The sequence below is a fragment of the Oncorhynchus keta genome, chromosome 18 (assembly GCF_023373465.1).
Source record: "Oncorhynchus keta strain PuntledgeMale-10-30-2019 chromosome 18, Oket_V2, whole genome shotgun sequence".
Classification (NCBI taxonomy): Eukaryota; Metazoa; Chordata; class Actinopteri; order Salmoniformes; family Salmonidae; genus Oncorhynchus; species Oncorhynchus keta.
The window spans coordinates 4,234,848-4,349,677 of NC_068438.1; the positions used below are offsets into that span (position 1 = coordinate 4,234,848).

Below are 114,830 nucleotides of genomic sequence, written 5' to 3' on the forward strand. Positions count from 1 at the left end.
GGGAGGCCAATAGAGAGTCAGAGTCCCGAGTGTGGGAACAAACATAGTCTGTCCAGCGGTTGGGTAAAGTAAGTTTGTAGTCAACAAAGTATGCAGGAGTCATGAGGCAAATAGCAAAATAGCAAAATGCACAGTAATTAAAAAATATATATAACAACTTGGGGCTAGCCATTGTAAGTTCAGAGTCACTCACCCCAACAGTGCCTGTGTGCTGGAGGCGAGCGAAAGCTCAGGAGAGAGGGGTGGGTGTGGTGGAGGTACCTGTAGCAGACAGGGGGAGACAGACCAGGGCAGACGGTGAACAGATCGGCAGGTGGAATCCAAGCAGCAGTGCAGTAGTCAACAGTAGGTTGTCACACCCACTTGGGAGAAGCTCTTATTTCTGGAGGCAGATTTCTTGTAGAAAATGCCAGTGAAGAAGACTCCTGCCACTTGTTGGGCCCAAATGTACTGTAGTTTTCTTTTTTATTTATAGTAAAACAAGCTTACATTTTTGAGATTTACAACAGTAAAATGTTTTATTATTCTTTCTCCTCACTGTTTGCTAGTAAACGTAGCAGGCTAGTTTGCTAGATATGTAATACTTATTATTTACATCTATCTTGTGTCTTGCCTATAATTTTGTGAGATTGAAATGAATCCAAGGTCATAATCATAACCAATGTCAACGCTTGTCAATTATGTTACATAGCTAGTTCATAAAATGATTTACAGTTGCTGATGTTACACACCATTGCTTCCAAGTTACAAATGCGAGGCATAGATGTGTTTACCGGTAGTTTTTAGCTAGCTATCTTGTTAGCTAGCTACCTAGGTAGCTAAGTTAGCAAACAGGAAATGCATATGATTTTCCCCCACTGTAACACAGTAGTATGTTCGCCATACACAATATGGGTTTCAGTAGATAAACTAAAGTTAGCTAACTACTTGTTTAGCTAGGCACCGTATTTTGTCATCTGCCCTCTTGGTGCTGGCATCAGCTGTAGCTGAGCTTCTAACTTTAGCTAAATCCAACTCTTTGCTTTGAATCCTGTTCGCTATATTCCCGGTTTAAACATGTATGGTTGAATGTCATCATGTAGCTAATAGATGCTCCATTGTCGAATTCTTGTTGATGAGACGAATCAGTCGAATCAGTCGAATCGGTCAGTTCTTCAGGTTTTGCCCACAGGATTGTTGTGTCCGCATCCTTTAATAAAAAGCGGGGGTCCAGAGCACGACGCACCGCCCAACACAAGTTGTATTCTTTCAGAGACTGGAAAGAATGTGCCAGCTTGTATATTTAGCAATGAATCCGCCGATAGGAACACCACTAAAAGACGTCCATGGCTCTATCGAACAAGGACAACCATATCTTCACCCACAGAAACATATGGTACGGTCAGTATAACATAGAGCCTTCACGAAAGGCCTCAAAGCAAGACCACATGTATTTTTAGCCCCCCCATCAATACACCGGAAGCCATCATAGAGTGTATCATTCGGACTGCAACAGAAGGCTTAAGGCCACCTGCTCTTTCCATGACATAGACTGACCAGGTGAATCCAGGTGAAAGCTATGATCCTTTCGCTTGTTAAATTCACCTTCAGTCAGCATATGAAGGGGAGGAGACAGGTTAAAGAAGGATTTTTTAAAAGTCTTTAGACAGTTGAGACATGGGTTGTGTAAGTGTGCCATTCAGAGTGTGAATGGACAAGACAAATATTTAAGTGCCTTTGCATGGGCTACCGTAGTAGGTGCCAGGCACACCAGTTTGAGTGTGTCAAGATCTGCAATGCTGATGGATTTTTTCTCACGTCGCGTGTATCAAGAATGGTCCACCATCCAAAGGACATCCAACTAGACACAACCGTGGGAAGCATTGTAGTCGACATGGGCCAGCACGTTTTCGACACCTTGTGGAGTCCATGCCCTGATGAGGCTGTTCTGAGGGTAAAATGGGTGGGGGGTGCAACTCAATATTGTGAAGGTGTCCTTAAAGTTTTGTACTCTCGGTATGTGTTCCCCCTGTCATATATAATTTCTTGACAGGTGTGTATTATACTGTAATCCTACTTTATTTAAAGGTGCTGAGGGACAGAGCTGACAGAAGTCATTATTACTTAGCTAATATGATGGACTGTCACTTAGCTGATTCCTCACAGTCATCACAATTCATTACTGTCTCTTTCAACACGCTGCTACTACAGGACAGTTTGTTTCAAGGACAGAGTCTCTGATATAGGGTTTTGCAGATTGACCGACCAACATACACACTGAGATGTAGGCAGGATAGATGTCAAGAATGTGGCGTGTAGAGAAAAATGAAATCACGTTATATTCCAATCTAATTTTATTGGTTGCATACACATTTTTAGCAGATGTTATTGTGGGTGTAGCGAAATGCTTGTGCTTGGTAAAGTCTCTGGGATAAGTGGAATTGCCTTGGGGGGTACGAACAAAGGGGCAGATCCATGAAGGTCGTATTTCTGGTCGAAATGCTGCTGAGTTAGTGTTGCTCTAATATCCCAAAGTTATTTCCAGCTGTATATAATAGGCAAAGGAGCTAATAATGTGAAAAATAACACAACAATAAAAAACAAAAACACTGCAAAGTTGCTTAAGAGCCATGAACAGGGTGACCATAAACAGGGTTTCTACCCTCTATTCTAAGAATCAGCCTGGATTCAAAATAACAAAAAGAACAACAGCTCTCGAAGAGATTCTTTTAAAGGGTATTGGATCAGAGTAGCCTGGCTCTCAGATTCACGTAACAACTATCCTATCCCATCTATTTTTCCCTTTTTCCCCCACAAACATTTGTATAGACTCTGAGAGGCAGGCAAATGGTGCATCTACAAGGTGCTACCTTCAACTTGAATCTTTTTTTGTTCTGGTTCATAAGGCTACAACTCAGACCGCATGGAATATGCTATCAGAGACAAACCGACCATGCCACACAGGGTAAAGAAATCAACACCTTGTTGTTGCACCACACTGCACTCACTGCACTAACGTCCTGTCCAGAGAGTGTACTTGTACATCAAGATTCCTCACGCTACAGAAACAAGAGATAGGCTGCTGGCCTATGGGCCTTTTTAGCATTGGCAAGGCTATTTCCTTACTATACTGCACTTGCCACTTGCTCTCCATCTCTTCAGCGTCAGTCTTAGGACGACCATCCCACAAACACCTGAAAACAAAGGGTGCATTTGTTTTACCTCATCTGGTGCACCACAGTTTGCACTTTAGGACGATGAAATAGGATTGAGGGTTAAGTGGGGCTCATTTATAATACGTTGAGGTGAGGGAAGGTGATTCAGGAAGTTACACGCAGGTGAAATATGATGAACTGTACGCATACCTCACATATTCAAACCATATGGCCATATGCATTCAAGTCAGAACAGGCTTTTGCACAGCATGGATATCAACCCAAAGCAGAATGTAAAGAAGAGCTCTCTGTTGTGAAAGTATTTATGCTGTATGAATACAAAGCAGACAAACGCTAAGAGACTCTTGAGTAATTTACACCCAAGGCAGGACCTTTGATATCCATGTGAGAAAAAGATAAGCAGCATTCTCTACGACACAACTTCAATTCATGGTTAACCCCAAATGATTCTCTACTACACAATTGCTATCACGGGCATTTGGGAATATTGAATGAAAAACCGGCTCCCATGTATTTACATATTCCATTATGTTGATTTTGCCGAAATTTGTGCTTAATTCTTATCCTTATTTGAGTTTGGTTGTGTACCTTTGAGTCATAACAAGATGGCGTTGAGAAGTATCCATTCGGTATTCAGCTCAAATGAGACATGTCCTTCTGGTGCTTCATTATAGCTTTGAACATGTTAGTTTATCCTTGGGCTTTCTGTGCAGAAGCAAAAGGACACAGTATAATTTGTATTTGTATTTGCATTCATGTGACTGGAAAGAGTAATGGGTTTAGTGCCTGCCAAGCGGAGATAAAAAAAACAAAACAAATGCTCTATGACTCCTACACTCAATACGAAATTAATTCCGAACAAGAAAACACTTTGTCTTTCATCAAGCCAGTATTCAGGAACAATTTGTAAGGAAATGTGTTTTTTCCTCCAATCATTTCAGAATGGAAAAGGTCTATAGAATCACATGATCCCTCTCCATGGACTGGACACACACACACACATAGGCATGCATGCACAGACAGACAGAGACACACACACACACACACACACACACACACACACACACACACACACACACACACACACACACACACACACACACACACACACACACACACACACACACACACACACACACACACACACACACACACACAAAGAGATAGACATAATCAGCTGGGTTCTGATAAGCTTTCATTTGTTTGGGGGAATAAAACGCTTTGACTATTTAATTCAATGATCAAATAACAGACATTTGGGTGTTTGCATCCAAAGCCAAGATATTTTAAGATGAATTGGATTATGGCCTCTGTTGAAGTGCAATAATTTGAGTTTAGTCTATCCCATCTATCATTTAGGCAGGCTATCGAAATACACAATATCAAACCAAGAAGAATCTCCAACAAAAAAACTACTGCACTGTTGGGTTGGCTGCTTTGCTCCATAGTGGACTTTGAAGTAATCTTCGAATTCAAGGGCATAGGCAGGTTGTGTTGATAGTGGTGGATGCAACTTCCATGCACCAAAATGTTATCTTAGCTTGTCCTGTATCTTGCCCTAAGCCAAGGCATATAAGGTCAGCTTTTGCCACTGGTATTGCTTCTGCATTCTGAAAGCAATAGTGGCCAGTAGTTCAATGTGTTCATTAGCAGGCTTTCTATATGATCACTTAAAACTAAGGAAAATGGTCTTATATGTCTTTGCCAGATAAGCTTGAGGTGAAGAACAAATCTGAGATACAGTGGCTTGCAAAAGTATTCACCCCCCTTGGCATTGTTGCCTTACAACCTGTAATTAAAATAGATTTTTGGGAGGTTTGTGTCATTTTATTTACACAACATGCCTGCACTTTGAAGATGCAAAATATTTTTTATTTTGTGAAACAAACAAGAAATAAGACAAAAAAAAACAGAACTTGAGCGTGCAGAACTATTCACCCCACCAAAAGTCAATACTTTGTAGAGCCACCTTTTGCAGCAATTACAGCTGCAAGTCTCTTGGGGTATGTCTCTATAAGCTTGGCACATCTAGCCACTGGGAGTTTTGCCATTTCTTCAGGGAAAACTGCTCCAGCACCTTCAAGATGGATGGTTTCCGCTGGTGTACAGCAATCTTTAAGTCATACCACAGATTCTCATTCAATTTAGGTCTGGGCTAGGCCATTCCAAGACATTTAAATGTTTCCCCTTAACCCCTTAAACCACTCGAGTGTTGCTTTAGCAGCATGCTTAGTATCATTGTCCAGCTGGAAGGTGAACCTCTGTCCCAGTCTCATATCTCTGGAAGACTGAAACAGGTTTCCTTCAAGAATTTCCCTGTATTTAGCGCCATCCATTCCTTCAATTCTGACCAGTTTCCCAGTCCCTGCCGATGAAAAACGTTCACACAGCATGATTCTGCCACCACCATGCTTCACTGTGGGGATGGGGTTCTCGGAGTGATGAGAGGTGTTGGGTTTGTGCCAGACATCGCATTTTCCTTGATGGGATGTTTAAAATTTCTGATATATTTTACTTCTCCACAACTTTGTCCCTGACCTGTTTTTTTCAACATGATGAGAATAATGTTAATAATAATTACATTAAGATAATGACCACAATTTTAGTCTTCCACTTTACCTCAAGCAGGTCCTTGTATATGTTAAGTACATTGTTAAGTGATTGCTTAAACAGTGTTAAAACAAAATTGTTCAAACCTTAAGGGACTAATTAGTTTGGGAAATACATAAAGCTAAACTACAGCCTCTACTAGTCTAGCGCTGCACGGCCAGTCCTTCCACATGTTTGCATTATTCAAATCTTTTCACAGCTGTACAGTACCTTGCAAAAGTATTCATCCCCCTTAACGTGTTTCCTATTTTGTTGCATTTCAACCTGTAATTTTAATGACATAAATTGTACACAAAATAGTCCAAATGAAGTGAAATAATAAAAAATACAAAAAATTCAAAAAGATTGAAAACGAGAAAGTGGTGATTGCATATGTATTCACCCCCTTTGCTATGAAGCCCCTAAATAAGATCTGGTGCAACCAATTACCTTCAGAAGACACATAATTAGTTAAATAAAGTCCACCTGTGTGCAATCTAAGTGTCACATGATCTGTCATATGATCTCAGTATATACACCTGTTCTGAAAGGCCCCAGAGTCTGCAACACCACTAAGCAAGTGGCACCATGAAGACCAAGTGGCACCATGAAGACCAAGGAACTCTCCAAACAGGAAAAGACAGATGATCCTTGGGTTTAGATGAATAGAATGTTGATATTCAGTGGTGTGAACTGGGGATAGGCCTACGGTCAGTGTGTCTTTAATGTTGAAGCATTACTTGTTATTTATCGTCATGGGCCCTAAGTCAATTCTGGATTTATGATTTTTTTTAAAGTTATATTCAAGAGGAAACAGTTAAGCAACTTTTTGAAATGTGGTTACCTGAAGGTAAAATCACATCATTGATTGTGTCTGATAGCGTCGAGCCTCATTTTGGGCAACTGTCCCCACGACTGCTTTATGTAAAAGTGTAAGAGTGAATGAATGAAAGCCTCTAAACTTTGTATTAGGTCTCATAGCCTATACATTAATGCATGTATCATTAATACTTAATGTATATGCACAACATTATGTATCTTACTATTATTGAATTACTTTATATGTCTGGAAAGAATGATTTGAGCAATTTCATTCATTGCATATTTTAAGTCATTGGTTCATGACAAATTAACATTTTATCTATATACATTCTCTCAAAAACAAATAGTCAGAAGGCCTAGAGGAAGCACCAGCAGATTGAGCACAGTTACAGTTAGTGTAATTCAAGAATGTGGTATCCAGGTGGGGCTAAACATATCCCAGTGATTTAGCAAGTCGCTAACAGCCAGGTGTTCATTTCACTAACAATGGAGCTACGACGTCACTCAGAGCCGACGCCAGCTCGGTTCTCTAATCACGCATGATAAAGCAGCCCCAGCCATTGATTCACGGTGGATTCTGACTTGTTAATGCTCTTTTTATTTAAGGCATCCCTTTGTGCGCATAATCAAAGATGTCTTGTGTTTGAAGTGCAGGTGAATCAAATGGTGGAGAGGGAGAGGGAGAGGGGGCTAGTGGAAAGTAAATATGGGTGGACAGCCTTTTGGTTAATTCATATCTCCAAATTGATTGAGATGATTGAACGTCGGCATAGTACGGTGGCCCTAAGAGGCAAAGCAGATTTTTAAACGACAGGAAGATATCCATCCCTCTTTTGATTATATCTTGTTGGAATGAATCAGTCAACATATCAGAATGGAGTAAATGTTTAAACTTTCAACTTTCATTTCATGCTCAATCTTGTTCTTTGAAAGAGTAATCGTTTTATCTCCTGTCTTCGCTAAAACTGCTTCATTATTTTTCAATGCAGCCGTTTTTATCTCAATATCAATTCATTTCTGGGTAACAATTAAGTACCTTACTATAAAAAAAAGCTTCTTAGCAAATAGCAATTCTCAAGCAATTATTTTGCGAGGACTTAGTGGTCTGAGAGGGGAGGGAAACCTGAAAACTAGCTGTTATCGGGGAAAGGGGAAAGGGGGGTACAACTGAATGCCTTCAACTGAAATGTGTCTCCCGAATTTAACCCAACCCCTCTGAATCAGAGAGGTGCGGGGGGCTGCCTTAATCGACATCCACATCTTCGGCACCCGGGGAACTGTGGGTTAATATTGGTCTATTAAATAACTGGTGATGTCACAAGACAGGCCAATACTCCGTCAAACCAAATCAGTATTTTCAAACAGCTCTTACACTAAAAGGATATTATCATAATTTTCATAATTTCACAGTATTTTTCCAATCTCAGTGTGGAAATATATACAAAACACCTTTTTGACTGCACTGGTCCTTTACACTTAGTCTTCATTTGGGTTTTTGCTCATTTTTACGAATTGTCCCTCACGTTTGATATACAGGTCTTGTAGAGTATATTACATTGTGGCTTTGACTCATAATAAATTCATAATGAATCCTGGATATTCAAAAGGTGTCCCAGACCTAATTTATATACTTCATACCTGTCATAACCATGGACACCCTCACACTCAGAACTGCTTAAGACGCCCTTGTGACTTATTAGTCAGTCCGTGGCAATGACAAGTTTGATCAAATTACGGCAATGTCAAGTTTGATCAAATTAACTTAAGACCTCACATGACTCACCTCTGAAAATGCAATCATTTGCATTCTTTCAAATCAGATTAAGTTTGTGTGGATTTGAGAAGAGCTTCTGCGGGTGCTCTGTTGACTACTTAGGCATAATTTAGTGTTGCGCTGCAGACAGTACTTACTTGAACATGCTGCCATTTTGCCTGTGGGTTTCATTTCTCACGCTGACATTATGAAGATGTCCAGGTCAGGGGAGATGTGACGAGGAAGAACATCAACATGTCTGTTGTTTATTTTATGGAGTACTGGCAGTCTGGGAGAGTCTAGGAGATTCATGAAAACATTTTCAATTTGAAAGCATTCCTAGTTGAAAGCCCACATGATTTCTTACTTACTGAAGCAAGATGTAAAAGAGAGACTTAAAACCTAATGTCACCATGACATGACAGGCTGCAAATTCTCAAAAGGCTAAAATGTCCATTTGCTTTCATATTTTACAAAAGTTTCCTCCAGACATCATTCTGCTGCGCAATGGGTAAAATGTGAATCAATTACTGCTGATCTCTTGCACTCTTGCACTAATTCTAGTTCTCACTAGGCTTGACATTCCCTTCACATACAGTACCAGTGAAAGGTTTGGACACGCCCACTCATTCAAGGTTTTTCTTAATTGTTGTACTATTTTCTACATTGTAGAATAATGGTGAAGACATTAAACTATGAAATAACACATGAAATGATGTAGTAACCAAAAATATCTTAAACAAATCAACACATATTTTATATTTGAGATTGTTCAAATTAGCCACCCTTTGCTTGATGACAGCTTTGCACACTCTGGGCATTCTCTCAACCAGCTTCATTAGGTAGTCACCCTGGAATGCATTTAAATTAAAAGGTGTGCCTTGTTAAAAGTTCATTTGTGGAATTTATTTCCTTCTTAATGCGTTTGAGCCAATCAGTCAATCCAGAAAATTTCAAGAACTTTGAACGTTTCTTCAAGTACAGTCGCAAAAACCATCAAGCGCTATGATGAAACTGGTTCTCATGAGGACTGGTGGAAATCTGTCCGATGAGACCAAATTTTTTATTTATGGTTCCAACCACCATGTCTCTGTGAGTTGCAGAGTAGTTGAATGGATGATCTCTGCATGTGTGGTTCCCACTGTGAAGCATGGAGGAGGAGGTGTGATGGTGTGGGGTAGAGGTCGACCGATTATGATTTTTCATCTCCGATACCGACACCGATTATTGGAGGACCAAAAAAAGGCCGATACCGATTAATCGGCCATTTTTTTTGTTTGTAATAATGACAATTACAACAATACTGAATGAACACTTATTTTAACTTGATATAATACATCAATAAAATCAATTTAGCCTCAAATAAATAATGAAACATGTTCAATTTGGTTTAGATAATGCAAAAACAAAGTGTTGGAGAAGAAAGTAAAAGTGCAATATGTGCCATGTAAGAAAGCTAATGTTTCAGTTCCTTGCTCAGAACATGAGAACATACAAAAGCTGGTGGTTCCTTTTAAAATGAGTCTTCAATATTCCCAGGTAAGAAGTTTTAGGTTGTAATTATTATAGGAATTATAGGACTATTTCTCTCTATACCATTTGTATTTCATTAACCTTTGACTATTGGATGTTCTTATAGGCACTTTAGTATTGACAGTGTAACAGTATAGCTTCCGTCCCTCTCCTTGATCCTCCCTGGGCTCGAACCAGGAACACAACAACAACAGCCACCCTCGAAGCAGCTTTACCGATGCAGAGCAAGGGAAACAACTACTCCAAGTCCCAGAGCGAGTGACGTTTGAAACGCTATTAGCGCGCACCCCGCTAACTAGCTAGCCATTTCACATGGTTACACAAGCCTAATCTCGGGAGTTGATAGTCTTGAAGTCATAAACAGCTGCTGTCAAACGCACGAAAGTGCTGTTTGAATGAATGCTTACGAGCCTGTTGCTGCCTACCACCACTCAGTCAGACTGCTCTATCAAATCATAGACTTAGTTATAACATGATAACACACAGAAATGCGAGCCGTAGGTCATTAATATGGTAGAATCTGGAAACTATAATCTCGAAAACAAGACGTTTATTCTTTCAGTGAAATACGGAACCGTTCCGTATTTCATCTAATGGGTGGCATCCATAAATCTAAATATTCCTGTTACATTGCACAACCTTCAATGTTATGTCATAATTACGTAAAATTTGGGCAAATTAGGCGGCTTTGTTGCATATACACTGACTCTGCGTGCAATGAACGCAAGAGAAGTGACACAATTTCACCTGGTTAATATTGCCTGCTAACCTGGATTTATTTTAGCTAAATATGCAGGTTTAAAAATATATACTTCTGTGTATTGATTTTAAGAAAGGCATTGATGTTTATGGTTAGGTACACTTTGGAGCAACGATACGCACCGCATTGATTATACGCAACGCAGGACATGCTAGATAAACTAGTAATATCAACCATGTGTAGTTAACTAGTGATTATGATTGATTGATTGTTTTTTATAAGATAAGGTTAATGCAAGCTAGCAACTTACCTTGGCTTACTGCATTCACTTAACAGTCAGTCTCCTCGTGGAGTCGTGGAGTGCAATGTAATCAGGTGGTTAGAGCTTTGGACTAGTTAATAACTGTAAAGTTGCAAGATTGAATCCCCCGAGCTGACAAGGTAAAAATCTGTCGTTCTGCCCCTGAATGAGGCAGTTAACCCACCGTTCCTAGGCTGTCATTGAAAATAAGAATGTGTTCTTAACTGACTTATCTAGGTAAATAAAGATTAAATAAAGGAGTAAAAAAATAAAATACAAATAAATCATCCAAATCCGTGTCCAAAAATACCGATTTCCGATTGTTATGAAAACTTGAAACCGGAACTAATTAATCGGCCATTCCGATTAATCGGTCGACCTCTAGTGTGGAGGTGCTTTGCTAATGACCCTGTCAGTGATTTATTTAGAATTCAAAGCACACTTAACCATCTGGTCTGCACTTAGTGGGCCTATCATTTGTTTTTCAAGAGGACAATGACCTAAACACATCTCCAGGCTGTGTAAGGGCTATTTGACCAAGAAAGAGAGTGATGGAGTGCTGCATCAGATGACCTGGCGTCGACAATCACCCGACCTCAAAACTGAGATGGTTTGGGATGAGTTGGACCGCAGGGTGAAGGAAAAGCAGCCAACAAGTGCTCAGCATATGTGGAAACTCCTTCGAGACTGTTGGAAAAGTGTTCCTCATGCAGCTGGTTGAGAGTGCAAAGCTGTCATCATGGCAAAGGGTGGCTACTTTGAAGAATCTCAACTCTCAAATCTATTTTGATTTGTTTAACACTTTTTTTTGGTTACTACATGATTCCATGTGTGTTATTTCATAGTTTTGATGTCTTCACTATTATTCTACAATGTAGAAAATAGTCAAAATAAAGAAAAACCCTTAGAGTCCAGGCTCTGTCGCAGCCGGCCGCGACCGGAAGACCCATTGTAAGGCGCACAATTGGCCCAGCGTCATCCGGGTTAGGGAAGGGTTTGGCCAGCAGGGATGTCCTTGTCCCATCGCGCACTAGCGACTCCTGTGGCGGGCCAGGCGCGGTGTACGCTGACACGGTGGCCAGGTGCATGGTGTTTCCTTTGACACATTGGTGGGGCTGGCTTCTGGGTTAAGTGGCCATTGTGTCAAGGAAGCAGTGCGGCTTGGTTTGGTTGTGTTTTGGAAGACGCACGGCTCTCGACCTTTGCCTCTCCCGAGTCCAATTGGGGTGAAAACGGGGTAACATTTTTTATATATATAATGAAAATAAAGAAAAACCCTTCAATGAGTTGGTGTGGACACCAAACTTTTGACCGGTACTGTATATTTCCAAAAGGTAGATTTTTATCAAACCTTTAAGCAGAGTATCATTGTTTAGCCATTATCACACTTTGGCTTAGATAGAGGTACAGTGTGTGGGTTGTATATGGACACACACACACACACGCACACACACACACACACACTGGGTGGGGTGTGTACTCCAATCAATAACATCAAATGAGCAAACACGATAAAGAGATAACTCGTTTAAACCTTACTCGACCGTATTATCTTCTCTCACCCTGCCACCCATACAAATTCACAGCTCCTGCATTAAACAGGTACACTGCCCTCTTATGGCCCTAGAACCATATTGCACTGTCGCATCCAATAACTAACATCAACTCAGACAGAACTAATGCACTCAAATATTAGACACCTGAATGGAGGGACAAAACATATGATTCTGTCTTCCGGGTTTTGGTCGATGATCCATCAATACTTTTTTTCTCCAAAAGGGGTCTTTCAGAGCCATGGAGGTGCTTTTGAATATAGATCAATAATTGCATTTTGGGGGAGAGGGAAAGAGCGATTGTCCCTACAGTCTCTGATCTGGGTCAGATGTTAGCAGTTGTGTGAAGTTTGGCTCATTTTAAGGGACTTAATTAACAACTAAATAAATAAATAGTTGTATTCAAGTAGGCCACTACAACAGTGATAAGACGAGCTACAACAACAGCTCTACTTACCCTGTTTGATTGTCCATTAATTGTATTTTATAAGGCCCCCCCAACTACATATCAGGTTGAATAACTTGGTGTTTTATTACATATATATTTGTATTACACTAGAGGGAGACAAAGAGCCTTTGCAGATGTTATAATTGACATGACCTCATCTTGTTTTCTTAAATGTTGTCATGTCCCATTCTGTAACAAAATTCAGAGTAAAGTGATAGTAAATTGAGAGTAAAAGTGATAGGAAGTATGATTGGCAGAGCACATGATGACGTATTTGTTAAGTTCTTTTGTTGTTGTTACCAAATAAAATGTGGTATTTTGTATCTATTAGGATCCCCATACGCTGCTGCAAAAACATCAGCTACTCTTCCTGGGGTCCACATGAAACATGACATAATAATAATGGTTTTGGTCACTTACACATATTTGGCTAACATTATTGTGGTTGTAGCGGAATGCTTATGATTCTAGCTCCAACAGTATGGTAATACCTAACAATATAAAACAATACACGCAAATCCCAAAACATTCAAATAAAGGAATTAAGAAATGTAAAAATATTAGAACGAGCAATGTCAGAGGCCGGAATATAAATATATATATATATGTGTATGATGGTGTGTATAGACATTATGGACAGTATATGAATAGAAAATGTGTGTACACCAGTACTTACATAGGATGAGCCTTGGAATACAGTATATACATATAAAGTGGGTAAAACAGTATGAAACATTATTAAAGTGACCAGTGTTCAATGACTATGTACAGTACATAGGGCAGCGGTCTCTAAAGTTCAGGGCAGGGTATTAGGCCGATTAGTGGTGACTATTTGACAATCTGATGGCCTGGAGATAGAAGCTGTTCAGTGTCTCTGTCCCTTTGATATACCTGTACTTTCTCCACCTTCAAACCCCCCCCAAAAATTTTTTTGGGGGGGCAGGCGCAGTGGTCTAAGGCACTGCATCGCAGTGCTAGCTGTGCCACTAGAGATTCTGGTTTGAGTCCAGGCTCTGTCGCCGTGCGCTAGCAGAGAGAACAGTCTATGCCTAGGGTGGCTGGAGTCTTTGACAATTTTTAGGGCCTTCCTCTGACACCGCCTGGTATAGAGAACTTTTTGAGGATCTAACAGCCCATGACAAACCTTTTCCGCCTCAAAAAAAGGCTTTGTCGTGCCCCCTTCACGACTCTGTTGGTGTGTTTGGACCATGATAGGTCCTTAGTGATGTGGACCCCGAGGAACTTGAAGCTCTCGATCCGCTCGACTACAGGCCCGTCGATGTGAATGGGGCATGCTCGGCCATCCGTTTCCTGTAGTTCACACAATCAGCTCTTTTTTTCACCTTTATTTAACCAGGTAGGCCAGTTGAGAACAAGTTCTCATTTACAACTGCGACCTGGCCAAGATAAAGCAAAGCAGTGCGACAAAAAAAAACAACAGAGTTACACATGGGATAAACAAACGCACAGTCAATAACACAATAGAAACATCTGTATACAGTGTGTGCAAATTAAGTAAGGAGGTAAGGCAATAAATAGGCCAATAGTGGGGAAGTAATTACAATTGAGTAATTAACACTGGAGTGATAGATGTGCAGATGAGGATGTGCCAGTTGAAATACTGGTGTGCAAAAGAGCAGAAAAACAAGCAAATATGGGGATGAGGCAGGTAGTTATTTGGATGGGCAATTTACAGTTGGGCTGTGTACAGCTGCAGCGATCGGTAAGCTGCTCTGACAGCTGATGTCTTAATCACACTGAGGGAGAGGTTGTTGTCCTGGCACCACACTTCCAGGTCTCTCATCTCCTTCCTATAGGCTGTCTCATCATTGTCGGTAATCAGGCCTACCACCGTCATGTTGTCAGCAAACTTAATAAAGGTGTTGGAGTTGTGCGAGATAGTGGGTAAACAGGAAGCACAGGAGGGAACTAAGCATGCACCCCTGGCACTGTGGTGTTGAACACTGAGCTGTAGTCATTAAACAGCATTCTCACGTAAGTGTTCCTTTTGTCCAGGTGGGAAAGAGCGGTATGCAAATTATAGTGGGTCTTGGGTGCCGGGTAATGTGGAGACATTATGATCCTTTAACTAGCCTCTCAAAACACTTTATGATGACAGAAGTGAGTGCCACGGGGCAATAGTCATTTTGTTCAGATATCTTCACTTTCTTGGGCAATAGGAACAATGGCGGACATCTTGAAGCAAGTGGGGACAACATACTGGGAGAGGGAGAGATCGAATATGTTGTTGTTGTGTAAAATGTTAATGAATTGCTGTGAGGGATTGGCGATATTCCGGCTCCAATAGAACATCAAGCATTGTTGAATTAATTTCTGTGATAAATGAACTTATTTCAGAGCAGTAACAGCCTGGTTTAATTATAAAGTACTGAATGTGGGTCACAATAGTGGGTTGTACCCTTTGGGAGATAGGACAATGTACCGCACTCCGTAGATACGCTGGTAATACAGAAGAGCAGGAAAATGCATTACTGACTGAATCAGTAGCAGCACACAGATAATGAAATGTTTAACTTTCATGTCAATGTTGTAGGCCTATGCTTTAGGGTGCATTACTAGCTAGGGTTGTGGTAACCCTTATGCCCTGTACTGTGTAGTCATTATCTTCACATCTCGCTAGTGCATGACCCGCACAAATGTTGCATCATGGCATGGTTACGTCGAAGCCAACCAATCTGCTCCCTGCTCGGGGCTTGCATGGGTTGCTATAACGACAGATGCTATATCTGTCACCCGGCAGCCACAGAACAAGAACATGGAGGCGGTGAGATTGCTCTCCGAGGACAGCCCCCCATCCGAAGGTGATTTACACCAGCTGTGCACTGTGGAGGTGGATGGATGGATGGTACAGATGGATGGATGGATGGATGGTACAGATGGATGGATGGTACAGATGGATGGCTAAACCTACCTAGTCTTGGCCTAATTCATTCACACTCTACCTCCTCAGTCTCAATCAGCTTGGTGCAACCACCCCCAGACTGCCACCACCCCCAGGCCCCAGTCGAGACATGTCATCAAAACCTTGTGGGTGGACTAGTCACAATGCATTTATTGCAAATGGGGTGATGCTCAATTTCCCTGTGGTATTCACTATTCAGGCAATAACAAAATAGTTATCTGTTATCTTTTTTTTTTAGATATTTAAAAAACGCTGCAAATGCCTTCCTCTGTTATTTGTCAGACAATCAGTGAGGAGGCTGACAAACAGCTTTGCACAAATCTTATCGAGTGTTGATTTCTTTTGAGCATTTCAATGAAACGCGATCTGCTTGTCTCGTCCCTGCGTTAACTGTGTAATTATATTGATTTTCAAGATCAATGTAGAGAGACTTTACAAATGAGATAAGTATAGAGAAGGCGTTAGGGTACATTTGGAATGCAATTGTCCTTTAATAGCTCAAAACAGAGATACAGTGTATAAGATATACAGCGACATATATAGTACGATAGTACACAATACAGTGTATACACTAATAGTAACTATAGAAGTAGGCACACATTTGAGTCTCAACAGCAGTGCTACTGTAGATGAAAAAAACAACCTCAACAACCAGCGTATGGTTTAGCGTGATCAAGTGTTTGGCTATTGGGGGCAGTACAGTAGTTGCATTCTGCAGCATCATTGTTTTCAACGTCTTAAGATGCCATTGAGTAAACTTTATACCTTACAAAAAACGGAGTAAATAAAATGCCATATTGATGGTGTGAGTAAAAGATGGAGGGCAACTCTGGGACCAAAGTCATACTGTGCATTAAATATTTTCTTTCACCAAACAACTTAGGTGAAGTAAACTTGAAAAGCTGTGCACTCCAATTTCTGTAAAAAGATAACAACGAGACACCGGTCGTATAAGAGAAAAAACCTTGACCCATAATCTCGTCATATTCTATCAGTAGAGTAAAAATGATGTGAAAAGAATGTACCAGAAGTTTTTATGGGCTCCCAATTATGTGCAGTGCAGCATAATTATTAGCAATTGAACAGCATTTTGCGCATTTAAAAGTGTGAGTAATTTACTTTGAAGTAATTCCTTGGTCCTCCGTAACAGTAGGTTCTGTTTTCTTTCTGTGGGTGACATTCAAATAGCATAAACAACGTATTACTCATCAAATCACTGCTGTCTGGCACAGAGTGGTACAGAGTGAAATAAGAAAGGAGAGTGTACTTGAGCATTTGAGCTAGCTCACACCGCAAGACCAAGACAAAGTTGCTGAGAGGTGTTGTGACATCTTCACTGAATGTTCCCTTCGGGGACGTCAGTCTGTATCGTCAGGTGACCATGAACTGCTTGGTGCACGGTTGGTCAGTACCTGAAACAGAGGACAGACCAAGTTGCTTGATTGTGTTGGGAAAAAAATGCACACATTTCCAACTATACCGATTAGGTGCAACAACAAAACCTATTCTAGAACTCAAATTCAGAAATGTAAAACAATGACTTGCGACAAACATTCTTCCATTTAAAAAACAGAGTAGCACTCTAAAGACACGTACTGAGCCTCACACAGCTCCATAGCAATACTAAGAAAAAGTGTATTTGTCCACTTTTCTGAGAACTCAGCAGGCGGTGTGTGTTCCTCAAGGCCTCATTTCTTTCGCTGTTGCGATCGGGCCACTCTCCCTTTGAAAACGACACTCAAATCAAGTGCCACAGAATCCCATGCGGCGTGTAGATTTCGTATATAAAACTATTGCTTTCACCTCGTTCATTTCACTAATATATTCACATGTTTAATATTAGTACTAGTGCTATGAGTGAGAAAGCGCTGATGGCAAATTAAGACAAAGCAGAGAGAGATGAGTGGTTGATTGAAGGGAACGTTATTACTATGAGGTGAGTGAGTCATGTCTTGCGGAAGAAAATGGCCGACGCAGGTGCGGCAGCAAGAGACTCGGGTTAGTTACATACAACGAGTTGAAGGGGAGAGTGATTTTCTGATCCGAGGTCAGATTGAGAGGCACATTCAAAATACCGTACTGGTGTTGAGACAATCACTTTTATTCTGTAACTGGAACACCCAGGTTGTCTTTATTTTCGGAGGGAATGGCTAGGTAGTTTGTCCTGGAGATGGGTGGAAAGAGAGGCAAATCTGAGACCCTGTGGTGCATCCATGGAGCACCATACTGTGTACATTTCATTGGGCCTTTCTTATTGAACTCTGTCAACGCATGACAATTGAGACAATCGGGATACATTATAGCGTAGGGAATGTTCCACTTTATTCATGACAATGTGCCAACAGCAATATCGAACGTAAGCCTGGATACTGACTTAGAAACTATGACGGCGATTTCCTTCAACTTCAACTTTATTCTATATGAAAAATGTATCCAAGTAAGAGGACCATGTCAAATGAAAGTGGGAAAACAGTAGGAAATCCTGTCTCCATGCCAACAGTCCATGATTGATGTGATTTAGGTTCACTAATGTATACTACAGATCCTTTTAAAATGGCTGCATTATCCTGTACTGGTGAACAGCCAGTCACATATTATGGCCGGCTGCCATCAGCGTGCCTCTAATGTAGTTTAGCTGCTCAAACAGCTCAATACCAATGTCTGCGTCCCAAATGGCACCCTATCCCCTTCCCTATAATATAGTGCACTATTTCTTTGGACCAGAGCCCTATCAGCCCTAAGTCCTGTTGGCACTAGAACGGATGGAGGTCACACCTCGCAACACACCACTGGTGGTTAAACTTAATGTGATATTCCTGGGCATTGGGGTCATTAGGCGTTGCCTCTAGACTGAGTGCAAAGTGCAGAGTGTTGTCTATTTGTGAAACAACTGTCACGACCCATGTAATATAGCAGCGTACAGTATACTCTTCATCTGTTCAGAAGTACATTATTTTAACCCATTTCTCAATCGATTCCTTCGGGCATTCTCTCAATTTCCCAAGTTCTGTGTACATCTATCTTGCACTATTGGTACTTTTAGTGTAAGGTACAGGAGATAGTGTAATTGGATTCAAACATGCCCTGTATATTACCCAATATCGTATTGTAAGGTCGAAATGTGATGGCCACAATCCACTGTATCGACTTCCATCTACCGCCCAGCACCGTCACCAATCATTGGGAGCTGACACCACAGGAATATATTTAAGCCTTGGCCACAGAACAAGTCAATTTCAGATCCGGCTGCAAATCCTCAGAGCACTAAATTGTCTGTTTGAAAAGGGCAGAACAGGAGTCAGCAGAGCGCTCCAAACTATCCAGGGACCTCAGCAGAAAGACGACTTAACAGTATTGAAACAGCTGACCGACTACTATTGACCGACTACTGACCGCAGGAGCCCTCAGACCGTTACACCTCCTCCATTACACTGTTTCACAGACCGCACAACCTATACATTGGATACTGCATGGCCTTAAGAGTAAATGTAAACTATTCACTAACCCCAATTTATTCAAGGGCTCATGAAATCAGCGGGGGTAATGTTACGCCACATTGTCAGTAATGCTTACAGTGGGTAAGGCCCAAACTCCACATATAGTACTTAGCATCGTATCCAAACTGTATGTGCTGATGCCAACTCTAGTCGTCTATCATTGCCCTGCACCAAACATCTAGATACATGGTTCAAAGCAACGATAGAAGACTAGAGTTGGACTTAGTACATACAGTATGGACACGAGGCGACAATATACGAGGCTACGAGACACAAGGCTACAAGATACGAGGCTACGAGTTACAACGCTACGAGTTACAAGACCCGATTATAAGATACGAGGCTATGAGATCTAATGCTAAGAGATACAACGCTACAAGGTACAAGACAAGCCTATGCGATAAAAAGCTAGAAAGACGCATAGCTAAGAGCTACTCACGCGGTGTCCTGGGCCTGCTCGTCTGACTTGGAGATCTTCCTGTAGCAGTAAACCATCTCCACCAGGAGCCAGCAGGTGAGGAAGACCAGCAGGACGTACATCATGATCTCTGAGTACAGGGCAGTGGTGTCGTCACTGGCTGCCAGACAGACACACACAACCCATAGAGATGGATATAGGGCACACCTGCTACAAAGTCCGTATTAGCATTGGCAGCGCCATCAAAGGCTTTCACCATTTTAAAGTGGTCAGCTGGGTGGGACTAACTATGGGTTAAGGAAGGATAACAATATTCCATCCAAGTCAGTAGAAGGGATCAGCCAAATACTCCTGAGCAAAGATTCAAGCACCACAGGTGGCAGTTAAATCATCAACTTTAGCTTTATTCCCATTGAGACTATACACACTCTAACACAGTAGGTGGAAGTATACACCTTTTAATTTTGATTACAAACCACCAATAAACTCATAGAAGTAGAAGAAGGAGACACTGACTACTTTGAAATTGATATAGCCCTCAATGGTTCTGCCCATGCTGTCACAGAAATGATGATTCGCAAAGATAGATAGGTATGCTCTCTTTCCATCTCTATGACACAACCCAGACCGCATCTGATTGGATAGAACACTGCAAGACAACAAAAATAGACTATGTATTTCAACTGCATTGGTTTGATAGGGACCTACTGTCAATCTTGCACAGACTGTTCTACAAGTATGTAATTTGTGAGTTAAGGCGTAGAGTAGTAAAGATAACTATTTGTTCATAATATAACTTCGTAGGCCAATTTGTTTGAAAGGACCAGTGAACAGACCCAGCATATCAGCCATAATAAATAACTGCCTTGTCGCCACTAGCAATGAAATGACAATTCTAATTGAAATGACTCCAGTATGTAGCAATCTATTTCTGATTCATCCATTCACTCATAATCAAAACGACAAAACAGTCCTATATGTGGGCATTACAGCTTGCTCTGTTAGCCAGGTGAAGTCAATCTCATCCCGTATAGGAGGCAGTTAAGCTTTGACTGTACATGTGAGAGTTTATTTGGTGCATATTGAGAATTCAAATTTCATTAGATAATGGTCCAATGATTAAAAAGGATACGATCCAATTATTGCAAGTATAATCAAATGTGTAAAGTATACAGTATAGTGTTTCACGTAACTTTATTGGGAATAACCAACACGTCCTCTCATGATGCTTTAGTGTTTTCCTGCACGCATAGTACATTCTCTACCACTCTTGTCAGCTGACGAGATAGTTAGTGTAGCTCTATGCAAAACCTACATACATACATTGTATGTAGCACATATTGATTGGTCAAGTTCCCCCACAGTTAATAACACTGTCTTGCAACACTGCCAACCCACTACAAACCCAACGATCATGCTATCTCTTCCCCTTGTTGTCTTACATACACACGGTCTTGAATTAACTATGCATGCAATTGGCCCGTTGTCATCCCAGTACTACCACCAGCATTAAACTGGAGCGTTTAGGCTTCACATTTGTAACATCAAAGTGTAAACCATCAAACCTTCTTGCTACAATACATAGAGGAATAAATCATCCAAAACATGAATGATAATCGCAGTTCTCAATGTTCTTTTTGTGTCTTTGTCAGTGTTAGATGTTGTTGCCGAAGAAAAAAAAAATGACTGTGCCAACAAGGAAGTCCACTATACTACAAGATATTATTTCAATATTATCAAATTAATAGAGCAGATTAGATTTATACGTTTTTAAAAAAAACAAACAGTTTATAAGCAGAGAGATGTTCCTTATATTTAAATAAGTCATTCTTCCTCTCTACATGTGAGAGTTGGATCTGTTGAGAGACCACTGTGTCAATGAATTGGTGCCAAACTCCAAGAAGCTTGAGGCACAGCACTTCCTGTGTGAAACTTCCAAATCACTGCAGAAAGATCTAATGATCTTAATCCCTTCTTGTATTGGAATGAAAAATTGCTCGCTGATCCACAGCTTTTTTTTCAAACGGACACCACTATGGTATGAGATGCAAAAGAAAAGTTGTATGTTTGATGTAATGTACACAAGGGCAAACTAAAATAATAGTTGGTAATGACTATTACCAAATGTAGATGTATGCAGATATGAACCAGCCACTTAAGACGCAACTAAGTCAGTCTGTATGAACCCCAGCAGTTCACAATAAGTAGGCAGAGAGAGGTATTGTAAAGTGAATGTAGGAATAATTATATTCAACTATATCTATTAAATAGTATATTCATCTGGTAAATAGAAACCAAATGATGTACACTACCCCTTATAATAGATAGTAAAGTAGTTGGTTAGAAACAAATCTCGCTTACTATAAGAGGGCGTCAATTGAGCTTTGATAATAATAAAAACAGAACAAAAACACACAATTCCTCAATACAATAAAATGATGAATGTTGTTTTATGCAAATTGCAAATACAATTAACATACCTAATAGCGCCGAAGAAAAATAATACATTTTACTTTTAAGTTTTGTCAAAACACATGGCAACAACCAAGGAGAAGCACATGTAAATACGCAAAGCACACATCGCCAACCACAGATAGTTAAGCCTCCAGCAAGGAGCTTGAAAGTACAGGAAGTACAATTACAAAATAGGAAGAAACAGGAAGCACTCTTACCTTCCTCTCGGACCACCAGGTTGATTACCAGGGTTTTGGTAACCGAGTGCGAGTAGGAGTCAAACTCAAACTGTCGGAACACCACACAATTATAGGTGCCTGTGTCGTTCATTGTGACGTTGAGGATACTGATGGAAAGTTCCTGCAGGTCTTTACTTCCATTCCACACCAGGCGACCCCGCCAAGGTCCCTCCAGCTCCCTGGGGTGCCCATCAAACAGGTAGATCTGAGGGCAACATAGCAGGCATGCAGGCACACACACACACACACAGTAATCGTTGATAGCTAACTTTGCCTCATAGTTCAAAGTACTTGTAGACCATACAGCCTGACCAGGAAAAACCTCCATGCCCTAGTTATGTGCAATCATTCCCGGTCAGGTCACATGGTCAGGAAAAATGGCTGGTCCTATCATCAGGTGAAATAATTGTAATGAAATTGAAGAAGTTGGTGTTTGTGCGAATGGATGTTAGATGGAGGAGACCTACAGGGATGGGTTCGTCGTCAGGTGAGATGTAGTACCAGTCAACGCGTGTCTCTGCACTGACCTCCTCTCTCTTCATACAGGAGATGCAGGTCAGTTTCATTGGGTTCCCAACGACTGCCTCTGTTTCCGAGGGCACATCCACACATACTGGCCTGCTCACCTGCACTGGAGATCGTAACACACAGAGCGGCATCACACGAGCACCACACGGTAGCATGTACAGTACACATCACCCAGAGATACATAATCGTGTGTGTGTGTGTGCTTTTGTGTGAGAGAGGCAGGTTAGTGTTTTGTGTCATGAATATTGTTCTGGGGGCATCTCTGCAGAGTGGTCACTAGTTGGCACAGCCACAAAGTCATACAATCCGATTTTTAAACCCAACCCTAACCTTGGATGAGCTCCCTGTAGTGCCAGTCAGACTGGCATAATGTAGTACCATAAATACCGCTGTTCTCAAATCTCAACTCACTCACCACATAATACACCCTCACACCCTGGACCAAAATAAATGTCACACTAGACTGACAACTGTGGACACGTGCAGTGAGCGTAACATCATCCACCCCACTACACAAGGGCTGAATCCCAAACAGCACCATATTTCATATATAGTGCACTACTTTTGACCAGGGCCCAGGTCAAAAGTAGTGCACTATATAGGGAATAGGGTGCCATTTGGAACACATACAAACCCAGTCAAACCCAGCCAGGCTGCTATATTGATTGAGGGATGAAAATATGTGGTTTTCTGCATGGAGTCTTTGTGTGACTGACTGATGAAACATAGGGTTAGTATTATGTAACCCAGAGCCCCAGGCTTTCTGTCAACATTGATCACATCTCCAGCTCATTTTGAAGGGTCATACATGCAGGCACATGGAAACCGGGACAGTCACAGGAGTGAAAGTGACACAGAAACGTACTGGGAAAGAGGTCCAAGTAGAAACCTACTCTAAATGATACAAAATGTGTCTGTAGACTAATGTTATGTATGAATTCATTTATTTCTTATTTCTGAAGGGCAGCACAGACAGACCTCATCTGAGGCTTTAACTCACTGAGAAGTGAGAAGAGGATCTACTGTATGATCTCTATTTATGTCCCTCTATTAGTTTGTTCATGTTTTTAAATGTTGGAATAATACATTACTGTATATATACAAAAGTGGAACCCTTAGTGGATTTGGCTATTCAGCCATACTCGTTGCTGACAGGTGTATAAAATCGAGCACACCGCCATGCAATCTCCATAGACAAACATTGGCACTAGAATGGCCTTATTTACATAGAATGCTACCTTTCCAACAAGTCAGTTCGTCAAATTTCTGCCCTGCTAGAGTTGCCCCGGTCAACTGTAAGTGCCGTTAATGTGAAATGGAAACATCTAGGAGCAACAACGGCTCAGCCGCAAAGTGGTAGACAACACAAGCTCACAGAACGGGACCGTAGAGTGCTGAAGCACATAAAACTTGTCTTTCCTCGGTTGCAACACTCATTACCGAGTTTCAAACTGCCTCTGAAAGCAACGTCAGCACACAAACGGCTCAAGCTTTTCTGGGTTTAGCAGATGCCAGGAGAACGCTACCTGCCCCAATGTAAAGTTTGGTGGAGGAGGAATAATGGTCTGGGGCTGTTTTTCATGGTTTGGCATCTTAGTTCCACTGAAGGAAAATCTTAAACCTACAGCATACATTGACATTCTAGACGATTCTGTGATTCCAACTTTGTGGTAACAGTTTGGGGATGGCACTTTCCTGTTTTAGCATGACAATGCTCCCATCCACAAAGAGAAGTCCATACATAAATGTTTTGTTGAGATCAGTGTGGAAAAACTTGACTGGCCTACACAGAGCCTTGACCTCAACCTCCTCAAACACCTATGGAATGAATTGGAACGCCGACTGCGAGCCAGGCCTAATCGCCCAACATCAGTGCCCAACCTCACTAATGCTCTTGTGGCTGAATGGAAGCAAGTCCCCGCAGAAATGTTCCCACGTAGTGGAAAGTCTTCCCAGAAGAGTGGAGGCTGTTATTGCAGAAAAAGGGGGACCAACTCCATATTAATGCCCATAATTGTGGAATGAGATGTTCGACAAGCAGGTGTCCACATACTTTGGTCATGTAATGTATTTAGAATATTTTATATAAAAATGGTGCTAAATTGTATTTTATTCGACTTCAGAGAGTGATTACCAAAATCATGTCCTGTCTGTAGGCTTCTACATGTGACGATAATATGTTTATTAATTTTACTATAGGCTTCGTATGTCACTTGACCCGGTCAAATCATGTCACACTAAAGTCACGTAAATTATGACAGAACATAAATGCTTAGCTAAGTGTTTGGTCGTGATGTGCCAATTTATGTTAATAACCGTCGCATCGCAAGTATAAGATAAGTGTGATTTTCAACCATTAGAAACAAATATATAATGTAAGTGCAAACACTTACCTACTAAAACCAAAAGTAATAGAGAATACATTATAACCCTGATTCGAGTTCTCATATTCGGTGTTCTCTGGGATAGCTGTCTTGGGCACTCTCTCCCTGTTCACATTCAAAGAAAGAAAACACACTTTAAACTTCGAATAATCTCATATTTCATCTACAGTATTTCTATGGCGTGGTGGCAGATTGCCCTAGTTTGATTAGTCTATTTGAGGAGCGTAATTTCAGGACAATGGACAGCGCACTGCTACCCAGGAGATCAGTCGTCGATAATTATAACATATTCTTTGTAGAGACTTCACAAAGTGTGAGAAAAATATCGCTTTATATGCCGGTCTATCAATTATACGTAAAGTTGTAATGTCGAACAGTTACACAAAAGGCAACGGTTGGTTATTTGCCAGTGTCTGAAGACAACATTAATTAAATAGTATAATTGACTGGCATGTTGCCTAAGATTCATGATGTATCTTTTTGTAAACTACTCCCACATTATTCCAGTAGTAGTAACTTTGTGGTGAGAAAATAAAATAACTCACACACTCAGTCATTCACTCGATATTCCTCGCAGTTCCGGCATGAATAATACCTCAGAAGAGACCTGTAGATTCCACACTCCGGTTAGGCCACTTTCTATTGTGGGATCTGGGTGAGCGTCTAGAAATCCTCAATCATACAATGACAATGGATTGTAAAAAGTTTAATATGAAAAGCGAATAATAAATTGGTTTGATGAAAAAAAAAAGCCTACTCCTTTGTCAGAATCTTCATAAAAGGAGGAGCAATCCGAAAATGACGTTTCTTCTTCCGCTGCCCACTGCCTTTGTTTTTCACAATAAGCGACCACTTAGCGCTCCGATAATATTGTCCTTGATGCGCATGCGTAAAAGTCACTCCCCATTTACAGTAGGCTCTTCTTGTTCACAAGCACATAGACAACAACAAGTAGAAACGGAAAAAAATACAAAAGGACTAGTGCTCCAATTCCTTTTTTTTTTTTTTTTTTTTTTACCGCAAATTAGTCCTTATGGAAGTTTTTCATGGTAAGACAGTCTCGTGATTTTATTTCATGGTTGTTGAGCACCCCTCCGTTCCTTTGCTTGCTGAAGTGCAAAGGCCTGCCTGAACTCCTACCATCCTGCCATGCTTTCCTATTTTTAACCATTTGACCTTTCACTCTAAATAAATAACACATTTCAAAATGGCTATTTACGTGAAACATTAGTACCCTTAAACTGTGCACTCCAATCAATTATACTTGCGGGTTATTACAATTATATTCAAATGTATATACAGTAACAGTCAAAAGTGTGGACACCTACTTATTGAAGGTTTATTTTTTATTTTTAGTATGTTCTACATTGTAGAATAAAACTATGAAATAACACATATGAAATCATTTAGTAACCAAAAACGTGTTAAACAAAAAAATATATATATTCTTCAAAGTAGCCACCCTTTGCCTTCATGACAGCTTTGCACATTCTTGGCATTCTCTCAACCAGCTTCCAAAATTCTTGAAGGAGTTTCCACATATGCTGAGCACTTGTTGGCTGCTTTTCCTTCACTATGTGGTTAAACTCATCCCAAACCATCTCAATTGGGTTGAGGTCGGGTGATTGTGGAGGCCAAGTCATCTGATGCAGCACTCCATCATTCTCCTTGGTCAAATACCCCTGACACAGCCTGGATGTATGTTTTGGGTGATTGTCCTGCTGATTAACAGATGATAGTCCCACTATGCACAAACCAGATGGGATGGTGTATATCTGCAGAATGCTGTGGTAGCCATGATGGTTAAGTATGCATTCAATTCTAAATAAATCACTGACAGTGTCACCAGCAAAGCACCCCCACACCATCACACCTCCTCCTCCATGCTTTATGGTGGGAACCACACATGCGGAGATCAACCATTCATTCACCTACTCTGTGTCTCACAAAGACACGGCAGTTGAAACCAAACATCTCAAATTTTAAGACAAAAGGACAGATTTCCCCCATTCTAATGTGTTTCTTGGCCCAAGCAAGTCTCTTCTTTTTATTTTTATTAGTGTCGTTTAGTAGTGGTTCCTTTGCAGCAATTCGACCATGAAGGCCTGATTCACACAGTCTCTTCTGAACAGTTCATGTGGAAATGTGTCTGTTACTTGAACTCTATGAAGCATGTATTTGGGCTGCAATCTGAGGCTGGTAACTCTAATGAACCTATCCTCTGCAGCAGAGGTAACTCCTTTCCTGTGGTGGTCCTCATGAGAGCCAGTTTCATCATAGCGCTTGATGATATTTTGTGACTGCACGTTAAGAAACTTTCAAAGTTCTTTCCGCATTGACTGAACTTAATGTCTTAAAGTAATGATGGACTTTCGTTTCTCTTTGCTTATTTGAGCTGTTCTTGCCATAATATGGACTTGGTCTTTTACCAAATAGGGCTATCTTCTGCACAACCCCTACCTTGTCACACCACAATTGATTGGCTCAAACATATTAAGAAGGAAAGAAATTCCACAAATTCACTTTTAACAAAGCACACCTGTTAATTGAAATGCATTCCAGGTGACTACCTCATGAGACTGGTTGAGAGAATACCACGAGTACGCAAAGCTGTCATCAAGGCAAAGGGTGGCTACTTTGAAAAATCTCAAAGCTAAAATATATTTTGATTTCTTTAACACTTTTTTTGGTTACTACATGATTCCATATGTGTTATTTCTACAATGTTGTAAATAGTAAAAACAAAGAAAAACTCTGGAATGAGTAGCTGTGTCCAAACTTTTGACTGGTACTGTAATGTTTTTATATTTTAAAGTATTCCAACAAGTAATCCAATACCTTGTTAGCCTAAGTAATGGAATTTGAATGAATACAATGCTAATATCACTGCTCTTTAGTTCACACAGAACTGGGCTACAAAAAAGACAAGCCATCTAACAAAGACGGAGGACTGTTTTTCATGTAATACAAAGACATTTTCAGTGCAGATTGTTCCTCAATCTTCTTACATTTCTTTAAAGTTTGTTTTAGTTATATTTATTGGCACAAATGAAGACAAGTGAAAAGCAAAACAGTGCAGATAAAAACAAGGTAAAAAAAGTGTGCAGATTAGTTTTTAAACCCAAGAGGGTTTATATGAAAACTACATTAAAAGAAACATGATATACAGTATGTGTGTGTGTGTGTGTATGTATGTATGTACGTGTGTGTGTGTGTACAATACAGTTTGTTCAATCAATTATACAAAGTATACTAATAACAATTGAACATGATAGATTCAGTGTGCAAAAAAACGTGTTTGTGTGTGTGTGTGTGTGTGTGTGTGTGTGTGTGTGTGTGTGTGTGTGCATGAAATTGTGAGAGTTAGGCTACATGGAGGAGACACTGTGCATCTCACAAAAAAGTGATTAATTTCCCATGAAAAAAAAGGTTCACTATAGGTCTTACTTCCAACACTGATTTGAGATGGGAGAGCTGTAGAAGTCTTTTTCTTGCTCAACAGATGATTGATGATTGTTGACTTTATATTGTTTGAAGATTCCTGTAATGCTAGTAAAGTATTTTTGGGGGGATATCCGAAGTAGATGGGTAAATGTGTTTTTATATTATACTGAACAAAAATAAAAAGTGGCTGGTCTTAGACAATCCTGCAGGTGAAGAAGCCAGATGTGGAGGCCCTGGGCTTGCATGGTTACACCTGGTCTGCGGTTGTGAGACCGGTTGGACGTACTGCCAAATTATCTAAAAAAGCTTTGGAGGCGGCTTATGGTAGAAACATTTACATTCAATTATCTGGCAACAGCTCTGGTGGACATTCCTGCAGACAGCATGCCAATTGCACGCTCCCTCAAAACTTGAGACATCTGTGGCATTGTGTTGTGTATCAAAACTGCACATTTTAGAGTGGCCTTTTATTGTCCCCAGGACAAGGTGTACCTGTGTAATGATCATCCTGTTTAATAAGCTTCTTGACATGCCACACCTGTCAGATGTATGGATTATCTTAGCAATGGAGATATGCTCACTAACAGGGATGTTTTGCTTTTTGTGCATACGAACATTCCTGTGAGGTTTTCTTTCAGCTCATTAAACATGGGGCCAACACTTTACATGTGGCTTTTATATTTTTGTTCAGTATATTGGTAATTGTCAGAATTCAAGGGGGGAGTGATTTTTGAGAGAAAAAATGTACTGAGGATTTCTAGAGACCAGCTGTTAACCATGGTTTCCGTAGCCATTTTCCGCTCTCTTTAAGAGGTCTTAACAAGAGAAAGCAGTGGTGAAATACAGAATTGAAAGATGTGAGAAAAGTCTGGTAAGCAGACTTCACGTCGGCATGGTTATAAATATTTGTGCTCGGTATTACTGTTGTTAAATGTTCTACATTTATTGCTACTTTCAATTCCCACCTGTTCTTTTCCAGCTGACAAAGAAAAGTGTAATATGTTCATAAATGCCAGTATAAAGTGTACCTGTTTTTGACCCATTATTCAATGATTCAGTAAAAAATATGATCAATAAGGATGATTGATGAACTGGTCACTTTTGTGGGCTCGTCGATGTGGGGATATACAGTAGATAGCTCGAGTATGAAGTATTCAAAAAGTCAGATGTCAGTAAGTGGTTCTTACTTTTAAATAAATTCATGTTGTAATCACCCAATAGAAAATACATTTTAGCTGAATTATTCATCAAATCTACGGTTGATGCAATGACATCATCAAAACTACCAAATGTCAGTATCGTGTGGCTTATAAACACATCCAATTCTAACTTTTTTTTACCACCAGAAAAAACGTACATGATGGGAATTTCTATAAAGAGCGATTCAATGTCAATGATATGAGATGCAAGTCAAGTGCATTACAAAGAATGTAAGACATTTGTGAACAAAAATGGACAGGGTCATTGACAACAGACACACAATGTACCACCACAACCACACACATGTTATATAAGGCTGTTTAGCATCTGCAAGGAGAGCGCTTACTCATAGCCACTCATTTAATACAGATCAGTGAAGCCCATATTTGTTTCTTCAACCCCTCAGGGTTGGGTATTGTGTGTAGATTGATGAGTATTCATTTTAGAGGAAGGCTGTCATGTAGCAAAATGTGGAAAAAGTAACGGAGTCTGAATACTTTCCAAATGCACTGCATACTCTGACCTCGTTGTGTACAGTATGTGTTGAGGGTACTGTGTGGGGCATTAAACTAGGGCATGTGCGGGGCATTGAAAAACACTTCATTCTGAGCACAACAAGAAAAGCCATAAGCCCACAGAGCTTCTAATGCAACCTTCAAATCCCCACGACTCTCTCTAATATTTGGTGCTTATAGCAGTTTGACGCAAATGATCTTTCATCTACATAACACATCATCTGCATCTGACACAAAGCCATAATGTGTTCCGATGCCATTTGATTCCATTGTGTTTCACGGCTTTCTCTCTGATATTACCTCTGAGAGCAGTCATTATCCACCCCATCAACCACTCACCAGTGTGAAAGAAGCCCTGGCTGCGTCACAAATGTCACCCTATAGAGACACCTTTTCTGACGCAGACCTAAAGTACTGATCAAGGATTGGCGCGATATCAAACATGCCCATTATGAGTCACATTGAGTATGAATTATGTGAGCTTTCCAAGTACATGTATTCAGGAAAGACCAAGCTGTTTAATGAATTGTGAGGCATTGCCATATGGAATATGATCAGATTTCTATAATGATGACTGATGCATGGTACGGTGTGTGTTCCATACATTGCCAGAAATACAGTACATTCTAAACCAGCATCTAAAGTAAAAGATATTGTGACATTGATACGCATTCCAAAATACTCTTACTTGTATTTCTCCCTGGTACTTCAACCTCAAACTCTCGAGAATGTTCTTCAATGTTCCTAATCTGGAAATAATCCAACGTTTTATCCAGTGAAGGCGTCGTAAAGCTCCATTCAGCTTCATAAAGCAGATACAGTGTACATGTAATATAATATAATAATAATATATGCCATTTAGCTGACGCTTTTATCCAAAGCGACTTACAGTCATGTGTGCATACATTCTACGTATGGGTGGTCCCGGGAATCGAACCGACTACCCTGGCGTTACAAGCGCCATGCTCTACCAACTGAGCCACAGAAGCACATGTAGTGCTCCGATTTGGAGATTCAGTGTAAATCTAACAAGGGAGATCACTGTGTTTAGTCTAGTGGCCAATGTACAGTATCTGAATGGAGGAATAAGAAAGGCTTACCTCAAAGTATACTGTAGGTTGAAGGATTTAGGCTTCCTACCATGGATTGCAAATTTACATTTGGAGTATGTTGTCATTTCATACATATGGATGTTGTATGTGACACATTTGTCAATGTTTATGTATCGGAGCACATGGCGGATTAACCCAAATCATTATATCCATGCCATCAAGCAAGTAGTCAGCAATCATAATTTGAGTGACTAATTCCACGGCATATTATTTCTAATGAAAACACATGAAATAACAATGAAAATGGCAGTGGAACAGAAGCAGTGTGATGTTGCCAGCAAGCTGGGTGAGTCTCAGACAGACTGAATATGGCAGGCCTGGTGGCTGCTGCCGCCGCCACATCCCACAGATAAGGGAACCATGGTAACAGTGATGCAGAAGTACCGGATGATGGGAACAACACAGGAGGATCTCAGCTCCGAGAAAGAGAAACCAAACGGGTTTGTTTATCATGCTCATCTCCAAGAACAAAATAAATAGATGTGTTCCTACCCACTGCGCACAAAACTGGTTGAATCAATGTTGAGTCCACGTCATTTCAATGAAATGACATTAAACTAACGTGGAATAGACAGTGAACTGACGCCTGTGCCCAGTGAGTACTGTGTAGGGTGAAAGTCAAGTAATCCAGTTCCTAATAAAGGTACACACAGCGCTAATCTTTGAGGGTGGTGGTAATGCACTCCAAGCTTATCACTGGTGGCCTATTTACAGTAAAGTAGACTGATTAGATATAGACACCCAACCGGTAAATGGATGCACCGGTAAACTGACACTTAGGCTCAGCAGAAAGATGAGATTGTGAACCTGAATTGGGATGACGGAAAATGGAAAACTAGCGAGTGGTGTTCGGTAAGGAGAAAATGTTTTTTGAAACAGAGTGAGACGGGAACAGTACTGTACTGTAGGAAATTGTCCAATAAGAAACACTGTCAAAAAAAAAATCTGTTACAAATGTATAAAAATACAAATGTTTTGCCTCAAATGTTAAATTAACAACAACAAAAAAGATTTAGTCAAACATTTTAAAAAAAACTTTCAAACGCTTTGTTCAAACGTTTAAAAAAATGTAACTATTGGCCTGTGTTTACTACTGCATGGCGTCCGGGACAACAGATTCCCAGGGATTTGGAGGGATTTCAAGATTACAACATGATTACAGCATGTGGACACTGATGGGGAAATGTGAAATCTGTCCAGAAACGATAGAAACGTTTTAATGAATGAAACTCAGTGCTGAATTAATGAAACGTAGACAATATATTTATCCCCAGTAGTGTAGTGCAGATGTTCAATACAAACATGCGTATGGCGGTTACACAATCCTATTTGAGGCTAGATTTTGAGGGGTCGGATCTATGTTGTGGAGCATTTCTTTTTGGTGGCATTACTCATATACACTCATCAATTTCAATATTGATGTACCACAATTAGAACGGCAACAAATCTAACCTTTTTAATTGTATGTGACACAGCATCATCTCCCGCCCCCCAAATAAATCAAATAGCAACACTCACATTGAGTCTGTATCCATGGGATCCTGAAAACAATCTTCCATATCAAACGCGTTTCCTCCAAAAATGTGTGCTGACCCAAACAAAACACTACTTGGTAACAAGCACTATGTATTGCAGCTATCCATTTGTTACCGACAGACAGTGATGGGACAGGAACAGTTGTGGGCTCCACTAGCAGCTGGCAAAAGGTGACATTATGTCAACCTGAGGACAAAAACATACACGGGGCTTTCCTTTCTATAAATAACAGTGTAGTCGTTGTTTATTAAGCAACTGGAGCAGAAATACTATTGAAACATTGCAAGTCCTTACACGAGAAAGACGTATGCTGGTTTACACGATTAGAGGACAAGGTGCTACCTACAACCATAAAGGCTACTTCAGGTTTACCCCTCCACATAGAACCCTTTGTCAACCCTTCTTCTAAGAGCACAGTGCCATTGCCAGCTGAGAGAGGTATGACAAGTAGTCAGATAGCGGGTGGTGTGAGATGTGATATTCAGTGAGACATTGTTTCTAATCTCTGCGATAGGGGCTGTCAGGCAATGGAACTTTCTATGGGGAATCACCACACTTTAAACCCGGGACTTGGCACCAAGTCGTGGGAACTGATACTGACAGCCTTTGACGATTGGTCCAGCTGACCTCCTCAGTCTGCTCACAGTCTAAATCCAACCCCCTGTAGGAATACTCCCTTTCTATTAGCAGAGTGCCCTGTGGATGAACTATCATGCAGCACTTATATTGTCTAGATTACTCAGCTCGGAACGGGTCCAGGGGTTGGAGAGATGATGATACATTTACCGCTGCTTGGAGAGAGAGGGAAACGAGCACAAATGGAAGAAAGAATATTGTGTCATAAAATATTCATAAATACTCCCGAAAGGTTCTGGGTCACTTCGTACAAAGATGTTGGGTTGAAACAAAGAGAGGCAGGCACCAGAGCCGACTGGTCATCCAATGAAACGGCGATGTTTTGATTTGACAATGGTGGCTGAAGCCTGAAAGACATGGAGCGTGATGACCTGGAAAGTGTTTCTACCTGGTGACATTGTGATAAAAGCGATGCACAAGCATAATTCATATCTTTAATAAATATCACTCCAAGGAAAATGATCCGTTTGATTAAATCACATGTGATGAACCTATTATACGTCTGTTATTCACACTATACACTAAACTGTACACGTAATCTACAAAATCATGAGACAGATCACACCAAAACCACACACTTCAGTAGTATCCCATTTTCACATGCTTCTAACTGGCTTATTCCCATACATCTAGTTCTCCGAAGCCTGTTTTACCCATGCTTGTCATCTGACTGCTTGGTCCCTGGCTTTCTACTTCCTGATTGTTATTTTCTAGTTTATGGTTCTTTGGTACCCTGCTGTCTAGGTCCTGCTGGTCTGGAGAATGATCGTGTTCCTCCTGACCGTCTGATCTATAGTTGTCTGGCTCTGGGTGTGGGTGATCTCGGGTCTGCTCCTCTTCCTCTGGACTGTGGCCGTCTAGCTGGCGCCGGCTCATCCCATTTAATATGATTTGCAGCTCGTCGAGCCTCTGGGATACATACCGTCTCTTCAGCTCTAACATCATTGTTCCATTACGACTCAGGGCCTTCTCGGTTGTTGCGCCCTGGAAGGGACGGAGAGAGAGAGAGAGAGAGAGATAGAGAGAGAGATAGAGAGAGAGATAGAGAGATAGAGAGAGAGATAGAGATAGAGAGAGATAGAGATAGAGATAGAGATAGAGATAGAGATAGAGATAGAGAGAGAGATAGAGAGATAGAGAGAGAGATAGAGAGAGAGATAGAGAGAGAGATAGAGAGAGATAGAGAGAGAGATAGAGAGAGAGATAGAGAGAGAGAGAGATAGAGATAGAGATAGAGATAGAGAGAGAGAGAGAGATAGAGAGAGAGATAGAGAGTCACCACAGCATTAGAATTTCAAATGTTCAATTAAATAAAGGCCTATGATGCAAAAACCAGAAACATTTGAAGGTTTGGTCAAAGCTCTGCCGTCTCTGCTTCAGCCACGTCTTCACCTGGGTTCTCTTCTGGAGTTGAACGCTGAGCTGCAGGAAAACCTCATTCAGATGGTCCATCTCCTTCTCCAAACAGTGAGCCTTCAACAGAGAGAAGGGTCAAACAACCATCAACTCAGTAATCCTCCTGCGGGGATTGTGAAGTAAGTTAAGCAATATGTACAGCACAATGGCTCAATGTGGAAATCCACTGCAGGAAAAGATGGTGGAGCGGTCAGCAAAACTTACTTGGACGGGTGTTCTTAAACATTGTTGTGGAGGTCCTGAAAAATAGACCGAGGACAATATACAATACGTGCCTGAATATATTTCTATATAGTTCAATACAGAACAACACGATCATACCGTTTTCATAGCACATGCGTATGATATAGACCAAATATGATCGAAACAGGTTACCCTTTTCAGTGTCCTCTGCTGGAAACTGTTTAAGATCCCGTATGATTTTCTCCACATTGAAATACTTATATCGTTGGAGTCTAAAATAAAAATTGTAAAGGATTGTAAACATTTTGTCAATGTTTTCATGAAAGTCATTGTCAAAAGTGCAACTACAAACCTGTCTGACAAGAGGTGCTCTGTGAACTGGCTATCAGTGGGGACACGGACATTGAGAAAGTCCTCTACTAACTTCCCAGGAGACTGGCCTGAGGTCAGTGAGGTGTCCCTCTTTGCCTGTAAAAGTAAGGCACAAGTCTGCTTGCTGCACTCAACAGTGCAGTGTATTTACCTGTGAATCAATGGGTTCCAGAAACTTCCATGGCTTCTTACCTTGTTTGCATCATATCTGAAAGAGGCGTTGAACAACTGAATGCTCAAAGCAGAGATGGCGTGATGGAGGACTTGCATGAAGCTTTCAGGCTTGGAACCTAATACAGGACATTAAACGGGCATGATAAACCTACTGTGGGAGAACATCAACAACAAAATAGTACAACAAAAATCCACAAGTACAAGTAAAAATTCATACCGCTTAAAATGTGACCATACTTCACAACATTATTATCTATTTACCTGAAGCAATATAGGCCATCGACTGTAGGAGAGTGGCAATAAACTGTCCCACACTCTCAAGCTTTGCCTCACGGAGATACAGAATCTGGTTGGTTGTGTCAAAATAAAAGTCCCCACTGCAGTGTGACACCAGGCCCTCGTAAGCTGAGACAGGAACCGTTTTGGACAGAAGCAGCAAGACAGGGGGGAAGATTTGGGTGTTGCAAAGCAGTTTCACAACATGACAGCCGAACAGGAAGATGGCAAAGTGCTGTGGGGAGAGGTTGTCCAGGGCAACGGGAATCAGGTGCACTGCTGGGTCCTCTGTGGTTTTGTCAGTCCTGGCTGGAATACAAACTGTAACGTCAGAGGACATGATTAGTGTACTGTACTAGTCAGCTAAGCAGATATACAGTACCAGTTGACACTGCGGTTGAAACCATAAATCACAATTTTGACAATTTTTACTCATCAGACCAAAGGAAAGATTTCCACCTCTCTAATAACAATTGCTCGTGTTTTTTTGGCCCAAGCAAGTCTCTTCTTATTATTGTTGTCCTTTAGTAGTGGCTTCTTTGTAGCAATTCAACGACGAAAGCATGATTCACACAGTCTCTTCTGAACAGTTCATGTTGAGATGTGTCTGTTACTTGTACTCTGTGAAGCATTTATTTGGGCTGCAATTTCCGATGCTGGTAACTCTAATGAACTTATCCTCTGCAGCAGAGGTAACTCTGGGTCTTCCTTTCCTGTGGCGGACCTCATGAGAGTCACTTTCATCATAGCGCTTGATGGCTTTTGCAACTGCACTCGAAGAAACTTTCAAAGTTCTTTAAGTTTTCCAGATTGACTGACCTTCATGTCTTAAAGTGATGGACGGTCGTTTCTCTTTGCTTATTTGAGCTGTTCATGCCATAATATGGACTTGGTCTTTTACCAAATATACCAACCCTACCTTGTCACAACACAACTGATTGGACCAAATTGGACCAAAGACATTCACAAATGAACTTTTAACAAGGCATACCTGTTAATTGAAATGCATTCCAGGTGACTACCTCATGAAGCTGGTTGAGAGAGTGTGCAAAGCTGTCATCAAGGCAAAAGGTGGCTACTATGAAGAATCTTACTACATGATTCCATAGATGTTACTTCATTGTTTTGATGTTTTCACTGATATTCTACAATATATAAAATAGAAAAAAATAAAGAAAAACTCTTGAATGAGTAGGTGTGTCCAAACCTTTGACTTGTACTGTATACTGTGAATAACAGCAACATGCAGCATTTATTGATCTACAGTACAATTGACCATAGCCCATGATGGGCACTCTAGTCAATATTGCCTTGGACTCTAATCCGTCTCGAGTCCCAGTTGTTATCTCCAACATTTCAATCAACAGTTACAGAGGATTATCTCTTCTCTCTGGAGAAGAGGAACATGGAGCATTAGAGAGGTTCAAGCTGTCCCTAACCTCTGTCTACACCAGATAGGTTCTGGAGGGACTCCTGTATCTCCTGCAGGGTCCTGGACAGAGGAGTCATGGCCACTAGTTTGGACAGGTCCTGCTCACTCAGACAGGGGGCTGTGCTCTGTAGGTGTACTAGTACAGAAGAGCAGAAGATAAGTTGGAAGTTAATACACAACACTGCAAAGTCCTGTATGTGTGGGAGTAGTCGCACGTCCCACTTCATCACTGCAAGTTGACCGAGTTTTAAAAAATACTGTGTTGAAAAGCATTAAAGTCATTCAGGTTGAATAAACAAAAACACTGTTCCTAGATGTGACCCGACTACGGTGCCCGTGTCTCCTCACTTCATAACCTAACACTATGTACTGAATTTACAGTGGACTGAGGTAACATATTCTCGCAATATGCCTGGCTCTTCTAATCATTCATGTAAGAAGTTGCGTGGAAATATACTCACAGCTGGTGAATAAGACGACAGGTGTACATGAGGGGAACGATTTGAACCGTGTCTATATCCTACCTAGATCATGAGGTGGTGGTCCTGTCTCATGGCCTGATGCAGGTTTGGTCATGTTGGCTGAGGAAAACTAAAAACCGAAATAATATGATGAGTTATTAGTCGAAGCGTTAGAAATAATCTAGGTCTAGTATTCACAATATCCATATCCCATATTCCTTTAGATTGTCAAAGACAAAGCTACAGAGGACCACCACCATTCACCAGCATACCCGTATTTACATCCACAGGTATGCTGGTGAATGGTGGTGGTCCTCTGTAGCTCAGTTGGTAAAGCATGGCGCCTGCATTGACAGGATACGTGGTTCGATTCCCCGAACCACCCATACGCTAAAAATGCATCCACGCTTTGGATAAAAGTGTCTGCTAAATGGCATTTATCATTATTACATTACAATGGGGTGCTTGTCTGATACTAAGCCTTAGAAGCTACACTCAGTGGCCAGTTTATTAGGTACCCCCAATTAGTACTGGGTCGGACCCCCTTTACTTCAGAACACCCTGAATTCTTTGGGCATGTAAACATTGCTCAACTGGTGTCAAGGGACCTTACGTGTGCCAGGAAAACATTCCCCGCAACATTACACCACCGCCGTTGATACCAGGCAGGATGGGGCCATGGACTCATGCTACTTACGCCAAATCCTGACTCCGCCGTCAGCATGATGCAACAGGAACCGGGATTTGTCAGACCAGGCAATGTTTTTCCACTCCTCAATTGTCCAGTGTTGGTGATCGTGTGCCCACTGGAGACGCTTCAACTTCTTTTTAGCTGATAGGAGTGGAACCCGGTGTGGTCTTCTGCTGCAATAACCCATCCTTGACAAGGACCCACGAGTTATGCGTTCCGAAATGCCGTTCTTCACACCATTGTTGTACCGTTATTTGCCTGTTTGTTGCCCGCCTAATAGCTTGCACGATTCCTGCCATTCTCCTTCGACCTCTCATCAACAAACTGTTTTAGCCCACAGGACTGACGCTGACTGAATGTTTTTTGTTTGTCGCACCATTCTCTGTAAACCCTAGAAACTCATGGCTGAAAAACCCAGGAGGCCGGCCGTTTCTGAGATACTGGGACCGGCGCACCTGGCACCGACGATCATACCACACTCAAAGTTGCTTAGGTCACTCGTTTTGACCATTCTAACGTTCAATCGAACAGTAACTGAATGTCTGAATGCCTGCCTACCTACCTACTTTATATAGGAAGCCATGGCCACATGAACTGGGTGGTGTACCTAATAAACTGGCGACCAAGTGTATATATATATATATAATCTTTGGATGTGATAGCCATTTACCTGTGTGTAGCCTGTGTGCAGTTCACACTCCCTGGTGTCTGTGTGGCAGTGTGCTGCGGTCATGTCATGCTGCTGCCAGCTCTCTCCACTAAGTCTGTACAGGACTGCCTCCAAAGCTCTGACTACAGCTCCCATCAGCACCACTGACGGATCTGATGACAGGTCAAAGGTTGGGATTCAGATAAAAACGCAGAAAAAAGACCTGTGCACTGCAGTTGCCTTGAGCCGACATCCACAAAGTTTACAGTAGAAAGTGATTTCTGCAAACGTCAAGGGAAATTTTGCCTTTAAAGGCCTATCGCTGTGAGCTGGTCTCAAATCTGTGTTGGATCAAATGCTGGTCATAGTGTAGCAAAGCAATACGTTCCATTATCTCTGAGACGTTATCTCTGTAGGCAGATGATTTTACAGTAGAGCAGTTACTAAATGTGTTATTGGCCACTGATTGACACCATTAAGCCTTACCTTTTGTCGATTGGATATGTCCATCCCCGTCTGCATCCGTGTTGGTGTATGATTCATTCTGCAAGGCATCGCGTTCCAATAGCTCTTTCAACAGACTCAACTTTTTGGGTTCCATGTTCTCCAGAACATCCTAGTACAACATAAAACCACGAGTCACGCCGTTCAAAGGACCGATAGGTCTAATGTATGTTTATGTTCCGTCACTTCACAGATTCTCGGGGGACCTGGGTTGAAATACTACTTGAAATGATTTCAAACACTTCATCTGTGTTTAATTGACCATGGCTGTTGCAATGGAACCAATAGAGAAGTCCCAAAAGTGCTAACCTTGCCCAACCTGGCCCTTCAGGCAGGCTAGAGTATTTGAAAGATTTCAAATAGTGGTTGAACGCAGGTCTGCTACGTTCCCCTGTCCTATTTTGCCATATTTTTCCTACCCTCAGGGCATCTGTTTGTTGACAGATATTCCGGTAGAACTCCTGGGTGTCCTTGCGGTGCCTGGCCAGCTGGGACGCCAAATGCAGGTTCTGATCCTCCAGCTTGTCGTAGAGAGTTTTCACGTTGAATTGCTCCAGATCAAACTTCCCAGTCATGTATCCTTGGGTAGCATTTGTGGAGAATCATAGTAACTTGAAATTCCAACGCGAGACTACTGAACATTTCATTGATCTAGAGGGAAATAGCCTCGCTAGTACATTATCGTGGTTTAGCACTGTTGTCATCCTTGAGTTGGATTTTTGGGTATAAAATGGATAATCGATCCAAAATGGAAATGGCAGAGCAAAATACTCCTGAAACCATTAGGAAAAGGGGGTTACCTAGTCAGTTGTACAACTCAAAAGTGTCTTCCGCATTTAACCCATCACCTCTGAATCAGAGAGGTGCGGGGGGGCTGCCTTAATCGACATCCACGCCTTTGGCACCCGGGGAACAGCGGGTTAATTGCCTTGCTCATGGGCAGAACGACAGATTTCTACCTTGTCAGCTCAGGGATTTGATCCAGCAACCCAATGCTCTAACCACTAGGTTCTCTCCCACTCCTTTACCCATGGTATTTCAGTGACTATGAGTACAATCAAAACCTTGTACGTGACCGTATATGTACCATGGGTGGTTTTGAAATTGCGGTGCAGATGGGCATTAACCCATCATGACTATGAACCTATCATCATCAATGCAGTGAGTAATCTGAGTTTAGTCACCTCCTCCTCCACGGCAGACTGCAGGCTCCTCAGCCTCAGCCTCAGCCCCCTCTCCGACTCCCCTGCAGCCCAGCACCCCCTGGCCATTCAGGCTGAGACACAAACAAAAGAGAGAAGTCAATCATTGTAGATGTTTTTTCGGAAAGAGGTTTTCAGAGCAGAGTTTCAGTTGCACAGCAAGGTGTCCCCGGTCAGATGGATGGAGTTGACCCGATTTGTAAAAACAACAGTCCTGTTGCATGACGCACCCAAAGACTTCTCAGCCATGCTCACCATCAGAATTGAATGGGTCATGCCACAGGACTGCTGATTTGTAAGGGACATGCTGCAGTGCAAATCAAATACACCTCTGAAAATACAATTCAGAGAACCTATTATCTGCCATGATTGAATTCTGACCAGAGAGCTGTTAGTAGAGCCATTCCCTGCTATCTACCAACTCTCAATCATAACTGTGGTAAGATCAGATGTCAGATAAATGGCTGGCCCACTCCCTGAAAGCTATTAGCCAAGCTAATAAAAGCTAATAGAATAAACTGGTATTGATCGTTTGGTTGCGTCTGGCTGACCTTTCTCCACTGTAGACGTATTCCACTGGAGGGATGGGCTCTCCCAGGCTCCGCCACTTAGGCCTCAGTTTGCCCTGGCACACCAGCTTGGCCCGACTGGACTTTAGAACCAGAGCTGTGGTGGTGAGCACCAGGATCAGCGCAAGCAGGAGACTCAGGACACCTACAGTGAGGAGATTAATGAGTCATTCAGTCCACGTCAATTCAGCAAGCCATGACACCCACTATATCAGGTTGTTTTAAAGGTTTCTGTAGTTTAAAAAAAAGACAATATAAACATTCCTGCAACACTTTTTTGTTGAAATATAATTTGATCTCTGAGAAATTAAGCTACTTGATTGCACCCAAATTGGAACAATCTGAGATGGTCGGCAACTAAATTCTCTTTCTTGTGCATGTTTGAGGTAAAAAGATCCTAAATTCAAAATCAATTCAATTAACTGTATTTTCCTGTGGGGGAACTGACATACACATGGCTACAATATGTAGTGTAAAGTGTGTCATGCCATATGACAGAGAATGGCAACCAGTTGTGCTCTATAGCAGTGTTTCCCAAACTTGGTCCACGTTTTGTTTTGACCCACCACTACACAGCTGATTCAAATAATGAACAATTGCTGATGAGTTGGATATTTTAATCAGCTGTGTAGTTCTGGGGGGCAAAAACCAAAACGTGCACCCAAGAGGGTCCCCCGGGACCGAAATTGGGAAACCCTGCTCTATAGTACTTTTTTTGTTACTGTCGTTCAGGTTTACTGGTTTGAAGAGACAAGGCTCCAATTAACTTGTTCTTAAGTCTATTCAGACCCTTTCAACCATTGACCATCTATTTGATACCGTTGGTATTTTTCCACAGAATCAAAGCAGCCTGTACTCCCTCTCTTTTTTTCTGCTCAGCAGTACCTACACTAGCTCTCTCTTGCTGCATGACAAACTGCGTATGAACTGGTTATCAATGGCATGGAGAAGCGGAACACAGAATTGAAACACAGTGGGGAAAATAAATAGTTAACCAATCAATTCAAAGAAAAACAGGAGGGTGATAATGCACGTTAAAAATCGATTCCCACCAAGGAATCAGTCTATGATTCTCTACTATGGGGCTGTGCCTTGATTTCTCTTCTCTCTTTATGTGTTGCTATTGATTACATATCACTTCAGATGTGAACGGTCAGTGCCTGGATCCCAAATGGCACCCTATACCCTATTGAGCGCACTACTTTTGACCAGAGCCCCGTGGGCCCTGGTCAAAAGCAGTGCACTAACAGTGTTTTTCCATAGATGTCACTCCAGCCTTTTGGGTTTTAAGTACTAGTGATATTTTGAGAATTGTGTTTTCATCAAGCAGGGTGATTAAAAGAGATGTGAAAAGAGACGTGTCTACAACCTCTGAATAATCAAAACAGTTGCTTTGTGAGAAGATGTTTAACATGTAGGAAATGCACCATAAATAGGGAAAAGAGTGCCATTTGAAATGCACACAGAGTGTACCTCACCTACGATGGCGCCCCAGTCAGGCAGCAGGTTGAGCCGGTGTTGTTTGATGACCCCGTGCTTGACCAGTTGGGCGGGGGTCATGGGCTGGAAAACGGCTGCAGTGGGGTCACACTCTGTCCCTCTCTCACTGACCACCACCACTAGACTCCACTCTGGAATGGCGTTGTCCAGGAACACATACTTCCCCGTCTCCGAGAACACGTGTGCAAATCTAATGGGAAAAGAGGAGACGAATCTGAAAAGCACGCCATTGAAGAAACCATTTTGGTTCCAGGTAGAACCCTCTGTGGAAAGGGTTCTACATTGAACCCAAAATTGTTCTACATGGAACCAAAGTGGTTCTACCTGGAACCAAAATGGGTTCTTCAAATGGCTCTCCTATGAGGACAGCCGAAGAACATTTCAAGGTTCTAGATAGCACTTTTTTCCCTAAGATTGTATATAAGTGCACTACTTTTGCCCAGAGCCCATTCACATACTTCCCTGTCTCAGAGAACATGTGGGCATACATATGGTAAAAGAAGAGTCATTAAGAAAATCTGATTCCCTATGTCTTCCCTATACAGTGCACTACTTTGGGCTATATAGGGAATAGGGTGCCATTTCGGGCACAGCCACAATCAGAGAACAAATGCTTTACATTGCTAATGTGAATCTAATATGACCTAACTGAAGACTAAAGGCCATAAGGTACCTTCATACCTGGTAGAGTTGAACTGAGTCTGCTTCATGAGTCGCTCTAGCCGCCGGAAGGCCCCAAAGTCCCAGCTAGGGTTGCTATTGAAGAGATGGTCTTTCTGATACACTGGGAAGTGGCTGAGGTGACGGTCTGGTTTGAAAATGAATTGTAATAAAATAGGAATGTCGCAAAACAGAATAGTTAAAGGGATAGTTAATTTTATGAAGTTTACCTCAAGATGATACAATCCGTTTCCACTAGCATTCTTACATGCTACAAAAATGCTAGCCAGGACTTCGCTAAACACCCAGCAAACAAACTCAAAAACAGATTAGACTACTAACTACTAAAAAAATAAGCAAGAACTTCAAACAAGTGAACTACCCCTTTAAGTTAGAGCCCAAGGGAATGTTTGAAATGCAGGTTGAAAGAATGACATACCATTGTAGTTGATGGTGAGCTGGAAGATGAGCATGTCATTGGAGGAGAGGCATGCTATGGGGTTGGGGATACGAGGGAGGACATCGGAGTGTAGAAGTTCTGCCTTGGATTCTAGATCCCTCCTCTTCCTTGATCGCATGTCAATAAATTCGATTGGCTCTGCTGCAGGCAAATAATGAACTATTGAAAATATACAGCTTTCCTTTAAGAAATGGCTTAGAGTACATTTTAACCGTAATTGGTAGCTGTATTACCAATAGATAAGGGTACTTTGCGCCGATTTTCTTTCTAGATATAACAGAAACAGACTTTATTCAATCAAACCCAATTACCTGTCAGGGTCATTTCAATAACATTTCGGTCCATCAGAATCCAACCAAATACACCTTCAGAATCAAATTGAACAAAGTGGATGTTTCCAATGTTCTTCACGTGGACATCTGGTCCCAAAACATCCATCATTTTCTACAGGAAAGAAAGGATACATGTCATTAAGGATCTAATGATAATTGGAGTAAATGGATAATAATGAATGATTGTATTTGTCTGCTATATTACCGTGTAAATAATACATATAAATCCATACCAGCATTGTGGTCAATTCCATGTCAATGTAGTACTTAAACTGAAATTCAATTTCCCATTCCAATTTTCCCCAAATGCTCTCCTATGAGGAAACATTAGAAATTGGAATTTCAGTCTACTTCCTGAAGTGACTGAATTGAAAAGGAATTGACCCCAACTCTGATCCATACCATGTTTCTTCACCACAAGGCTATCCCATGGATACAACAGCTTTAAGAGTCAAGTCGTCAAACACAGGGTTGGGTAGGTTACTTTCTAATGTAATCCGTTACTAGTTACCTGTTCAAAATTGTAATCAGTAATGTAACTTTTTGGGATTACCCAAACTCAGTAACGTAATCTGATTACATTCAGTTACTTTAAGATTTACCCCTTAAGAGGATTACAAAAATGTATGTTACCAATTGAACAACATCTATTGCAGGATAAATCAATGTTAAAGTTTAGATTGCTGGCCATGTACAGTGGGGAAAAAAAGTATTTAGTCAGCCACCAATTGTGCAAGTTCTCCCACCTAAAAAGATGAGAGAGGCCTGTAATATTCATCATAGGTACACTTCAACTATGACAGACAGAATTAGGAAAACAAATCCAGAAAAATCACATTGTAGGATTTTTTATGAATTTATTTGTAAATGTTGGTGGAAATTAGAGGATAAGTCTATTAGAGTTACCAGCTTCAGAAATTGCTGCCCAAATAAATGCTTCACAAAGTTAAAGTAACAGACACATCTCAACATTAACTGTTCAGAGGACACTGTGTGAATCAGGTCTTCATGGTTGAATTGCTGCAAAGAAACCACTACTAAAGGACAACAATAAGAAGAAGAGACTTCCTTGGGCCAAGAAACACGAGCAATGGACATCAGACCGGTGGAATCTGTCCTTTGGTCTGATGAGTACAAATTTGAGATTATTGGTTCTAACCGCCGTGTCTTTGTGAGACGCAGAGTAGGTGAAGGGATGATCTCTGCATTTGTGGTTCCCAACAAGAAGCATGGAGGAGGTGTGATGGTGTGGGGGTGCTTTGCTGGTGACACTGTCGTGGATTTTTTTTTAAATTCAAGGCACACCAGCATGGCTACAACAGCATTCTGCAGCGATACACCATCCCATATGATTTGCACTTAGTGGGACTATCATTTGTTTTTCACCAGGAAAATGACCCAACACACCTTCAGGCTGTGTAAGGGCTATTTGACCAAGAAAGAGAGTGATGGAGTGCTGCATCAGATGACCTGGCCTCCACAATCACCCGACCTCAACCCAATTGAGATGGTTTGGGATGAATTGGACCACAGAGTGAAGGAAAGCAGCCAACAAGTGCTTGGCATAGACTGTTGGAAAAGACTGTTGGAAAGACTGCTGGAAAAGCATTCCTCATTAAGCTGGTTGAGAGAATGTCAAGAGTATGCAAAGCTGTCTTCAAGGCAAAGGGTGGCTCCTTTGAAAAATTTGTATAACCCTTTTTTGGTTACTACATGATTCCATATGTGTTATTTCATAGTTTTGTTTCTACAATGTAGAAAATAGTAAAAATCAAGAAAAACCCTTGAATGAGTAGGTGTGTCCAAACGTTTGATGGCAGGATAGCCTAGTGGTTAGAGCGTTGGACTATTAACCGGAAGGTTGCAAGTTCAAATCCCCGAGCTGACAAGATACAAATCTGTTGTTCTGCCCCTGAACAGGCAGTTAAAACCCACTGTTCCTAGGCTGTCATTGAAAATAAGAATTTGTTCTTAGCTGACTTGCCTAGTTAAATAAAGGTAAAAAAATATATATATTTACACGTGTGTATATACACTGCTCAAAAAATAAAGGGAACACTTAAACAACACAATGTAACTCCAAGTCAATCCCACTTCTGTGAAATCAAACTGTCCACTTAGGATGCAACACTAATTGACAATACATTTCATATGCTGTTGTGCAAATGGAATAGACAACAGGTGGAAATTATAGGCAATTAGCAAGACACCCCCAATAAAGGAGTGGTTCTGCAGGTGGGCACATCAGACCACTTCTCAGTTCCTATGCTGATGTTTTGGTCACTTTTGAATGCTGGCGGTGCTTTCACTCTAGTGCTAGTATGAGACGGAGTCTACAACCCACACAAGTGGCTCAGGTAGTGCAGCTCATCCAGGATGGCACATCAATGCGAGATGTGGCAAGAAGGTTTGCTGTGTCTGTCAGCGTAGTGTCCAGAGCATGGAGGCGCTACCAGGAGACAGGCCAGTACATCAGGAAACGTGGAGGAGGCCGTAGGAGGGCAACAACCCAGCAGCAGGACCGCTACCTCCGCCTTTGTGCAAGGAGGAGCACTGCCAGAGCCCTGCAAAATGACCTCCAGCAGGTCACAAATGTGCATGTGTCTGCTCAAACGGTCAAAAACAGACTCCATGAGGGTGGTATGAGGGTCCGACGTCCACAGGTGGGGGTTGTGCTTACAGCCCAACACCGTGCAGGACGTTTGACATTTGCCAGAGAACAAGGCAAATTCGCCACTGGCGCCCTGTGCTCTTCACAGATGAAAGCAGGTTCACACTGAGCACATGTGAGAGACGTGACAGTCTGGAGACGCCATGGAGAACGTTCTGCTACCTGCAACATCCTCCAGTATGACCGGTTTGGCGGTGGGTCAGTCATGGTGTGGGGTGGCATTTCTTTGGGGGGCCGCACAGCCCTCCATGTGCTCGCCAGAGGTAGCCTGACTGCCATTAGGTACCGAGATGAGATCCTCAGACCCCTTGTGAGACCATATGCTGGTGTGGTTGGCCCTGGGGTCCTCCTACTGCAAGACAATGCTCGACCTCATGTGGCTGGAGTGTGTCAGCAGTTCCTGCAAGAGGAAGGCATTGATGCTATGGACTGGCCCACCTGTTCCCCAGACCTGAATCCAATTGAGCACATCTGGGACATCATGTCTCACTCCATCAACCACAGACTGTCCAGGAGTTGGCGGATGCTTTAATCCAGGTCTGGGAGGAGATCCCTCAGGAGACCATCCGCCACCTCATCAGGAGCATGCCCAGGCGTTGTAGGGAGGTCATACAGGCACGTGGAGGCCACACACACTACTGAGCCTCATTTTGACTTGTTTTAAGGACATTACATCAAAGTTGGATCAGCCTGTAGTGTGGTTTTCCACTTTGATTTTGAGTGTGACTCCAAATCCAGACCTCCATGGGTTGATAAATTTGATTTCCATTGATAATTTTTGTGTGATTATGTTGTCAGCACATTCAACTATGTAAAGAAAAAAGTATGTAATAAGAATATTTCATTCATTCAGATCTAGGATGTGTTATTTTAGTGTTCATTTTATTTTTTTGAGCAGTGTATATATAATTCAGTCCAACAATGGATGTAACTACAGATTGCCCCTTTAAGTCTATCAAAAGCGTGCGAGTTTGAGCATGTATCCATTAGGCCTATGGATTTATATTTGTATCGGCATGAATTAGATTGAGCAATTAAAGCCCCACTTTTATTCCATAGGCCGGGATCCGCACTACACAGCTACTGTGAGAGCCCATTTTTCAGTGGCTGTCGATTGGTTTCAAAAACAACGATTGATAGGCAGCTTAAACTTCTTGAAATCAACCAATATTGGGTACAAATACACATTTAGATTTGTGAACAGCCATCCACAACAACCACAGTCCGTAAGGAGCAAACAGCTAATTGAGAGAGCAGCAGTGTGATTCGCATCAATGCGCTATGTAGCTATCAATAGTAAGTGATATCCGTATCGCCGTAGACTACATCACTGCTGTCATCCTTACCCCCAAGCGTTTATTCAAGTTGGATAATCTTTGGATGCTGACAGCAGTCGCACCATTGGAAGACATAGCTTGGACTGTAGCCTACAAAAGCCTATTCCTGCTCCTTTCCTGTGATCCATCAAGCACATTTGGTGTGTCATCATTGTGGTCTCTGACAAACTTAAACTCGCGCCTTTTTTCAGTGCTGATTTGAATATCATTGAGAAAACAGAGAAGTGTCAAAAGGAATCCTCAAAGTAATCATGTCGTTTTTCTAAAGTATCTGTAATCTGATTACAATATGTTTGTTGATGTAAAGGATTACAGTTACTGTTTTTTTGTCATCCCTTACATGTAACAGATTACATGTAATCCGTTACTCCCCAACCCTGATCACACGGCAGCTATCTCTGTGTCCATACTGTATGTGCTGAAGCTAACTCTAGTTTTCAAACATTGCCATGTGTCATACATGTCATGCCATCACAACGACAACAGAGTTGGCTATAGCACATACAATATGGTTTTGAGGCTACTGAAGCAATCTTGGGCACAGTCATGTGATGGAGGTCAGGTCCCCAGAGTGTGTGACCTCTCAGAAAGATCCAAATGGATAGGGCCATAAGGCTGTACAGTAAGCATGCGGTGGTGGCGGTGCTCACTCTGCTCCACACTCGGCTTTCATCTGGCTCTTTGATCCCCAGCAGCAGCTGTCCATCTGGGGAGAGCCTGGCAGAGATGTGGGGCAGTCTGGACAGACACGAGGTGTTGCACAGCTCCTCTGCTGACACGTAGCGCTCACAGTGGCAGCTGATGAGGAGAGAGAGACTTTAAGCTGATGAGTTGGAAGTAGGAGGGATTTACAGTATATGGGCTACGATACATAATGAAATAGATTAATATAAAATAGATCTGCTTATAAAAAAATATGACTGAACAGACACTTTTGTCTAAAACGACTTACAGTAAGTACCATTCTAAAGTTTGGGGTCACTTAGTAATGTCCTAGTTTTTGAAAGAAAAACACATTTTTGGTCCATTAAAATAACATCAAATTGATCAGAAATACAGTGTAGACATTGCTAATGATGTAAATTACTATTGTAGCTGGCAACGGCTGATTTTTAATGGAATATCTACATAGGCGTACAGAGGCCCATTACCAGCAACCATCACTCCTGTGTTCCAATGGCACGTTGTGTTAGCTAATCCAAGTTAATAATTTTAAAAGGCTAATTAGTCATTAGAAAACCCTTTTGCAATTATGTTAGCATAGCCGAAAACTGTTGTCCTGATTAAAGAAGCAATAAAACTGGTCTTCTTTAGACTAGTTGAGTATCTGGAGCATCAGCATTTGTGGGTTTGATTACAGGCTCAAAATGGCCAGAAACAAAGAACTTTCTTCTGAAACTCGTCAGTCTATTCTTGTTCTGGGAATTGAAGGCTATTCCATGTGAGAAATTGCCAAGAAACAGAAGATCTCGTACAACGCTGTGTACTACTACCGTCACAGAACAGCGCAAGCTGGCTCTAACCAGAATAGAAAGGGGAGAAGGAGGCCCCGGTGCACAACTGAGCAACTGAGCAAGAGAACAAGTACATTAGAATGTCTAGTTTGAGAAACAGATGCCTCACAAGTCCTCAACTGGCAGCTTCATTAAATAGTACCTGCAAAACACACGTCTCAACGTCAACAGTGAAGAGGCGACTCCGGGAGTTCCTCTGTCCAGTGTCTGTGTTATTTTGCCCATCTTAATCTTGCATTTTTATTGGCCAGTCTGGGATATAGCTTTTTCTTTGCAACTCTGCCTAGAAGGCCAGCATCCCAGAAGTCGCCTCTTCACTGTTGACGTTGAGACTGGTGTTTTGCAGTTGCCTCTGTATGCCTATGTACAGTTGTGGCCAAAAGTTTTAAGAATGACACAGTTATTGAGTCTGGTGCCTCAGTTTGTATGATGGCAATTTCCAGAATGTTATGAGGAGTGATCAGATGAATTTCAATTAATTGCAAAGTCCCTCTTTGCCATGCAAATTAACTGAATCCCCAAAAAAACATTTCCACTGCATTTCAGCCCTGCCACAAAAAGACCAGCTGACATCATGTCTGTGATTCTCTCGTTAACACGAGTGTGAGTGTTGACGAGGACAAGGCTGGAGATCACTCTGTCATGCTGATTGAGTTCGAATAACAGACTGGAAGCTTCAAAAGGAGGGTGGTGCTAGGAATCATTGTTCTTCCTCTGTCAACCATGGTTACCTTCTTCGCGCAAAAATGTCTTCACAGGCAAGGATATTGCTACCAGTAAGATTGCACCTAAATCAACCATTTATCGGATCATCAAGAAATTCAAGGAGAGTGGTTCAATTGTTGTGAAGAAGGCTTCAGGGCGCCCAAGAAAGTCCAGCAAGCGCCAGGACCGTCTCCTAAAGTTGATTCAGCTGTGGGATCGGGGCACCACCAGTACAGAGCTTGCTTAGGAATGGCAGCAAGCAGGTGTGAGTGCATCTGCACACACAGTGAGGCGAAGACTTTTGGAGGATGACCTGGTGTCAAGAAGGGCAGCAAAGAAGCCACTTCTCTTATCTGTAAAAAAAAGCTTGTCCGGAGCAGACAAGGTGGGCGCTACCATGAGTCGTGTGTCATGCCAACAGTAAAGCATCCTGAGACCATTTATGTGTGGGGTTGCTTCTCAGTTAAGGGAGTGGGATCACTCACAATTTTGCCTAAGAACACAGCCATGAATAAAGAATGTTACCAACACATCCTTTGAGAGCAACTTCTCCCAACCATCCAGGAACAGTTTGGTGACGAACAATGCCTTTTCCAGCATGATGGAGCACCTTGCCATAAGGCAAAACTGCTAACTAAGTGGCTCGGGGAACAAAACATTGATATTTTGGGTCCATGGCCAGGAAACTCCCCAGACCTTAATCCCTTTGGGAACTTGTGGTCAATTCCAACTATTGATTATGCAAGAATGGGCTGCCATCAGCCAGGATGTGGCCCAGAAGTTAATTGACAGCATGCCAGGGCGGATTGCAGAGGTCTTGAAAAAGAAGGGTCAACACTGCAAATATTGATACTTTGCATCAACTTCATGTAATTGTCAATAAAAGCCTTTGACACTTATGAAATGCTAGTAATTATACTTCAGTTTTCAAGTATCTAAAGACACTGAAGCAGCAAATTTTGTGGAAATTAATATTTGTGTCATTCTCAAAACTTTTGGCCACGACTGTCGATATTCAATTAAAATATCAGCCGTTACAAATATTTGACATGGTACAAATTGGACATGTGGTCTTCTGCAGCTCAGTTGGTAGAGCTTGGTGCTTGCAATGCCAGAATGGTGGGTTCAATTCCCAGGACCACCCATGTATGCCTGCATGACTGTAAGTTACTTTGGATAAATGTGTCTACTCAACGGCACATAATACATTGACTGTTGTGTTGACAGAGTACTCACATGCCCATCTCCACATCCAGACTCCCTCCCTGAGGTCCACAGGTGACGTTACAGGAGTGGTGAGAGGGTGAGACACACTCTCTGGATGCAGCCAGGCGCACCTGTCCTGCACTGCAGCGCTTGTTCACCTACAGCACAGAGAGGGTTCCTACTCTTATTGCCTCCATTAGTGCAGCAGGATAAAAACATGGACTCATATGGAACAGTTTTAAAACATGACAAGTGTCATGTGTGGTTACATCTGTATCCGAGCAGCCAAACAGAGATGCATCTGACTACGCTGATTGCTGAATCTAACCTCAGGCTGGCAGTCCAGTTCACTGTCAGAGCTGGAGATCTTGAAATCCAGATTGTTGTAGAAAATAAAGCCGGTTCGACACAGACAGGAGCCGTCTGAGTGCTGGAAAGCACGGTTCTTCCCAAGGCAGGTGCAGGAAGAGGCCCCTGTGGTATATTTAAGTCAAGATGTGATACTTAGGCTGCATTTATACAGGCAGCCAAAGTCTGACACAATGCAGATAGCCCGGTTAGCCAATATGCGGGAGCACTGGTTGGTCGGCCCAATTGAGGTAGTATGTACATGAATGTATAGTAAAGTGACTATGCATATATGATAAACAGAGAGCAGCAGCAGCGTAAAAAGAGGGGTTGGGGAGGAGGGTTGGGAGGGGCACACAATGCAAATAGTCCGGGTAGCCATTTGTCTACCTGTTCAGGAGTCTTATGGCTTGGGGGTAAAAACTGTTGAGAAGCCTTTTTGTCCTAGACTTGGCACTCCTGTACCGCTTGCCATGCGGCAGTAGAGAGAACAGTCTATGACTGGGGTGGCTGGGGTCTTTGACAATTTTTAGGGCCTTCCTCTGACACCGCCTGATGTAGAGGTCCTGGATGGCAGGCAGCTTAGCCCCAGTGATGTACTGGGCCGTACGCACTACCCTCTGTAGTGCCTTGCGGTCAGAGGCTGAGCAATTGCCATACCAGGCAGTGATGCAACCAGGCATGCTCTCGATGTTGCAGCTGTAGAATCTTTTGAGGATCTCAGGACCCATGCCAAATCTTTTTCGTTTCCTGAGGGGGAATAGGCTTTGTCGTGCCCTCTTCACGACTGGAACCACCAAGACTCTTCTTAGAGCTGGCTACCTGGTCAAACTGAGCAATTGGGGTAGAAGGGCCTGAGTCAGGGGAGGTGACCAAGAACCCGATGGTCACTCTGACAGACCTCCAGAGTTCCTCTGTGGAGATGAGAGAACCATCCAAAAGGTCAACCATCTATGCAGCACTCCACCAATCAGGCCTTTGTGATAGAGTGGTGAGACAGAAGCTACTCCTCAGTAAAGGACACATGACAGCCCACTTGGAGTTTGCCAAAAGGCACCTAAAGGACTCTCAGACCATGAGAAACAAGATTCTCTGATCTGATGATACTGAGATTGAACTCTTTGGCCTGAATGCCAAGCGCCAAGTCTGGAGGAAACCTGGCACCATCCCTACGGTGAAGTACGGTGGTGGCAGCATCATGTTGTGGGGATGTTTTTCAGCGGAAGGGACTGAAAGACTAGTCAGGACCGAGGGAAAGGTGAACAGAGCAAAGATCATTGATGAAAACCTGCTCCAGAGCACTCAGGACCTCAGACTGGGGCGAAGGTTCACCTTCCAACAGGACAACGACCCTAAGCAAACGTCCAAGCCAATGCAGGAGTGGCTTCGGGACAAGTCTCTGAATGTCCTTTAGTGGCCCAGCTAGAACCCGGACTAGAACCCAATCAAACATCTCTGGAGAGAACCTGAAAATAGCTGTGCGGCGACATTCCCCATCCAACCTGACAGAGCTTGAGAGGATCTGCAGAGAAGAATGGGAGGAAGTCCGTAAATACAGGTGGGCCAAGCTTGTAGTGTCATACCCAAGAAAATGTAATGCTGTAATCGCTGCCAAAGGTGCTTCACCAAAGTACTGAGTAAAGGGTCTGAATACTTATGTAAATGTGATATTTCCAATTTCTTTTTTTTTTTTAATATAAATTTGAAAAACATTTTTTTGGTTACTACATGATTCAAGATGTGTTATTTAATATTATTCTACATTGTAGAAAATAGTACAAATAAAAATAAAAACTTGAATGAGTAGGTGTGTCCAAACTTTTGACTGGCACTGTATATACAGTAAGAAACCATTTATTATGTATTCAAACTACACAAATCCTCAGTTTCAGGCAAACGTTATATGCTTTTGCCCAAGGGTATGGGGAGGCGTGTCCCTTTGCGATTCACAATATAATATTTTATAGCCCACATTCATATATATGGAAGTACATATATATATATATATATATATATATATATATATATATATATATATATATATATATGGAAATTTAGTTGTTTGCCCTTATTAGTCCCACATTGAGACAGCTTACTAAGAATCGGTTTCCTGTTTAACTCGCTCTTTATTAAGTATAAATATACCTTTATTACAGCTAAAAATTAGGTTATTACGGTTTGGCCAGTATTACATGACTTGTAATGTTTGAGTAACAAATCACTTAATTAAGGCATAATATATTGCTAATAAGACCTAATAAGGCCTTATAAGCTACTTATATACATACCTATAAACTACAAATTAGTGGTTCACATGCGTACCTTAAAATAAAGTGCTACCATTATTATTATTATTATTATTATTATTATAATAATGAGAACCTGTTCTCAACTAGCTTACCCGGTTAAATAATAAAGGTTAAACACAAAAATGATTATTATAAAACATCAAGGTAATGTGACACGATAGTCCAAAACACATGGCCCTCATTATGTTACCTGAAAATGCGCTCGTACACACAAACACAAACACACAAAGGGTCCGGAGTTGTTCCTGGTCGAGTCATGTGATCAGGAAAAACACCCGGGCCTTATGGTGTAGTACACCTGTTTGATCGGACCTTGGGGTGCAGTAGAGGAACTTCCGCAGGGGAAACAGGCTCTCTGGGCAGCCAGATGGTTGAAGGTATCAGTTGGACATGGGTAGCAGTCCTCCACATGTTCAGCTTTGGAGAGATTACCAAAAGAACCAGTGGGGCAAGGGACAGGACTGGATGAGCCCAGCGGACACACGTAGCCCAGGGGACAGGGGTTGCTGTGGTAGTGCTCTGTCCCTGATGGACAGAAAATAAATCAGCTTTACGGTTAAGGAAACATTTGAAATCAAGAAAGATGAAAAGTGTGTTGGATGGAATGATGGATAAATGGATGAAGAAAGAAGAATAGATAGATGACTAAATGTTGGAAAAAGGAAGGCTTAAAGAATGGATGGGTGTGTGGATGGGAAGGAAGACTACGGTATGATGGATGGAGGATGGGTCGTTGGATTCATTTAATTAGGCAAGAAGGTATTAGTCTCGTACGAACCACCCTCTTCTCACAAGCAAGCCTCCCTACATGGTAGCTGGGGATGGTTCGTACGAGGCTAAGAAGGTATAGGTAGATAGATAAAACTTTGAAAGATGTGTGGATCAGTGGAAACTGGAAGGATGAACGAATGAAGGTTGGAAGAATGAACAAATGGATAAAAGACGGTTGGAAAGACGGATAGATTGTGGAAAGGATAGCTAAATCTTGCTGAAGCAATCACACCAAACCAAAAGTAGCACAAACAGGTCACCTGGAGGGCAGTGGTACCCGGGTGGGCAGGTGAGGCACTGAGGTTGGGGGGACAGCCGAGGTCGGTAGGTCCCTGCCTCACACAGCCCACAGCTGCTGTCCTGGGAGGCTCTGGGGCCACTGGTGTTGAGGGGCACGGAGCCCCCCTCACAGGACAGCATGGCAGAGCTGTTGGCAGGACAGTAGTAGGGAAACGCGCAACTGTGGAAGGACCAATGATCAGATTTTCAATGTTATCTTCAAAGTAAATCATGGCATAAATGTTAAGGACCATAATGAATGTGCCTAGGAACTGGAGTAAGCATTACATCAGGTTTTGAGTTAGGCCTACTCACACTTGGTTTGGTGTGTTGTAGGTGTGAGATCCCTCTGGACAGAGGTAGCCTTCAGGACAGATATCAGGCTCTGCAGTCTGGGGCCCACAGTAAGAGCCAGCCTTGCACAGCCTCTCTGAGACCGCACCTAACCAACATACATGCATGCACACACACGCGCACACACACACACAACTACTAAAAACTCTGAGCCCTCATACTTACTAGGGCCTGGGGTTTCCCTTTGTACGGTTGTTTGGTCAGCAAAAAAAAATACTTAACTGGGGCCTGGAGTTTTCCCAAGTCAAGTCGCACATGGTCAGGAAAAACTCCTGGCCCTAAGACATAAATCATCACCTACCAGGGGGACACTGGAACGAGGCTCTACAGGAGATTCCAGCAATGTTGGGCTGCCCTGTGGACATGGGGTCTGGGCAGTAGGTGCCCCCCGCACACGGCTCACACTGACTGGCAGCTGCCGCCCCTGGAAGGGGCCTCATGGTACCCGCAGGGCATAGTATAGGTAGACCAGTGCCACTGCACCAGTAGCCCGGGGGACAGGGGTAGCCAGAGTAATCTGTAAAACCTGAAAAAAATAACCCAGGGAGAGCAAACACTGTAAAAGTCCGCTGGTGATTTGAGCCTAATGATTACACTACAGCTTTATTCAAATGTAAATCAATGGGGTTGGAAGATAATTGTAGTTCTAATGGTATGCGGTTTGTCAAGGAAAGTAAATTAACTTTAGTTATCTGTAAATCCACAGGGTACTCATTTGTGTCGCCCCAGGAAAATGTGTTTTAAATTCCCCTTATTATGGCTCATTAACCACCACTGCTCTCCTATTTCAAGACTTAAAGGAATGTTGTCTTTCCCGGGGGAACTTTAGAATCAATGAAAGAAAGAGTGTATTATTGTGTCTAACAGAAACTTGCCTTCTGCTTTACTCCAACCCCTCCAAAAGACACATACACATGCAGAAGTCGGAGAGGTTGGAGCAGGGCAGACACGCTATGGAGCCCGTTGAGCAGTTTAGGGTTTCAGTGGCTTGCTCAAGGGCAAAACGGTAGGAGATGGCATGTAGGACCAGATTTTATCACCTGTCAGACATTTTTTCCCCTGACCGAAATGTTTTCCTTGTCAGACATTGTTTCCCTGTCCAACCGGCAACCCTCGGTTGCTAGCCGCTTTTCTAACCTCTAGGCTTCCTGTCGCCCCAATGGCTACAGTAATGGTATTGTAAGATATTGCAGTCTAAGGTGTTTCAGTCTGACCTGTAGAGTTACAGTAGAATCCAGGGGGACAGGGGTGGCAGTCCCCCTTGCTGGCTGCCCCGGGTGTGGATCTGTAGGTAAATAACGGACATTCCCTGGGTTCAGTCCCTCCCTCGTAGTCACTACCAACCACCCCATCACAGTAGTGACCAGCAGGACACAGGTGCAGGACAGGGTCACCTGTAGAAGAGTTCAACGGAATTCTAAAAATGTCTGGTTCGTGGATAAAACACTAAGGGTGCCTCGCAGACATGGCTTCAAATGCTATTTGAAATCATTTTAAATTATTTAACCGTGCTAGATTGAGCTGCCTGTTGCAATGGAACCAATATAAATGTCCCAAAAGTAGTTGAAAGATCTCAAATATTATTTTAACCTAGGTCTGGTGTCTCATAGTACAACATGTCTTTGAACTCCAATGTTTTGATTAAAATGGGAAGAAAGAATAAGCATTATAAGGCATCGTTATTATTAGGCGTTATAATGACCTTTTTTGCACCAGTGCTGTGGTGGACAAGACAGACAATCATGGATATTGGCTGCTCCAGGTAAAACTCTGATAGTGTTATCAGGGCAGACTTCAGGCTTCTCTGAACCTTCTGGGCAGTAGAATCCTGAGACAACAAAGACTCCCAATCATTACTCAGACCTGTATGACCAAGTACTGTAACAACAAAACATCAAACACAGGAACTCCAAAATCGTAAGCCAAAATCTCTCATATCCAATAAGACGGCCAATAAATGACCCCATTGTAATCTTGGACTTTGAAATAAAACATTGTATGTTGTCCTGTTTTTGAACAACTCATAAGTGACCCACCTGCTGGACAGGGGCCGGCACACTGCATCCCCCATTCACACTGGCTCCAGTTGGAGTGAGGCCCCTGTGGCGTGAACTCAGAGCTGCCAGACATACACAGATACCCTGCTGCACAATGGCCCTTGATCTTACCAGCCCTACAGTTAGAATAGTTACAGTACATTATTAATGACCAGGGCCCGTATCCACAAAACATCTCAGAGTAGGAATTCTGATCTAGGATCTGTCCATATAATCATATTAATTTTGATCTAAAATGCAAAACTGATCCTAGATCAGCACTCCTACTCTGAGACGCTTTGTAGATACAGGCACAGAGGATCTTACCACAACCTTACCTATGACTTTAAAAGAAGTGCATTTAAAAAAAAAGTTTTAACTAGGCAGTCAGTGAAGAACCAATTCTTATTTACAAAATGTGCTTTGCGTCTGTCGTCAAACATGCAGTTCATTACTTGTACATGAAGGTCCCCTTTCCCAGACACAGTCAAATAACTTAAAATTCATCTCTATGTGAAAATATACATATTTCCAAGAGCAACCGCGCTGTCCATGCGTTCAGCACATAAGCATTCATGGCAACATTGCTCAGGCTACTAAGCAAAGACTAGTAACATAATACAACTTAAAATATGCTATTCAGTTCTTTTTAAATACATTTTCTTATTTCCATAATGTTTCTTGAGACCTTCCAAAACAAAATGATAATGGATTTCTTTGTGATTGATTTAACTCTTGAACTGTGGTGTGTTTTTGTTTTGGTGTTTTTTTTTTACATATAGCCTACATAACCTAGTGAAAATTCTATGTTTTTTTTTACATATAGCCTACATAACCTAGTGAAAATGCTATGTTTTTTTTTACATATAGCCTACATAACCTAGTGAAAATGCTATGTTTTTTTTTACATATAGCCTACATAACCTAGTGAAAATGCTATGTTTTTTTTTACATATAGCCTACATAACCTAGTGAAAATGCTATGTTTTTTTTTACATATAGCCTACATAACCTAGTGAAAATGCTATGTTTTTTTTTTTTACATATAGCCTACATAACCTAGTGAAAAAAATAGCTATGAAAATGCTATTTTTTTTACATATAGCCTACATAACCTAGTGAAAATGCTATGTTTTTTTTTACATATAGCCTACATAACCTAGTGAAAATGCTATGTTTTTTTTTACATATAGCCTACATAACCTAGTGAAAATGCTATATTTTTTTTTTTACATATAGCCTACATAACCTAGTGAAAATGCTATGTTTTTTTACATATAGCCTACATAACCTAGTGAAAATGCTATGTTTTTTTTACATATAGCCTACATAACCTAGTGAAAATGCTATGTTTTTTTTACATATAGCCTACATAACCTAGTGAAAATGCTATGTTTTTTTACATATAGCCTACATAACCTAGTGAAAATGCTATGTTTTTTTTTACATATAGCCTACATAACCTAGTGAAAATGCTATGTTTTTTTTTACATATAGCCTACATAACCTAGTGAAAATGCTATGTTTTTTTTATAATAGTAAAAGACCTTTATAAACACCACAAAATGAGTATTCTACTGATAGCCAGTGGGGCAGAAGTGCAATATAACGGCATTGCAATGGACACATTCACACAGTACACAAAATAAGCCATTTCAAAGATGTTAATAATTGGCCCGCTGTTAGAATTATTATGAATAAATAAATAAACAATATCCCCATTTCAAATAGAACTGTAACTAAGTGAACTTATACTCTGTTTTATTATATCTGATTAACAATATGAGTTCATAAAATGTGATTGTGTGACACAGACAAGGAGTAATTAAAGTTCATGAACACCATTCCAACTAGGAAGAAAGAAGTGGACTGTGTAAACAGATACGGTCGTTAACCTATGGTTGAACCGACGAAACTGAGCTCTGGGGTTTTTAGATAAGACAGTGGGTGCATTCCTAGGTTTTCTGTTAATTAGAACTGTCAGCTAAGTGGTGATCGATAATGTTGAGGGGTCAAAAGTTACCTGGGAGTGTGTTAGTAAGTTAGAATTAACTTTTCACCTCACTTTGTCCCTGTCGAGAGGAGGGGTTTCTGTTTAGCAATGAAATGACGTCGTGTTTTGTATATAAACTGTTGCTCGTGGTGAAGTGGCAGCGCACTCCGAGAATATATTCTGTTACCTATTATTGAAAAGACTGGTCTCCGTCTATTTTATGCAAACAAGAATCTTACAAATTCTCATAAAATAGTTTAAGGGTTTTCAATTAATGAAAACACATTGGCATAATTAAATTACAGTAAAACCCTCTCTTGAACCCAGTGGTGGGCCGTCAGGGCAGGCAAGGCCTTCTCTGCTGGCCTAAACATCATCAGAATATTTTTTTTTTTTATAAATATATTTTCCCACAAATATGTATTAAATTATTCCCCAGAGTAAGAGTTATACTCTTCATTTCATAGCTTTCCTCTTGGTTGCCAGGGGTCTAAAATCTGCCCTCAGGCCTTCAGAATCAACAGTGCGGGCGCTTGTAGCTTAAAGGGAATGGAAATGAAAATGTAGTGTCAACCAATCAGCTTTAGAGTTGGCTATTGTACCCCTGTTGGCTGGCTCCAGTGTTACACAGGAGCCAGCTAGCAGGCGTAGTGCGTGCACATCTTTTGATTGGATTACCAATATTGAGAGGAAGGTCCTATATGGGCAGGTATATGCATACCTCAGAACTAGGAAACTGAATTTGATAAACTAATTAATTTGCGTACTACTAAGCTGTTTTGTAACCCACAATGGCGGAAGGAGGAGAAGATATCGATTTGGTCGAGAGGATATAATTATAACGCCATTCTCAAGACAAACTTTTCAACTACGAGCGCTATCAATGGCTCACAGGCTCTGAGAGAAGCACTGCAAACTGTACTGCTGGGAATGCCTATTATTTGCAAGTGATAGATTTGGTGTTTGGAAACACACTGGCTTTGCAAACTTGAGTTGTCTAACCAAGGCAGCAATGAGACACGGCTGGGCACTTACAAGCAATGGTGCTTTTGAAAACTTTTGGGGAAACCTGAGTGGATCTACAGCTCAACGAACAAGCGCGCAGGGCAACGGGAGCTGCACAATGAAAAGGTGTTGTACTCTTCCCCTGCAATTCTATGAATAAAAATGTCAATTTCGAGGTGACGCAACGCCTGGTTTTATACTGCGTTTCTTTCTAAATGTATAGTGTCTAGAGCCATGGCATCATAATGATGGTAATAAGAGGTGGATTAATTCGGGTGGGACTGTGTAGGACCTCACTGAAGGCCCAGCCCCCAGGCCCACGGCACGCCACTGCTTGAACCATAATCACCGAACTGCACATGCTTGAGGTCCTTTCTTATTTGGTACGTAAGCTGAGAGTTTAGTGAGTAACTGTAGAGTGTTAATGAGAAGAAAGTGTTCTGTTATCGTACCTGCAGAACCTCCCTGGGAGGCAGGGCAGACACTCCCGCTCTTCCTGTAACCCCCCCTGGTCAGAAGGGGTGAACGTACCGTTGGGGCACGGCTGGGGAACCATGGTGGCTGGTAAAGACAAAAGGTCAAAACAGTATGATGAGGTTGCATTTTTTGCAGTTGATGTTGAGGTTCTGTGTAGGCCTACACACCTAGATCAATTCCTAGTAACGCTTGTTGCATGGTAATCACGTTTTCGTATTAGGATTCTCGTAGATATGGGCCGGGTGAGTCTATATTAACTTAATATTGGTGTGTATAACTAATGCTTCGAGTCTCTCCTGATCCTGTGACCTGACCAGGAAAAACTGAACCATTGTAATAATGAACCCTTGACAAAGTCAATTAAGAGTCATTGGGTTCATATCTAGGTCCCAGAGTGTTTCCTGGTACGGTCATATAGTCAGGAAAAACATTTAACCAATGTATGTGTACCTGCAGGGCAGAAGGAGTGAGGGGGGCAAGGCCAGGGCTCTCCAACAATGGCCTCCTCACAGTAGAAGCCTGGGCGGCATGGGATGCAGGAGTCAGAGCCTGGGTTGGGCTGGTACTCTCCTGTAGGACAGGGCAGGGCCAGGGGAGAGCCCTCTGGACAGTAGTGACCCTGGGTAGGGAGACATTTCAGTAGTCTCAGAGCTAGTCTCTTGGCCCTAACCCTTTAGTGTTTGCAGATCTGAAGTGTCTGGAAAGGTATGGTCTCACGTAGTCATACCTTCAAATCACGTTGTTGTCATGCTGCTCCTCTTGCGAATTATTGAAATTGAAAGTCACCACAAAGAACGGCATACATCAACATATACTGAGTGTATAAAACATTAGGGACACCGGCTCTTTCCATGACATAGACTGACCAGGTGAATCCAGGTGAAAGCTATGCTTCCTTATTGATGTCACTTGTTAAATCCAGTGAAATTAGCATAGATGAAGGGGAGGAGACAGGTTAAAGAAGGATTTTTAAGCCTTGTGATAATTGAGACATTAATTGTGGATGTGTGCCATTCAGAGGGTGAATGGGCAAGACGCAAGATTTAAGTTCCTTTGAATGGGGTATGGTTGTAGGTGCCAGGCACACCGGTATGAGTGTGTCAAGAACGGCAATGCTGCTGGGTTTTTCGCGCTCATCGGTGTCTTGGGTGTGTCAAGAATGGTCCACCACCCAAAGGACATCCAGCCAACTTGACACAACTGTGGGAAGCATTGGAGTCAACATTGGCCAGCATCCCTGTGCAGTGCTTTCGAAAAACTTGTAGAGTCCATGCGCTGACGAATTGAGGCTGTTCTAAGGGGCAAAAGGGGGAAGTTCCCAATGTTTTGCACACTCGGTTTATTTTCATTGGGTTTTAATCAGCGAATCATCATATTGTTCCTTACAGATTCATAAACATTGAACGGTTAGGCCAAATGGAGAATTAGGGAGCAATTTGGGACTCTCTCTGCTGGGTGTTGTACATGGATGAGCTGAGTTTGTCGAAGTCATGTGGTGCAGAGGATGTGGTTGAGTGGTAGCACAATCGACCCCAGAGACTGGGGTTTGATCCCTGCATACATCACTCTTACTGTCTCCTCCTCATCCATCTACCCCTGTTTCTAGAACTGTCAAAAGAAGTTTAAAATTATAATAATAATAATAGTGATTTGATCCCTTTGAAAAGTAATAAATAAGTACTCAATTACCATTATTATTCATTACTACAGGACCTCAGAGATACGAACACGTCGGGAATGGTGGTCATTCAGAACACTGCAATGTCAAAAATCACATCAAACCACAATAGAAAACATTTAATACATGTCCTGGGTTTGATATTGACCATTCCTTTGACCAGTTAGTCCGCACATTGTGAGGTTCAAGTCTTTGAGGTTCTACTGTAGTCCAGATGGACAGGAGTGAGGCAAGCAGGACAAGGCTCACCTTAGGGCAGAGGAAAGCATAGGGCGTGGTGGAGGAGAAGTCAAACGGGCAGTAGAAGCCAGCAGCACACAGGCCACTGGGGGAGGCCAGGCCCTCAACGGAACAGTAGTGTCCATGGGGACAAGGGGAGCAGCTGTCTAAGGATAACCCACCTGTTGGATAACAGTAACAAATTACATTCAGACTCTTACATTCGTTTAGCATTATTCAGATCACATCTTTGAATCAAGGCAATGTGCCGCCATGAGCCAGTAAGTATTCAGATCACTGTTGACTCCTGATAAATGGATGCCATTTAGCAGTAAAGCGCAACATGCCGATATCAGCAACAACAAAAAAGGTGTATCTGGTTTTAAAGGGCACTTTGTAGTTTACACTGAACCAATATGCAGTTATCAGGAGTCGACTGTACAAAATACACAAAAAAAACAGCACTAAGTAAGGCCAGGGTTCAAATCAACCCAAATGAACAACCTGCTCACTGTGATAGACCTTTAAAGGCAATTCCCAGATGGTCTCTGAGATTGGGTCACCGTGGATGTCAGCTCAAGCATGTATCACCTTTAAAAGTCCATCGCAGTAGACAGGTCGTTAATCTGTGTTGGCTTGAATCCCAGCAAGAATCCTTATCACGCTGATGTATCTCTAAGTACCGGTGTGGTTTCGGATGCTGCCTGCAGGACACGGCAGTGGGGAGAGGGTCCCAGAAAGGCAATAGTGGCCCACAGGACAGGGCCCGTTCCTGGGAAAGATGGCTGAGCTCTGGGGAGCTGGACTATGTGCTCCACGCTGGCAGAAGTAGCCCTGCTGGCACTGGCCTGGTAACAACAACCAAACACAGAATCACACCAGCCTGTTTGCTTCTATACTCTAGCCAGTCTGCTTGTCCTGCTTGGTTCCTTGCATAACATCTAGTCAATGGTCATCAGTGCAAGAAATTCATATTTAATATAAAACAAGCAACAGTAAACATGTTCGGGGTAGGCACCTTCGTTCCAGGGAAATCTTAACGCTACAGCATACATTGCCATTCTAGATGATTCTGAGCTTTCAACTTTGTGGCAAAAGTTTGGGGAAGGCCCTTTCCTGTTTCAGCATGACAATGCCCCCTTGCACAAAGTGAGGTCCATACAGAAATGGTTTGTCGAGATCGGTGTGGAAGAACTTGACTGGCCTGCACAGAGCTCTAACCTCAACTCCATCGAACACCTTTGGGATGAATTGGAATGCAGACTGCGAGTCAGACCTAATCACCCAACATCAGTGCCTGAATTCACTAATGCTCTTGTTGCTGAATGGAAGCAAGTCCCCGAAGCAATGTCACAACATCTAGTGGAAAACCTTCCCAGAAGAGTGGAGGCTGTTATAGCGGCAAAGGGGGACCAACTCCATATTAAAGCTTGTGATATTGGATGTTCGACGAGCAGGTGTCCATTAATTGTCAACTGTATCTGTATGGAATTACAGTGCCAAAAGGTTCACCAACTCTGCGCGGTATATATACGCCTACAAAAAAGGGTTCCAAAACGGTTCTTCAGCTGTCCCCATAGAGAACCCTTTTTGGTTCCATGTAGAACACTATGTGGAAAGGGTTCTACCTGGAACCAAAAATAGTTATTCAAAGGGTTCTCCTATGGAGAAAGCCGAAGAACCCTTTTAGGTTCTAGATAGCATATTTTTTTTCTAAGAGTATAGTACTGTTACTACAGATCTATTCTTTGCTTTTCTATTCTCTGACTAGACCTTGTGGTAGTGAGGAGCCGGGCAAGCTGCAGTAGAGCCCAGAGGGGCAGGGCCTGCATGCAGAGGGCGAGGGGGCTCCTGTCTGTTCACTGAGGGTCCCAACAGGACAGGGCAGGGGTAACACACACCGGGCAGGACAGAAGTGACCTGGGTGGGAAAAGGAGAGAAGCGGAAAACGGCTGCTGTGAATAAGTGCATTCACTTACAGCATACTAGTGAATCACTGGCAATGAAGCGTGTTGTATATGATGTGAATTCTATTCAAATGTATTGAAATGCATTACTTCACATTAAGATGCAATTTCTACATTTAATTTGAGAAGTAATAGTGATATTACATTCTATAACATTATGATTGTATTTGTTATAATCACCAGCAGGGCAGAGAGAGGGCTCTTGGGTGGCAGAGGAGGGACACATGGTGCCATTAGGGCAGGTGAGGCAGTGGGCGGCACCAGGGGCAGGACTGTAGGTGCCAGGCTCACAGGGTACCGCTGAAGCTGTGCCAACAGGACAGCGATGCCCTGTGGGGCACAGGTAACCATGGAGACCATCAGAGGGGTGGGCACTGGAGCTACCCCCTAGACACACATACCTAGATAAGGAGAGAAAGAGTCAACCACAAACTGTAGAGTGTAGATATATAAAATAGATGGCCAAGAAATGCTTATCTCAATCTGTATCTCATGATTGGCTGATTTGAGTCTGTTTTGTTCCTTTCTCTAACAGCAATGAGCACAAGAGGAACATAAATTCAGTGAGCATAACAACTGCATTTTCTGAGTCATTTCCTTTCCTCTGTTTCCAGGTCAGTTGAGATAGAGAGATAAACTGCCAGATGAACTACATAAATTGTATCAGTTTTCGTTGCATTATGCTCAGGCATTAGCTGAGGGTTCCTCATTAGGAGACGAGCAGCATGTTTTTCTGTTACCCAGCGCTACACGGGGCGGCATCCGCGGTCAGCGCAGGCCTGTCACAGAAGTGCCCAGGGGGGCAAGGCTGGCACTCCTCTAAGCCCCTCAGTCCCAGGGAGCTGGAGAGAGAGCCCGGTGGGCACGGAAGAGGGTAGCCAGTGCCAGCTGGACAGTAGTGGCCACGGGGGCACAGATTATTACTGGTAGAATTCTGCTGGAAAACAACACAACGAAGAAACATGAATTCCTTGTATACCGTTTGATTTTGATCAACTCCCCATCACAGTGTGGTAAAATGTCCCTTGTAGGGTACTTGGGTATGACACGCACAGAAAGAGTCAACATATCAAAACGTGACCACTGTTGTTTGTGCTCATTCAATATTACTACAAGGGTACCTCATATTCAGTAGCATTGGGTGTGATGGCACCTGGGGGACAGTGGTATCCTGCCTGGCAAGGCCCCGTTGTCTGGGAGAGCCCAGGGAGGGCACAGAACATCCCTGTGGACATACAAGAGTACGTCTCAAATGACACCCTATTCCCCCATACAGCGCACTACTTTGGCTCTAGTCAAAAAGGAGTGGGAAAAGGAAGATGTCATTTGAAACGCGAAAGATATGTTTTACCCGGAATGTTGAAACCCTAGTCGGTGGTAATGTGTAAGGTTCACCTGCAGGGCATGGTAGACAGTGGTCCAGGCTGGAGGCTCCAGGCTTGCTCTGCACTGTGCCAGGGGGACAGGGGAACTTCACACCCACGGCCATCCCAGGAGGGCAGTAGTGACCAAGAGGACAGGCCACTGGATAGACCACCCCTTCTCCTGCTCCACACATGACATGAGAAACATTACACAGAATCCTGCTAAGGTATGAAGTGGAAAGGGTTGGTGAATTCTACCACAGAGTTGGCGTCAATTTGAACCAAAATTCTATGTCCAACGCAAGATATAGGAATTCAACTGGAATAACATGACCTCAAACCTGGTGGAAATACCACAATTGATAGGAATTAGGGAATATATTTATTGTCAAAATAATTTCACTAACATGAAATATATCATCAGATATAATTAAATGTTAAACCAATGGCTGATCTTAAGGTTTTAAAATGACACTGATAATCCTGTTTGAAGTTGAAACCCAACCATCTCACCCACCCGGACAGTAGTAGCCATCAGGACATGTTGTACAGTTGTTCTGGTGGCTGTTGCCTGTCACTGAGCTGTGTGTCCCTGCAGGACAGGCCAGGGGGGTCCTAGTTCCTCCTGGACAGAAGTAGCCTGCTGGACAGAGGGCCTCCTCAGTACTACTGGAGCCCCAGTCACAGAAGAACCCAGGGGCACAAGCACCTACAAGGGTTTCCCACCATTAACACGAGGTCGAACATTGTTTAAGCAATACAGACATGCCTCGTTTTTTATTTGGTAAAATGATAATTGCGCAATGATAACCTATGAGTTACTAGTTTGATTCATTGGTATTCATTCAAACAAGCAGACTTCATTTTAAATCGTAGAAAAATTAGAACCTCTGCTCGCCAACTAACACTACCGTTCAAAAGTTTGGGGTCGCATTTTCTGTCCATTAAAATAACATAAAATTGATCAGAAATACAGCGTAGACGTTGTTTTTTAAATTTAAATTTGATTTTTTTACCCCTATTTCATGGTATCCAATTGTTTTTAGTAGCTACTATCTTGTCTCATCGCTACAACTCCCGTACGGGCTCGGGAGAGACGAAGGTTGAAAGTCATGCGTCCTCCGATACACAACCCAACCGCACTGCTTCTTAACACAGCGCACATCCAACCTGGAAGCCAGCTGCACCAATGTGTCGGAGGAAACACCGTGCACCTGGCAACCTTGGTTAGAGTCGCTGGTGCGTGATGAGACGAGACATCCCTACCGGCCAAGCCCTCCCTAACCCGGACGCCACAAGGCCAATTCTGCATCGCCCCACGGACCTCCCGGTCGCGGCCGGTTACGACAGAGCCTGGGCGTGATCCCAGTGTCTCTAATGGCACAGCTGGCGCTGCAGTACAGCGCCCTTAACCACTGCGCCACCAGGGAGGCTGTGTAGACATTGTTAACGTTGTAAATGACTATTGTTGCCGGAAACGGCAGATGTTTTATGGAATATCTACATAGGCGTACAGAGGCCCATTATCAGCAACCATCACTCATGTGTTCCAATTGCACGTTGTGTTAGCTAATCCAAGTTTATAAAAGGCTAATTGATTCTTAGAAAACCCTTTTTGCAATTATGTTTGCACAGCTGAAAACTGTTGTCCTGATTAAAGAAGCAATAAAACTGCCCTTCTTTAGACTAGTTGAGTATCTGGAGCATCAGCATTTGTGGGTTCGATTACAGACTCAAAATGAAAAGAAACAAACAACTTTCTTCTGAAACTCGTCAGTCTATTCTTGTGGCTATTCCATGCGAGAAATGCCAAGAAACTGAAGATCTCGTACAACGCTATGTACTACTCCCTTCACAGAACAGCGCAAATTGGCTCTACCCAGAATATAAAGAGAAGTGGGAGGCCCTGGTGCACAACTGAGCAAGAGGACAAGTATATTAGAGTGTCTAGTTTGAGAAACAGATGCCTCACAAGTCCTCAACTGGCAGCTTCATTAAACAGTACCCGCAAAACACCAGTCTCAACGTCAACAGGGAAGAGGCGACTCTGGGATGCTGGCCTTCTAGGCAGAGTTGCAAAGAAAAAGCCATATCTCTGTCCAGTGTCTGTGTTCTTTTGCCCATCTTAATCGTTTGAGATATGGCTTTTTTTTTGTGCAAATGCCTAGAAGGCCAGCATTCCAGAGTCGCCTCTTCACTGTTGACGTTGAGACTGGTGTTTTGCGGGTACTATTTAAAGAACATGCCAGTAGAGGCCTACGTAGATATTCCATTCAAATATCTGCCGTTTCCAGCTACAATAGTCATTTACAACATTAACAATGTCTACACTGTATTTATGATCAATTTGATGTTTTTTTAATGGACAAAAAAATGCTTTTCTTTCAAAAACAAGTACATTTGTATGTGACCCCAAATTTTTTAACGGTAGTGTACATGTACACATAGCAGGTAACCATTTGTTCTTATCATAATAACAACAACAAACATCTTAAGACAAATGCCCTATGGGTTCTACTCAGACTTGAGATAAGTTGACTTAGGTCCAATTTTTGTTGACTTACTGTCAGTCCATGTTTTATTGACTGAAGTCCATGTTAAGTCTATTTACCTCAAGTCTGAGTATGGGCCCTCAGAGTGTAGAGACAATTCCTCTGTACTGTACCTGCTCTGAAACCTAGTTGGCAGTATGATCCGAGGGGGCAGGCTGACCCTGTCCTGTTGTCGGTGGGGTTGGGCACTGTGGCCCTAGTAACACAGAGGAACCCAGGAGCACAGGGTCCAGTGGGCTCAACCAGACCCTCTGATCCACAGAACTGGCCCGCCGGACAAACCAAGCACTCTCCTGTAACCACAGTGGAACAAACGTATGCATTAGCTCTGACACAACAAAATGCAATTTTATTTGAAAAAATAAATAATAATAATTCAAAACATAATTAATACAAAGGGTTATGGCTGATTACCATTTCAAATAATGCAGATAATACATGTACGGCCAGGAGTTTTGTCCTTGTTGCTGCATTACCTGACCAAGAAAACCTCTGGGCCCTTTGGGCGCTTGTTAGAGATAAAGCTAGGGCTAAGAGTCTTTCCTGGTCAGCTGTTGGCTGTGATGAAAAACTCCTGGCCATACATAAACCATCTACCTTGTTTGGTCTGGAAAAACTCCTGTCCCTAACTATAGTATATTATTTCTCACCAAGGGATGTGAGTCCCAGAGTAGGGCTGTAGGTGCCTTTGGGGCAGGGGTAGGGTTGGCTGAAGGAGCTCTCTCTGGGGCAGACATAGCCAGCTGGGCAGGGCAGAGGGGTGATGGGGCCACTGGTGCTGCCAGTTGTGTTGGTGGTCAGGCAGTGAGAGCCAGGGGGACAGGGCTTACACTCCTCTGGCCCTCCAAGTCCTGGAACCAACCTACAATGTCACAAACAACATCAAATACTGTATGCAGTTTGTTTTTTGAGAGATGAGAACAGATGAGATACAATGAATGGACATTTCACAGAGAAATCTTTACATCCGAATGTCATTATTTTTACAACTGAACGTTAGATGGCTCCTTATCCTGAAAGTAGTCTATGAGCCAGGAGACACAGATTTCTTAAACAGACAAACTAAACTAACAAGACAAACTAATCGTAGTAGTAGAGGGATGGGGCATCCGTACAATTTTTAAAATGTCATCAGCTCAAGTCTCTCTGAAGATCATTAAGTTACCATCAGGACATGGCTTGCAGTCATCGCTCTTCTTCCCTCCGGTGTTATTGTGATGGGTGCCAGCAGGGCAGGATGCAGGCACACTGGTCCCACTCTCACAGTAGTGGCCTGGGTTACAAACACCTCCAAATACACCTGACATCGGGGCAGCACTCTGGGACCCTTCCAAGCAGTAGAAACCTACAAATATATGGTAACACTTCAATTGAAAACGTTATAGCACATGCAGACCACCATAGTCCCTGTGCCCAAGAGCACTAAGGAAACTTGCCTAAATGACTCCAGACCCGTCGCACTCACGTCCGTAGCCATGAAGTGCTTTGAAGGCTGATAATGGCTCACATTAACACCATTATCCCAGAAACCCTAGACTCACTCCAATTTGCATACCGCTCAAACAGATCCACAGATGATGCCATCTCTATTGCACTCCACACTGCCCTTTCCCACCTGGACAAAAGCAACACCTACGTGAGAATGCTATTCATTGACAGCTCAGCGTTCAACACCATAGCACCCTCAAAGCTCATCACTAAGCTAAGGATCCTGGGACTAGACACCTCCCTCTGCAACTGGATCCTGGACTTCCTGACAGGCCGCCTCCAGGTGGTGAGGGTAGGAAGCAACACATATGCCACGCTGATCCTCAACACTGGAGCACTTCAGGGGTGTGTGCTCAGTCCCCTCCTGTACTCTTTGTTCACCCACTACTGCATGGCCAGGCACGACTCCAACACAATCATTAAGTTTGCAGACGACACAACAGTGTAGGCCTGATCACCGACCTGTATACAGCCTCGCTACTGTCATTTTACTGTTTTTTTTTTTATTTCTTTACATCTATTGTTTACCTAATACCTATTTTTTACTTAAAAATTGCACTGTTGGTTAGGCATTTCACTGTAAGGTCTACTACAAGCATTTCACTGATTTAAGGTCTACCCCCCACCCCTAAAAGATTTAGATGCACTATTGTAAAGTGGCTGTTCCACTGGATGTCATTGAATGCACCAATATGCTCTGACAAATAAACTTAAATGTAATTTGATTTCACATGCATAATGCATTCATACATACATATTGCATTCATAAGCACTACATAAGCAGTTGAAAGTGTTATGAGGTCCGGTCTTATGTAGGTGCCTTTCACACTGACCATGTCATATCAAACTTTATCTGTCACAGGCGCCGAATACAACAAATGTAGACCTTACCGTGAAATGCTTACTTACTTACAAGCCCTTAACCAACAGTGCAGTTCAAGAATAGTTAAGAAAATATTTACCAAATAAACTAAAGTAAAAAAATTATAAAAAGTAACACAATAAAATAACATAATAAAATAATGGTTGCAATATCGAAGTCCTTCAAGTGGAATAATAGATTGAAAATGGAAAAATAATAGTGTAGCGACTATAACCCATCACATAGCTGTCTCATCAATGGGTTCAGACGTCTTGGTGTGATGGTTAAGGTGTTGGCTTGACAGTTGCTGGACCCAGGTTCGTGTCCCGGCCAGTACAACCCTTCAAAAACGCTACTTTGGTGTCAGAAGTGATAATGGTGCACATGAGGCCATCAGAGAGGCATGTACCCGTGAGGGACTTGGAACAGAGAAGCGTGAGAACACGCTCTTCTGAAGGAAGGGGGTAATGTAGCGACCTTAACCCAACACCTAGTGAACTCGTCAATAGGTTTGGACGTCTTAGTGTAACGGTTACATGGTATGAGTCCCAGGCGGGGCCCCCCCCCCCCAATTCAATACAATACTAATACTTAAATGCTAAATAAGTGTTAATCTCTCACCTGGCAGACAGGCTCCAGTGACTGCTTTAAGGCCTGGCTCTGCACAGTAGAACCCTGGAACACATCTACGACACTGGGAGGGCTCTGTTAGTCCACTTTGCTCACTGCAAGAAAATATACGCCCTGAACATTAACAAGGCTACAGATCTGTCAAGTTTTACCATCATGGCACTAACTACATTGGCAGGTGGGGTACACATTGTTACGGAATACTTAGAACTGTTATACACTATATGTATATTATAAAACATGTTTTAGTGACAATAAAATATTGGAAAGGATATGAAAATATGAAATCTATCAAAATGTCCCACACACGCTGTACTGCATGGCCAGCTGTGCCACAAGAGACTCTGTGTTCGCACCCAGGCTCTGTCGCAACCGGCCGTGAACGGGGAGGTCCGTGGGGCGACGCACAATTGGCCCAGCGTCGTCCGGGTTAGGGAGGGCTTGGCCGGTAGGTATATCCTTGGCTCATCACGCACCAGTGACTCCTGTGGCGGGCCGGGCGCAGTACACGCTAACCAAGGTTGCCAGGTGCATGGTGTAGCCTCCGACACATTGGTGCGGTTGGCTTCTGGGTTGGATGCGCGCTGTGTTAAGAAGCAGTGCGGCTTGGTTGGGTTGTGTATCGGAGGACGCATGACTTTCAACCTTCGTCTCTCCCGAGCCCGTACAGGAGTTGTAGCGATGAGACATGATAGTAGCTACTAAACAATTGGATACCACGAAATTGGGGAGAAAAGGGGGTAAAATTCAACAACAAAAAAACAAACAAAAAAATAAAAATGTCCCACACAAAATGTAAATATGAAACATACTCTGACAATATCTTAACAGCTGCCTTTATTTTGTATAGATATCACACGCAGTGGGTACCTGAATGTGCCTTTAGGGCAGGGCGATGGTACGGAGCTTCCAACAGGACAGTGGAATCCAGGAGGACATGGAGCACCTGTGATGTTGTCTGAGGGGGAGGGTTGAGAGGCGGCCCCAAAACACACAAACCCTGCACTGCATGGACCACTGGGGTAAATTCTCCCTTCCCCCAAAAATATTCAGAAAAACAATGTAAAATAACATGATTATGAACTCAAATGAACTGTTACTGTTATATATACTGTATCTAGCCTCATCCCTGCATGTGCTCTAGCCTAACTCCTATGATATTGTATGGCATGACAACGGACGATAGAAGAGTTGGCTAGAGCACATACAGTTTGGGTACCAAATAATAGCCTGCTATAAGCCCTGCACTAATGGAACCCTATTCCCTATGGGCCCTGGTCAAAAGTAGTGCACTACATTGGGAATAGGGTGCCATTTGGGATGCTAATATATACCTGTTCCTTTACAGTACATCCCCGGTTCACACAAAGAGCATTCCGATTCGTCAGCCAATCCTGATAAGTTTCCATAGGTCCCGGATGGACAAGGATGCTGATTGGCTGTTCCACGTGGACAATAGAATCCTCTTCCGCATGGAACCAAGTGTGTCCTTCCTGTATTCAGTGTGGATGAAATCAATCAATAAATAAAATTAATTTTATAAAGCCCCCCAGAACACCCCTGAGGCTGTTCTACCCTCAGAACAACCTCAACATGTCAGAACATGGACTCTAAACTGTGTCGAAAGCATTCCACAGGGATTCTGGCTCATGTTGACTCCAATGCCTCCCACAGTTATGTCAAGTTGGTTGGATGTCCTTTGGGTGGTGGACCATTCTTGATACACACTGGAACTGTTAAGTGTAAACCCAGCAGCAGTTCTTGAACCAGTGCACCTGGCACCTGCTAATCTAAAGACGAAAGAAACCCACACCTATTTAAGCGAGGTGCTGGCTAGCGGAGTGGAACACTGTAGGAGCTCAGAGCTCAGATGCAAAAATGTAATGTTCAACGTTTCGACAGACAAGCTGTCTTCATCAGGGTATAATCGCCTGGCACCTACTACCACACTCCAATAAAAAGGCACTTAAATATTTTGTCTTGCCTATTCACTGTTTAATAAAGTGGCACACATACAGTGGCTTGCGAAAGTATTCACCCCCTTGGCATTGTTCTTATTTTGTTGCCTTACAACCTGGAATTAAAATAGATTTTTTGGGGGATTGTATCATTTGATTTACACAACATACCTACCACTTTGATGATGCAAAATAAAAAATGTAAATGTTTCCCTTAAACCACTCGAGTGTTGCTTTAGCAGTATGCGTAGGGTCATTGTCCTGCTGGAAGGTGAACCTCCGTCCCAGTCTCAAATCTCTGGAAGACTGAAACAGGTATCCCTCAAGAATTTCCCTGTATTTAGTGCCATCCATCCTTCCTTCAATTCTGATCAGTTTCCCTGCCGATGAAAAACATCCCCACAGCATGATGCTGCCACCACCATGTTTCAATGTGGGGATGGTATTCTCGGGGTGATGAGGTGTTGGGTTTGCGCCAGCCATAGGGTTTTCCTTGATAGCCAAAAATCCCCATTTTAGTCTCATCTGACCAGAGAACCTTCTTCCATATGAGTCTCCCACATGCCTTTTGGCAAACACCAAACATGTTTGCTTATTTTTTTTATTTAAAACAATTGCTTTTGTCTGGTCACTCTTCTGTAAAGCCCAGCTCTGTGGAGTGTACGGCTTAAAGTGGTCCTATGGACAGATACTCCAATCTCCGCTGTGGAGCTTCGCAGCTCCTTCAGGGTTATCTTTGGTCTCTTTGTTGCCGCTCGGATTAATGCCCTTCTTGCCTGGTCCGTGTGTTTTGGTAGGCAGCCCTTTCTTGGCAGGTTTGTTGTGGTGCCATATTCTTTCCATTTTTAATAATGGATTTAATGGTGCTCCGTTGGATGTTCAAAGTTTCTGATATTTTTTTTATAACCCAACCCTGATGTGTACTTCTCCACAACTTTATCCCTGACCTGTTTGGAGAGCTCCTTGGTCTTCATGGTGCCGCTTGCTTGGTGGTGATCCTTGCTTGGGGGGTTGCAGACTCTGGGGCCTTTCAGAACACGTATATATATATACACTGAGATCATGTTACAGATCACGTGACACTTAGATTGCACATAGGTGGACTTTATTTAACTAATTATGTGACTTCTGAAGGTAATTGGCTGCACCAGATCTTATTTAGGGGCTTCATAGCAAAGGGGGTGAATACATATGCACGCACCACTTTTCTGTTAACTTTTTCTTTTAAAAAAAAAGTCATTTTTTTCATTTCACTCCACCAATTTGGACTATTTTGTGTATGTCCATTGCATGAAATCCAAATAAAAATCCATTTAAATTACAGCTTGTAATGTAAAGAAAAATAGGAAAAATGGAAAGGGGGGTGAATACTTTTGCATGACACTGTATACAATCCATCTATCAATTGTCTCAAGGCTAAAAAAATATTTGTTAACCTGTCTCCTCCCCTTCATCTACACTGATTGAAGTTGATTTAGCAAGTGACATCAATACGGGATCATAGCTTTCACCTGGATTCCCCTGATCAGTCCATGTCATAGAAAGAGCAGGTGTACATAAATGTTTGTACACTCAGTGTATATTACCAATATAAAAAAATGATACATGACTTATTTTACATTTAGGTCATTTATCACTCTCTTATGCCGAGAGACTTACAGTTAGTGCATTCACTTTACGGTAGCTAGAGACAACCACATATCACAGTCATATTAAGTCAACATTTTTCCTCAATAAAGCAACTATCAGCAAAGTCAACACTAGTGAGAACAGACAAGTGCAATAAAAAAGGTTCTCAGATGTTTCAGGAAAATGGGCAGAGACTGTCCTGACATGGTCTTGAAATATATGTGAGTTTCAACTAGGCGCCAGATTGCAGGCTGATGTGGGAGAACATGGGAAAGTGAGACACGAGGCAGGCTGAGGCATTCTGGAAGAGTTTCAGGGGTTTGATGGCACAAGCAGTGAGCCAGCAGAGAGTTGCAGCAGTCCAAACGGGAGATGGCAAGTGCATGGAATAAAACCGGAGGAAAATGTTTCTCAATCGTCGATAAAATGACTAAAACCAAAACGAAACTGTGTAGAAATGATGATGGACCTACATTTATAGTATTGATGGATTATATTAAAATGTAACATGTTTCAAGTTAAACTGTAGTTTGTTTGTATCCTGTGTAGTGAACAATTACTGTTTAGTATTCAAGAAGTTTAGGTCATGAAATTGTGTGTATGCTAATTTAGAAACCATGACCTAATCAGAGAAGAAGAAATTGCCAGTATCAGACAGCAGGGACAGGCCCAGAACGGAAGATGGATGAGGTGGGATTCTGGCTAAACAAAGAGGATAATGGACATTCCACAGGGGAGCCAGAGGGAAATTCAATGAGATCAGAAAATGTATAGCTGGGGAGGTGACGCCTACAGTGGTGACCAAATGTTTTGAGAATGACACAAATATTAATTTTCACAAAGTCTGCTGCCTCAGTTTGTATGGCAATTTGCATATACTCCAGAATGTTATGAAGAGTGATCAGATGAATTGCAATTAATTGCAAAGTCCCTCTTTGTCATGCAAATGAATTGAAACCCCAAAAACATTTCCACTGCATTTCAGCCCTGCCACAAAAGGACCGGCTGACATCATGTCAGTGATTCTCTCGTTAACACAGGTGTGAGTGTTGACGAGGACAAGGCCGGAGATCACTCTGTCATGCTGATTGAGTTCGAATAACAGACTGGAAGCTTCGAAAGGAGGGTGGTGCTTAGAATCATTGTTCTTCCTCTGTCAACCATGGTTAACACGTGCCGTCATCATTGCTTTGCACAAAAAGGGCTTCACAGGCAAGGATATTGCTGCCAGTAAGATTGCACCTAAATCAACCATTTATTGGATCATCAAGAACTTAAAGGAGAGCGGTTCAATTGTTGTGAAGAAGGCATCAGGGCGCCCAAAAAAGTCCAGAAAGCGCCAGGACCATCTCCTAAAGTTATTTCAGCTGCGGGATCGGGGCACCACCAGTACAGAGCTTGCTCAGGAATAGCAGCAGGCGTGCACCTGCACGCACAGTGAGGCAAAGACTTTTGGAGGATGGCCTGGTGTCAAGAAGGGCAGCAAAGAAGCCACTTCTCTCCTGGAAAAACATCAGGGACAGACTGATATTCTGCAAAAGGTAAAGGGATTGGACTGCTGAGGACTGGGGTAAAGTCATTTTCTCTGATGAATCCCCTTTCCAATTGTTTGGGGTGTCCGGAAAAAAGCTTGTCCAGAGAAGACAAGTTGAGTGCTACCATCAGTCCTGTGTCATGCCAACAGTAAAGCATCCTGAGACCATTCATGTGTGGGGTTGCTTCTCAGCCAAGGGAGTGGGCTCACTCACAATTTTGCCTAAGAACACAGCCACAAATAAAGAATGGTACCAACACATCCTCTGAGAGCAACTTCTCCCAACCATCCAGTTTGGTGACGAACAATGCCTTTTCCAGCATGATGGAGCACCTTGCCATAAGGCAAAAGTGAAAACTAACTGGATCGGGGAACAAAACATTGATATTTTGGTTCCATGGCCAGGAAACTCCCCAGGCCTTAATCCCATTGAGAACTTGTGGTCAATCCTCAAGAGGCTGGTGGACAAACAATAACCCACAGATTCTGACAAACTCCAAGCATGGATTATGCAAGAATGGGCTGCCATCTGTCAGGATGTGGCCCAGAAGTTAATTGACAGCATGCCAGGGCGGATTGCAGAGGTCTTAAAAAAGAAGACCATCCCTCCCACCTCGTGTCTGGCAACGGCACTCAGCAAGTCCATGAGGCGCAGCGTTCCCATTTGAACCCCAGGGATGGGCCCTGATAACTGGATGTTTGCGCCTGACTCTGTCCGCTTGTCTGTCCTGGAGTGGGCCCACTCCTCCAGGCTTGCCTGTCACCCGGGCTCCTGTCGGACCCTGGCCTTTGTGCAACAACGCTTTTGGTAGCCTGCCATGGTCCCGGACGTCTCCGGGTTCGTTGCCACCTGCGCGGTCTTCTTCAACCACTGCCTGTCCCTCACCGTCCCTGGTCTCACATATCCCTGGACATCCTGACAGCAGTGGACCGGTTTTCCAAAGCCACCCATTCCTCTCCCCAAGTTACCCTCTGCTAAAGAGACGGCCCAGCTCATGGTGCAGCACGTCTTCCGGATCCATGGACTCCCAGTGGACATGGTCTCAGACTGGGGCCCTCAGCTCTCGTCCCGGTTCTGCAAGGCATTCTGCACGCTCAGTGGGTCGTCTGCCAGCCTGTCCTCCGGGTTTCACCCGCAGTCCAACAGCCAGTCGGAGCGAGCCAGTCAAGACCTGGAGATGACTCTTCACTGCCTTCTCTCTGCCAACCCTACCACCTGGAGCCAGCGACTCATGTGGGTTGAATATGCCCGCAACACCCTCACTTTCTCTGCCACTGGGCTCTCGCCTTTTGAGTGTTCCCTGGGATATCAGCCCCCGCTCTTCCCAGAGCAAGAGGAAGAGGTCGGCCTACCCTCGGCCCAGATGCTTGTCCGCCGCTGTCGCCGTACCTGGAAGAGAGCCCGGTCGGGTCTTCTCAAGACCACCTCCAGGTATCAGCGACAAGCGGACAGCCACCGGACCTCGACTCCCCTGGATCGTCTCGGGCAGAGGGTATGGCTGTCCACTTGTGACCTGCCTCTTCCGGGTGAGGTCCCGCAAACGTACCCCCCGCTTTGATCTCCAAGATCATTAGCCCCTCTGCTGTTCCTCCTTCTGTTGCCCCGTACCTTCTGCATTCATCCCAGTTTTCATGTTTTCTCACAGCCCTTTGTCTCTTGTTTCCAGACCCCGAGCCTGTTTGCCATTCTGTACCTGCCTGACTCTGACCCATTTACTAATCTCTGCCTGACTTCAAGCCTGCCTGCTGTTCTGTACCTTATTGACTCTGGATTACGGACCTCTGTCTGCCTTTGACCTGTCTTTGGCCTGCCCCCTGTTTGGGTCTGTGACTAGCTGTCTGCATCTGGGTCTTATCCTAAGTTCTGATATTGTCATCTCTTTGTTTATTGTGAGGAGTCTCTTCTGATTAACTCTAAAGTAAGATAACAAGGTCGACACCAATCATCTTCAACCCTATTCCTGGAGAGCTACCGTCCTGTAGGTTTTAGCTCTAACCCTAATCTAGCGCACCTGAATCTAATAATTAGCTGATTGATTTGCTAAATCAGGTTGGTTCCAACTGGGGTTGGAGCGAAAAACCTACAGGAGGGTAGCTCTCCAGGAACAGGTTTGGAGAGCCCTGGTCTACACACATTAATATATGGCTTGTGCTAGCGGTCCCCCAGCCCCTGCTCCAGCCCATTCTAGACCTGGATGTGTTTCTGTTAGTGTTTGGAAGAAGATTGTGGTCCTGGTGATTGGTTTGAGGCAGGGATGGGCAACTTTGATGGGAGTGGGTGCCACAGAAAAATCGGAAGTCATCATGTTTAAGCCGTATGGGTTTAACAGTAAATTGCTCATTCATTTCATTTGATCATTTAATCATAAATGTTTACTTGTCACTTATTGTGTGTGTGCGTGTGATTATCTATGATGTGATGGGTCTGTCTTGTTATTTTATCAAGGCATCAATAAAAAAACGTATTGAATTTTTTTTTAATAAGATATATTTGCTTACCTTCTTCAAGACAGTAGAAGCCAGAAGGACACACCTCACATCGGTGCTGACCCTCACTAGGCTGGTAGCTGCCTGGGGCGCAGGCTCTCTCTCTCACGCTACCCTGAAAGACCAGCAACATATAATATAATACATAGTATGATATTATATTAGCAATGAAATGGACATGCATTCTAGGTGGTATGCTAGTACAGTATGGATATAGTAAATTAGCCATACTGTATACTGCACAAGCCCCGAGGACATTTGCACATTTGCACTAACCTCCTTGCAGAAATGACCAACTCCACACACATGTTGCGATGGTCTATCAGTGCTCTGTCCCCCAGGACAGTAGTAGCCAGCAGCACACTGACCGCTGGGCTTGGCCAAGCCTATCTGATCGCAGTAATGACCAGGGGGGCAAGGCTGGCAATCGTCCACTGTGGACCCGCCTGATCGACCTAACAACACACAGTGGCACAGATCTGTGAGTCAGCATCAGAAAATCACAGACTGACATAACATTTTCTGAACGTTATAGAACATTGATTATTTTAATTGCCCCATTCCAAAACACAGATTAAATTGTGACAAACCTCTCTGTCTTAGTAGCCATGGGGAGAATGGTTTTAAATGAACTACGTTTTCATATTCCACAGCACCAGTAAATAGCTAGCATGATGACAGCCCTAGGTCGGGGTCACGTTCAGTAGGCACGAAAGGAAAGAAAATGGTTCCGAAATGGGGAAGTTCTATCTGAATTTGTACAATAAGAAACGCTCGATAGCAGGGTATGTGAGGACATCAGCATCGACAGCAACAACAGGGTGATGTGACTCTTCAACAATGCTTCCTGATAGCGTTTGCAACTTTATTTTTTTTTAAACGGTGGCCTATCCTCTAATCTTTCACAGTGTCCTGACCTATAGGATCCTTGCAGGATATTCAAAAATCTCAAAATATCCTGCAATGATCGTCATAGTCTAAATTTTAACCAGGGATTCATTAACAGTGAAGCAACAGTGTTGTCATAGCCTAGTCCCAGATCTGCTGTATCCAACTCCTAAGGTCGTTGTTGGCTATACAGCATAAACAGATCTCGGACCAGGCTAGTGTTTTTGTTTCTTACCCGTCAGGGTTCCAGGAGGGCAAGGTAGAGGGAGAGGTGTGCCCTGGGGGCAGTAGTGTCCAGGGGGGCAGAGTGAGGCGTGAGGGGTCGTGGAACCCCTGGTGCAGAAATAGCCTGGGGTACAGAGTCCACTGGGGGCTTCCAGGCCAGTCTGACCACAGTAGAAGCCAGTGTCACAGGGCTGAGGGTAAGCCGATCCTACAGGACAGTAGAAACCTATAGGAAAGTCATACACATATTGTGGTTGATGCTATACATTGGTAGTGGATGAGGTGAGTTTAAATCCATACAATGTAAAGCCCTTTGAAAACCTGGAAGAAGAATAGATGAATCCAGTCCATTATTAGTATGCTCTACAAGAAAACACGCTTTAATACAACACGGTTAAACAAATAAAAAGCCTGACTCTGCTAAATACGTTGCAGCGTTTTTAAGTCTATTGGCATAAATAGAAGCAACCGTTCGAGTACAAGAGTTCAGATAGCGGGCAATGCATACCTTTGGGACATACATCGCCTTTGAAGTTAGCACATTTATAAAGTGGGCTCCTGAGATGAGGTGTAGAGTCGGCCAAGGCCTGACCTGACCACGGCCTAGCTACGACATCCATCCAGCTCCCATCTCCATCTAAAAATGGACATGATGCAATAAACATATGTTTAGGCTATAACCTCCAACTGTAACTCATTTGCATTCACCTCCAAGCTCTACAGTCCATCATCAATCTTGCGTGCATGCTGGCCAGCTATTCGACAGTCTGTTAGAAGAGACTATAGAGTCCATGACCTGTCGGAAGTGGATAGTCGACCAGCAAAAGAAAAACTTAATTTAGGCATAGCGGTCCAAATTAATCGATGGTTAAGGTTAGGTTTGTGAATGAGGGTTAGGTTAAATAGTTCAATAAACTGTATGATCTTTCCAGATGTTTTTGTGAGGGAAACAGCTCAGAAGATCCTCACTCATCTCACAAAAAAAAGAGTCTCTAGCTTAAACACACAGACTTTTGTTGATAAAAAGTATCACAGTAAGGTACTTAATTGTTACCCAGAAACAATTTGATTTTGACATAAAAATGCCTGCACTGGGCCTTTAACATTGGGTTAGCGCACCGGCCGTCTGCCACCATTTATTTTCTGATGGTCAAATATACACTGCCTTACCTGTATCTATACTGTTAGGTGAGCAGGAAGTGTTGTGTAACCAGGAACAAAGATCTTGGTTAGTAGGATGGACCTTTATCATGCCACAAAGGCAGCTGAGCTGGGAGGAGTTAGCCTGGGGTATAGCACTGTCTGCACCGCCACTACAGTAGAAACCAGGGGAGCAAGGACCTACAGTATAGAGGAGTGTGGCATTGACGTGAACATGAAATAAGGTACAAACGTTATATAAAACATGAAATTACAAATGTGCAAAATGAGCCTAATTGTATGATATGTAGCCACAGATTTCTCTTCCTCTTCACATGACCAAATGCCGGAGGCCCTGGTTTGACGAAAACCATTTACTGTTTAAGAACGAAACGGAAGCAAACAGAGCAAACGGAACAGGGAGGGACATAGATCAATTTGTCCAATAGAAACTTTTGTTTGCTCATTCAGTTTGGAGTAAACGGTTTCTGTTGTAAAACGATTTGCAACATACGAAACGTTTTGCAACAGAATCTGCGTCATGATTACACCCCCTGGTGACCTGACCAGGAAAAACTCCAGGCACTAGTTTCATTTAGTCATTAGTTGATATGAGAGAGGCAATGTTGAGAGTTTTTCCTCACCTGTGAATTGTGAGGAGCCTGGGTTGAGGCAGTATCTTCCTGGGGGACAAGGGTAGCAGCGGGAGGGGGATGGAGCACCCCTCTCTGGAAGGTAGCTACCCACAGAACAGGGCCTGGGCGACCCACTACCTTCTGGGCAGTAGTGTCCTAGAGGGCAGACATCCCCAAACGTCTGGGAGACTGGATCGGGAACAGTAGCTCCGCGGGAACAGAAGTGGCCTTTCAGACATACAGGAGGAAAGACAACGAACAGATCGTCAATAAAAACAGACACCAAGATTGCCATCACCTAAGGCAGTGTGGTATTCAAAGTCAGGGTCACAAGGGTCGCAATCAATTCTGCCGGAAAAAAATGGGAGTCCACCAAGCACATGGGCAATGCCTGAAACAATATCTTATTCAAATGTTAGTCATACGTTATTACTGTATAGTGTGTCTAACCTGGAGAGCATGGGCAGTCTGAAAATGTATGATATTAAAAGGTTATTAAAACATGATCCTGTGTTGACCTGGAGAGCAGGGTCCTGAGGGAGAGGTGAGAGCACTGCTGTTGCAGTAGAGCCCAGGAGGGCATGGAGAACACTCCCTCTGAGATGCTCTCCCCTCAGCCTGACTCACACTGCCAACTGGGCACGGTGTCGGGACAGAGGTTCCCTCCACACAATAAAAACCTGGAACAGAAAAGTAAAGAGTGAGGCTGTCTGGAAAAGAATGTTCTTTATTATCAATAAGTATATATTTTTTTACCAAAGACATATAAACTATACTAAATGGTGGACAAATTTCATGTAGTGTGGAGTCCTAGCCTGGTCCAGATGAGTGACCCTAAGACAGCACAAACAGATCTGAGACCAAGCTATCTGAACGGGCTAGCTGGGCTAGCTAAAAAGGGTGGATTTCCTGGTCAGGATTTAGGCCGAATAGCATTGAAAATATGCTAGACAAGTGTCCTTGAATCATAACGGCATTCATGGTAGTCACCTGGTGGGCAGGTCTTGCATGTAGACTGACCAGTCAAAGACTGATAGGTGCCAGGGGCACAGATGACAGGCTTGGCACTTCCATACGGGCACGAATGACCAGACGGGCACTGACATTCTAAACGCAGTGCAACAAAACAGGAAACAGAAGCAAACATTATAAATATTCAATTAGGTGTCATGGCAACGCTATTGGATTATTTAGCCCCTGCTGGGAGACCCTGTGGACTGCAGGGAGAAGTGGGTGTAATGACTGTGGCAGCATGGAGGAGTTGCATCCTACTATTTATGGGGGATATTTATGAACCTTGCTGATGAGGAAATGAATCCATTGAAATCGAGAGTGTTTATGCACATTCAACTTGACACAGAAAATAGACAAATGAAAAAGAAAGTCACGCGCATCTGCTCTTGAGCGTGCAACTTTCTTTTTCATTTGTATAGTTTATTTTCCGTTAATCAGCACCTCACCAAAGGAGGAAAAAAACAATCACAGCGCCATTCTGTATGTGTAGCAGCCAACTTTTCTTTTGTTAATTGTCATGCCATTCAAACAATGAGTGGACATTATCCCCATTTATCTACAGTAATTCACCCATCCCTGGCTTTCTCCTTCTCTCCCTGGCTGATGAGTACTTTGAGAAGAATGAGACCGCACATAATAACCAGCAGTATGGAGCAGACAATCAAGTTTTTTTAATGAAGCCCTTTTTACATGAGTAGATGACACAAAGTGCTTTACAATTACCCTGCTCAGACCCCAAAGAGCAGGCAAAGCAAAAGCACAGTGGCCAGTATAAACCAAAACAAAGGAAGGAACCTAAGGAGGAACCAGGCCATTCTCTTCCCGTCTGTACCCGGTTTACCTGGTTGATGCCCTGATACAGCGCCTACTGGACAGAACCAACCCTGGGGACAGTGGAGGTCTGTGGTGGTCTGCCCCCACACAGGGCAGTAGAATCCAGACGGACAAGCCTCACAGTCTGCCTCTGATCGACCACCATATCCACCCAGAAAGGTGCCTGGAATAGAGGAAATAGAAGGGGGGGGGTAATCTCGGTTAACTTGGAAGTAAAATATTGCGTAATCTGTCCACGAGAGTTTAGGGGGGGAAATGCTCTAGTATATCTAATAATTGCATCTAGTTTGATTATCGTTCCACAGAAAGACCATCCTTTTACCAACGAGGGACATTATGTAGCCTGCCAAGAGTGTGTCTCGTATCTGACACCTTGGAGCACTAAATGAACAGTTTATTCAATCTAGCGACAGTCGTAGACACTTCACATAAATCATGCTGCCAAACAAAGGGAAGATCTATTTTTGGTCTAGCATGGTCTAATCTTGTTGAAGGACCACATCACGTGTTATCGAAGGTGGCACAAACCACGCACACACACACACACACACATACACACACACACACTAAATAGAAATAGCATAACATTGCCACATCGATCACGAGTGACAGTGCCAGATTACATTTTCTAATGAGCTGCCTTAATGACAGCTTTATTGTTACACCTATTAGGTTCTATTGCCCTTGGAACTTGTCTGATTATAATATAGTGTACCTGGGGGGCAGGGTATTGGCTGAGCTGTCCCAATCGGACAGTAGTGGCCTCCTGGACACAGGTCTCCATTGATCTGTTCCAAGACCTCTCCATCACGAGGAGGATATACAGAAGTTGCATTTCCTGTAACAGGGACAACATATGTTATGTCATTATCATTAGTGGGGCCTGGAGTTTTACCTGACCCCATGACCTGTCAAAGAAATAGCCAGGGTGCAAGATCTAGTCTATTACTTTAGACCAGAGTTTTTCCTGGTTAGGTCCTACATAGTCCCGTCTCTACTCGTTTTGAATGAATCTGCCATTTTCAAACCTTTCCTCGGGGACCCACAGACATTTCACAATTTTGTTGGAGCCCTGAACTAGAACACCTGATTCAAGTACTTGTTGCAATTATTACTTGTTTCATTATTACTTGTTGCATTATGATTTGGCATGGGGGTTCTGGATCCTATTGGGCAGTAGAACCCAGCGCTGCAGGGACCAGATGGGGAGGCAAGGCCAAAGTCTGCACAGTACTGCCCAGGCACACAGGGCTGGCACGCAGCCACAGATACTGCCCCTGCACAGCAAACACACCAGAAAAGATGGAGTTCATTTCCATAGAATTATTATACAATACATGTATTAATGGTCATCATTTTCATTTAATTCAGGGCTTCCATTTAGTCATATGTAATCAATATGAATGTGTTCATTTTATATGACAAACCTATAATTTATAAGGGCCATACACAGCAACCACGCTTACATAAATGTGACACATACAGTAGAGGATATATATATTTTGTAAAGATCTTCATATTGAAATGTCCCCAGTTTAAATGTCACCTTCTAAGGAGCTGAAAGTGCCAGGCGGGCATAGAAGCATGTGACTGGTACCCAGTGGGCAGTAGGACCCAGCGATGCATTTTCCACCTGTAGGATCTCCAGCTGGCTGAGAAGTAACAGAGCCTCGGATACAAAGGTACCTAGAGGAGGGAAGGAGGAAGAGAGGTAGAGGGAAAGAAAGAGAGCAAATAGAAAGAGAGAAAGAACGAGAGAGAAAAAACAAGAAAGAAAGGTGGAGAGAGTGAATATAGAGGAAGAAACGGGAACACAATTATAGAGACAGCGCAACATAAATCTCAAGGACCATACATGCTGAACCAAAGATACGATTCAAGATGGTGTTTTTTTTATAATGCTGCCACCCACCCAGGAGAGCATTGCCCAGTAGGCACTGCTAACCCTGCAGAGCTGCAGTACTTCCCTGGAGGGCAGGGCACACACCCACTCTTATTAGATGTGCTGGTCTGCCCACTAAACGTGCCAGCTGGGCATGGGTACTCCACACCAGACCGTGTGCCTAGAGAACAAAAAGAATCACACACAGATGCCATATAGTCTAGTGTCATTCTCAGCAATGTCTTCGACCACTATGGTATGCGTGGCACTTATTGCAATACAGACAAATATGCACTACCTGGGGGGCAGTAGTGTCCCTTCAGACAAGGGGTTGGCATGTGTGTTCCCACCCCCTGTTCTGTGTTAGGATGTACTGAGCCTGCACAGTAAAACCCTGCTGGACAGGTAAAACACTCTGCCTGTGAAAGGGATGATATAGAATATATTAATTAACGAGCAGCATTCTGTGTATGTAGAGTCTTATTCCTGGTTAGATTACATGGTCAAGAAAAACTCCTGGCCCTACAAACTGTTCAGCTTTACTAGACCGGTGGTCAAGATGATACTGCTATGAATGTCCTCCACCCTACCTGCCCAGATTGATCCTGGTAAGTCCCTGGCACACAGGGAACCTGGATGGCACTGCCAAGTGGGCACATATGCCCAGCTGAGCAGGTGATAGAGACAGGGAGGCTGGAGTTGTGTCTGTAAGGGCAGTAGTAGCCAGCCTGGCAGAGATGAGAAGGGATGGAGAGCCCTCTGCTGGCACAAATGAACCCTGCATTTGAGAGAGAAGTCTTCACTGTTGCGCAATATAAAAGGAGCCCAACAAAAGTAATTTTTTATGCCAGTCAAATATAAATCGCTATTCAAATTAAATGTATATAACTTGTCCTCCCTGAAGAAACTGCATGTGCAGTATATCAGTCAAATATCCATCAGAAAATGTTTCTTCATGAGATAAAGAATAGTGGTTTGTACTTAAACTAAAATGTGTTTGATCAGCACCAACCTGCAGGGCAGGGCAGGCAGTCAGAGAGTTGTGTGTTCCTGGTGGTGTTGCTATAATATCCTAGAGGACAGGGACGTGGCGCTGCAGCCAAGCCCTCTGGACAATAATGCCCTTGGGGACACCGCTCACCGGTCACGCCGTCTTCTGGTTCCGGGGATACTGCTCCAGAGTGGCAAAGATAGCCAGCGATGCATTGGCCCGATACGGCACTCAGTCCCGGAAAGGCACAAAAAAAACCTGAGAAAAGGAGGTAGGACCAATCAGACCAGGGCCTGTTTTCATCTGATCTTGGATCAGGTTCTCCCATTCCATGTAAGCTTATTCATTATGATCTAGGCAAACTGATCCTAGACCAGCACTCAATCAGACCAGGATCACTAGATAGATCACCTTTTAAAATAGCTATAAAATGGGGCAATGGGTGAATGTGGCATCCACTTGCACCGCAAACATGTTTAGTGTTAAGAAATGTTTCAATAAAAGGCCTGTGTAGTTCTATCAGTTACTATATGTATACCTGTACAGATGAAGTACCGTTGGGTTAACTTATACAGTCCAGCAAAAATAACCTACGTTTCAAAACGGAGGTCACTGCACTGCCAGGGGCCTATTTAAGAAAGTATTTCATTATAATGGTTGTTGTACAATGTTGTTAGATGATGGATAATGAACTTGAGGCGTGGCTTCATCCTGGTTGATAGGGTGATATTAATGATGTGCATTACCGCAGCACAGGCATCTTGAAAAGTCACTTTTTGACATCTAGAACTGTTTGATCTATTAAAAGAATTCGGAATAAGATGAAATAGACAATAACAACCAGATAGATATGTGTACAACCTGGGGGGCATGGCAGGCAGTCCTGTGGACTGCCCATCCTAGTGTGTGGGTTGCTGGTCCCAGCAGGGCATGGGTACTGGTACTGAGAGGAGGTGCCATTTGGGCAGTAATGACCCACAGGGCACTCAATGGTTTCATGGAGGGAGCTGTTGCCAGGACAGTAATAACTGGAGAAAAGGAAATAAATACTGTATGTAAGAAGCTGGGATCTGATTGATCATAATACACACCAAAGGGAAAACTCGCACAAACGCACGCGACACACACACACACACACACACACACTCTCTCTCCGGGAATCAAAAATGTGGGCAATACAATTAGTCAGATTTCATTATGTACCCAATAAAAGCAGATCTTAGAAAGAGGAACAGGCTCGGAGCTGTAGATGTTACATAAAATATCACATAATAGATCTCTAACCTTTAACAAGTCTGACTCTAACAAGTCATACAAATTCTTATTTACAATGACGGCTACTTGTAAATCCCCCCCCAGCCAAACCCTCCCCTAACTTGGACGACACTGGGCCAATTGAGCGCCGCCCTATGGGACTCTGTATCACAGTCGCTTGGGATACAGCCCGGGATCGAAACTGGGTCTGTCGTGACACCTCGAGCACTGCCTTAGACCGCTGCGCCACTCGGGAGTCAAAGATAAAACAACATGATTCAATAATATTATCTTCACAGCTTTAATCCCATGGAGCCTATGGGCATGTGTGTGCACACTGAGTGTATGCCTTTGTTAGAGCAGTATTAGAGAGAAGTTGCTCTGAGGGAGCAGTGTGTGTGTGTGTGTAACCGTACCCCTGGGGACAGGGGCTGCAGCTGGATCGACCCTCCTCTAAACTGACGGCTCCCTGGGGACACTCTCGCGGAGCTGACGAACCCTTAGAGCAAAAATAACCTGCGTGTGAGAAATAGGAAACAATGAGTGGAGAGAGAAAAACCGAGAGAGAGGTAGAGAAAGACACAGAGATAGAGAGAGACAGAGACAATAGGGGCGACAGAGGCAGCACTTTGGGGAGAAAGAAGATTGAGGAAAACGGAGAGAGAGAGAGAGAGAGAAAGAGAGAAAGAGAAGAGAGATAGAGACAGTATTCTGGGGAGTCCTTTATATTTGCGAACCCAGGGGAGGAGGTGTGGATTGGTGAGTTACCTCGTGGACACGGCCCTCCTCGGCTGTTTCTGATAGGGCTGTTGGGAAAAACTGCTCCACGGCGACAATAAAAACCTTCCCAGCATTCCCCTGTCGGCGCTGTTAGCCCAGACGCGTCACAGTAATAACCTGGGGAGCAGGGCCGGCAGCCGTTCTATGGGAGAAGGTAGAGCATAGCAACAACAGCTCAGGCTGCAGTCACTGGGCTGTGGTCTTGGGAGGAAATGTCAGGAATATTGAGCGTATTGAGCCTTGAGAAACGAATATACCTGGGAGACTAGTTTGGTCAGGTTGCTGAATGTGCCAATGGGGCAAGGTTGAGGATCGATGGTGCCTCTAGGGCAGTAGTGACCTGCAGGGCATGGTCCTCCACCTGAAGCAAAGACAGTACAGGGTCTCATCAAACAGATCCAATGTGCATGTGAGTTGTAATAGAAGGAGCCACAGTCCCACTTTAAACAAGCTATAACTTTAAAATCTGTATGTACCCTTCATAGACCATTTATAAGGTCTTAGATGCTTTAGAAACCATTCATAAGCTAATGTCATTATACTGGATGACAAAAGGCTTATGCCACATTTGGCATATCACCAGATGTGAAGACCTTTGTTCATAAAATATGTACGAAGCATATATATATAGTTCTCATGAAGACATTATGAACATTCTATGAATTCTATATAAGTTGTAGTTAATTTAAAGTGCGACCAGAACCATTATTAGATAGAGATTGTCCAACATGAATGGTGCATGTGCATCACCTGCAGAGTGAGAGGAAGGCTGTGGAGAGGTGTTTCCGTAGGAGCAGTAATACCCCTCCAGACACTGTCCTGTGACTGAGGTGCCATTCCTAAGTGGACAGTAATGGCCACCGTCACACTGCCTGCACTGGCTGATGGATGTCAAGCCCAGCTCAGGGCTGTATGTGCCCTCCGGACAAGCTCTCAAGTCATATCCCGTTCCCTCGGGACAGTAAAAACCTAGAGGGCAAAGAAAAAAAGAAGATTGGACTTTTCTTGGTGCAAGAGTACGAACCAAATGTGCCACTCAATCAAAAGTTCCACTTTTTCGAAATGTGGGGTGCTGTGGTTATACAGTATAGATAGTTGCCGATTTTCATATCCTTATCAATGTAGTCTCGTAATGAGCAGTGGTGGAAAAAGTACCCAATTGTCATCCTTGAGTAAAAGTAAAGATGCCTTAAATGACTTAAGTGAAAGATATCAAGTAACATACTAATAGAGTTAAAGTCTAAAAGTATTTGGTGTTAAATATACTTAAGTATCAAAAGTAAACGTAAAAAGTATAAATCATTTCAAATTCCTTATAACAAAAGCTGCAATATGTAACTTTTTGGCCAAGCTGACCAAATTCACATAGAAATGTGTGTTATAGATCTGTCATTCCCATCAAAAGCAAGTCTAAGAAGAGGTAGGGCTGTTCTATGTCTGCTATTTCTATGCTTCCCGTTCTTAAGTTACATTTTTGCTTCTTTTACATTCGGATTTGTACACCAGCTTCAAAAAGGTGAAAATACAATAGTTTTGGTTGTGGGAAATATATTTCACAGTGGTTTAGATGGCACAATGATTCTCTACATTATACTTGCTTGTTTTGTAACATAAACTAAAATTAGGCAAACTATTTTAGCAACCAGGAAATGGCAGAGCAATTTCTGCACAGTGAATCTTCAAGCAAACCAGATTACACACTGTTCTTGTTTTTGCAAATTACAGATAGCCAGAGGCACACTCCAACACTCAGCCTCATATCTCCGCAAGATCAGAGGCTGTAAGGATGACCAGGGATGTTCTCTTGATAAGTGCGTGAAATGGACAGTTTTCATGTCCTGCTAAGCAGTTCAAAATGAGTACTTTTGGGTGTCAGGGAAAGTGTATGGAGTAAAAAAGTTCATGAAAGTACAGATACCCTAAAAAGGTTACTTAAGTAATGAAGGACACTGTATTGTTGTTTGAGAGACCTAGAATAGCTGGTGTCGAGGGTTTTTATCAATGATATCTTATATTAGTTTTTCAACTTATGCTTGAAAATATAATAATTGCTTTACTGACCTGCAGGACACAGCTGCAGTGTGCCTGTCACACAGTACCAGCCAGGGGTACAGGGCTCACATTGAGTTCCATGTGTTACAATCATATACGTCCCTGGATCACAGGACAATGGCTGAGTGGTTCCTACGGGACAATAGTGACCCTCTAGACAGGGTCCGCCTGTAGGGCCATCAGCGGGAGTGGGTGTCACTGCTCTCTCAAGACAATAATATCTGCACAGAAAAGGAAGAACACATGTTAACTGAACTACTGAATAAAACTAACAAATACTGTATCTTTAGTCAGATTTATCTACCCTTTTTCCCTGAGTGTGCCCGTGTTTACTCCCCATGGAACGACGGCGTAAGAAATACGACTGTCCTTCGTACATCAATCAAACGCTTGGTGTAGTTATATAGTATAAAGTAGAACTATGTTCTAGGTGAACTCTCCTTTGGAATCCACGAGGGGGAGTAAGAAAACTCCCGCTTCAGGGGAAAGGGGTAGGGAGTCGGAACTCATCCTGTGTATGAGTGAGACAGTGCTTGGTGTATACCCTCCAGTGCAAGACCCAGTGGGAGCGGTGAGGCTGATAGAGTCACAGTAGAGTCCTCCAGGGCAGGGTCGGCACTCTTCCTGGTTTGCCAGGCCAGTACTGTTAGACCAGGTACCCAAAGGACAGGGCACCGGGGCAGGGGTACCTGCAGAGCAGATCCAGAGAAATCTCAATGCCGACAATGTCGTAGCAATTGGTGTGTTGTAAAATCCCATCATAAACTGTATATACAAATTTATTGATGGATCCAGCAGTATACACTACGCAGCGAGATTACTGGTCCGAAACCTCCAGTCAGTTTATAACAATACTGTAATGATCAAAATGGTCAGATGTAGTATTAATACTGAGTGATATTATACATCATCTCTAGGCTACTCAAAGTAAAATAACAAGTATTTGAGAGCTACGCATTAGGAGTAGGAACAGAGAGCTACCTGAGGGGCAGTATTGTCCAGCAGGACACGGAAAGCCTGAGAGGCCGTCCACAGGACTGGGGGAGTACGCCCCCTCCCTGCACCAGAAGCCAGCGTTGCAGTAACCTACATACAAATCATCAATGTTTGCTTCTTCCTGCTGTTCGGTACCTGTCACACTGCATTGCATTAACAAGCATAGGAGCCAAGCTCTGGTTATGTCACGATGAGTTAACTCAACTTCCAATATATACTGTATATATAGCTCCCATAAAATAATATATAGTGTATATATAGCTCCCATAAAATAATATATATACTGTATTTATAGCTCCCATAAAATAATATATATACTGTATTTATAGCTCCCATAAAATAATATATATACTGTATTTATAGCTCCCATAAAATAATATATATACTGTATTTATAGCTCCCATAAAATAATATATATACGTATATGTTTTATTATATTTTTAGCATACAATATAGCTCAGTATTTTTATTAGATATTTTATATAGTCTTTTTTGCTTATCATTATCGAGGGTGACAATAATTATGGACCTGACTGTATAGTTGACGTGAAACTGGGTGAGGAAAAAGAGAAGTGTCACAAAAACAGGTGATACATCAACAACCTATATCCCAATTATCTCTCCTCCCTCCCAAAATGTGCACATGTCCACTTCCCTTTACTGATTATACCAGGAAATGACTGGTATAAGAAATGTAGTGAAACCTCCCACTAGCCCATGGCTCCACCAATCCAATGCTTTTAGATTTGTGGGAAGTAGTGAACGAGTGCACGCTTCAGGAGAAAGCAGATCTATCTCACCTGCAGGTTCAGCGAGTCCCATGGCAGGACAGAACCGTCCTGGAGGACAGAGCATGCAGCCTGTCAAGCGGTCTATTCGCTCTCTGGGGTTGAATGAGCCTGGGGGGCAGGGGTTCTGGGTGGCCAAGGCGGTGCCTGGGGGGCAGTAATGTCCTTTAGGGCAGGGCCGAAGCACCGAGGCATTCGCCAGGCCCAACCTTAGGTCACAGTAATAACCTAGAAGGAAAAATACAGTGTGTTGTTTATGTATTTTAGTACACAACTTTGATCAATAATTAGCTTGCCAATATCGGTCCTGCGTCATTTCTGACCATGTGACCTGACTGTGGGTCCTTGTAATTGGCTACAACTAGGGTCCAGAGTTGTATAGGTTATAACTAGGGTCCAGAGTTTTTCCTGGTCAGGTCACATAGTAAGGAAAAACTCTGGGCCCTAAGTATGTGGAATGATCCAGAACACAGAACAGTGGACTGTTAACAGAGAGAGAGAGAGAGCTCATACAATTACAGTACCCGAAGTATGTGGAATGATCCAGAACACAGAACAGTGTACTGTTAACAGAGAGAGAGAGAGAGAGAGCTCATACAATTACAGTACCTACCCGCTTCACAGATATGGCAGGTGGCCTGTTTCTCTCTGTCCTGTAAGGTTCCAGAGGGGCAGGGCTCAGGACCTGCACTTCCCTGGGGACAGTAGTGGGCTGCAGGGCAAGCCAGAGCTGTGGCCACCCTCTGACCTGGAGGGCACCAGTAACCTGGAACACCGCGATAGAGACAGAGCTACAATACCGACAGTCTCTTGGCTAGAGATACTGTAACCATCTCAATGAACTCACATGGATAAATAAGTAAGCAACAAAGCATGAGAATAAGCTAGTATAAAAGATCAATGAAATATAACGGAACAAGAGGAAGTAGAGTGAAAGCATTTCTAACATTGATGGGAGACCTGAAGGCACGTCTAGCTAGGAGGACAGAGTTAACCCACAAGTACAGCTTATGGCCCAATTCCAAATGTACCCCTAGACCACATGCACTTGTGGCGATCCGAGAGGATTTGATTTGTTAGCAATATGACGAAACTTCCACCTGGCCTATCAGTGAGCAATTGGAGCGATTTACGATTAAGCCAAAATGAACTCACCCTCGCTACATAGCCCAGTAGCATCCCTCAGGCCTGCAGCAGCGCAGTAAAACCCTGCAGTGCAAGCCTGACACTGAGACACATTGGAGAGGCCTGAGGCTGGGGAGAAAGTACCAGCGGGACACAGCTCTGGTTCCCCAGAACCTTCACCTGAGAGGAAAAGACAACTTTACTCCACTGCTAGCAAAGACGTATAATAGCTATCAGCGCGATTCACAGTTGTCATCAAGACGGAGACAGTTGGAGTGGACTGAGGCAATGAAAAAAGGATAATAGATTTGATTTGTAAAAGGACTTTTCCAGGTGTTCGAAGCCCTTTGCAGTGGTAGGGAGAGAGACACAATCCTTCCATTGCCATCGAGTAGCAGACATTTTGTGCCAGAAAGCTCACCGCACATCAAGCTCACCACACTTCAGTAGTTGGAAAATGTGAAATGTGGGGTTATACTACATTAAAGTGTCCAGTAAGAACACAGATTTGTTTTTGACTAATTAAGAAGCAGGGTGAGTGCTGCTGTATCAAGTACCACAGAAAGTTCCAGGAGGGCAGATGTTGCCAGTCTCTCCGTCAGTGGGTTTGGCCTGAGTGGCTCCCTCTGTGCAGTAGAAGCCAGGGGAGCAGGGTCCCATGGGCAGGGCCAGACCTATTGGACAACATGTTGAGGAATTAGGATATAATTAACTGTATGAGTGTGTATGCAATTGAAAGCTCTGCTTCCTCAGATTAAAATCATCAATATTTACTGAAGAATCGAATACTGAGTTATTGTTTCAGCTCCAAATTGACTCCCCAGGGTTTTCAGTCTGCTACAGTACGGTAATTTTAAATTCTACGCCAGCGGTGTCAAACTATTTGTTATATTTCCTGCTGTCAAAATGAGCAAAAATGCTTGCTTGTTGACTCTCCAGCGTTTGTTTTGGTGACTGTTACCAAGCTGTACAGAGTGAAGGGACTATAAATGTAGGTCCGTTATCATTTCTACACAGTTTCAATTTGGTTTTAGTCATGTCAATGTCGACTGAGATCTTTTCTCTCAGAATAAAATGTACTCAAACCACCCGCAGGGGGTGTCAAACATACGGCCCGTGGGTGGTGTTCCACGCTAATGAGTAACAAGCTGAAAAAGGAGTCTTGGATTGGGGTGACACAATAGGGTGTGACACACAGTACCAGATAGGTTGCAGAAGGCCCCGGGAGGGCAGGGCAGAGGCTCAGGGCTTCCTTGGGGGCAGTAGAAGCCCTCTTGACAGCGGCCCCCGGTGGAGGTGGCAGGACACAGACAGTTGGCGTTAGTGTAGTTGTCCAGGTCAAAGGGCTGGGAGTTCCAGGCAGCAGACACACAGAACCAACCTGGGAGACATGGAGAAAGGGGCAGGAGAGAGAGAGAGAGAGAGCGAGAGAGAGAGAGAGAGAGAGAGAGAGAGAGAGAGAGAGATAGAGCACGAGAGAATGCTCCTTATGACCATACAACACACAGTTTCCTGAATCGCTCATATGAAGAGCATAAGGCCAGCAGGTTTAGCCCTAGTTATATATACAAACACAGTTCTGAGTTATTCCTGGTCAGATCACATGGTATGGGAGAACTCATGGCCCTAGAGAGAGTATTTCAGAGAATATCAACTGACCGGCTTTGCATTTCCCTGAGACAGCGGTCAGTCTCTCCTTCTCACAGTAGTGTCCAGGGGGACAGGGCAGACAGCTGTCCAGGCTCTGGGTCATGGGTTCGGGGTTGTAGTAGCCACGGGGACAGGGGAACTGGGTGGCATGCCGCGTGCCTGGAAAACACACAACATACTGTAACACACAACACCACTGATAATGACCATCCTGTGTGGAATAGACAGATTTTGCAGTTATTTCATGAAATCCCCCAAATAAGCACCACAACTTTAATCCTGACATAATGCACACTACCGTTCAAAAGTTTGGGTCCACTTAGAAATGTCCTTGTTTTCCATGAAAACATACATGAAACGAGTTGCAAAATGAATAGGAAATATAGTCAAGACGTTGAAAAGGTTATAAATAATGATTTTTAATTGAAATAAGAATTGTGCCCTTCAGACTTCGCTTTCGTCAAAGAATCCTCCATTTGCAGCCATTACAGCCTTGCAGACCTTTGGCATTCTAGTTGTCAATTTGTTGAGGTAATCTGAAGAGGTTTCAGCCCATGCTTCCTGAAGCACCTCCCACAAGTTGGATTGGCTTGATGGGCACTTCTTACGTACCATACGGTCAAGCTGCTCCCACAACAGCTCAATAGGGTTGAGATGTTACTGTGCTGGCCACTCCATTATAGACAGAATACCAGCTGACTGCTTCTTCCCCAAATAGATCTTGCATAGTTTGGAGCTGTGCTTTGGGTCATTGTCCTGTTGTAGGAGGAACTTAGCTCCAATTAAGCGCCGTCCACAGGCATTGCAAAATGGAGTGATAGCCTTCCTTCTTCAAGATCCCTTTTACCCTGTACAAATCTCCCACTTTACCACCACCAAAGCACCCCCAGACCATTACATTGCCACCACCATCCTTGACAGATGGTGTCAAGTACTCCTGCAGCATCTTTTAATTGTTTCTGCGTCTCACGAATGTTCTTCTTTGTGATCCGAACACCTCAAACTTAGATTTGTCTGTCCATAACACTTTTTTCCAATCTTCCTCTGTCCAGCGTCTGTGTTCTTTTGCCCATCTTAAATCTTTTATTTTGATTGCCCAGTCTGAGATATGGCCTAGAACTAGAAGGCCAGCCTCCCGGAGTCGCCTCTTCACTGTTGACGTTAAGACTGGTGTTTTGCGGGATCTTCGGTTTCTTGGCAATTTCTCGCATGGAATATCCTTCATTTCTAAGAACAAAAATAGACTGACGAGATTCAGAAGTTCTTTGTTTCTGTCCAATTTTATGAGCCACACCCGTTGCTGACAGGTGTATCAAATCAAGCACACCGCCATGCAATCTCCATAGACAATCATTGGCAGTAGAATGGCCTTGAGAGCTTAGTGACTTTCAACATGGCACCGTCATTGAACTCTGGAGCAGTGAAACACATTTTCTGGAGTGATGAATCACGCTTCACCATCTATCAGTCCAACGGGCGAATCTGGGTTTGGCGGATGCCAGGAGAACGCTACCTGCCCCAATGCATAGTACCAACTGTAAAGTTTGGTGGATGAGGAATAATGGTCTGGGGTTGTTTTTAATGGTTCGGACTAGGCCCCTTAGTTCCAGTGAAGGGAAATCTTAACGCTACTACATACAATGACATTCTAAACGATTCTGTGCTTCCAACTTGTGGCAACAGTGTGGGGAAGGCCCTTTCCTGTTTCAGCATGACAATGCTCCCATGTACAAAGTGAGGCCCACACAGAAATGGTTTGTCGAGATTGGTGTGGAAGAATACCTCAACCCCATCGAACACCTTTGGGATCAATTGGAACGCCGACTGCCAGCCAGGCCTAATCGCCCAAAATCAATCCCCGACCTCACTAATGCTCTTGTGGCTGAATGGAAGCAAATCCCCGTAGCAATGTTCCAACATCTAGTGGAAAGCCTTCCCAGAACAGTGGAGGCCGTTATAGTAGTAAAGGGGGGACCAATTCCATATTAATGCCCATGATTTTGGAATGAGATGTTCGACGAGCAGGTGTCCACATACTTTTGGTCATGTAGTATAGCTTGTCTGTCCCTCATACAAAAAGAAAGTACTGTACTGTTACTGGGTCGGTAATCACTTCAAACAACATGGACTCACCCACTAGTCAGATTGCTTAGGACCCAAACCTTTTCAACCAACCATGTGCTGGAAAACCTTAATAAGACAGGAGAATGGTTTCCTACCATCAGGACAGTAGAAGCCAGGGGGACAGGGGAACTGGGTGTAGTTACTGGTCCTCTCAGGGCAGTAGTAACCAGCGTGGCAGCGGGGGCACTGTGTCTGGCCTGTCAGGCTGGCATACGTGCCAGCTGGGCACGGCACTGGGATGGCACTGCCAGGGGAGCAGTAATGGGCTGGGGGGCAGAGCCCTCCCCATCTTCCTCCTCCCTCTCTTCCTCCTCTTCCCTCAAACCCTGCACAGGCGATATCGATTAGAAACAGGGATTAGAGTTTCTAATACTGGTCAAATGAATGTGTAATTGCGATATATTAATTGGCTATCATCTAAAACCCTAACTGGTCTGACTAGGTCGTTGATTGTAGTCTCGCTTTGCCAAACTCTTGGGTCTAGCTACAGAGTCTGCGGGAAGAGACTAGAGTGAATTCTTAACACTATGATAATGAACGTGATAACGAGGGTAAGTCAGCCTTGTCTGAACCAGAATGGCCCACGGGGCAGGAGTCTATCTCTTGATTCTGTAGCGTGAGGCAGCTTGATGCCTACGTACACCCCTGGACAGGACGCTAATGTATCGCATGGCCTGTGATAATGAATGTGCTCTGATTATAACGTACCCGTGGCCAAGCGGTCTCCCCCTGGGCAGTAGAATCCCTCCTGGCAGGCTCCAGATGGACGGGTTAGCCCCTCAGAGCCACAGAACTGTCCAGGAGGACACGGGCTGCAGCCTGAGACCTCTGTCACATGGAGACTAAACACAGACACATGGACTATTTACCGAGGAATTCTAAATCTTCTCTACTGAGCAACGCTTATCAACTGTAGACAGCTGGAGTTACTGTGTAAGCTCCAAATGGACTCCATGTTACAGGGCTGGGGTCATGTCCATCTCGTTTCAGTCAATTACACACACACACACACACACACACACACACACACACACACACACACACACACACACACACACACACACACACACACACACACACACACACACACACACACACACACACACACACACACACACACACACACACACACACACACACACACACACACACACACACACACACACACACACACACACACACGCGCAAGCTGGATTAAACCCTAGGCACATACATCTACTATCTACATCCATCATTAATATTCATTATACAAAAGGTTTACGTAGCATTCAAGCCCAACTAGGCATGTTGGAAATTAGCATAAACAATTCACATTACGGTACAACACATCTGGCAATTGCTTACTCAATATGCCAATATGTCCCTATCCAAATATCATAAATAAACAGTTCACTTTACCTGTTAGAATAGGTGCCCAGAGGGCAGGGTAGAGGTAGACTGGTGCCCTCTGGACAGTAACGACCCTTTGGACAGGCTCCACCCACTCCTGTACTGATGTTCCCATCTGGGTTCCTGAAGTTTAGACCTGGGGACAAGTTATTTTATGAGTACTGAGTGAAACGTAGTACACCGTTAAATGTATTATCGAAACGTATTAAAACAATACACGGTATGCGGGCCTTAAAGAGGTACCTTGCACTGTAGCAGTGCTAGTGGTAGGGTACGTTACCTGCTAAACAGAAGTAACCAGCCTGACAGGGCCCAGTTGGTTCAGCCAACCCCCAGTCCTCACAGTACATTCCTGTAGTGGAGAGAAACAAACAAAAAGTGAGAAGTGGCATATGACACGAGATTGGCCTTATGGTTGTGGAAGAAGTTTTGAAGTGTTTTAGAGGCTAGTGTAGTGACTGTATTGTGTGACTGCTAGTGTAGTGACTGTAGTGACTGTATTATAAATCGTTTGTGGGATAGTAGCCGTTAGTGGGATAGTGACAGCTGAAGGAGTAATTGCAGTAGAAATAGTGACAGTAGCTGAGGAAGGGTTTTCATTGAATTCAATAGACAATGCTCTCACCTGCTGGGCAAAGCAGGCACTGCTCCACTTGGCTCTGTCCTGGTTGTTGGCTGTATGTGCCTGGTGGACAGGGCACTATGTCTTCCACCGTGCCCCCCAGACAGTAGTAACCCTTGGGGCAGAGCTGAACACCTTTCCCCCCTAGGCAGTATCTCCCAGGAGGGCACTCAATACATTCTGTAGCACCTTCAAAAGGGAAATAAATCCTAAAATACACGGGTCTTCTGTATTGATGTCACAAGGGGGAGGTTTGGTAGGGTGACAGATATTGTTCAGGTTCAACCAGAAACAGAAAAAAGGGGTCAAGAGCATGTATACAGTATGGAAGGGATGCCATGAAATGTGAAAAATACTATACCTGTAGTGTTTGAGTAGGAACCATCAGGGCAGTGTAAGGGGGACGTTGAGCCCTTAGGACAGTAAAATCCAATAGGACACGTGTCCCCTGTCGCTCCATCTATCGGCTTTGGGGATTTTGCTGCACCTGAACAGTAAAACCCTGTAAATCACAGAGTGTTATAGTTCATGGAACACTGAGAGCTAAACACATTCTGTATTCTATAAACATACTAAATACAGTGCGGTTAAGACATTGGTTAAATGGACATTTCATCTATAAATAAGCATCTGTCCGATATTTCAGACCTCTAAAGTACTCTGATGACGCGATAAAATCATGTCCCACGGCATTGCTCGAAATGTCCATCATAAAAATATATACCTGCAGCACAAATCCCAGAGGGCTGAGTGAGGGCTGTGATGTTACAGTAGAGACCTGGAGGACAGGGCCAGCAGGAGGACAGGTCCCGGGACCCCACTGCATTACTCCAGGTCCCAGCAGGACATGGGTGTTCATGGTGAAACCTGGTGCCTAGTGGGCAGACATAGCCCGCTGGACACACATCACCAGAGTCTACACCCACCTGGAGAGATCAGATAATACACATTCACGTTTACAGTTACATAACATGTTTACCTAACAACCGTTCATTATGTCAGACTACGATTTAAAATTATGAGTGTGTGTGTGTGTGTGTGTGTGTGTGTGTGTGTGTGTGTGTGTGTGTGTGTGTGTGTGTGTGTGTGTGTGTGTGTGTGTGTGTGTGTGTGTGTGTGTGTGTGTGTGTGTGTGACTTGGCTACCTGTCAAACTTTTTCAATTTTACTCTTAATACCTATTTAATCAAACTATGTATTTAACAAGTTTACCAAGTTCTCACCCCGGACACTTTATCTGGACATACAGTTGAAGTTGGAAGTTTACCTACACCTTAGCCAAATACATTTAAACTCAGTTTGTCACAATTCCTGACATTCAATCAGAGTAAAAATTCCATGTCTTAGGTCAGTTAGGATCACCACTTTATTGTAAGAATGTGAAATGTCAGAATAATAGTAGAGAGAATTATTTATTTCAGCTTTTATTTCTTTCATCACATTCCCAGTGGGTCAGAAGTTTACATACACTCAATAGGTATTTGATAACATTGCCTTTAAATTGTTTAACTTGGGTCAACCATATCGGGTAGCCTTCCACAAGTTTCCCACTATAAGTTGGGTGGATTTTGGCCCATTCCTCCTGACAGAGCTGGCGTAACTGAGTCAGGTTTGTAGGCCTCCTTGCTCGCACACGCTCTTTCAGTTCTGCCCACAAATGTTCCATGGGATTGAGGTCAGGGCTTTGTAAATGCAACTCCAATACCTTGACTTTGTCGTCCTTAAGCCATTTTGCCACAACTTTAGAAGTATGCTTGGGGTCATTGTCCATTTGGAAGACCCATTTGCGACCAAGCTTAAACTTCCTGACTGATGTCTTGAGTTGTTGCTTCAATATATCCACGCAATTTTCCTACCTCATGATGCAATCTATTTTGTGATGTGCACCAGTCCCTCCTGCAGCAAAGCACACCCACAACATGATGCTGCCACCCCCGTGCTTCACAGTTGGGATGGTGATCTTCGGCTTGCAAGCCTCCCCCTTTATCCTCCAAACATAACGATGGTCATTATGGCTATTTTTGATTAATCAGACCAAAGGACATTTCTCCAAAAAGTACGATCTTTGTCCCCATGTGCAGTTGCAAACCGTAGTCTGGCTTTTTATGGCAGTTTTGGAGCAGTGGCTTCTTCCTTGCTGAGGGGCCTTTCAGGTTATGTCAAAATAGGACTCGTTTTACTGTGGATATAGATACTTTTGTACCTGTTTCCTCCAGCATCTTCACAAGGTCCTTTGCTGTTGTTCTGGGATTGATTTGCACTTTTCGCACCAAAGTACGTTCATCTCTAGGAGACAGAACGCGTCTCCTTCCTGAGTGGTATGATGGCTGTGTGGTCCCATGGTGTTTATACTTGTTTGTACAGATAAGCATGGTACCTTCAGGCGTATGGAAATTGCTCCCAAGGATCAACTAGACTTGTGGAGGGCTACAATTGTTTTTCTGAGGTCTTGACTGATTTCTTTTAATTTTCCATGTTAAGCAAAGAGGCACGGAGTTTGTAGGTAGGCCTTGAAATACATCCACAGGTACACCTCCAATTGACTCAAATGATGTCAATCAGAAGCTTCTAAAGCCCATCTATCTACCTACCTCATCCCCATACTGTATTTATTTATTTATCTTGCTCCTTTGCACCCCAGTATCTCTACTCGCACATTCATCTTCTGCACATCTACCATTCCAGTGTTTAATTGCTATATTGTAATTACTTCGCCACCATGGCCTATTTATTGCCTTAACTCCCTTATCTTACCTCATTTGCACTCACTGTATATAGACTTTTTGTTTTCTTTTGTTCTACTGTATTATTGACTATGTTTTGTTTATTCCATGTGTAACTCTGTGTTGTTGTATGTGTCGAATTGCTATGCTTTATCTTGGCCAGGTCGCAGTTGCAACTAGCCTACCTGGTTAAATAAAAAAAGCTGTTTAAAAGCACAGTCAACTTAGTGTATGTAAACTTCTGACCCACTGGAATTGTGATACAGTGAAATAATATGTCTGTAAAACAATTGTTGGGAAAATGATATTCATGAACAAAGTAGAGGTCCTAACCGACTTGCCAAAACTATAGTTTGTTATCAAGAAATCTGTGGAGTGGTAGAAAAAACCCCACTTTTAATGACTCCAACCTCAGTGTATGTTAACTTCTGACATCAACTGTAGATCTGCATGACCTCCTCTGGCCTAAAACGATAAGCTAGTCACATCATGCCTTCTCATTGTCGTCGCTGTACTCTTAATATACAGGAGAACTATCGCTTTATGGTGAGGATAGCCGAGTTGCAAGCTTGGCTTCAGACGAAATCGTTAGGCAATGGCAATTTTGGTGTAGGAAAGGATGAAACAGCATCTGTGCTACCAGTAAGTACAGATAATAGTATACACCCCCTTGCACAGTCCCCGTATCCAGACAATTTTCTCATGGCTTCTGGAAAGAAATGTTTTTTTTCCATGCTCAGCTGGTGTCACTCACTGGTGTCACTATATTACTAAGCAACGAGTTGGAGTCAGAGCCCGAGCCTTCTCAGGTCTCTCCTCCACCCGTTACGGGGTCTGAGCCACCGAAGCCTCCCACCATTAGCTCTGACAGATTGAAAACCCTAGTCATTGGCGACTCATTTACTCACAATATTAGACTTAAAAAGAATCATGCAGCGATCATATATTGTTTAACAGGGGGCAGGGCTACCGACGTTAAGGCTAATTTGAAGACGGTGCTGGTTAAGGCTAAAACCGGTGAGTGTAGATGGTATAGGGATATTGTTATCCACGTCGGCACCAACGATGTTAGGATGAAACTGTCAGAGGTCACCAAGCGCAACATAACTTAAGCGTGTAACCGAGCTAGAAAGACGTGTTGGCGTCTAGTAATTGTTTTTGGCCCCCTCACAGTTAGGGGGAGTGATGAGCTCTACAGCAGAGTCTCACAACTCAATCACCGGTTGAAAACTGTTTTCTGTACCTCCCCAAAATTGAATTTGTAGATACAGTAACTGGCCCTCTTTCTGGAACTCACCCTCCTTGCTGGAGGGGTGCCCTCATCTTATCTATCAACATAGACAGGGTTCGACCTCCTCCAGCTCCACAATTAGATAGGGTGTAGGCCTTACAGCAGGCTGTTAGTCAGCCTGCCAGCTTAGTGGAGTCTGCCAATAGCACAGTCAGTGTAGTCAGCTCAGCTTTCCCCATTGAACTTCTTTGATGAAAAGATCATGATCATTAGAAAGCAAATTTACGGACTCCTTTTTGAATCTGCCTATTTCGCCAAAACTCAGTCTGAACAGAACTACCAGGACCTAGGATCAATGAAGACACTCAAGTATTTTAGTCCTGTATCTCTCGACACATTCACGAAAATAGTCATGGCCTCGAAACATTCCAGCTCCCTACTGGACCCCATTCCAACTAAACTACTGAAAGAGCTACTTCCTGTGCTTGGCCCTCCTATGTTAAACATAATAAACGGCTCCCTATCCTCTGGGTGTGTACCAAACTCAGCAAAAATGGCAGTAATAAAGCCTCTCCTGAAAAAGCCAAACATTGAAAATGTAAAAAACTATCAGCCTATTTCGAATCTCCCACTCCTCTCAAAAAAAATGGAAAATCTGTTGCACAGCAACACACTGCCTTCCTGAAGACAAATGATGTGTACGAAACTCTCCAATTTGGTTTTAGACTGCACCTGTGAAGATGGTAAATTACCTTTTAATGGCGTCAGACCAAGGCTCTGCATCTGTCCTCATGCTCCAAGACCTTAGTGCCGCTTTTGACACCATCGATAACCACATTCTTTTGGAGATATTGGAAACCCCAATTGTTCTACACGGATAAGTTCCTGCCTGGTTTAGGTGTTATCTGTCAGAAAAATATAAGTTTCTCTCTGTAGATGGTTTGTCCTCTGACAAATCAATTGTACGTTTAAGTGTTCCTCAAGGTTCCGTTTTAGGACCCCTATTGTTTTCACCATATTTTCTACCTCTTGGTGATGTCATTCAGAAACACAATGTCAACTTTCACTGCTATACATATCAATGAAACATGGTGAAGCCCCAAAACTGACTACCCTGGAAGCCTGTATTTCAGAAACAAGGAAGTGGATGGCGGCATATGTTATACTTTTAAACTCAGATAAAAAGAGATGCTTATTCTAGGTCCCAAGAAACAAATAGATCTATTGTTTTATCTGAGAATTAATATTGATGGTTGAACAGTGTCACGAATCCCGCCGAAGATGATGCCTCTTCCTGTTCGGGCGGCGCACGGCGGTCGTCGTCACCGGCCTACTCGCTGCCAACCAATCCCCTTTTCTGTTTCATTTAGTTGTGTCTGATTAGCTGCACCTGTTTTGTGTTTAGGTTGTGATTGTGGGCTATTTAAACCCAGTAAGCCCGCAGGCTTTTGTGCGGGCTTGTTTCTCTGTTTGTTTTGTGGATGTGATATTTTCTGTATTTCTCCGGACTGTTTGTGTCCTGTTGTTGGGCCGGTCATTGTATGCGCCTGGTGTTTTGGCGTGACCTACTTTTCTGTAGAATACTACTACTCCTAGAAGTCGTGACATACAGTCGTTTAAAATAAAACTGTGAAGGTCCTCAGCCTTACTCTGGACCATGTCCTCTCTTTTGCTAAACATATCAAGAATATTTCAGGGGAAGCTTTTTCCATCTTCATAACATTGCAAAAATATGAAACTTTTGGTCCAAAATTCATGCTCATTCATGCTTTGTTACTTCTAGATTAAACTACTGCAATGCTCTACACTCTGGCTACCCGGATAAAGCACTAAATATACTTCAGTTAGTGCTAAATATGTCTGCTACATTCTTGACTAGAACCAAATTCGATCATATTACTCCAGTGCTAGCCTCTCTACACTGGCTTCCTGTTAAGTCTAGGGCTGGTTTCAAGGTTTTACAGCTAACCTACAAAGCATTACATGGACTTGCTCCTACCCATCTTTCCAATTTGGTCCTACCATACATACCTACACGTACGATACGGTCACAAGACGCAGGCCTCCTTGTTGTCCCTAGGAATTATAAGCAAACAGCTGGAGGCAGGGCTTTCTCTTATAGAGCTCAATTTTTATGGAATGGTCTGCCTATCAATGTGAGAGACGCAGACCCGGTCTCGACTTGTGAGTCTTGAATGAAGACTCATCTCTTCAGTAGGTCCTATGATTGAGTGGAGTCTGGCCCGGGGGTGCGAAGGTGAACGGAAAGGCACTGGAGTGACTAACCGCCCTCGCTGTCTCTGCATGGCCAGCTCCCCTCACTCCACTGGGATTCTCTGCCTCTGACCCTATTACGGGGTCTGAGTCACTGGCTTACTAGTGCTCTTCCATGCTGTTCCTAGGAGGGGTGCGTATCTCCCTCTCTCTGTACCACATTTTCTGTCTCAACCCCTGAATGCTTGGCTATGAAAAGCCAACTGAACTGTTGACGACATTCAAACGACATCCAACGTGTATTAGATATATATACTAGTTACCGGGGTGGCGGTGGTGGCCCCTGAGGTACAGTAGAAACCAGGATCACAGAGACCCTGAGGGGCAGAGAGACCAGTCCTCCTGCAGAACCAGCCTGCATCACAGGGGCTGCAGTGCTGCACCTCCTCTCTTCCTGGTTGATCTGCATAGGAGCCCTACACACACATGCACACCACACATACACGATTGTATACACACACACACGCAAATACACACACACCGAAATAAAATCTATTAAAACGGATTAACATTTTATTTTTGTATTTTATTAAAACTTTATTTCACTAGGCAAGTCAGTTAAGAACACATTCTTATTTACAATGACGGCCTATCAAAAGGCCTCCTGTGGGGACGGGGGCAAATATTAATATATATATATATATATACAAATATAGGACAAAACACACATCACGACAAGAGACAACAAAACACTACAAGAGAGACTTAAGACAACAACATAGCAATGCAGCAACACATGACAACACAGAATGGTTGCAACACAACATGATAACAACATGGTAGCAACAGAACATGGTAGCAGCTCCAGAGGTCAAGTCCTAGGCTACTCACTGGAGGACAGGGGTGAGCCCCAGCAGATCCAGGGGGACAGTAGTGTCCTGTGGGACAGAGTCCAGGCTGGGACATGCCAGTCTGGTTACACAGCCTGCCTCTGTGGCACTCCAAACATGATGAATAGCCTCTGCCCTGAAGGAGAAATAAAATGGAAATACTGTACATACGAAATAGTACATTTCCTTCTTTGTCAGTAGACTGCGTGGCATCCTAAAGAGCACTCATTCCCTACATCGTGCAATAGATGGTTTTATATGTACTGTACCGGTTGGAAGGTGCCAAGGGGACAGGGCTCAGGTCTCACTGCCCCCTCCAGGGTATAGTGACCCTCCTCAACCTCATTCTGAGCAGGCGATGCAGAGCCACCCGTACAGTAGTAACCAGCAGAGCACAGGCCAGTTGGAGCGGTGTTATTTGAACCTAAACAATAGGACCTAACACGAAGACATTAATGATGATATAGACAGTGGGTGCTTTTCTACACATTTCATATGACAACATTAAAAAGTATAGCTGAATCAGATATCAATAATAGATGGGGCTAGGAGTTTTTCTGGCCATGTGACCTGACTGGGAAAAACTCCAGGCCCTAACTATGAGTTCTTACCCAGGTGGGCAGTCAACACACTGCTGGGAGTTGCGGAGGCCTGTGCTGTTGCTAAAGGTGCCTGCGGGGCAGGGGGAGGCGTAGGGAGAGCCTGGGGGGCAGTAACTTCCTGCTGGACACAAGCCTCCAGTTGGCCCATCAGTTGGGGTCTGCGGAAGACAGAAAACACAGCAAGACACAGAAGATCATTTAACGTACATCTTCTAAATGCATAATTTCTGGTAAAGGATATTTTCAGAATCTTCTTTTTTCAAGGATTTCTTCATCTTTAGATCCTTGTCTTTACAGTAGGACGAGTTACGTGTAAGGCCAGTGAAGCCACGTTAACGATAGAAAACATTTTCGTACGGCTGACATGGCTCTCTCCCTGCAGTAGAAGCCCTCTCCACAGTCTCCTGAGGGCTCAGTCATTCCTACTCCACTGCAGTACCGACCCCCGCCACAGGGAGCGCACTCTGACACATCACTGAGGGCAGGACGGGAACTGTACGTGCCCTTTACACAAGGCTCTGGAACAGTGCTTCCCTCAGAACAATAGAAACCCTATAATAATATAAAATATCAAAATATATATTTTACATTTTGTCATATAAAATGTAAAAATAGAACATATTGTACAATTGCATTTAAAAAAAATGTTTTTATCTTAATTTAATTAACTAGGCAAGTCAGTTAAGAACAAATGATTATTCACACTGACGGCTTACAATGAAGTGTATGTGTCACTGTCAATGTTGCCAGTTCTGTCATTCTAAAAAGTTTTTGGATTAAATGATGAACGAATATAGTGAGTCATAGTCCTACCTGTGGGCAGACAGTGGGTGTGGATGTTCCTTGACTGGCACAGTAGTACCTGGCTGGACATGGTACACACACGTCCCCATGGTGACCGTGAGAGTTGTTCCTGTAGAAGCCAGACTGGCAGGGGGACGTGTATGGATACCCAGTACCCAGAGGGCAGTAATGGCCATTAGGGCAGCTCCCTGTCTGAAACACAACCATGTTGAATGAAAAGGTGGCAAAAAAAAAGACCAGGAAAAAAGAAGTGAATAATTACTTGTACTTTTTCCTTTTGGTGCCTTGGGTCACATACAGTACAAGTCTCAACAAGAGATGGGCATTGTGAGGAGGGAGGGTCAATAAGGGAATAATTGTATATGGACATAACAACAACTCACTGGCTCAATTATAGGCTGCTCCTGTGGCTGCTGGGTGTAGCAGAATTTTCCCACGGGACACCCTGTGCACTCTGTGAGGTCACGCAGCCCAGGCTCCCTGCTGAAGGTTCCGTTCGGACACGGAACGGGATTTGGGTCCTTCAATAACACAGAGGGCAAATGTCAAAATCTGTACAAACCGTTGAATGACCATGATCCTGTATTCTACCTGTAAAAACACTTTAATTGACTCAGCCACCTCAGCCACGCTCAAGGTACGAAACGATATCATAACCGCCATCGATAAAAGACAGTACTGTGCAGCCTTCTTCATCGACCTGGCCAAGGCATTCGACTCTGTCAATCACCATATTCTTATTGGTAGACTCAGTAGCCTCGGGTTTTCTAATGACTGCCTTGCCTGGTTCACCAACTACTTTGCAGACAGAGTTCAGTGTGTCAAATCGGAGGGCATGTTGTCCGGTCCTCTGGCAGTCTCTATGGGGGTGCCACAGGGTTCAATTCTCGGGACAACTCTTTTCTCTGTATATATCATTGATGTTGCTCTTGCTGCTGGCGATTCCCTGATCCACCTCTAAGCAGATGACACCATTTTGTATACTTCCGGCTCTTCCTTGGACACTGTGCTATCTAACCTACAAACGAGCTTCAATGCCATACAACACTCCTTCCGTGGCCTCCAACTGCTCTTAAACGCTAGTAAAACCAAATGCATGCTTTTCAACCGTTCGCTGCTTGCACCCGCACGCCCGACTAGCATCACCACGCTGGATGGTTCCGACCTAGAATATGTGGACATCTACAAATACCTAGGTGTCTGGCTAGACTGCAAACTCTCCTTCCAGACTCATATCAAACATCCCCAATCTAAAATCAAATCAAGAGTCGGCTTTCTATTCCGCAACAAAGCCTCCTTCACTCACGCCGCCAAACTTACCCTAGTAAAACTGACTATCCTACCGATCCTCGACTTCGGCGATGTCATCTACAAAATAGCTTCCAATACTCTACTCAGCAAACTGGATGCAGTTTATCACAGTGCCATCCGTTTTGTTACTAAAGCACCTTATACCACCCACCACTGCGACCTGTATGCTCTAGTCGGCTGGCCCTCGCTACATATTCGTCGCCAGACCCACTGGCTCCAGGTCATCTACAAGTCCATGCTAGGTAAAGCTCTGCCTTATCTCAGTTCACTGGTCACGATGGCAACACCCACCCGTAGCACGCACTCCAGCAGGTGTATCTCACTGATCATCCCTAAAGCCAACACCTCATTTGGCCGCCTTTCGATCCAGTTCTCTGCTGCCTGTGACTGGAACGAATTGCAAAAATCTCTGAAGTTGGAGACTTTTATCTCCCTCACCAACTTCAAACATCTGCTATCTGAGCAGCTAACCAATTGCTGCAGCTGTACATAGTCTACCGGTAATTAGCCCACCCAATTTTACCGACCTCATCCCCATACTGTTTATATTTATTTACTTTTCTGCTTTTTTGAAAACCAGTATCTCTACCTGTACATGACCATCTGATCATTTATCACTCCAGTGTTAATCTGCTAAATTGTAATTATTCGCCTACCTCCTCATGCCTTTTGCATACAATGTATATAGACTCTCTTTTTTTCTACTGTGTTATTGACTTGTTAATTGTTTACTCCATGTTTACTCTGGGTTGTCTGTTCACACTGCTATGCTTTATCTTGGCCAGGTCACAGTTGTAAATGAGAACTTGTTCTCAACTAGCCTACCTGGTTAAATAAAGGTGAAATAAAAATAAATAAATAAAACACTTTTGACTTGCCTTAAGCCCTTTTGCACCTTTTTTAGTCTTATCTGTATTGATGTGTTATGTTCCCTGTGTTTGCTGTTTCTAATTATGTTAGATGTTTTTATTCTGTTGTAACCAAATTGCCCATTAATGTGACAATAAAGATCTTCTAAACCTGAATCTGACAGAGACCGACTCACGATGCCTCCCCCCGGGCAGTAGTAGCCTCGGGGGCAAAGGATGGCAGATCTCTGGGGCTCTCTGGCCAGGCCCTGGGAACACAGGAAGCCTGGAGGGCAGACCATGACCCTCAGCATGGCCTCCTCGCTGGTCGTCTCGTTACTGCAGTAGTGGCCCTGCAGACAGGGGAAGCACTCCACCGAGCCCTCGTCCTGAATAAAAGAAAAGAAAGAAAAGAGAGCGAGAAAAGAAAAGGGGAAATGTATACGTTAAGCATATTCAGGGTTGAGTCTGGGTGGGAGCAGGTACAGTACTCTAGGGTTATACACATTTGTAACCTTGGATCATAGATTTCACACAGTAACCTTAATGAGTTAATGAAAGTGAAAGATCAGATATCGCTTGCCCTTAAGAATGAACCAAAACGTAAAAATATATTGTTTTACTGATACTTTTTTAAAAGATACTTGGTGCCCAAGCGATTAGAAAAGGAACATGTCGACCTTTGTATTGAAATAGGGCAATCAGAGTGGTTTATTTCTGTTTGTCTTGCAGTCAGTCCACCACTCAAAGTGGACGTCATGTTGTGAACTGGGCCTTACAGAGTAACTGCCAGCTCCACACACTCTGGGGCTGACGGTGGCTGGGAGGGGACAAAAATAGCCTGCTGGGCACACAGAGCAATCCTCCAGGCTCTGCCCTCCTTTCAGACTGCGAAATGTAGAGCTAGAAGAAACCGGAAACAGCAGTAAATGACTTGTAGCATCATCCCCATTATCTTCCTTCTTGTCCTTCAAATCATTCATCTTCACCATCATGTATTCATCATCATCTCTTACGGTGGGCAGGGTGTAGGCTTGGAGGTGCCCTCCGGACAGTACGACCCTCCAGGACAGAAGCGGCAGTCCTCTCTTTGACCGTTGCCCATCTTGGTGCTGTAGGTGCCAGGGGGGCAGGGAAACTGTGTGCCATACGTCGTTCCTGGGGACAAGAGTACAGATGCAAGACATGGCTTCCAACACTAGCTGCTCTAACCCATGGGGGGGGGGATCACACTCGGATAAACAAATTATCGTGGCCCTGGTGGCACAGAATAATCAAAAGTTCTGATTGCACAGAGATGCTTGGGAAAATTGTCGCGAAGGGGGACAAGCGTGTGTGTGTTTCAGGGGAACGGGGTGTATCTGAGCTCCATCAGCTAAGACTTGACATTGGTTAATCAAATCTCCCCATTCTTGCTAAATTCTGCATCCCTTCTCAAACAGCTACAACTGTGTATGCATCCATAACTCTCTTGAGTTGGGCTTGGGGATGCAACAACTGTTGAACACCCGAACGTGTGGTTGTTTGTGGGGGAAGGGCGGGGAGTGTGTATGTGTGTGTGTGTGTGTGTGTGTGTGTGTGTGTGTGTGTGTGTGTGTGTGTGTGTGTGTGTGTGTGTGTGTGTGTGTGTGTGTGTGTGTGTGTGTGTGTGTGTGTGTGTGTCACACATCTGTTGCTATGGGGTAATGATGTTCGGGACAATCTAGGATGAATCACAATAATTGTTTGCCAAAATAATAATTGCTTGCCAAAAATGTAATTTTTGTAATGTCAATCCTGGTTATAGGTAACAATCCCTGGTTATAGGTTACAATCCTGTTTATAAGTAACAATCCTGTTATAGGTAACAATCCTGTTTATAGGTAAAAATCCTGTTTATAGGTAAGAATCCTGTATATAGGTAACAATCCTGGTTATAGGTAACAATCCTTCATATGAAGTGCCTACATTATTCACCTATTATTTGTTAATTGTGAAAATAAATAAAGATATGCAAGATTTTTTAATATATAGATATTTTTTAAATAAATGTATACAACACAATTGAGGTGATGGCATTGCAAATGCTTTTGGCAGTTAATCTGCTTCAGTTCTGTGGGTGGCATTGTGTGCTCTTCTTCAAGGATGGGTCCCAATCTCTCAAAGGCCCTAGGATCCAGGTGGACAGGGGTGGCATTTTAGCGGGTGGAATAGTGGAGAACAATTGGAGGCTTACTTAGTAAGTGCAAATACAGTGCCTTGCGAAAGTATTCGGCCCCCTTGAACTTTGCGACCTTTTGCCACATTTCAGGCTTCAAACATGAAGATATAAAACTGTATTTTTTTGTGAAGAATCAACACAATCATGAAGTGGAACGACATTTATTGGATATTTCAATACTTTTTTAACAAATCAAAAACTGAAAAATTGGGCGTGCAAAATTATTCAGCCCCCTTAAGTTAATACTTTTTATTCAGCCCCCTTTAGTTTTATATCTTTATGTTTGAAGCCTGAAATGTGGCAAAAGGTCGCAGAGTTCAAGGGGGCCGAATACATTCGCAAGGCACTGTATCATGGTACAGCTATATGAACACTCATTCATTATGGTTCTTTTAAATGGTAAGTTTACAAAACATACAGTATATTATGATAAATATAATTGAATCTTGTATGTCATTATGGTAAATAGTGAAATAAGTATAGCCATTTACAGTGGCATTGTTCCTATTTTCTTGCCTTACAACTTGGAATTAAAATAGATTTTTGGGAGGTTTGTCTCATTTGATTTACACAACATGCCTACCACTTTGAAGACACAAAATATTTTTTCATGTGAAACAAACAAGAAATAAGTCAAAAAAACAGAACACTTCACCCCCCAAAGTCAATGTAGAGCCACCTTTGGCAGAAATTACAGCTGCAAGTCTCTTGGGGTATGTCTCTATAATCTTGGCACATCTAGCCACTAGAATTTTTGCCAGTTCTTCAAGGCAAAACTGCTCCAGCTCCTTCAAGATGGATGGGATCTGCTGGTGTACAGCAATCTTTAAGTCATACCACAGATTCTCATTTGATTGAGGTCTGGGCATTGACAAGGCCATTCCAAGACATTTAAATGTTTCCCCTTAAACTACTCGAGTGTTGCTTTAGCAGTATGCTTCGGGTCATTGTCCTGCTGGAAGGTGAACCTCCGTCCAAAATCTCTCAAATCTCTGGAAGACAAACAGGTTTCCCTCAATAATTTCCTGTATTTAGCGTCATCCATCATTCCTTCAATTCTGATCAGTTTTCCAGTTCCTGCCGATGAAAAACATCCCCACAGCATGATGCTGCAACCACCATGCTTCACTGTATGGTGAAGGGATGGTATTCTCGGGGTGAAGAGAAGTGTTGGGTTTGCACCAGGCGTTTCCCTTGATGGGAAAAGTGTTGGGTTTGCACCAGGCTCAATTTTAGTCTCATCCGACCAGAGTAGCTTCTTCCATATGTAGGTGAGTAGGTGAACGGATGATCTCTGCATGCATGGTTCCCACCGTGAAGCATGGAGGAGGAGGTGTTTTGCTGGTGACATTGTCTGTGATCTATTTAGAATTTGAGGCACACTTAACCAGCATGGCTACCACAGCAGTCTGCAGTGATACATCATCACATCTGGTTTGCTCTTAGTGGGACTATCATTTGTTTTTCAACAGAACAATGATCCAACACACCTCCAGGCTGTGTAAGGGCTATTTTACCAAGAAAGAAAGTGATGGAGTGCTGCATCAGATAATCTGGCCTCCACAATCAGCCGACCTCAAACCAATTGAGATGGTTTGGGATGAGATAGACCGCAGAGCGAAGGG

At 43.2% G+C, this 114,830-nt stretch overlaps 2 protein-coding genes across 8 annotated transcripts; both read right to left on the reverse strand.

Annotated features, from left to right (window-relative positions):
* Window positions 1-16,244: 16,244 nt before the first annotated feature.
* Window positions 16,245-26,144, reverse strand: scn3b (sodium channel, voltage-gated, type III, beta). 7 transcript variants are annotated; one of them, XM_052467206.1, is made up of 7 exons: window positions 25,845-26,144; window positions 25,307-25,402; window positions 22,913-23,016; window positions 22,365-22,590; window positions 19,714-19,852; window positions 17,858-17,941; window positions 16,245-17,189 (listed from the first exon to the last, which is right to left on the reverse strand). In XM_052467206.1, exons 1-6 carry the CDS (start codon window positions 25,852-25,854, stop codon window positions 17,878-17,880), a joined length of 639 nt encoding a protein of 212 aa, XP_052323166.1. In that variant the 5' UTR covers window positions 25,855-26,144; the 3' UTR covers window positions 16,245-17,189; window positions 17,858-17,877. The 7 variants fall into 7 exon arrangements, with proteins under 7 accessions (XP_052323166.1, XP_052323164.1, XP_035647415.1 ...); XM_052467204.1 differs by having other exon boundaries at window positions 19,714-19,822; window positions 22,853-23,016; window positions 25,845-26,143; XM_035791522.2 differs by having other exon boundaries at window positions 22,853-23,016; window positions 25,893-26,142.
* Window positions 26,145-34,160: 8,016 nt separating this feature from the next.
* On the reverse strand, window positions 34,161-70,713 carry si:ch211-286b4.4 (uncharacterized). The gene is made up of 41 exons (XM_052468746.1): window positions 70,572-70,713; window positions 70,057-70,257; window positions 69,520-69,699; window positions 67,372-67,563; window positions 66,886-67,035; window positions 66,612-66,715; window positions 66,231-66,427; window positions 65,671-65,891; window positions 65,297-65,443; window positions 64,207-64,371; window positions 63,554-63,705; window positions 62,077-62,245; window positions 61,602-61,710; window positions 58,152-58,288; window positions 57,818-57,943; window positions 57,330-57,509; window positions 56,417-56,641; window positions 56,077-56,203; window positions 55,743-55,942; window positions 55,024-55,236; window positions 52,383-52,528; window positions 52,085-52,212; window positions 49,280-49,427; window positions 44,601-44,733; window positions 44,269-44,430; window positions 43,851-43,977; window positions 43,148-43,359; window positions 41,652-41,814; window positions 41,083-41,174; window positions 40,318-40,478; window positions 39,881-40,010; window positions 39,416-39,567; window positions 38,118-38,184; window positions 37,601-37,729; window positions 36,147-36,470; window positions 35,904-36,001; window positions 35,692-35,807; window positions 35,532-35,611; window positions 35,361-35,395; window positions 35,133-35,213; window positions 34,161-34,724 (listed from the first exon to the last, which is right to left on the reverse strand). The coding sequence occupies exons 1-41, from the start codon at window positions 70,711-70,713 to the stop codon at window positions 34,356-34,358; spliced, it is 6,390 nt and encodes a 2,129-aa protein (XP_052324706.1). The 3' UTR covers window positions 34,161-34,355.
* Between the last annotated feature and the right edge of the window lie 44,117 nt (window positions 70,714-114,830).

What these genes read in the sequence shown, in the direction of transcription:
- scn3b (XM_052467203.1), bottom strand. An exon ending in ATTACTTTTGGTTTTAGTAG is followed by an intron (nt 23,017 to 25,306) that starts GTAAGTGTTTGC and finishes TACGATCTCCAG; the next exon opens with TGCAGGTGAGCAGGCCAGTA. An exon ending in CCTGGTGGTCCGAGAGGAAG is followed by an intron (nt 19,853 to 22,364) that starts GTAAGAGTGCTT and finishes TCTGTCTGGCAG; the next exon opens with CCAGTGACGACACCACTGCC.
- si:ch211-286b4.4 (XM_052468746.1), bottom strand. Translation starts at nt 70,713, where the DNA reads ATGTCAGGTGTATTTGGAGGTGTTTGTAACCCAGGCCACTACTGTGAG. An exon ending in AACTGGACTGCCAGCCTGAG is followed by an intron (nt 52,213 to 52,382) that starts GTTAGATTCAGC and finishes TCTGTGCTGTAG; the next exon opens with GTGAACAAGCGCTGCAGTGC. An exon ending in TACGTCTACAGTGGAGAAAG is followed by an intron (nt 41,175 to 41,651) that starts GTCAGCCAGACG and finishes TTTGTGTCTCAG; the next exon opens with CCTGAATGGCCAGGGGGTGC.